The 142,690-nt window shown below is 44.6% G+C and overlaps 7 protein-coding genes and 1 long non-coding RNA gene across 14 annotated transcripts in view; 3 read left to right on the top strand and 5 right to left on the bottom strand.

Annotated features, from left to right (window-relative positions):
- Positions 1 to 6,614: 6,614 nt before the first annotated feature.
- On the bottom strand, positions 6,615 to 16,970 carry dusp10 (dual specificity phosphatase 10). Its single transcript, XM_056294655.1, has 4 exons — positions 16,841 to 16,970; positions 14,704 to 15,554; positions 7,992 to 8,360; positions 6,615 to 6,919 (listed from the first exon to the last, which is right to left on the bottom strand). Exons 2-4 carry the CDS (start codon positions 15,506 to 15,508, stop codon positions 6,654 to 6,656), a joined length of 1,440 nt encoding a protein of 479 aa, XP_056150630.1. The 5' UTR covers positions 15,509 to 15,554; positions 16,841 to 16,970; the 3' UTR covers positions 6,615 to 6,653.
- A 27,055-nt stretch (positions 16,971 to 44,025) lies between these two features.
- Positions 44,026 to 71,225, bottom strand: taf1a (TATA box binding protein (TBP)-associated factor, RNA polymerase I, A). Of its 4 annotated transcripts, none has more exons than XM_056294022.1 (11): positions 71,170 to 71,225; positions 61,904 to 62,082; positions 59,710 to 59,873; positions 59,488 to 59,601; positions 59,163 to 59,361; positions 58,234 to 58,355; positions 54,738 to 54,896; positions 54,322 to 54,388; positions 53,095 to 53,218; positions 48,799 to 48,956; positions 44,026 to 44,829 (listed from the first exon to the last, which is right to left on the bottom strand). In XM_056294022.1, exons 2-11 carry the CDS (start codon positions 62,019 to 62,021, stop codon positions 44,714 to 44,716), a joined length of 1,341 nt encoding a protein of 446 aa, XP_056149997.1. In that variant the 5' UTR covers positions 62,022 to 62,082; positions 71,170 to 71,225; the 3' UTR covers positions 44,026 to 44,713. The 4 variants fall into 4 exon arrangements, with proteins under 4 accessions (XP_056149997.1, XP_056149995.1, XP_056149996.1 ...); XM_056294020.1 differs by lacking the exon at positions 71,170 to 71,225 and adding an exon at positions 63,189 to 63,282; XM_056294021.1 differs by lacking the exon at positions 71,170 to 71,225 and adding an exon at positions 63,189 to 63,247 and having other exon boundaries at positions 61,904 to 62,130.
- mia3 (MIA SH3 domain ER export factor 3) lies at positions 69,944 to 98,843 on the top strand. Of its 3 annotated transcripts, XM_056294016.1 has the most exons (28): positions 69,944 to 70,111; positions 71,201 to 71,334; positions 71,433 to 71,519; positions 71,749 to 73,924; positions 74,688 to 75,017; positions 76,571 to 76,701; positions 82,444 to 82,575; positions 82,911 to 82,932; positions 83,038 to 83,126; positions 83,228 to 83,305; positions 83,895 to 84,005; positions 84,195 to 84,266; positions 84,387 to 84,491; positions 85,325 to 85,447; positions 85,637 to 85,724; positions 85,891 to 85,943; positions 86,076 to 86,166; positions 86,352 to 86,490; positions 87,615 to 87,777; positions 87,865 to 87,900; positions 88,473 to 88,540; positions 88,658 to 88,743; positions 90,367 to 90,480; positions 91,255 to 91,317; positions 92,934 to 92,980; positions 93,093 to 93,149; positions 93,729 to 94,197; positions 94,334 to 98,843. In XM_056294016.1, the coding sequence occupies exons 1-28, from the start codon at positions 69,991 to 69,993 to the stop codon at positions 94,600 to 94,602; spliced, it is 5,454 nt and encodes a 1,817-aa protein (XP_056149991.1). In that variant the 5' UTR covers positions 69,944 to 69,990; the 3' UTR covers positions 94,603 to 98,843. The 3 variants fall into 3 exon arrangements, with proteins under 3 accessions (XP_056149991.1, XP_056149993.1, XP_056149992.1); XM_056294018.1 differs by lacking the exon at positions 90,367 to 90,480; XM_056294017.1 differs by lacking the exon at positions 93,093 to 93,149.
- Positions 74,714 to 80,265, bottom strand: LOC130124698 (uncharacterized). The gene is made up of 3 exons (XR_008811391.1): positions 79,971 to 80,265; positions 75,175 to 75,569; positions 74,714 to 74,834 (listed from the first exon to the last, which is right to left on the bottom strand). It is a non-coding gene; the product is annotated as an uncharacterized LOC130124698 (long non-coding RNA).
- A 125-nt stretch (positions 98,844 to 98,968) lies between the features above and the next one.
- On the bottom strand, positions 98,969 to 104,411 carry aida (axin interactor, dorsalization associated). Its single transcript, XM_056294024.1, has 10 exons — positions 104,175 to 104,411; positions 102,895 to 102,961; positions 102,745 to 102,798; positions 102,414 to 102,468; positions 102,253 to 102,316; positions 102,035 to 102,138; positions 101,376 to 101,498; positions 99,732 to 99,854; positions 99,236 to 99,353; positions 98,969 to 99,157 (listed from the first exon to the last, which is right to left on the bottom strand). Exons 1-10 carry the CDS (start codon positions 104,279 to 104,281, stop codon positions 99,058 to 99,060), a joined length of 915 nt encoding a protein of 304 aa, XP_056149999.1. The 5' UTR covers positions 104,282 to 104,411; the 3' UTR covers positions 98,969 to 99,057.
- A 4,541-nt stretch (positions 104,412 to 108,952) lies between these two features.
- On the top strand, positions 108,953 to 120,326 carry rnf8 (ring finger protein 8, E3 ubiquitin protein ligase). Of its 2 annotated transcripts, none has more exons than XM_056294624.1 (9): positions 108,953 to 109,212; positions 109,443 to 109,571; positions 109,658 to 110,100; positions 111,804 to 112,011; positions 114,579 to 114,641; positions 116,844 to 116,933; positions 117,049 to 117,156; positions 119,065 to 119,269; positions 119,626 to 120,326. In XM_056294624.1, exons 1-9 carry the CDS (start codon positions 109,105 to 109,107, stop codon positions 119,691 to 119,693), a joined length of 1,422 nt encoding a protein of 473 aa, XP_056150599.1. In that variant the 5' UTR covers positions 108,953 to 109,104; the 3' UTR covers positions 119,694 to 120,326. The 2 variants fall into 2 exon arrangements, with proteins under 2 accessions (XP_056150599.1, XP_056150600.1); XM_056294625.1 differs by having other exon boundaries at positions 108,955 to 109,212; positions 119,618 to 120,326.
- A 9,841-nt stretch (positions 120,327 to 130,167) lies between these two features.
- tcte1 (t-complex-associated-testis-expressed 1) lies at positions 130,168 to 133,008 on the top strand. The gene is made up of 4 exons (XM_056294139.1): positions 130,168 to 130,324; positions 130,423 to 130,991; positions 131,552 to 132,001; positions 132,838 to 133,008. The coding sequence occupies exons 1-4, from the start codon at positions 130,168 to 130,170 to the stop codon at positions 133,006 to 133,008; spliced, it is 1,347 nt and encodes a 448-aa protein (XP_056150114.1).
- Positions 133,009 to 139,194: 6,186 nt separating this feature from the next.
- Positions 139,195 to 142,690, bottom strand: part of tmem151ba (transmembrane protein 151Ba) — a 5,767-nt gene continuing 2,271 nt past the window's right edge. Inside the window, exon 2 of the mRNA XM_056295053.1 lies at positions 139,195 to 140,637. Within this exon, the coding sequence (XP_056151028.1) occupies positions 139,195 to 140,637 (1,443 nt within the window). The remainder of the gene's footprint in view (positions 140,638 to 142,690) is intronic.

Raw genomic sequence — 142,690 nt, 5'->3', positions numbered from 1 at the left:
GACCTGAACCACTGTTTTATAAATAAAAATAAACAAGAGACCTTTTTGGATGTTTTAATGTAAAGGAGTTGCTGATGTTGATGTTGTGAAATGGATATGTCAGTGCAAAATAAAGAGTTGTTTGAAATTCAAAAAATCTCTCTCTCTCCCTCTCCCTCTCTCTCTCCCTCTCCCTCTGTCTCTCTCTCTCTCTCTCTCTCTCTCTCTCTCTCTCTCTCTCTCTCTCTCTCTCTCTCTCTCTCTCTCTCTCTCTCTCTCTCTCTCTACTAACACACACACACGGGCCAGAGAATAATTCATACTCACCAGCAGAAAGCTGACTGCAGAGGAACACAAGCCAAAGCTCATTTAGAAGTGGAATACATTAAGGGTAGTGGGACGGCACATAGTTGGCTCCCTCTGACCAAATCCGTGTCACGGAAGTTTACCTTCATTTGTGTTCCTCATTTCAACCCCTTTAACCCCAATTTGAATTGTCCTTAAAAACATGCCATACTCTATGGAGACGACATCATCCCAGCGTCATTAATCGGGGCTTCACCGTCTGGCGAGGCCGTGCGCCGGCGGCAGAGGTGCACGGTTTTATGAAGGCTTGATGGGATAAGATAAAAACCAGTTGACTCGAGCCTACTGTGTCAGAGGGAATTACTTTGACGGTAACCAGTACAGAGGTGCTTCGGTAGAGATCCACTCTGTTTTATTTCACTGGCCCCTGTTCCTGTCCCAGTGCAGCACGCTCACATTTGTGCCTGGTTGCGTGTGCGAGTTAGTGTGTGAACGTGTGTGAACGTGTGTGCCTGCGTGAGAGATAGGTCCTCCTCTCAGGCCAGGTTGTGAGAGCTTGCTTTGCCTAATACGTCCATGTAGCGTGGCTGGTGAGCGGCCCTGCAGCAGCACTAATATCAGGGCTATTCTGGTGCTGCCCGCCTGCCCAGTGCTGATAGGAAAGGATTAATGAGGCGGGGCGCTCATCGTTTGTAATTAGAAACAACGCTAAAAAACTATTTTTGTGCCTGTTCCTATGGAGAGAACTTGACCCCGGGGCCAAGCCATCCTCCGCCCCCCACCACACACACACACACACACACACACACACACACACACACACACACACACACACACACACACACACACACACACACACACACACACCCCACCCCGAGCCATGAGACAGTGGATGCCTGCAGAGTTGGGAGTAAATATAGGCCCCGAACTCCTGCAGCTATGTGACACATGGTTCAATGGAGAGGAGCGCAGATAATTCAGATCGCGGTCAGCCGACCCCAGCGATACGGCTGTTCGGCGTTTCAGAAGGCCGCGAATAACCGCGAGAACTGCCCCCTAGAACCTCGCGCCGTTGTTAAAGACCGCGGCGTTTCAGAACAGGGACCGCTGCGTATCGCAAACAATTATATTGTTTACGATCTCTGGTGACACGTTAATGAGAAATTACAACAAGGGTAACAGCATTTAACCAGAGCGCCTCCGAGCACGGCAAACAAGGCGCACAGAAAGCAAGGTCGTCTGTATCCCACTGATTTTATTTTTTATTTTTTTTGCATTGTGAGTCTGCAGCCACGGCCGCCTCTCCGGGCCGGGTGGAAAGAGGACGGCGTGGGGAAATAAAACGTAATGAAATAAAAGATACACGACTCCGTGCAAAACGTGAAGCCCTCCTGTTTATTTCAAACCTCACAAGTAGGGATTACAAAATTACACAAGTGCTTCAACCCCAACAGTTCAGGAGAGTAGTAGTAGGACAGGATGAGAGACCGGGCTGAGGGGCTTTGAGCAAGTCATGCAAAAAAGTGAGGGAGAAGGCCTCCGTCATAATAGCACCCTTTGTGGAAAAAAAAAATAAATCCAGCTGTCCATAGGTCAGTGCAAAAATAGTAATGTGTATATGCATACAAAGAATATATATATATATATGTATATGTATATATATATATATATAGGATATACTTGACTGCAGACTTGTGGATGTAGCCCATTCCCTCTGGAGACTCAGCGCCCAAAGACGCCAGCACAAGTCTATCCGTCAACAGCGCACATCAAATATGACAGCTGAGTATGGTTCGAGTACAGAGCCGTGGTTCCACATAAAAGGCAGAGACCCAGACGCCTCTTGCAGCAGGGGCGGTCGGGGCCGGCCGCGGCCACACGTCCCAGCAGTAAAACATGACCTGTGGAGGAGGAGGAGGAGGAGGAGGAGGAGGAGAGCGGTGTGGCAAGGACGGACAGCACCATGATGGCTGTGAGGGTGCATACCTCACAGAGCTCGGGGGGGGGGAGGGGGAGGGGGGGCACACGGCATGCTATTGTCTTTCCAACCAGAGATTAACGTACAGTGCGATGGTTACATTTGACCCAACAAATATATATATATATATATATATATCATTACAGACCATGTGCCGCTACGGATCTCAGAACCAGGGCAAAGGGGGGGGGGGTTAAAAAGGTTCCGCGTATCCGTATTTTAAATATCATTGGCTCAGATAAACAGCACTTTTTTTTTTCTTTCTTGCAAAGTGGTACTCACAGAATACAAATGCATAAAGATGGGGGGAGGGGGAGGGGGGTATATGGTTACACACTGTTGTCCGTATCTCTATAAATTGTGGAGCACCAGCAGACACTTATGCACATGACAGCAATCACCAATATACAAGAGTGCGGGCACATCTCGAGTCGCACACTTTGATAACACCCCTTTTGTCGATAATGACCGATGGGTCCGGACTGGAATTCACCCCGACCTCCGAGGTTGCAAACCCAGATAGCGAAATTGCTGTGGCCCGGACCCGTCCCACACTGACACTTTCACCCGGCCCACATACCGCGTGGAATGACGGCACTTGGGCGGTCCGCTCCTGTTTGCCAGATCTGGGCCAGAGCCAAGCCACAGCAATGCCGCATGTGCCACATATTTGCCAAAGGTGGCCCATATTTGTTTTGTGATATTTGGGCCATATTCGCCATTTACCACACGGGGCCACTTCAGGGGTCACATCCAGATTACATGTTGCCCAGAGCACCGCACCTTTACCAAAAAAAGGCCCACATGTGATTTGGCGTATTTTGGGCCCTATTTGCCATTATACATGTGGGCCACTTCAGGCTCACGTCCATTTTGTCAGGGCCAGAAGAAGGCCACCAGTGCCGCATCGTTGCCTGAAGCGGCCCGCATCCGGATGCTGTCTGGGAAGCGGCCTAAACAAACTAAACAAACCTAGGCGTGTAACCCTGCTCAAACGGCAGCTGGGGGAAGACTGTGCCACATCTGGGCAAAGTGTTGACAGGCGAGGCCCTGTTCCATTCAATTTGCATAGCATGAAATTTTCATAAATAGGTGTAAAAATCCAAGTGGCTGAATTCTAAACAGAAGTTGTCAGAAAACTCACTAAGTCCTCCGCAGCGGTGCGGTCGGTAGCATTGTGGTGTCGTAGCCCTGGGTAAAAACCCTGACAGCGCCGAGTCAAGAGCGCTGTCAAAAACAGATGTTACGACTGCGCGTGCAAAGTTAGCCCGGCGTTCATCGTTTTATCGACTATTACTTCCCTCTCCCCCCCCCCCCCCGAAAAGCTCTGCGCTTCCCTTCAGCTTCTCGGTTTGGTGTTATTTTCATGCAACTGCTGGGCCGGCGCTGAGCGTGAACAGGCGGGTCAGTTGGTGAGGGCGCTGTTTTGGGGGCAGCTACATTTGAAGCACATGCAGAATAAAAAAAAAAAAAAAAGTCACAATGATTCATCATTTGTTGATGCCCCCACCCCACCCCACCCCCCCTTTTTTTCTCTCCAATTGTACTTGGCCAATCACCCCGCTCTCTGAGCCGCCCCGGTCGTTGCTCCGCCCCCTCTGCTGATCCGGGGAGGGCTGCAGACTACCACACGCCTCCTCCCATACATATGGAGTCGCCAGCCGCTTCTTTTCACCCGACAGGGAGGAGTTTCACCAGGGGGGACGTAGCGCGTGGGAGGATCACGCTATTCCCCCCAGTTCCCCCTCCCCCCGAACAGGCACCCCGACCGACCAGAGGAGGCGCTAGTGCAGCGACCAGGACACATCCCCACCCACAGACACGGCCAATGGTGCCTGTAGGGACGCCCGACCAAGCCGAAGGTAACACGGGGATTCGAACCGGAGATCCCCGTGTTGGTGGGCAGCGGAACAGCCCGCTACGCCACCAGGACGCCCCTCCATTTCTTGACGTTTAAAGGCTCAGCTTGAGGTCGTACAAACAGTCATCACGACGGGGAATATTTTTTTCATATTATGAGCTCAACCTAGTGTGAGGGGTGGCCGAAATGGTGGCGTGGCCTACACGACTGTAGAGGGAAAGGGGCATATTGTCACTGCAGCATCGCGTACAGCACAGTCATCACTTCTGATGCGTTGATGCAAATGTAAATATTGATGAGGACAACATTACCAGAGGTTAGAATAACGACAGTACAGGGACAGTTATCATTTGGTTGACCAGCGAAACAAAGGGAGTGTGGAACAAGCATACATGTGCTGGCGGGCACGTTTGGATTTTTCCCCACTTCTTCGTGTTTCTGTTCAATGCCCGTTATCATCAGACAGGTGAGTGCATCCTACACGGCGGACGAAAAAAGGTTTGTGTACATGTATTCTGTGCAGCCCCATACTGTATAGCCTCTATTCAGTTACAAATCCGCTGCGGTGCCAAGCTTTTCCTTCACATTATGACCAGATGTACATCGTTTATTGTTTCTTAGTCAAGGCCTGGGCCTTGAGGTATCTCTGAACGTGACACTCGGAGATGCGCTACACTAATCTAGAATTCAGGAGCGGCTGTGTGGAGTCGAGACTGTGCAAAACAGCATTTTTTGGATTATTCGTGCGCTACACAGACCGAAGGGGGGCAATGCATTTCTGATTTCTTTTTCTGGGGGCGGGGGGGGGGGGGGGCTATTTAAGCTCCATGGTGTGTGCATTAGCGTGCACATGACAGTGCGCCATGCACAGGCCCGGCGATGACACATGAATTAAGGCATCGAGAGAGGCACTAGAACAGCACGTGACAGCAGCGCTTGCCTTACAACAAGGCGAGAGAGCCCACTTAACTGTAGCTTAGTGTCAGGGGCAGGAAGATCTACAGGACTAGAGAGGGTTACAGTACTCCACCGCCGCTGCTGCACCAGCTAACCGTGAGCCCAGAACGGGTGCATCGCTGGAAGCCACTGCCTTGACACAAGAAGCCCTCCGCTACCTTAATATGGAGCTAGTTGTAGAGCAACCACTCAGGACCATGGTAAATATAGTAAACCCACTACAGACAGAACTACACAGGGGCAGCTAGAGCCAAGCCGGTGCAATACATTACAAGCTGATTAAATTACCGTGGATGAATGGGGACAAACACAAGCGGGAACAGAAACGGGGGAAACAACAGAAGCAGGCAGTGAAAATTCTCTCTTTTTTTTTACTACACTATATAACACCAATAGCCCTGTATTAAACATGTTTAAAATGTCCACCGCCTTTCTTTTTCTCTGCCATACGGAGGCCGTATAAGGCTCCTACGGCTGTGCGGTAAAATGTATTGCTAAACTTGACGTTGACATGGAAAGGATGCGAGAAAAGGAAGAAAAGAAAAGCTTAAAAGAGAACGGAAATAATGGGATCTGGTGGCTCTGTGTATTATTTTTTTTTTTTTCAAAACAACATACAGATGATTGACATACACTCATTAGCAGTGCTCAAAAAAAAAACTTTTTTATACACTTCTGTGCCAGATATTACAGAATAATTGTCTTCACCATAGACATGAACTTATATAATCAATCAACAGTAATTACACCAAAATCAAACATCAAAATGATATCCCAGCAAAGAGCTGAAACTGTTTTTTTTTTTTTAATTATCTCCAATATATACAGATGAGATCAAGCTCTCAGTTGCATTCCACTCTGAAATTATTGCACAGTAAGCCACTCAGGGCATGTCATGGTCACCCCCATAAACCCCTGTATAAAAATAGAACAACAACATTAACACAACCAAACAAGTGTTTGTCTGTTTTTGTGACAGGCACTGCCGTGGCCAGCCCAGCCTGAGTCTTCAAACATAAACCGTGTGCCACAGTGTGAGCCTGAAGAGTTTGTCTTGCTGTCCTAAACTGTCCTAAAACCTGCCAAGTATATATCGTGATCTTCAAACACTTTATCTATCTCCTTTCCTCGTGTTCTGCTCCTCCCTGGTCACACATAGAAAGCTTCCCACTGACCCCTCTCTCTCTCTCTCTCTCTCTCTCTCTCTCTCTCTCTCTCTCTCTCTCTCTCTCTCTCTCTCTCTCTCTCTCTCTCTCTCTCTCTCTCTCTCTCTCTCTCTCTCTCTCTCTCTCTCACTCTCACTCACTCACTCTCGCTCTCTCACTCTCGCTCTCTCTCGTTCCTCCAGGACTTCAGCCAGGTCCAAACAACAGGGATTTTTGGCATATCTCATCACCGGCGACCCAGAGCTTTGGCACTCGAGAGAGAGTCTAAGATGACCATGATAAAATTCTCACACAAAGGCTCCTCCTCTCCCGTTCTCCAGATGAGCCCCCCCCCACCCCCATCCCACCCCACCCCCCCAAGAAGAAGAAAAAAAACAGTGTGAGTAAGTTTAAGAGGGGGTTTGGATCAGACAACGGTCTCCACACCGATGAGCTTTGGCGTGAGGATGCGCGGCGTGATGCCATTGTTGAGGTCCTCCTCAAACTCCAAAAGCTGACCCATGAAGTTGAGGTTCGGGGAGATGATGGGCCTTCTGGTTTTGACAAACTTGTAGGCATCCGTCATGGTCATCCAGGTGTGCTTCATCAGGTAGGCGATGACAATGGTGGCAGAGCGTGACACACCTGCCTGGCAGTGGATCAGAAGGCCCATACCTGCTTGGTGTGCTTCCTCTGTGTTAAAGGACAACAGTCACCGTGAGAAATCACCGAGAGTACGATGCAAAGAGATCAGAGGTTCTCAAACCGGTCCTCAAGAACCACCGGTACTACAAGTTTGTCCATTTCTATTTCTGTTTTCTCATTAACTACATTCACTTGTTGTGTCAGTTATTCCAGCCTCCAACCGGGGGGGGGGGGGGTTTGGCTTGGAACAACAAGTTAATATTGGGAGGATAGAAAACCAAGCAGTACTAGCAGTACTTGAAGACCTGATTGAGAACCGCTGCAAAAAAACTTCGTTTGTTTCCTGAGGGCAATATCTGTTATCATATCAATCACCCGGCCAACTACCCCACTCTTCCGAGCCGTCCCGGTCAGTGCTCCACCCCCCTCTGCCGATCCGGGGAGGGCTGCAGACTACCACATGCCTCCTTCTGATGCACGTGGAGTCGCCAGCCGCTTCTTTTCACCCGACAGCGAGGAGTTTCACCAGGGGGACGTAGCGCGTGGGAGGATCACGCTATTCCCCCCAATTCCCCCTCCCCCCTGAGCAGGCGCTCCAACCGACCACAGGAGGCGCTAGCACAGCGACCAGGACACATACCCACATCCGGATTCCCACCCACAGGCACGGCCAATTGTGTCTGTAGGGACGCCTGACCAAGCCAGAGGCAACATGGGGATTTGAACCAGCGATCTCCATGTTGGTAGGCAATGGAATAGACCACCACACTACCCAGACGCCCTAGATGACACGGTTTAACATGCTTTCTTATATCAAATGTAATACCTTAATCTGGGGCGAAATGATTTCTAGCGCTGGACTCCAAAGCAGTCCATAATTTTAGAATAACGTCAGTCTAACTCTAAAAATCTCGCAACTACACCAACATAACTAATCTGTGTTCACACTCCAGCTTGCTTAGCCGATGTGAAACATGACCGCTAAGTGAGAGGGGAAAAAAAAACAACAAAACAAAGCAATTTCACATATGGGGAAAAAAGGGGGGCCTTGCGTCACCCTCTCTCCCTGCCCCACGCCCCGCGCTGCCGAAATCGCAGCGTGAGGTGAAACTTTTCCTACCGATGAATTCAAACGCCTCTTCGAAGTACTGGCGCAGGTTCTGCTTGTTGCTGTCGGTGGCGGGCAGGCGCTTGTAGCTGAAGAGAGCCGTGTCGTAGTGGTAGAGCGGCAGGTGGGTGGTGACGTTGAGGATGTAGCCGATGTTCAGGCGCTGCAGCAGGCTGGCGTCCTGAGCGTCGCGCTCGTTCCCCAGGTAGAGGAAGGGCAAGATGGGCGTCAGCTCGGCGTTCTCTATGTCCGGTGTGGAGGGCAGGGAGTGAGGTAACGCCCCCGTCAGACCGGCGGCTCCGCCGGTGTCCAGGCCCTCGTGGAGGTGTAGGGAGTGCTCGCACAGGTTTTCGTGGCTCTGCCTGAAGCTACTAAGGCCTCCTGTGGAAAACACATTTTGACAAGACCGGGATGTTAGCTCAGAAACAAATGCCATGCCGTGTTCACAGTTTACTTAATGAGTAATTAAACCCTAGACCATTTTGATGAATTTGCTGACGTCTACAGGTTAAAAATCATGTAAAGGTTAAAAACATGGCAGGCTGGTCTTGGTACTCTGTGATGTTACCATAGCAGGATAAACACAGCTATAGATAATAACTTTAATAAAGGCTCTGTTGGCTGTAGGTATACCAGCACATCTATCAGCATTGACAGACAGACAGACAGACAGGCAGACAGACAGGCAGGCAGGCAGACAGACATGGAGACGGAGCCAGCACTAACAATTGTTAGTCAGTGCTGGTTCTTTGGCCCACCTACAACTAACAGAGCCATTATTAATGTTATCTACAGCTGTGTTTATCCTGCTATGCTTACATCACAGAATACCAGGGCCCGCCTGCCATATTTTTAACCTTTACATGGTTTTCAACCTGTAGATGCCAGCAAATTCACTAAAACAATCTAGGCTTTAGTTACTCTCTAAAAGGCTGAGCACGAAGCCATAAAGGACACTTGAAGTCGTACAATTACAGACAAAAACAGCAAAATACTATCTACCTTTTGTGTCTTATTCCCCCCCCCCCCACCCTCTATCCTGTAAATGAAAAGTGGTCCTGTGACGTCCCATCGGGATGAGCAAAGAACTAACAGTGCTAGAGTTAGTTGTTTAATACCCACTGGGACCATCCATGCTAAAAATATATGCACTCACGCTCCTGTAAACATCCACCAAATGGCATGTGTTATAATAGTGTAGGACAACTGGGTTTTACAAACCAGCCTGATGAATGCAGATACAAAAAAGCACTCGGAGAGAGCGGACCGTGGAGGCCGTGCAGTTCTCCCCAGTAACATCCCACACCCGGGGTTTCTTGATATTACATTTACTGGAGGAAATGTGTGGGCAATCTGATAGTGTTGGTATGGTGGTTACAGCGGTTTAAATCGGTCTCATGAAGTGAATGGTGATATCATCAGTATCCTCAACTAAGGGAGATTCCAAACCTACTGCCGTTCATTTCTATAGTGGGAACTTTTACAAAAAAAAAAAAAAAGGTCAAATGTCTCAAATACTACAACGAATGTCACTGATACAATCGAATCGTTGTTCCTCTGCTCAATAGATTTTGTGAGAATCCATCTATCCGTGTTAGAGATGTCTCTCTGAGAGACAGACAGACAATTTACAATTACAATTTAATTTAGCAGACGCTTTTATCCAAAGCGACATACATCTGAGAGTTGATACAACACACGCAAGGATCTAGTCAGGAGGCGACCATGCAAGTAAGTGTAAAAAAAAAACTAGGTTCGAGTCCAGTAAGACATGGGTGTCAACAGGCAGTGCACAAAGGCAATGCATAGGGTGCATAGAAGCGATTTTTTTTTAATACCATCAGGTGTGGAGGTGTTTGTGGAAGAGCTGGGTCTTTAGCTTCTCAGAGATGGAGAGGGACTCAGTGGATCGAATGGAGTTTGGTAACTCATTCCACCACCGGGGAACTACAGAAGAGAAAGAGTCTGGCTAGTGACCTAGGGCCCCATTGTGGCGGAAGTGCCAGGCGCCTTTCATTGGCAGAGCGTAGTGACAAACAGACAAACAAGGTCAAAAAACAAAACCTCGCTGACAGTAGTACCAACTGACCAATGTGCAACAGCTGTACAACAGCTGTACATCCATTGGCATAGATCCGGGCCAGCAGAAGCAGCGTTCATCGTGTTCATTGTTTTAATGGTGTGAATCTGCACTTCCCTTCCAATGTGAGTAATATCCTTCCCTCGCCATTCTCCTAAGAATTAAAGGCTTAGATAAGTTAGCCTGCTAAGAACCCAGACACTGAGGACACACAAGCCAGCGCATTCTTAGTTGTGGTAGTAGTACTAGTAGTAGTAGTAGTAGAAGATAAGTTAGCCTGCTAAGAACCCGGCCACTAAGGACGCACAAGCCAGTGCATTCTTAGTAGTAGTAGTAGTAGTACTAGTAGTAGTAGTAGTAGTAATAGTAGTAGAAGATAAGTTAGCCTGCTGAGAACCGAGCCACTGAGGACGCACAAGTCAATGCATTCTTAGTGGTGGTAGTAGTACTAGTAGTAGCAGAAGATAAGTTAGCCTGCTAAGAACCCGGCCACTAAGGACGCACAAGCCAGTGCATTCTTAGTAGTAGTAGTAGTGGTGGTAGTGGTAGTAGTAGTAGTAGATAAGTTAGCATCTGCACTTCTTCAGCTCTCTTTAAATGTTCACACAAACACACACATACTCACAAATCTATACTTGTGTGGACCCCTCATTGACTACATTCATTTCCTACCCCTTAACCCTAACCTTAACCACACAAACTACATGCCTAACCCTAACCCAACCCTTACCCTAACCTTAACCTAACCCTAAAACCAATTCCTAACCCTAAAATAGACCCTTTCCCTTGTGGGGCCCCATAAAATGGCCCCACAAGGTAGGTGGTTTCTGGTTTTTCTATCCTAATGGGGACATTTGGTCCCCATTAGGATAGAAAAACATGGTACACACACACACACATTGTGAAAGCTAGCTATTTTCAGTTACTTTCAGTTGTGGTGGTATATCTTGCACCTGCTGTCATAATGCCGTCAGCGCCCCCCCTCCCCCCCACCCCGTGCTTAACGCAGAGTATCACTTCATGTATTGTTCACATTACAAGGGCTGAAACGGTGCCAAGAGAAGTCACAGTGAGTCACAACTTCTCCTTTGCCGGCCAGGAAGGTGGGGATCTCCTGTTCACTTTTACTGCGTTGATCACGAGGGTCATTAAAACAGGCCAAAGAGTAAGACTGACAAGCCTGAACAGCCCCAGAAACCCGATGTCAACCTGATAAAGCCCCGCATCTTGGCGTCACGGGATTTCCTTTAAGTAACTGTCCTTTTGTAAATAACAAAACGGGAACTGTTCCCAGGCACCAAATGAAAAGAAAAACTTAAAACGGGGATTTCTGATTAAATAGAATTTAAGGCTGCAATTCTGCAAAAGTAGACGTTTTCTTAAAGTTATGAGCCCTCGGGACAGAGAGGTTCACAGATGGTTATGATCCTTTAATTTCTTAAAATTTGACTTTTTTCCCATCTAAATGACTACACAATCAAATCTCTCTCCACCCGGCTCAACGCCGTTCATCTCGGTGGTCCCTTCCTGTGTTGGCAACTCAGTCCAAAATCATATCAAACTCTAAGACTCGATAAATATGAAGAAAACCATGCCTTGGACTAAGTCCCTGGAGAAGTCCCCCGAGAGGTAAAACATTCAGTTTTGTTCTTAATCACCAGCTTCTTTTTTTTTGTTGCGGTTTTCCCCCCCTTTTCCCCCCAATTGTACTTGGCCAATTACCCCACTATTCCGAGCCATCCCGGTCACTGCTCCACCCCCTCTGCCGTTCCGGGGAGGGCTGCAGACTACCACATGCCTCCTCCGATACATGTGGTGTCGCCAGCCACTTCTTTTCACCTGACAGTGAGGAGCTTCACCAGGGGAAGGTAGCATGTGGAAAGATCATGCTATTCCCCCCCGGTTCCTGCCCAAACAGGCGCCTCGACCGACCAGAGGTGCTAGTGCAGCGACCAGGACACATACCCACATCCGGCTTCCCACCCGTAGACACAGCCAATTGTGTCTGTAGGGACGCCTGACCAAGCCGGAGGTAACACGGGGATTCGAACCGGCGATCCCCATGTTAGTAGGCAACGGAATAGACCACTACACTACCCGGACGCCCCTAATCACCAGCTTTTAATCGCATATCCACGGCCTTCATCTCATTAGATATTTTAATAACGGTGCACTAATTTCAATTAGTTAGTTAATTTTTGAAGAACAAGTCAACAAGACTGAATAACATCTCCACCCGCTGCCAAGACTACGGATGGGATGGACTGAGCTACGGAGACGCCGTTCCCCTGTGGAGAACAGCGGTTGGCCGGTGAACATCCATAGTGTTGGGGCTAAGCTAGCTACACACCGAACTGTGAAATACCCCCTATTCTGGTTCCCACCGAGCCAGCATCTTTCTATTTAGGATGCACTCAGTTGATAAATAGTCACTTTTCATAGAAGAGCAAGAATAACAGAATCTCCAGAGGCAGCGCGCTGTGTTGAGATGAGATCTGTTAAGTGTGACCGTCTGTCATTATCCCCGACTAATCCATAGCGGAAAAGACCATCAAGTGTCTCTCCCACTTTCACAACCCAGTGGCTCAGTTCATGCTTCGAAATGACTACTTCTCCATCTCAAGGCCTCTCGCACAACATACCTATCCACTGTTAACATAACCTATATTGCTTATGAGACACACACACACATTTTTTATTTTCGTTTTACTAAACTCAACCACTAATATTAATCTTAACCAGCAGTAGTGTGTGTGTGTGTGTGTGTGCTTCATCTCTTTGCACATCTGCAAAGGGATGATTTGTGCAAAATGCATCTCAGTACCAGCCTTTAGACGTGATGTCTATTTTGCCTGGCTTTCTATGATATATAATATAGCTGAAAACTATTTTCAGCACCATTCAAAACTATGAATTGCTACAGATGTATTTGGTTGAACAACGGAATCTCGGCCAAAGGCAGCAAACAGTTTGATAAATGAGGTCCCGCCGGAGACATCGACAGCCACTCATATTTGGAGGACATGTAGGGCTGATGAAAATACGGCTAAGCCATTGGATTCCTTCAGCGGCAGAGGCCTGCCAGCATTTTAGGGAGAATTAAATCAGGGTAGAAGACTAAAGCAGGTTGCGGTTGACTGCTCCCTGTTCTTTACTGTGCTGAGGCTTCGCCAGAAAAAAAACGCATGAAGAAGGACCCGAGAGGAAGCTCTTCCATCAAAGTACAGCAGAAGAGGAATGGATGAAGAAGACAAGTAGGCTAGAGTTGCTTTGATCTCACTGCTGGACGGTGTCTGGGACACATCTGACTGACACTCACGGACTTGTCCCTCATCCAACTGTGATTCCAGCTTCAAGCTCCCACGTGCACGTGCACACATACACTTCTTCTTCTATTCAATACTATGTACTTAGATTCTTTATCAGTGGTTTATTCTATTCTATACTACATACTTCGATTCTTCTTCTACTATTCAATACTATGTACTTAAGATTCTTTTTCAGTGGTTTATTCTATTCTATACTACGTACTTAGATTCTTCTCCTGTGGTTTATTCTGTTCTATACTGTGTACTTAGATTCTTCTTCTTTGGTTTATTCTGTTCTATACTGTGTACTTAGATTCTTCTCCTGTGGTTTACTCTATTCTATACTACGTACTTAGATTCTTCTTCTGTGGTTTAGTCTGTTCTATACTACGTAGATTCTTCTGTGCTTTATTCTATTCTATACTACAATGATTATTCTTCACTGGTTTATTCTATTCTATGCTACCTAGATTCTTCTTCAGTGGTTTATTCTGTTCTATACTATGTACTTAGAATCTTCTTCAGTGGTTTATTAAGAGGAACGGATAAAGAAGCGAAGTAAGCTAGAGTTACTTTGATCTCACTGCTGGATGGTGCCTAGGACGCATTTGACTGACACTCATGGACTTGTCCCTAATCCAACTTGTGATTCCAGCTTCAAGCACCCTCATGCACACGCACGCACGCACGCACGCACGCACGCACGCACGCACACACACACACACACACACACACGTGCATGCAAAAGAGAACATGGCACCTGCCCAAAGACTGCTATCTCAACTGGGCTCCCTATTTACTAACAGCTGCTTCTCCTTGCCTGCAAAATACTCAAAGCATGTTATATACAACGCTAGAACTGGTGCAAGCTGTGTGAGTGTGAGTGTGAGAAATTGACAGAGACAGAGGGAGAGCGAGAGCGAGAGAGAGAGAGAGAGAGAGAGAGAGAGAGAGAGAGAGAGAGAGAGAGAGAGAGAGAGAGAGAGAATGCACGTTGCTACTAGTGTAGGTATATTGGTCTGTGCGTAGGCTTGGTAATAATCATAATACATTGGTAATACAACCAACCTACTGTAATGCTGCCAATGGGTCTTCAGTGAAAACTCTATATGCAAACTCCTGTGAACTCCTGATAACACTACATCAGCGTCATATGATTATATTAAAGCCGAGCTTTAAACATGGAATTCCAATGCTTAAAACATTTTGAGTCAAACAAGAGGCCATAAAAAAAATGTGGTTTCAATCAGCTCTTACACAGAAAAGCAACCATCTAATCAAACACACCGCATGGCGTTTGCATCCTCAGGCCTTGGAAAACCTGCTTCAGTCCTACCTTTGAGGATGATGGGGTCCTTGCCCTCCCTCCTCAGTGACTCCAGGACCACATGCAGTGGCTGAGAGGGTGTCACCCTGGAGGGGTCCGCCGTGTTCTCATCATAAACCACAATCTCTTTGGAGAAGATGCCCTTAAAGGAGTCCTTGCCCTGGCGAGAGGAGATCAGGTCGAGCACGGTGATCTTGCCCTGCTGCAGCCGCCGCCGGCTGATCTTGTCTGAACAGTTGATGTGCACGGCACTCCGGATGTGGCTCTTGTTGTACTCCATGAAGGGCCGGCAGTCGATGATGACTGGCAGGGGCCCCATGGGGTGGCCCATGGGGCAGCAGGTCATCCGCTTGGCCAGCTCATTGGGGTGGATGACCCGCACGGTGGACAGGGCCCTGGGCAGGGTGGAGGTGAGAGCGGCGGCGTTTAACGCCTCGTGGTTGCTGACCATAGGAGTGGAGGGCCCGGCATAGCTGAGGTTGGGGCTGCTAGCGCTCACCTGGCTGTGGCTGCGGTTCTGGGCGTCTTTCTCATAGGTGCTCACAGAGCAGCAGCTAGCACTGCTGCATCCACACGACAACGAGCGCGTGGAGCCGTTGGATGAGGGCATATACGTCACGAGATTGGTCGTCGTCCGGATCTTCACCACGGTGGTGCTGATGACAGTCTTGCCGCTGCTGCCGCTGCTGCCGCTGCTGCCACTGCTGGTGATGGAGTCAAGGTAGCTGGTGTCCAGGCGCAGTCGGAGTTCCTGAGGTCGGATCGGCCTTGGCAGCGCCACCACAATTCTGTCGTCGAGAGGAGATGGAGGCATGGGGAGGCTGAGGGCTGGACGTTTACGGAGAACTCAACAAGCCGCTCTGCAAAAGAGAGAGAGAAAGACAAGCCAAAACACGAGATCAAGGCCTGGGAGGTCACAGCGGAAAAACGATCTAAAAATACTGAACGATAATTAATTTTGGGGTTCAAAACAAGTCAGATTCTACTGACTCAGTAAAAGGACAGGAACGCGTGACCAAAGAACACAGACACTCCTTTTGTCTGTTTGATCAACATGCAAACCAGAAAACGGTTGCTATAGCCAAATATTAGTAGTGTCAACACCTGCAGGGCAACACCCAAGTTGGTGGTGGTGGTGGTGGGGATGGGGGGGGGGCAAATTAGGTAACACAGACTGGCTAAACGCAATCAGCAGAGAGGCCCATGAAACGGTATCACTCTGAAGGCAAGTAAAACGGATCTTCCTCGGCACGCTTGTGTGTATGAGAGACCGAATCTTCCATCCCAGTAACGTGGCCGTGCATGCAGCAGCTCCCCGGTTGGCGCCGTGGCTCTGCACAGCCTTCCACACACACACACACACACACACACGAGGGTGACACAAAAAAAAAAAAGATAAAATACTGCATCAACGCTGTACGCCGCAGTTTTGGTCTCTCCCTTCACCGGGGTGCAAAGGGGTCCAATGTCCCTGTGATCAGTGTCCTATAAGCATTTTATAACCATGTCATCGTGGCGTATTATGTAAAGGCATCCGCCGACTGTCGCCCGTCCTGCCCGTCGGGCGTCTGTAGAAGGCACGGCGCAGGTTCAGTTGGGGGGGGGGGGGGTTTGGAAATCACTCATGGCAAATTCATTGAAGAAACCGGCAGGAGAACGTGCCGAGAATACGATATGGCTCTCGGACGAGACGAAACGGAGCCGATCCGCGTGCGCTGCGCGAGGGGCAGTTTAGAAGCTCGACCGCATTTTCAATAAATATATTTTAAAAATTTAAAAAAAAAAAAACAACAACAACAGCGACGCTCGAATTTCATTGGGGGGAATTATAGCGGTGGCACGATAACCGGTAACTTGTTTGCAGCGCTTCGGCGTGATAGAACACCCATGGCAATCACACTGGCTTATATAACGTCCAATCATTCAGCAGATCATATCAGCACATCGTCACATTTTAAGCGTTAATTTGTCCAACAGCCTGCCCCAAATAACGCAATCACGTGAAATCTCTGTGAATGGTCTTTTCTTTCCAGCGTAGCTCGAATAAGTCCTGATAACTACAACTTGCACGCTGGACGGTGGGATCGATTCGGCTGATTTTTTATTTTATTTTAAAAAAAAATTATTATTTTTTAAGTTTACTTACATTTCTCCTTTATCGGTGTATTGCTGTGCCTTCTCGGGTAAACGGATCTCATTTCCATTCGCTGACAACGCTGCCTCCATTCAGTCCGTCCCACTGTTGTGGATGGACAAACATTTTCACTTTTCCCCCCGCTCCCCAGAAATAATACTGAAGGAAGTCAGCCAACCTAGAGAAGTCGCGCGCCGGGACTGACGCGAACGGGAGCCAATAAACGACCTCATTAATATGTAATGAGTCCGGTTTTTTTTTTTTTTACAAGGGAGGGCCGGCCCCGTAAGTGGGAGGGACGTCGGCGTTGTCGTCACCGCCCGTGTGTCTGGCCGCCGACGGCGCTCGGAGTCGCGCGGACGAGCGGGGATGATGTCATTGGCGGCCAATCAAAAGTCTTCCCACGCCGACCGGGGAAGAAGAAGATGAAGAGGTGTGCGCCAAAATTTTGTATCCCCGAAAGAATAAGTCTCCGGCGTCGCGGGATCTTTTTTTTTTTGGTTTTTAAATCAAATTATACTATTCTGTCTTTTTTTTTATATTCACAGATTATCAGCGCGGTTTTATATTAAAAAAAAAAAGTTGCATAGCGAAAGCAGACTAAATGCGACGGGGGAAACGTTGGTGCTCTCTGTATGAAACGTCCGTTATAAAGGCATGTTGACCATGTGGAAATGGTTTTCCTTTTAAAACGAAGAAATCGACGTGTTGCCGTTTTTCATCTCCTCATCTCCTCCTCCTGAAGTGGAGACGTGATCATCAAAGCTTCGCCGTACGCGTGCGCGTTCCGGTGTCACAACAAAATCTGTGACCGGTCAGTTTATGTGATCCTGCCCTTAAAACGCTCTATTTCGGCCACCACCACGCCAAACCCACGTCTAATACCAGCTGTTACCAAGCCAATACCTAAAGTTAACCGTATTGAACTTTATGCCTAAATTTAACCTTATCTAAACTGCCGTTTCCATAGCTGAAAGAGGCTGTTTTAGGGTAAGGGTCACATAATCTGAAGGGTCACAGATTTTGGTGTAACACCGGTGACGCCTCGGAGAGATGGGACACATACTCTGCTGGGGATACAACATTTGTCACAACAGAAGCCACGTCCAAGTAGTTCATCTTCAAGCGCTTCTTGCCTGTAGATACCTACCTAGGAAGGGATGCGATACGCAAGGCATCTTTTTTTTGTAAATATGTCCACACAACACAGTCTGATAAAAACAGAAAAACAAACATGGAACCAAATGGTTGTCTTCCAAGAGCAGGACAGAGAGTCAGATCGTGTCCAGCAGCTCTGCAAATGCGACTGTGGGAATATCGCCATATGTTCTGCTGGTAATCCATTTCCTCCTACTATCAGGGATGGGCAACATGATCCGGAAAGGGTCGGTGTGGGTGCAGGGCAGGTGTCTGTTCCAAGGAAGCAGTTACACACCTGAGTCTATATTAGTCAGCCAATAGTCTTTTCTCCGTTTTGATTTGTAGACTCAGGTGTGTAACTGCTTGGTTGGAACAAAGACCTGCGCCCACACCGGCCCTTTCCGGATCATGTTGTCCATCCCTGTATAGTAGGAGGAAATGGATAGTAGATCTCTGATAGCTACTCTGTCTTGGCTCAACTATACATCTTATTTTCATTAGCTCACCCAAGGATAACATGTTGACTATGATCACAAAAAAAAAAAAGAGGAAAAAAATGAATCATCACTCGGCCTATTTTTGAGGAAGTGGTCGACATGTAGCCCTAAGTAGACTTCCGGATACGCTAAGTGTGACACATCAAATGTCAGGCAAAACTTGGGGGTAGAGTTATACACGGGACCGGAAAGTGCCCCGCAGTCAAGCGGTGTGTGGAAAATGTGGATTAACAATACTGGTGGTAGGAAATAGGTGTAAAAGGCACAGCCTCGAGTGCCAAGTTGGCTGACGTCCTTGCCTGGTATATGAGAGAAAGCATGTCATGGAGAAATGGCCTCACCGGCTTCAAACCCCAAACTTCATCTGAGCTCTCCTCCGTTTATCCTCATAAGCAATCTCCAACAATGCAGGCCGTGTATTATTGCTTCTATTCTTAGCACTTTGTACAGCGGGATATTTATAGATGGACACAGCTGATCAAAGCCCATCCAAATTGAATCCTCAGCTAGTACTCCTGTTTCGTTTGTGATAAAGGGTAAAGGAATAAGCGCCCCTGTCCAATAATGGGGAGACTGTTTAGGAGTTTACCGTTTTTTTTTCTTGCCGTGTGGATATTCTTTTGAACATGCTCAAATTTATGCAGCTGTTATCGAAGTTATGAGATTTAATCTACACAACCCGCGTTTGGTCTTGTGGGTTAAATTTGGAAAGTTGGCCCTTCGAAGAGGACAAAGGACACGTGACTTTGCAGACCAACATAACGTTATAAAGAACATTATTTTACATAGAGAGGGGCCCTATATCGGTAAATTGTCAAAGGCGGCACGGTTCAGGAGGTAGGGCGGGTCGTCTATCGGTAGGTCGCTGGTTCGATCCCCAGCTCTTCCAGAGAGTGCGTCGAAGTGTCCTTGAGCAAGACACTGAACCCCTAACCGCCCCTGATGAGCAGGTTGGTGCCTTGCATGGCAGCCTCCACCATCAGTGTGTGAATGTGTGTGTGAATGGGTGGCTTTGAGTGGTCGGTAGACTAGAAAAGCGCTTTAAAAATGCAGTCCAGTTACCATTTATATCAGTTGGACAATGTCTCTGCATCTTCTTGAGGGGGTGAAACAATGAGCTACACATAGTTTCTGTGTAATCGTTTTGGATAATGCCAAAGAAATATGAATGTAAGTCCTAAATATTCACAAAGCTCGGAATATCATCTGAAGGCACGAAACACATTGAAATAGGCGTCCATCCAGGGGGGATTTAAGCCATGAGGCATGTGTAGTTATGTGAACTAGACTGGTCTTGCCTGTGTAACTGGTTTCATTCAGGTACCCTGAGTGCATCAGTCAGAGTATTTCGGCTGCGAGGTTTGGGATTTGGGCTTGTTAGATAGGACTACCCTGTTAAGTAGTGTCATATGAAAGTTGACACAGGTGATGGATTAAACACGGTCATCCCAGAATGTGATATTCCTGGAAGCGGTGTTAAACATGGTAACTGATCACTGTCAGCGTGGCTTTGAATATGAGTCTATAATGCACACTATGGGGTGTCAGCCAATTGCACATAATGGTAATCATTCACTTTCAGGCGAAACTCAGATGTTCACTGTTCTGAATTTATATATTTATATATATGTGTGTATAACTGTGGTGGTGGAAATCCCACGTAATGCTAATGTGCAATGCTGCCTGCTGCCCTGAGTTGAGTAGTTATTCAAAATTGAACACAGAACGATGAAGAAAATAGCTTGTAATATTAAGTGTGGAAACTGTATTATTTCAGGCTCCTTACCAAAAACTAGTCTAATGGTGGCTGCTATTGATATACATTATCTTCATTTGTAGAGCTAGATATAAAGTACATGAGCTAAGCTACAATCCTGAACATTTATTCTCTTCTATACCACGTACTTAGATTCTTCTCCGGTGGTTTATTCTGTTCTATACTATGTACTGAGATTCTTCTTCTTCTTCTAGTCAATACTACATGATTACATTCTTCTTCAGTGGTTTATTCCATTCTATACTATGTACTTAGATTCTTCTTCAGTGGTTTATTCTATTCTATTTTATGTAGATTCTTCCTCACTGGTTTATTCCATTCTATACTACATACTTAGATTCTTCTTCACTGGTTTATTCTATTCTATACTATGTACTTAGTGTCTTCTTCAGTTGTTTATTCTATTCTATACTACGTACTTTGAGTCTTCTTTAGTGGTTTACTATTCTATACTATGTACTTAGATCTTCTTCAGTGGCTGCTTATAAACGTTACATAGGTTATTGTAAATTTTTAAAAAACTCAAATCACCTCATTTTTTTTGTAGCATTCTTTGCTATGGACATTATGATGTCAGTCTTTTGACTGTTTTTTTGTTGCTCATTTCACACACTTTTTTAACATTTACATTTGCCACAATTGCAGTAACAATGGCTCATGATCAATTATATCCTATATGTTTTACGGGGTGTTGTAAAAATTCTCCCACAGTTCTTCCCCAAATAACATCCAAGACTGAGCTGAATCTCCTTCAAGTAAATGTGAGTAACTTTTCTACCTGGCTTAATGTCAGGCGCTGGAAAGCCTGATAAGAGTTAGTACTTATGTATTCATATATGGATCTCCCACTCTGCTATATTATGACATAACACAGAGAGGCAAGCAGTTGGCATTTCTTGCCTCGCATGTGTATGGAAAATCTGACAATCCGCGGGTGTGGTATTTGCTGGGCCCAGATGCAAGAGCCAAACCACTTCCTGTCTTCAGCAAGATACAAACTCAGTGTGTTTGACAAGTGTCAATGGTGGAGGAGGGATTCAAGTAACCTTGTGTGACCTCGCCAACTGGTTGTCATACATACATTCATTTTTGCACAGACCCTGCAGACAACATCTGAATTACAAATAAGAGGCATGCTCAACTCCATCGTCTTGACCAAGTCTTGGTGTACAAATGCTACTTGCCCGCCAAGTCTTTTATATGCAAAAGTTAGGGCTGCCCCCCCCCTCAATATTTTATCCCATCAGGTCTATAAACACTAACTTACCACTTTTCCTTTGCTACAGTGAGGACTCGAGATACAGGAAGACTTCGGTCCATAGCAACTCCAGGGTTTCTTACAGCAAATGGCACAGATGGGAATACTGCAGACTCAACAGCTTGAAAAGCAACATGTCCAGTGATGGAACAGAGGGACTCTGCCAAATATTCAACAGTCTGTCGACCTATGCCCCTTTACTCACTGAATATTTATCAGCCTCCAATCAGTCAGCCTTGAGAACACAGCAGCATCTAGTGTAAACTGTAATATGCACTTAACCTGCCAGGGGTTGATGGGGCTGTTATCCCCATTTTATTGTCATTTTACATCTATTTCACAAGCTGCATGAGCATAATTCAATTAGCGCCTCTTTACCGAAGAGTGATGCAGCCCTCCAACACTAAATCCTACTTCTTCATCTGTGGCTGGATTATGCAACCATCATGGATTTGAACTGTGAGTGGAGTTAGCATCGTCTTCCTTCTCAAACAGTCACTCCATTACCACCTTTGTAGACACAGATATGCATCAAACACAGCACTTGTGTGTTTTCACAGTCTCTTGTTGCTGAGCTTTTGACACAAGGACTGACAGCTCACCATGAGTTTTGCATTAATGAAGGCAATGATGAAATAACTGATGTGGGAAGCTGACAAAAAAAAACTGATAATTTCTCAGAAGTGTTTATTCTTCCTAGTGCCCAAGTCAAACTAAGACTTGAGAGTAAAAAAAAAAAAAAAAGTCAACAAGCTCAAGTACCTAAGTAAACATGCCCAAAATGATGATGTTTGTGTTAATGTGACCTGGGGGGACAGTCACCACCAAACTGGCCCGCGTCACCAAATGAGACCGTGACTTTCAAACGCTTCATCTGGCGACCTATGACCCCTTATATGCAACATGATAAACAGTACCAAACCATGTTTGTTTGCTCTCCTTTCATAACTTGACTGGTTATTTCCAAATGACTCGGAAGGCTACAAAGGCATTCATCACAGAGAGATATGAAGATTAGAAATATAACAGTACATTCAGTCATCGCCCCGAAGCCCCACAGGGGTTTGCATTGCAGGGATGCAAAACCACTGAAAATGAAGCGAGGCCTGCATACACACAGCTCAAGTGACATCTGTCTCTAGCAAATTGGTTACACAGAATTATTTTTTTTCTTTTTTAATTTTGCTGAAAGGACAGAAGTCTCCTCGTGGTGTTGTTTGTGAGTCGAGGCCTGCGGCGATGAGCGATTCCCAGAAGAGGCATGTTTTACATCCAACCCTCGCAGCTCCCGTCACCTTATTCATAACAACTCTGTTTTCACTGAGTTGGGCCAGTCTGCTCGGTATTATTCATTCGAGTTGGCATGTCCTTTAGCCTGGAGGGGGGGGGGTGAATCATTCTCACAGTCACTTAGCAACTGCCAAACATTGTTTAGTTAACAAATAAAAAAAAGTCAAACATTTGTTTTGTTACTCTTACACATGCACTCTCGTGGGCATAAATGCATGGAGTCAATGATGCAATGTCACCAAATTGATGTAGTAGCTGATATGGACCACGGCGCAGACCGAGTGTGCTCGTAATCTGGTTTAACCCTGCGCCACAATGAAATGTGAGATAACAATCTCAAGAATAGCAAATATTGTCATTCCGCCTACATCTGGAATCTAATTTAATCCTGACCTTATCCCAGAGTGGGAACATATCTTATACATGGGTGGATTTACGCGACTGAGGGTACTATTATTTATACCGATTATCCACAGTTAGTCTGTGTTTATTAAATATTTGTATCTTCTCCGAGGTTATAACCCATAACAAAAGTGCGCAACGGTGACCCTTGAACGCAGCGACAGTGCTCCTGCACCTCTGTGGCGGAGGCTGGAACAAACACTGGGATATTGGCGCAGCGGTGTACACTGCGCAGTATAAATAACAATGACTCTCTCAGCGCCCTTCGCTAATCACATCCAAATAGCAACTGTTTCTAGGACAGGGGGTCACCTGCTGTATGACTGGGTGGAAGCCAGGGCCTTTTAGCACAGCATGGCCGTCCCAGAGGAGAACTGGGTTTAGCTGGTGTTAGCAGCTCTTATCTCCCCTGCGAGGGGAAGGGATCGCCGCGGCTTGTCAGTGTAACGCTAATATAGCATGTTCGTCAGGGACAACGTATAGCCCCAGATGATGCTGAGGTACAGGGCGGCGAATGGGGTATATTTGCCACGTTTAAAGGCACAGTCTGCGATTTCAACACGTGTCTCTGAAACGCTGCCTCCCCTCTTCTGGGGTGTTCGCACATCCATTGATTTTATAGAAAATTACATGCCTCAACGTGTACATTGACTTTAACAGTTTGCAAGGAATTTTAACTTTCGTATCTATAATATCGGGTTAAGGCTACGGTCACACGTGCGCGAAATTAACATTGGCGAATATTCGCCTCCCGTTCACTTTCATTCTGCGAAGGGGCGAACAAAACATTCACTTCCGGCATTGCCCGACCCGTACCGGAAACCCGATTTGTTCAACGCATGCGCGAAAATGCGTCTACTTCCTGTCACCGCTATCGTTTTACAACGTTGTTGAAAGGCGTTTTCTCCGCCTCGAAACCGTGGATTCTTTTTTTCCTTTTGCCGTCATTTGTATGAATATTAATTAAAAAGGTGAAACTGCCTCCAACGTTCATCGCGCAGATTGAGTAAAACTGAAACGGGCGTCTTCAACTTTTACCCTTACAGGTAAGGTAAGTACATTTTAAAAAGAATATTTCCGGAACGGAACTGGCGGCCCGACCAGGGTGTCTCCCCGCCTACGCCCCGCGCGAATTTTTTCGTACCCGTTTTCCGGGAACTCTGCCTCTGATTGGCTAGTACTCGTTGCCTCCGTGGGTTAAGGTTAGGGTTAGCCAATCAGAGATAGAGTAGGGGCGGGTCTTCCCGGAATCCAGGCGTGACGGAGGCGCGTTCTTGCGCGAAACGGGTACGAAAAAAAAATCACGCGCGACCCGCAGGATAAGCGGTTTGGCTAATGGAGGGGTATTTCCGGAACCAGCGCGTGGAGTTCAACTTTGGTGAACTTTGACCGGCGAATCCGCAGCCTCAACCATAGCAAAGAAGGGTGGGCGTGTGTGTTTGACCCCCACTTGGCTTTAGTTTTCTTAGCGAGCCGTGATAGAGGAGACTTTGATTGTTGCTGTGTCTGACCAGCCGGTATTGTACGACATTGCTCGTGAAAACTACAAACCGCCCCACAAGAGAGATGCCGCCTGAGTGAGTCGGAAGACAGGCACTGAACGCAAATAAATGGACAATTTGTTAATAGTGTAGACTACTAATAAGACACGTTAGCCCCTAGCTAACGGGTCTGACCCTTTAGCCGAGCGATTAGTGATGTCGCCTTGTGGTGCAGTAACCTCCGTATCGAATCCCGCACCGGGCAAGAAAATAACCGGTTACAATAGCATCAATTCATATTTCGCGGTATACAAATATAACTTGCACACCAAAGTTCTTCCGTATTTGTCTATGGGACTGCGATAACACGTACAAGTAAGACAAATAAGTGAAAACATTTATTTGTCTTTCTCTGGACTTCAGCGTACAATTTTCCCGCCGCAAAACCAACAACCCCTCTCAAACGGACCAGCAAGCTGGTTTCCGTGTGCGTCACATCCGGCATCGCCCACGTTCAGCATAAGATACGAATGTCGCTTAGGTATTCGCGCATGTGTGACCGTCACTGTAGCCTAAAACAGCAAGTGGTATGTCATGTGGCGATGGATAACGATAGGTTCTCTCCAATGACGCATACGTATACTCAAATAAATTGTACATTGAATCTGTAAATCCAGCCGGAGGGGGCGAGGAGGACCACTGAAGTCATGCGCTTCAGTAACACATTACTCGACTGCTATATTTGAGAGTTGGGTCATGAACAGGGGATTTTTATTTTCTTTCCTTATCAGCCCATTCATGTTTCTATCAGACTGAGAAAGCCCCACTTGCTTTCGTCTTCTTTGTATCTTTCTTCAGATTATCACCAGTTGTAGTATTAGTAGTTGTGTTTCTTCAAACCTCACACACAATACGTGTAACCAGTATACAGTCTAATGAACAGTAAGTATAAACAGCCAAGGCAGTATAAACAAAGTCAACAGTATGTATTGAGTAATGACTGAAATGCCCCGGCAGAAGCAGTATCGTCATCTTCTTAAAATAATGGCCTAAGTCATATTTTCAAATTTTTCCAAAAACAATAAACTGACCAATTTTGTTTCCAGTTTCAGTTTATTCTGTTTTTTGAAAAACTCGAAAATATGACTTGGGCCATTATTTTAAGAAGGTGACAATATGGCTATCCTACGGTCTTATCAATTCAAGCTACCCTCCAGAAATAAAAGAAGATAATAAAATAAATAAATCATCTTTTTTTTTTTACGGTAAACTTACAAACATCTCTCAAATCATATTTGCACTCCTTTATTAAAAAAAAAACCTTTATACACCGTCTAGGAGTGACTTTGTTTCAGCTCTCAACATTATTTGCATTATTTTATGATATACCAAATCATTACATTTCATAGCATAGGATTTTATAAACATTGGATTAGTGTACTCATAGTAACCAGCTTTGTTAATAATACATATGGCTTGTTTTTGTAGTAAGACTATTGAATTAATAGCCCTTTTAAAGGTCGACCCACACAATCCCACACAGTAACGCAAGTATGAAAGTATAAGTGAGTAATTATATACACTCACTTTTCCTATACAGTTATACCTGCTCTCTCCTGGCATGTGTGGGTTTAACACAGGATTTCTACCACAGTCCAAAGACGTGCATATCGGATGAATTGGAGACACTGACTTGGAAGTGTTACAGTCTGTCTGCGTTTTGGCTCTTCCATGAACTTACGACCTGTCCCGTGTTCTTCACGGCCCCTCACCCAAAGTATGTTGGGATAGGCTCCAGCCCGCCCCACCACAAGCCCAAAAATGGGTTTAATAGTCCATCCACGAAATGGGTGGACGGACTATTAGCTCCACATAAATTGAACACAAGAACAACTGAAAGGAATGAGACCTCATACAGAAAGAATCCTACATCTGCATGCTTGTGTTGCTGATAGCATCATGAACACCATATTTTCAAAACACACTGGCATATACCATTCACCTATATGAATACGATTCACTTCATCCCGTTGTTCTACTGGAAGCACTCAAAGTGCCATTTTCTCTGTGATTCCTCAATCTGCAGATGTAAACAGATGGCTGGAACTGATCAAACTTTCAGCACTCTAGGAGTGTCATTCACGGGGGTGTCCGGGTGGCATGGCGGTCTATTCCATTGCCTACCAACATGGGGATCATCGGTTCGAACCCCCTTGTTACCTCCGGCTTGGTCGGGCGTCCCAACAGACACAATTGGCCGTGTCTGCGAGTGGGAAGCCGGATGTGGTTGTGTCCTGGTTGCTGCACTAGTGCCTCCTCTGGTCGCTGCAGTTCCCCTCCTCCCCGAGGGGGTGAAGGGGAACTGGGGGGGGAATAGGGTGATGTGTATAGGGACGTGCTACGTCCCTCTGGCGAAACTCCTTACTGTCAGGTGAAAAGAAGCGGCTGTCGACTCCACATGTATCGGAGGAGGCATGTGGTAGTCTGCAGATCGGCAGAGGAGATGGAGCAGCGACCGGGACAAGTCGGAAGAGTGGGGTAATCGGCCGGATACAATTGGGGAGAAAAAGGAGGCAAAAAAGGAGTGTCATTCACTCTTGGTGCATTCGGGAAACACAAGCCAGGGGCAAATCACGCAACTCATCACCATTCTGGTGTTTTCCACTCCTTTCCAGTCAAGCATGGCCGTACTTCATCTCACTGGCTCCCCGAGTTCGGACCAAACTAGATAATGCGGGGTGGGGGGGTGGGGTGGGGTGGGGGGGTCACAAAGTCAAACTGAGTATGCAAATAAGACTGAGACACAGAGGAGGTGGAAACAAAGAGGGGAGGAACTGTAGTCTGACGGAAGGGGAGATAAACAAGAGAGAGAATGAGACGGTAGGGAGACTGATACGTGTCATTTGGTGATGTCATTTAGCTCGCTGTCCAGGGTGACAGTGGTGGTAACAGTCTGAGTCAGAGGATGACATCAACTTTACAGGCTGTTAGACAGGTTGTGAAAAGGCTTAGGCCCACGCTACCATTGTCCTCCGGTTAATGCTGTTATTCAGCCTGCCACCGGCCCTACCATATGTTAATCTGACCTGAATCTGAACACTCAGTTTAACACAGGACAGAGACACACAAACAGCATTTTTTAAGACCAGGAGCAAAAGCAAAAAAAAAAAAAAAAAAGGCCAGTAGCAAAATGTCAGCCAGTACTACCGTTGATGATCACATCTCTCAAGAGGACAAAAGAGGAAACCGTGAGGTCAGACAATAAAAACTCACACATGGACAGATTCAGCAGAGCTTCATGTAATCAACTCGTTGTTTGGTTCCGATGTGACTGAACCGTACCTTATGTTCAAAACACCGGGTGCAAATCTTATGAGTTTGTCTACCGTGGGTGTAAACAGAGAGATTCTTGAAGGTTAAAACCAACAGATATCTTATCTACCCCCCCCACCCCAACCCTCGCATCTTTCAGACCTCACAGTAATTGAATCACAAGCCTTTTTTTATTTTTTTTATTTCAGTGCTCAGCGTTCCCGCACTATCCGGGTCTGCATGAAGGATTAAGACAATTTGGGGGGAAAGGGAAGGATCTCGGGATGAATAATATCGATGCGGGCAGATTAAGCGGCGGGTCCATCCACCTATTTCTGATTCATTGGGGATACGTTCTGTTACAGAACGCCGGCAAAGAGGACGACGACGATAATAATCCTGTAATTATTTTCCATTTTCAGAATGTGTCAAAAACGGTGTCACGGATTGCTTTTAAAATACCCTGGAATAGATATCAGATGCACTGATATGCTAAACTATGCTGTAGTCCAACAATGCATAAATTAAAATGGGGGTTGGTGTGTGTGTGTGTGTGTGTGGGGGGGGCAGACATAGAAGTAGACGAAAGAAAAGGAAAAAACCCCCACAAAGTTCAAAGGGTTGAAGCGAGTGTAAAAGGTCATGGAGAAAAAAAAAACGACACCTGTTCCCTACAGGGAGCTCAAACGTCTTATGGTCTAAGCAGTAACAAGTACCGATGTGTGTAAAAACGATGTAATTCTGCAGCGCTACAGAATATATTATCCTTACTGGGAGTCTTGCAGATACATACAGGACATGCAGTCCTCCGGGGTGGAGGATGAGTAAATGCGGAAGTGATGTGGCAGTCAGCTCCCACACTGAAAACGCGCCGCACTCTTGTTGCATTTTCCAACCACACAACACCTAACTTTACAGACAAACAAGGCCTCTATGGGTCATTATGAACTGTTCGTTATCAGCACAAAGAGCCACAGTTAAGGCAGAAATGAGTCAGTGGGCCTACGTGAGTTTAAATGAGTCATCCGGTTGGTGGGTAGATATGTATAATGGACTGGTTTCTGCGTGTTTCAAAAAATTATTCAGTCTGCCCGGTATTCAACCTGAATCTATCTCAACAACAGCAGCATTTTGTCCATTTTGCAGACGGTCAGGTTGAATATGTAGGAGTGATCCTACAGGGGTGGATTCGAACCCTCTGAGCTCACAGATTGAATAATATTCATTTTTATCTCATCACAGTGGGGGGGGGGGGATGATTGGAAATGAAAAGTTGTGTTTGGTACTGTTTGCTAATTTTGCCCAACACTTTCAGACTGAGTCATTAGACCCAACTGGAAGGTCAACAACACCTCATAAAGTGAACAAGTTCCACGGCAAAGAAGTCACAGAAATTAAAGGACATCTTGCTAGTCTGTGCACCGAGGATGCCGATAGGCTCAATTAAAGCCTCTTGGATCGTGCACCAACTTGTATAGCAAGACACTTGTGTATATCACCTTTCCTACCATTTAAAACATAAACCTGTAAAATTTCGTTTAAGAACCAGTAACAGAGGTAATAACTGCTGCAGGTAACTGGAACGCCCCCTGCAGGAGAGGAGTATAAACAATGACGTAATGCTGTAGCGAATTCAGGGGGCAGTCGGGAACTGCCGCCGCAGCCAGGACGCAAACCCGGGTTTCCCGCGCCATGGGCGACTACGTTAACCAGTCAACTAAAGGGTCCGACCCGTTAGCCAACTGGCTAGCGAGTCTACTCATTCGTGGTCATTACACTACCCTCCTCCTCTAAGTGCACCCCCGTGCTTCAGCATATCAGCTCCCTCACGCTACCGGGCGCACGCACTTCCGATGGCCTCAAGGTCTCACCGTCCCCCTTCTGACACCAATGTAGCAAATTCAGGGGGTAGCCGGGAACCACCGCCGCAGCCGGGACACGAACCCAGGTCTCCCGCACCACGGGCGACTACGTTAACCAGTCGACTAAAGAGTCCGACCCATTAGCCAACCGGCTAGCAAGTCCAATCATCCATGCTCCTTACAATACTAACCTCATTCAGTGGTGGCACAGTTGACTTTGGCCAGATATTCTATACAAGTTCCATCCATCCCATCCGCTATCCAAACCGCTTATCCTGCTCTCAGGGTCGCGGGGATGCTGGAGCCTATCCCAGCAGTCATTGGGCGGCAGGCGAGGAGACACCCTGGACAGGCCGCCAGGCCATCACAGGGCTCACAAACACACACACACACACACCTAGACAATTTAGTATGGCCGATTCACCTGACCTGCATGTCTTTGGACTATACTAGTTGCAGTATTAAATTCAAATTCACAGCCATAACATTTCAAGTACGGTAAATTTAACAAAAATGTAACCTTAAAAATCCCAAGATCGTATGTGGATGGCATCGTTACTGTCTGGCTTGTTCTAGTAACTGATGTCTGACTGAAAATCAGTTTTGCTTCTTTTTTTAAGTGCTTTTCTCATTTTTCTTGACAGACCATTAAGTGACATTTGGATTTCCACTTATCACAGTCAGGCATGCAAGAAATTAAACTTCCACCCCTGAGGTGAACGCTCTGTTGGCTGCTGCACATACCACCTCAGACTTATCACACTGCTGTTCTGCACCAACTCTGTTCCACCTGTAGCGGCTACAGGGATCATTAGTCATCTTCCCTTTGACTGGCCAACAGCTCGAGAATTAGTCGGGCCTCACTGAGCTCGTTCATAATTGTCAGGAATTCCTTTTGCAGTGATAAATATCAGATAAGATTTAAATATCTATCTTTCAGATGTGGCTCATTCACATATACAGTGAACGGAGCAATCCTGGAAGTCAAGGAAAATGAGTTTGTGCTCACCGGCCTGATCTCCTCTCACAGTTGCATGGAAAGCGCTCCGTCTCGGCGCGTGGAGCTGAGCCCCGTCTCCCCTAGAAATCGGCTCGCGGTCTTTATTCTCCTAATACATTATTGAAAGCTATTTTTGCAGCGGCATACCGAGAACAAAGGTATTGCGGTTGTCACTTTCAACTTCGCAGGCAGAAAGGGAGGATATTTTTGGGATTCATTGTTGCCCCCCTCCCCTCCCCGCCCCCTGAAGTCGCACAAGACTCGACTCCCCTCAACACTTGATGCACTGGCATCTGTCAGTATCTCCAGTACATCATCAGCGGCGTTTTGTCCTCGTGTTGTTCAAAAGCCACGTCGTTGGTTTGGAATACACCTCATGTTACGTTGGCCCCACAACACGATTTCACTCGTGCTCAAAACGAGGAACCGACTACCATATAGATGCTTTAAATCATGACTTCGGTGTTGATTTCTCACTTTTTTATCTTCATTTGTACCAGCCGTAGATCATTCGGAGTGTGCTGCTCTGGCGAGAGAGAGGAACCACAAGTCTCCCGGTTTTATCTGCCTCCTGCTCGTAGCATGCGGCCCTGCTGAATACATCAATATGGTAAGTCCAAATTGCGTGGCGGAATTTTCACCTTCTCCCCCTCCCATCTCCCCCCTCAAGCATTCCAGAGCCGCCATGATGTTACACGTTACACTGTCATCCTGTAAGACTGGATTTTAGGTTACAAATCCTCAGAGTCCTGCAGACCAAGTCAAGCGAGACCCTGAGTCACTGAGTTTGTTTTGTGTGTGTGTGTGTGTGTGTGTGTGTGTGTGTGTGTGTGTGTGTGTGTGTGATGTGAAAGAGCAATGTGGAGGTTAGTAGACAAGGCAGAATCTTAGCATAAGCCAGACTGCACCCTAAACACAACAAAAACCGGCCAGGCCACGTCAGGCATACAATTAAAGCACCTTTCTTTACAATATTTTGTCCTCTGAAGCAAACAGATTCAGTCTTTCACCTATGCACCTATGATAAATTCAATTAAAATATTCTAAAAAAGGGCATCTGAGTAGCGTGGCGGTCTATTCTGTTGCCTGCTATCATGGGGATCTCGGTTCGAATCCCCGTGTTACCTCCGGCTTGGTCGGACGTCCCTACAGACACAATTGGCTGTGTCTGCGGGTGGGAAGCCGGATGTGGGTATGTGTTCTGGTCGCTGCACTAGCGCCTCCTCTGGTCAGTCGGGGCCCCTGTTCGTGGGGGGAAGGGGGAACTGGGAAGAATAGAGTGATCATCTCATACGCTATGTCCCCCTGGTGAAACTCCTCACTGTCGGCTGGCAACTCCACATGTATCGGAGGAGGCATGTAGTAGTCTGCACCCCTCCCCAGATCGGCAGAGGGGGTGGAGCAGCGACCGGGACGGAAGAGTGGGGTAATTGCCCAGATACAACTGGGAAGAAAAGGGGGGGGGGGTCAAAAAAAATGTTTAAAAATGATCCCCGTCAGTTCATAATGGGGTAAGGGTATGGACCACAATACACACCATGTGCTCCCTGAACTAAGATCAAGTGAATAGGGCTGTTCAAAATCGGATCCACCTGTTGGGACATCACAGCAGGCCGGATGTCCCTGCAGGCTTAGGGACGTTTTAACATTGACGTTAAAAAAAACAAAAAAACAAGACTAGTCTGAATTTTTTGAAGCGTATGCTCTTGATAACCAGTCCAGCCAGAGGAACCAGTGGAGCTGCCCAGTGTCCAGCAGTACAGCACTTCGGTTGTATTAAGCAGCTCACGGGTGTGAATGTCTGTATGTAAACCTCCACTCCCGGAAATAATTCTCCTAGGCGGCTGCTGTAAATACAAATGATCCCTGTCGGTTCATAATGGGGTAAGGGTGTGGACCACAATACACACCAGGTGCTCCCTGAACTAAGATCAAGTGAATAGGGCTGTTCAAAATCTTTACTTTCGCATGTAATTAGACGTTACCGCACCGACTTATCCAGACAGATTTACAGATCGTGAAGCAGGTTGGGATTTATATCTCGCTAAAGTGCACATGGCTGCACCAGGGACTGAACCTGTGACATCTTTGTTACGTAGCAGTCTTGGTAAGCACAGCATGTCAGCCAGCTGTTTCCTGAACAGAGAGTACAGGTCGGATGAGAGAGAGAGGGCAGTTCTTATGAGCGGCGGCTGCACATGACTTTCTGCAATCCGTCACAGGTGATTTTATCTCCATCCATGACTGGCCACGGGACAGTTCTTCAGAAGCAAGAAAGAAAAGCAACATATATATATATATACAGTTTAATTCCCTAACAACCACCAGGGGACAAAACAGAAACCAAACAAGTCAGGGCCCAGGGGTGAACGCAGGCTGTTTGAACGGCAGGGGCGGAAAAAAAATAAAAAAGGCCACCGGGGCAATGTATCACCTTTTATCCACTAGAAAGGCACCGTAGACAGCACTATATCACGTTGTCTTGCACATTGGGCCACCCTAGAGGGCACTTTATCATGTCTTATCTACCACAGGGGCATCCAAGAGGGCACTTTTTTTTTTTTAAAACATGGGGCACCCCACTCTTCCGAGCCGTCCCGGTCACTGCTCCACCCCCTCTGCCGATCCGGGGAGGGCTGCAGACTACCACATGCCTCCTCCGATACATGTGGAGTCGCCAGCCGCTTCTTTTCACCTGACAGTGAGGAGTTTCACCAGGGGGACGTACCTCGTGGGAGGATCACGCCAGTCCCCCCCCCCGGAACAGACGCCCCCGACTGACCAGAGGAGGCGCTAGTGCAGCGACTAGGACACATACCCACATCCGGCTTCCCACCCGCAGACACGGCCAATTGTGTCTGTAGGGACACCCAACCAAGCCGGGGGTAACACCGGGATTCGAACTGGCGATCCCCGTGTTGCTACGCAACGGAATAGACCGCTACGCTACCCGGACAACCACTTCAAGTGGTTTTTAATCACCCCCCGAGTGAGTCAGGTGCTTGTGTAGCAGCAGCTGTAAGATGGTTGCTCACAGACTGAAGAACACCAGTCACACCAGGAATCAGGATCTTTTCTTTTTTTTGAGAAAGATTTTCTTAACGTTTCAATTTGACAAAAAGTAAAACAGAAAGAGGACCGGGGTAGTTCCATGCCAGAAATGTACAAACAGAATAAAACAAGATCAAACAAACAGAAAACAACAAACAAAAACAACAACGTATGGACCCACACAAGAGTTTTACTTAATCGGGTATAATCCTGAGAGTTTGCATACATTGATAGTTTTGGTTAATTTCTTATTGCAGGTTTTTAAATGTAGTAGAGTTTGAAGATAAATGCTTAGATCTGTTTGATTAAATGTTATATAAGATGCTAACTTCTTCAAAATTTTCATTTTATAAATATAGAATTTGGCTAAAATAATGAGCAAGTTAATTACATATTGTTCGTTGCTGGAGAAATTAGGATTGTTGAATATCAATAACAAATCATGTTTTTTGAGTGAAATGTCCTTATCAAAATATGTTTTAAGATCCAACTGGAAATCAGCCCAGAAAAAAAAACTGCCACGTGTACACTTTGAATAAAAACATGTTTTAGAGTTTCCACCATATAATTACTAAAAGAGCATTTGTCTTCTATATTAGGAATAGATTTACAAATAATGGAATTGACAGGGTAATATCTATGTATGACTTTAAACAAAAATTATTTGATTTTTGTTAGGTAACACATATATTTGTAGGGGAGAGTAAATACGGTGTTCCATGTTCCACCATCAAATGCTTGGTCTGTCCATTTATATTTAACAGGTATTATTGTTCTTGGAGTAAATGAGACTGATGAAGCTGTTATTGAATTTTTTTTCAAAGACGGAAATTCCGTCAACAGTAATGTTATAACTGGTTAAAGTAACAGTGTCATGTATGTTAGAATTGAATCGTGATCCAGTTGACGGTGCATTAATAACAGTACTATTTTCCTTTTGGGAGACAGGAACACGATAAAATCCTCATATGAATACAGAAGCCCTTCACAGTTAAATAGCTGTTTTACGAGTAGAATGTTATTGTTAAACCAATTTAAAAAAAAATAATGATTTGTTTCTGTACGTGACACTGACATTGTTCCATAAAAAAACATTTACGAGGATAATAGTTGTGTTTATATCAAAGGGACCAACACAGAAGAGCTTGCTTGTGAAAGTTGGAGAGTTTGATAGGACGTTTACCAACAGCGTATGGGCACATTAATAAAAAATTAAGACCACCTGCTTTTTTTGAACAGAAAGTTTGGGATGATGTTCCACATGCCATCAGGGGCTTTTAGAAATCTCTTGATCCAGTTAATTTTGATAATATGGTTAAATGCTGGAAAGTCCAGCACGTTAAGACCACCCTCTGTTCGAGACATAAACATTACCTCCTTTTTCACCCTGTGTGGTTTATTTTTCCAAACACAGTTAAAAAGAATTCCTGTCTAAACAAGAGGTTTTATGTCCGGTGACCTCAAGGGAGGAAAAGACACGAGAGGCTCTTGAGAGGCCTTCTGCCTTGCTTAGTGGCACTCTTACCATAGAGAGAGAAATCTCTGGCTAACCAAGAACTGCATTTCACTTTAATATAATTAATTACTGAGTCCAAATTATTGTTCATCAAAATTGTATCATCCTTAGTGATTATAATTCCCAAATATTTTACTGTATCTTTCACTGGGATACTGCATATCTCTGTATCCGCAGTGTCTGGGAATCAGGCTCTGTCTCTCATTCGCCATTACACAAGAGCCGCTCAGCTTTTGCCGCAAATTCGCAGCTACGTCATTCCTGTGTGTCACCAATTGGAGTCCCCCTTGCTACAACAGGTCAACCGGAACTACATATCCATTCTAAACATAAGGTTGGCGATAACGGAAAATATGACACACGGGTGTTGAGAATGTTCACCAAGAGAAAAAAAACCCAAAATAAATAAAGATAACGTGAACGCCACATTGACTCAGCTACACTTGTGTCCTGCACTCGAATAACAATTCAAAGTCAAAAAACAAATTTTAAATTGTCCCCCGTCTTTAGCGCCAGCCCTACTCTAGCTATTTCTTGGGATAGCTCCTCGAGATTCGGTGCTGGGGAAATCTTGAATGTGTTCGACGCGTCACAGGTTGACATTTTCGTTTTCTCTTAACGTGACCCAGTGGCTTTGAAACAGAAGCAGGTGCACGGCCGTGGTGCGACTCGTGCGGCGTCTACAGGTGATCTGCTGTGCTGCGGAGCGGCGTCGCCTAATTCGGGGTGGATCGGTTAAGTTCAGGGACAGACGCGTTTGGTTTCTACTCAAACACAACGTGGTTCATTGGGTCCAGAAATGGTGTCCTCATGAAACAGAATACTTAAAGCGATATCTGCGTTCACTTATAGCTCTTCCTGTTTGTATTGTAGCGAATTCGGGGGGCAGTCCGAGATGCCGTCGCCACAGCCGGGACGCGAACCCGTATCTCCTGCACCGCAAGCGACAACGTTAACCAGTCGACTAAAGGGTCCGACCCGTTAGTCAAGGACCAACGTGTCTACTTATCCATGCACGTTACAGTATCACGAGTTACCAAAATAGCCACAAAACCTGACACAGTTGAAGCAAGGTCATAAAGGGCCAAATGTAAAGCTTTACTATTCGCAAATGACAAAAAAAAATTTTCTAGCTATATTTTGTCCACATAATGGGGAGAATGTAATTTAAACATTAACCCCACATGGATGTATGGATGACGCTTTTTAAAACATCTGTAATGGGCGTCCAGGTGGCGTAGCGGACTATTCCGTTGCCTACCAACACGGGGGATCGCCCGTTCGAATCCCCATGTTACCTCTGGCTTGTTTGGGCATCCCTAAAGACACAGTTGGTCGTGTCTGAGGGTGGGAAGCCGGATGTGACCTGCTCGCTGCACTAGCGCCTCCTCTGTTCAGTCGAGGCGCCTGTTCAGGAGGGAGGGGGAACAGCGTGATCCTCCCATGCGCTACGCCCCCCCTGGCGAAACTCCTCACTGTCAGGTGAAAAGAAGAAGCTGGCAACTCCACACGTACCGGAGGAGGCATGTGGTAGTCTGCAGCCCTCCCCGGACTGGGGGCAGTTGGAAGACTGGGGTAATTGGCCAGATACAATTGGGGAGAAAAAGGGAGGGGGGGAATCTATAAAATCTTTTTTCAATCGAGGGGGCAGTTTATGAATAACGAGGACATGTAGGATACTTGCCAGCAGCAACACGTCACATCAGATTTAACACATATCTATACGCCGATATATTTGCTTTCACCTAACCAAACAAGTTTCAAAACGAAACTTGAACCGTTCTCTTCCCTGTTAAAGGTTTTTTTTTTTCTGGAGTTGTTCCTTATCTGATGCGAGGGTCTAAGGACAGGATGTTGTGTTGCTGTAAAGCCCCTTGAGGCAAATTTGTAATATGTGATATTGGGCTACACAAATAAAATTGACTTGGCTCGGCTTGGTTCTGTTAAGACTGAAAACTGAATGTATTACTTGTACCTCTGCTTGGAAAATGGATTAGTACTGCTGATGCTGGAGCCGCACTGGTATTGCAGCCAAAGGGAGGATACTAGCTTGGCATCCAAGGCACTGGTAACGCGTAGCTGGTTTTCCAAAAAGGACAAAACCCTAGTACGGCCCCTGCGATATTCCTGAATGTGAAATCTGTAGAGTGCGGACACACGTCGGCAGCTCGTTTTTACCACCATGAACTCGTTATGCTACGTCTCATATTAAAAGACTTGAGTTACTACCGTCAGTTGTTCCCAAATTAACAATTTTTAGATGGCGTGCAGCGGCTCCCCGCCTCCCTTGTGCAGCTGCTCCTGTGGTCTGGGAAACGCTCTGGGCCTGGGTTTATGTAATGAGTGCAGAGCAACACGCGCATATGCCTGACTGAGTCCCTGCATGGCCAGGCCTATGGCAAACCGAAAACAGAATCATTACAAGCACTCTGACTTATGCCACTGCGTTCAAGTCCTTCTTCTGTGGTTCAGTGAAAAAGAAGGAAAACAGAATTCCCCGTGGAAAGCGAATGATTAAATGGAATCAGTAAGCATGAGCCCCTATCGTACCACACGCACCCAAATGTCAGGGAGCTTTATCAAATAAAGGCTGATGGTGGTATACACAGAATGAGAACGCTTTTAGGATTACCGATGACCAGGACTGACTATGTGAACCTGAGCCGAAGACATGACCCCTTACCGATGGCACCTGCTAAGTTCACTTCAGTCCGAATTTCTTGTATGGGATTACTTGTGTAAGTAAGTGTACTCCAAAGTCGACTGTTTGATCCAATTAAATACAAATTTGTTCCACACTGCTAAGAAAAAAAAAGCTGTTTCTTCTGTGGAGACCTGGATACAGTAAATTTGAAAATATCAGGAAAATATCTTGCAAATCAATTAACATGAAAAAGAAAAAATAATTATCCCTGGCATAAAGGACTCAGCTGGGAGAGTCCTCCGTTCTTCAGAAGACATTAATGACACATTCTGGGAATTTTACAGGGAACTATACACTCCAGGTTGAATAACATAGACCTTCTTAAACTGAACAAATGAATGATGCCAGACTCACCACTAATCCCATTAGGACTCCATAATACTTTAAAATGCCTAATAACAAGGCCCTGGATCAGATGGTTTCCCGAAATCTTAACCGCTGTGGCGCCATCTTACCATTTTTCAGTCCCACCATCAAATCTCACAACTGCCTTAAGAGTCCCACAATGGCAACCACACTGACAGCTCGGTGGAGTCCAAAAAAATACCAAGTCCACTCCATCACCTTGTAAATTCAACACAATCCGGTTCAACCTGGACTTTGCTGTCAGAAAGAATCCAGTACACTTCACTACATGGAGGAAAAAAAGGGCATGACACATCTTCACCACATTTCCAGGAATAATTCACTTATAATTTTCCCTGACCTGGACCAGAAGTTTGGCATTGGGAAGGAACAATGTCTTCAGTTCTCACAACTCAAATCAGTCATCAGATCCAAAATCAACATAAATAACCTGCGGCCACCCACGATTAATTCATGAAATAGTCCACATTACTTCAGCGAAACAGGTCCTCCCCAAGTTATATAACAATTTAAACCATGCAGACTCAAAGTACATCAGCTATAACAAGTCTACACAGCCCTGTTAAAATGGTAAGGTTTTTTGATGCGTCTGCGGTGGGTAATCCGGTTTCCTCCCACCTTCAAAAAGACATGCATGTTAGGGTTAATACTCCTTGTCTGTGCCCCTGAGCAAGGCAACGGAAAGAACTGGAGTTGGTCCCCAGGCGCTGCAGCTGCCCACTATTCCTAGCTACACAGCTAAGTGGGGTTAAATGCAGAGCATGAATTTCCCCACGGGATTAATAAAGTATATCAAAAGCAAAAAAATTAAGATTAAAATTTAACCAAGATAAATCAAGTCAGAACTTTCCCCACTTTTTTTTTTTAATTGTACCCTATAAAAATAAAGTGAAAAACAATCAGAAAACTGTTAGGGGAGAAAAAAATAAAGAATTCACAATAAGCTGGTTGCATAAGTTTGCACACCCCTATAATAATACTTTATTGAAGAATCTTTTGATTTTATTACAGCGCTCAGTCTTTTTGGGTGAGTATCAGCTTGGCAAATCTTGACTTGGCAAAATTTCCCCACTCTTCCTTACAAAAATGATGTAGCTCCGTCAAATTGTGAGGGCATCTGCTGTGCACATCCCTCTTCAGGTCACAACACAGATGTTCTATTGGATCCAGGTCTGGGCTCTGGCTGGGCCGTTCCAAAATGTTGATCTTCTTTTGGTGATGCCATTCCTTTGCTGATTTGGATGCATGCTTTTGTATGTATCCTCAGCTTTCTAGAAGTTGCCTGGCGGTTTTGCACCAGCATCCACTGGTATTCGGAGCTATGCATGATGCCCTCCACCTTGACTAAAGCCCCAGTTCCTGCTGAAGAAAAGCAGCCCCAAAGCCTGATGCTGCCACTACCATGCTTCACTATGGGTCTGGTGTTCTTCTGGTGATGTGCTGTGTTGGTTTTACACCAAACACATATTTTGGAATTACGGCCAAAAAGTTCAACCTTGGTCTCATCAGACCACAGCACATTTTTCCACATGGTTTCGGGAGACGGACTTGACTGTCTTTTTGCAAAACATAGCCGGGCTTGGATTCCCCCCCCCCCCCCTGTGAAAAGGCTTCCGTCTTGCCACCCTACCCCATAGTCCAGACATATGAAGAATACAGGAGATGGTTGTCACATATAAGGAGCAACCAGTACTTGGCCGAAATTTCTGCAGCTCTTTTAATGTTGCCGTAGGCCTCTTGGCAGCCTGCCTGACCAGCTTTCTCCTTGTCGTCTCATCCATTTAGGAGGCACGTCCTGTTCCTGGTAAAGTCACTGTTGTGCCATATTTTCTCCACTTGTTGATGTTGATGGTCACTGTCTTCCGTGGTATATCTCATGCCTTGGAAATTATTTCGTACACCTCTCCTGATTGATACCTTTAAACAATGAGATCCTGTTCATGTTTTAGAAGCTCTTTGTGGACTGTGGCTTTTGCATTTGGATGCAACCAGGAAGATGTCAGGAAAATCCTACAGCAACAGCTGAACTTTATTTGGGGTTCATCACGGTCACTTTAATTAATGGGGCAGGTGTATACTAACTACTATTTAACATGAGCTTGAATGTGATTGGTTTATTCTGAACACAGACACGCCCAGATTATTGTACATTTTGTAATTTTCTTTTTTCCCTAAAATGTTTGTTTTTCACTTTATTTGTATAGGTTGCAATTAAAAAAAAGTGGAAAAAGTTCTGACATGGTTTACCTTGGTTTCTTTTTTTTGCATCATGAAAACCTGCCATTTTAACAGGGGTGTGTAGACTTTTTATATCCACTGCACATCTACCACTTACAAAATGGGAGCAGGTTGTCATGACTTCTGGATCCAAATCTGCAATAATAGCTTCACTATGAGTGACATCACCAACATCCAACTCATCCAGCACAAGGATGAGTTGGATATAAAAGGGTGTGAATACGTATGCAACCAGGTTATTGTACCTTTAATTTTTTTTTTTCCCCTAAAAAAATTTTCAGTTTGTTTTTCACTTCAATTTTATAGGTTGAAACTTTTTCCACCATTAAAAGGTGGAAAAAGTTCTGACATGATTTATATTGGTTTCACTTTTTTACATCACAAAAACCTACCATTTTAACAGGGGTGTGAAGAATTTTAATATCCACTGTATGTTCACAATGTGCTCTTAATGCTGCGGACAACTACCTTCATGCCACTTGGTTGCACCCCTGCAGGACCTTTTGCCGAAAATCACCAATATGCTTTCTCTATTACTGAACTGCCCTTTTCAAGTGTCCCCAACCTTATGGCTACTGGGTGGCATTTCACAAGCCAATACCCCAAGCAAACTCATTAGAATTGCACTTATTGCTCTGACCATTGTAATTCACTTTTTACTTGCCTTTGCAAATCCTCTCTAGATCAGCTACACACGATGCAGAATGCTGCTGCAAGAGTTCCAACTAGGATGAGCAATGCTCTCACATTACCCCTGTTCTGGCATCCTTACACTGGCTTCCGGTTGAATATAGGGTTAAATTTAAGATTTAAGTGATTACCTATAGAGCCTTGCATGGTCAGGCACCTTCCTACATCGCCGATCTAATTTCTCCCTACACAACATCAAGATCACGGAGGTCCTCTGAAAAATGTGTATTGTCTGTACCTCGTACCCGGCTCCAAACCAAGAGTGATGGAGCTCTCACAGTAGTTGCCCCTAAACTTTCTTTTCTTTTATTGTGAAGCACTTTGTGACTCTGTTAAAGGTGCAATATAGATAAATTTTACTTACTTACTTACAATCGCCACGATAACTATCCTCATGCATTGGCTGTAAAAAATACAGTAACTATGGCAAAATGGGCAAACCTCATCATTGCTCACATATCAATGGACAAAAATATCTGCCTTCACCAAAAACCAGTTTGACCAAATTTGGACCTCGATCATAAACTCCCTAACTTCTTAATATTCTAAAGGGGCGGGTCTAGTGACAAGTCTTTTTTTCTGCAATTGTACTATGTAATGGCAACTCTGAGTAAGGATAATATACTGGGGTCATGGATATATGAGTCATGTACATCTTTCATTCTGGCCTCGTGGGCAAAATTATTGCTGAATTCCCGCCGCATCAAAAACTGAAGCTACAAGTACCTTGGGTATGTGAAAAAGGTCAATTGGATTTTAATTAGCTGAATTTTTGGATGTAGTTATACTATGAAGAGTGGTGGCATGGTGGCGCAGTGGTTAGCGCGGTCACCTCATAGCAAGAAGGTCCTGGGTTGGAACCCCAGGGCTGTCCAACCTTGGGGGTCGTCCCGGGGCGTCCTCTGTGTGGAGTTTACATATTCTCCCCGTGTCTGCAAGGGTTTCCTCCCACAGTCCAAAGACATGTATGTCAGGTGAATCAGCCATACTAAATTGTCCCTAGGTGTGAATGTGTGTGTATATGTGTGTGTGTGGGCCCTGTGATGGCCTGGTGGCCTGTCCAAGGTGTCTCCCCACCTGCTGCCCAATGACTGCTGGGATAGGCTCCAGCATCCCTGTGACCCCGATTGGGATAAAGGGCTTGGATAATGGCTGGATGGATATACTATGGAGATCAATGGTGATGCTGTAACATCGCTTGCTAGCTACTGCTAGACTCTCTTACGGCCCAACCTAACAAGCAAGTGAGTGTTTTTTGTTTTATTTTGCTTAATATTTAAGTAATTTCTCAACCAAACAAACAATGCTCCCCAGTTTGCTGTTGCATGGAGCTGGTTATGACAGATATATTAAAAGTACTGAAAGCAATGGAAAAATAAAAATCACTTGCATGCAGTCACATTGTGAGAGGTTGGGAGTGGGGGGCTTGTGGTTGTCCCTCCTGGCAGTCCCAGCCATTGGTTTCTGACGGTTATTTTCACTTTCTGCTCCCTGTGGTCTGGGGAATGGCTGCACCCAATGAAAGGGGGTGCAGTGCTGGCTGGTAGGGTCCAGACTCTGGGGTGGGATCTTTCACATATTGGATTGTTTTCTCCAGGACTAGCCAGTCCCACATTGCAAGCTGCAGGTGACTGGAGTGAGTAGCATACGAGTGCCCTCAAAATATAAAGTAATGTACTGCCTGGACATTGGGTACTTTATCACTGACAAGGCCTTCTCTAAGGCCCAAATGCTAGAGCTGGAACAAGTTGCTCTGTGGCCACTCAACTTCAGACTGGATGAACTCTGCCACTATCATGAAGCACACTTCCAAGAATGTTATGATTCTCGGGGCGTCCAGGTAGCGTAGCGGTCTATTCCGTTGCCTACCAACAAGGGGATCGCTGGTTCGAATCCCCGTGTTGCCTCCAGCTTGGTCGGACGTCCCTACAGACACAATTGGTGCGGGTGGGAAGCCGGATGTGGGTATGTGTCCTGGTCTCTGCACTAGTTCCTCCTCTGGTCGGTCGGGGCGCCTGTTCGGGGAGGAGGGGGAACTGGGAATAGCGTGATCCTCCCACACGCTACATCCCCCTGGCAAAACTCCTCACTGTCAGGTGAAAGGAAGCGGCTGGCGACTCCACATGTATCGGAGGAGGCATGTGGTAGTCTGCAGCCCTCCCCGGATCGGCAGAGGGGTTGGAGCAGCGACCAGGACGGCTCGGAAGAGTGGGGTAATTGGCCGAGTACAATTTGGGAGAACAATAAGAAAAGGATATTATTAAGTCATTAAAGAACTGATGTGGAAAACAATGTGCACGTTTGTATTTAAGGGGTATTTTGATAATATTTTGTACATTGTTTGTGCCCTGTGATGGCCTGGCGGCCTGTCCAGGGTGTCTCCCCGCCTGCCGCCCAATGACTGCTAGAATAGGCTCTAGCATCCCCGCGACCTTGAGAATGGGATAAACGGTTCAGCTAATGGATGGACATTCTGTTTGTTGACTCCAAACCTTGTTAACGCTTCCCACAGGAGTAAGCAATTTAAAAAAAAAAAAAACTATTAGCCACTTGAAATAAAGGCGACTCATTACCTCACTTAAAAAAATATTATTAATTAATATTTATTCGGATTCCATGTTTAGACAAACTTCTCCAGTACATCTTTAATCAGATTAGAGAACGTCCGGTTTTTGTTCCTTTTCACATTCCTGACGGTGCCTCTTTCTCAGTGGTCCATCTGACCAGCTTTCATTTATGCACAAGTCATCTCGCTGGCAGATGGAGGCCGAGTCCTGAATGAGCACTTTGACATGGTAAGAAAACTAAAAAAAAAAAAAGTCCAGACGGTAAGCTGCTTACAGTCCATGTTGTAAATTCATAAGTAGCCTTAAAGCTCATCCATAATGCAGTCCCAAGTTCAGCTGAGGGTACAATAAGACTTTGGGTTTCCATAAAACATTTAGTGAAACACAGCCATCGTTACTCTGACAGAGCTACGAAGTGTTTCTGTCAAAATGAGGTAGTTGCAAAAAAACTAAAAGAATAAACCTAACGCAACAGAAAGACAAAACATGAGCTTCACCTAGTGGGCGACTGGAGAACACCTGGGTGACGTTTCGTTTTTGCAGCCTTTCACCACACGAGAGAACGATCATTTAGTCGTTTCCATCATTTAGTCTTTTCATCCAGTACCTCATCAAATATTCTTGTGAAGCCTGTGGTTCCCGAGACTCCTTAAAGTTCATCTCTCCTGGTAGGACGGGTGTACTTCATCAAGAAGCCTTGACCATCCTCATTATTGCAAATTTTTTTCTATATTTCAAGAGTTTTTTTTTTTTATTTTCGTCGGGGGCAATGCTTTGATATTTTCTCCCTTCGTCTTGCAAGTGCTTGCTCCACTTGTTACCTCACCGGCAGTGTAATAACATGCATGATCTGTAGAAAAAAAGAAGGAGGATGATGAATCGGACTGCAAAACAGCACAATGACGAAGAAGAAAGCAAATCTGCAACCGATTTTATACTTTTTTCAGATTCTTTGTGCCACACATTCTTGAAGAAGCCAAGAGAACCTAATTTCAGTATTCTACTATGGGGGGTGGGGGTCCTGATCTCATTTTCTTCTTGTGTGACTAAACAATATTATCCTAAACCACTGCACTCTTGCCCTTATTTGACCCATTTATCCATAATTTGTTGAGAGGGGCCAACTTAATGTCTTATATAGATTTACGTTGGTAAGGCCAATAACATAAATGTAAAAGCCGACTACATAAATGTACAACCTAATTTTGACAGTCTGTACAGGGCACAAAAAGTAATGACCCAAACAGTGACAAGCTCAGAGTCTAGATATTGAAGTCATTTTCTAATGACAATTCAGAGGTAAAGTACAGAGTTGATTAGCAAAATAGATATTGATTACTGCAATGTACACGCAATTCATTCTGGATATTTGATAGGTTGATGCTACTAAGACACTGACAAGAGGAAAGTAATTTCCTTTCAATTTTTTCCAAAATATACACCGATCAGTCAAAACATTAAAACCAGTTGGCTTATATTGTGTAAGTCCCCCTCGTGCCACCAAACCAGCTCTGACTCGTCGAGGCATGGTCTCCACAAGACCTCTGAAGGCGTCCTCCAGTATCTGGCACCAAGACGTTACGTTTAAGTCCTGTAAGTTGCGAGGTGGAGCCTCCATGGATCAGACCTGTTTTTCCAGCACATCCCACAGATGTTCAATTGGATTGAGATCTTGGGAATTTGGAGCCCAAGGCAAAACCTTGAAGTCTTTATCATCAAACCTCAAACTATTCCTGAACAATTTGGCAGGGTGCATTATCCTGCTGAAAGAGGCCACAGCCATCAGGGAATAGTGTTGCCATGAAGGAGTGTGCCTGGTCTTCCCATTAATGCCAGAACCCAAGGTTTCCCAGCAGAACATTGCCCAAAGCATCACACTGCCTCCGCTGGCTTGCCTTCTTCTCATAGTGCATCCTGGTGCCATCTCTTTCCCAGCCAGGTAAATGACACACACACACCCAGCCGTCTACATGATGTACAAGATAATCCGATTCATCAGACCAGGCCACCTTCTTCCATTGCTCCATGGTCCAGTTTTGAAGCTCACATGCCCATTGTAGAGGCTTTTGGTGATGAACAGGGGTCATCATAGGTACTCTGACCGGTCTGCGGCTACACAGCAAGCTGTGATGCACTGTGTGTTGTGACACCTGTCTATCATAATCAACGTTAACTTTTTCAGGAATTTGAGCTACAGTAGCTCTTCTGTGGGATCAGACCAGATGGACTAGCCTTCTCTCCCCATGGGAATCAATGAGCCTTGGGCACCCATGACCCTGTTGCCCCTCCATGGACCATTTTTGGTAGGTACTACTGACCAGGCATACCAAGCATTGTGGGAACACCCAACAAAACCTGCCGTTTCGGAGATGCTCTAATCCAGTCATCTAGCCATCACAATTTGGCCCTTGTCAAAGTCGCTCAGCTCCTTACGCTTGCCCATTTTTCCTGCTTCCAACACATCAACTTCAAGAACTGACTGTTCACTTGCTGCCTAATATATCCCACCCCTTGACAGGTGGCACTGTAAAGATATAATCCATTTTATTCATTTCACCTGTCAGTGGTTTTAATGTTTTGGCTGATCTGTGTATTTCTCTCTTATTCGTCCATGTATTGAAAGTTAAGTGTAAAGTCAAGTACTGTATACTTGATTCAGCACAATGTAAGTATTTCATCAGAGTATTGCTAGATTTAATAAATGAAATTAGATCAAAACTAGAGGAGTGCACTCAGTAGGGTGCAGATCTCCGCCAGCGCCAGGTGTATCTCCTCTTCTCTGGTGCTCGGACTTAGACGAAAAAGCCAGTTAAGGAGTTAGCACTCAGTTGTGGTATAAAACAGGTTTTTCAAAGGTTTTGAATCACCGCAACCATGAGAGGTCCTTGATCATACAGTCATAACTGTGCACAAAAATGATAAGGCTGAAAGCCCCAGTAGTATGTGAGATTAGCAATGGACAGACACACACACACACATGGACAGAAAAAAACAGTTTTTTCCTGCCGTTACAAGACTTGCACAACGCTCAAGTTGATTGAATGGGAAATATGGGGAAAAAGTTGATAATATGCAGAGCTCAAGCTAAAAAAATCTATCTAATAAAACATTCTGCCTGTCAGTCTGTGGATGTGCAGCCTCCTAGGCAGACCCTCTTACAAATGCGACCAAGTCTGATATGAACTTTTAACTTTCGAAAAAGAAAAGGTTTGCTGGGCGACCATTTTGGTCTGACCCAAACCCTGTCTTTATTTTCATAATATAATAAAGCTGAGTTAACCGTTTACACTCACACATGCGCAACTCACAGCTACAGCCGACTTAGATCAGAGAGCAACAAAAATATGCAACACTTCCTGTTTTGACTGCAACCTAGAGGAAGTTGTTCCTTTGTAACTTTAGTTTTTTTTTTGATTATCCCAATTCTTAATCATTTTTGATCATGTCGCCTGATCTGATCCAAGTCAACTGTAGATGTGAGTCGCACATGCGCACGGTTGACTTCGATCGGGCAGCGACAGAGAGCAGGGGCTGCAGCATCGCAGTACAACAGAGCACACCCACTTTACTACGTGACACCCACTTCACTACACAATACCCCCCCTCCCCGATGTTGTTATCCTTACAGCATCTTACACAACACATTCCCCATGACCTCTAACCATCTCACTCTGCTTGACTAAACCTTACCAAGTGGGTGTGTCATGTAGTAAAGTGGGTGTGTCATGTACTTAAGTGGGTGTGTCATGTAGATCATGCTGTAGCTGGATATACTTGGACAGCAGCGTTGGTCGAGTCAGCTAGAGAGTGAATGAAGAGAGGGAGCGGCGGTAGCGAGAACAAACTTTTTGAACCACTACAACCACAAAAGGCTCTTGATCATATTGTCATAACTGTGCAAAAAAGATTTTAGGCTGATAAATTCAGTAGTATGTGAGATTAGCCGCGGACAGACACACAAACACACGTGTGCGCACCAAATGCATAATTCCCTCCAGGCTATCCGCCTGGCAGGGATAAAAATTTTCAAATTAAGAAGTCATAAATCAAAAAATATATGAGTTTAATAACTTTTACAGCCTGATATTTGTTAAATTGAATTTAAGACATTTTAAAACTTTTTAATGAGCCGCAGACACCCTGGGCTTACCAGCAACTTTGGCAGGCAAACAACCATCCTCGAGTAATCCCATTTAATACCTAACTAAATTCACAAGTTGAAGCTATGTTTTTTATAGACAAGCCTATGAACAAAATATACTCGTAAAATCTCAGAAGTGGGTGTTGAATTTTTTGGACTATTTTAAACTAATTTTAAGAGTACTTTTTAATAGCCACTGCAGCTGAGTGAAAGTTTGAAGTAATCCTGGTCAATATGACTAAACAAAAGATGCCTGTATTAACTGTATACATTCTATATCACCTTGCTCTATGAGTAATCTCTGGGGGTACATTATAGTTTGACACCTATTGCATGTCTATCTGTCCTGGAGGAGGGATCCCTCCTCTGTTGCTCATCCTTCGGGTTCTCCCATTTTTTTCCTGCTAAGGTTTTGCTGTGGAGTTTTTCCTCATTTGAGCCGAGAGTCTAAGGACAGGGGGTGTCATATATTCTACTGATTGTAAAGCCCTTCAGGACTACTTTGGGATTTTGGGCTATACAAATAAACCTGACCCGTAGGCTCTTTTTGTGCATTTTGAATATTTGCCAATTCACCAGATAGGATATTTCTTTCTGGAAACCTGGCTTAGTTGTGTCATTGAATTAAGACCACAGAGCATCCAGAAGACTGACAGGGTGCCATGTGCACTTACTAACCAGGATAGAGGATTCCTGCAAGTAACGTCTTCACTCTCATCAACTCTGGGTTCTCCGCAGCATCTTTTCTGGCATGGAAGCTTGTGAAGTGCAGGGCAGGCCACCAATCCTTTCTTGGCACCGTCTTTTGTAAAATAATGTCCTCCCAATCTTTATCCCTATATGGAAATATAATACAGAAGGATGGTCTTCAATGATGTTGGCAAAACAGAAACAGCAGTCCAGACATGAAGTTCAATCAAAGTAGATCATTCAACAGAATCCATTTGGCTTCTGTCTTATACATTTGTCTTACAAATTTCTCCTGAACAAATATAGACACCCCACAAGAGGTCAGAGCATTGGGTCACTTATAGTGCCATGTAATTTGTTCGGGGTTCTATGTGGTTTTGAGCAGTCCATCATCAGTGACAGTTAGCAACAATGATGAAGTATCAACCATCCAAAGGCGGACAGGTAGCAGCACTTAACTCGGTAAACACTAGAACGACCGGGGTATCACTCCTACCTAAAACAACAGTGGGTGGTCAACGGCGTCTGTATCCAGACATGTTGGCAATAATCAAAACTCAAGTTTAGACTATTTCTCTGCGCTGGAGCATGCTAGTGTGTTTCTAGTACAGAGCAATGAACTTCGCAAAGAAAATGACGCAACCAACACACGTCATAAATCATGACGTGGACAGCTCATGATCATTTTAGGGAGATGTTATCATAACTTTTTTTTGTATAATTGACCTAAAACTAATTTTAATGCATATACAGTGCACCCAGAAAGTATTCACACCCCTTCACTTTCCCCACATTTTGTTATGTTACAGCCTTATTCCAAAATGGATTAAATTCCTTTTTTTTTCTCATCGATCTACACACAATACCCCATAATGACAAAGTGAAAAAGGTTTTGTAGAAATTTTTGCAAATTTATTAAAAATAAAAAATTGAAATATTGCATGTACATAAGTATTCACAACCTTTGCTATGACACTCAAAATTGAGCTCAGGTTCATCCTGTTTCCACTGATCATCCTTGAGATGTTTCTACATCTTGATTGGAGTCCACCTCTAGTAAATTCAATTGACTGGACATGATTTGGAAAGGCACACACCTGTCTATATAAGGTCCCACTGTTGACAGTGCATGTCAGAGCAGAAACCAAGCCATGAAGTCAAAGGAATTGTCTGTGGACCTCCGAGACAGGATTGTATCGAGGCACAGATCTGGGGAAGGGTACAAAAAAATTTCTACAGCTTTGAAGGTCCCGAAGAGCAGAGTGGTCTCTATCATTCGTAAATGGAAGAAGTTTGGATCCACCAGAACTCTTCCTAGAGCTGGCCGCTCAGCCAAACTGAGCAATCGGGGGAGAAGGGCCTTGGTCAGGGAGGTGACCTAGAACCCGATGGTCACTGACAGAGCTCCAGCGTTCCTCTGTGGAGATGGGAGAACCTTCCAGAAGGACAACCATCTCTGCAGCACTCCACCAATCAGGCCTTTATGGTAGAGTGGCCAGACAGAAGCCTCTGCTCAGTAAAAGGCACATGACAGCCCGCTTGGAGTTTGCCAGAAAGCACCTAAAGGACTCAAAGACCATGAGAAACAAGATTCTCTGGTCTGATGAAACCAAGATTGAACTCTTTGGCCTGAATGCCAAACGTCACGTCTGGAGGAAACCAGGCACCTCTCATCACCTTGCTAATACCATCCCTACAGTGAAGCATGGTGGTGGCAGCATCATGCTGTGGGGATGTTTTTCAGCGGCAGGAACTGGGAGACTAGTCAGGATCGAGGGAAAGATGAATGGAGCAAAGTACAGAGAGATCCTTGATGAAAACCTGCTCCAGAGCGCTCAGGACCTCAGACTGGGGTGAAGGTTTACCTTTCAACACGACAACGACCCTAAGCACACAGCCAAGACAACAAAGGAGTGGCTTCGGGACAAGTCTGTGAATGTCTTTGAGTGGCCCAGCCAGAGCCCAGACTTGAACCCCATTGAACATCTCTGGAAAGACCTGAAAATAGCTGTGCAGCGACGCTCCCCATCTAACCTTAAAGAGCTCGAGAGGGTCTGCAGAGAAGAATGGGAGAAATACCCCAAATATAGGTGTGCCAAGCTTGTAGCTTCCTACCCAAGAAGACTTGAGGCTGTAATCGCTGTCAAGGGTGCCTCAACCAAGTACTGAGTAAAGGGTGTGAATACTTATGTACATGCAATATTTCAGTTTTTTATTTTTAATAAATTTGCAAAAATTTCTACAAAACCTTTTTTACTTTGTCATTATGGGGTATTGTGTGTAGATTGATGAGAAAAAAAAGGAATTTAATCCATTTGTGAATAAGACTGTAACATAACAAAATGTGGGGAAAGTGAAGGGGTGTAAATACTTTCCGGACGCACTGTATATGCAATTTTAGGAGCATTCGGGGAGTGGCGGGTCTGTATCTTTTTTTTCCCCACAAGGTTATTAAACTTTGAAAATCCAAATTGGTCCTAATGACAATCTTGGTCATTCAAGTGTTAACTTTTCATTTGAGTTTTATTACAGAGCTGTCATTCCAAATTAACTGCTACTAGCATTGTTGTCCCTTTTAAATAAAAGAATGAAATTTAATAAATCAAAAGCTCTTAAATTTCCCCAGCCACAAATTTGTTTTTAATCATATGAGACCACATCTTTCTTTCAGTGGACACACATACACCCTGTGCACAGTGTGCCTGCCACACCTTTAAGAGCCATCACAGATAAAATACTGGCAGTGAACTTTGTCTTTTCCAGCTGAAGGCATCTCAACTACTTTGATTTACAAAACGAAAAGTAAGTTAGACCTCCACTGTGTTTGATTATCTTGATCATTCAGACTAAAAGAAAAATGAGCCAACTGCATTATCCTGTTTATTTGACGTTGAGAGGATATATGGATATGACTTATTTTAGGGTTTTAACTGAAAGTTCATAACGCTTTATATTAAGGTCCTTGTAATAAGCATAAGTTAATAGGTAATAAGGCCTTTATAAGGCCTTAAAAATGATTATTAACACCACTATGTGTTAAGATTATATCGCATCATAAACACATTTTCGGCCACTAGGTGGTGCTTGTGAAATATGCAACACCCACTTTTTCAAACTCGTAGGTCCAGTCTATAAAACTTTGCACGCAGCATCTGAGGACCCTCATGATTAAGTTACTAAAAGAATTTGATAGTCCACAAAATGCAAAAGTTACGATTTATAAGGGTCTTATTATCTATTAACTGATGCTTATTATAGCCTTATTAACATAATGTTAAGCATTTTATAAGAACTTATGAAGGCCTTATTACCCATTAACTAACACTTATTACAAAGACCTTAATATAAAGTGTTACCATAAACCCTGGTACACACTACAGGATAATTGCCCCACATTTAGGCCCTATTTACCTCTCGAGGATCAGGGACGGTCTTGATTTGAGACTGCTCTGAACCCTTACCGTCCCAGATGATCCTGTAGTTTGTTGTATTTATTGTATCCCGATATACTCTGAAGCCAGTTGGGGCCCAGCCACCCTGATAATGTCATGATGGTTTTTTTAACAACTGGAAATCCTGTAGTGTGAGAGGGGAACAGAAACCCACAATGGCCGATGATAACTACGCTGGGCTGGGAAACTGAAATTTGGAGACTCAAAACAATAATATTGTTTTTTAAATGTTTTTTCACCAGACAATGCACACAAAAGGTTGTGTCTGTCAACCTCCATCTTTGTTTAGCTCCGAAGTCACATTAGCTCACAAGTTTCTACAAGCCTTTTCTTCTTTGATTTTTAATGGTGGTGGCTATCCATTACCACAAACAGCTGGTCCAAAATAAAATGGTTTTGAGAATCAGGACTAATTGATCTTCAGTAAAATAACATGGGAAGTTCATATATAATGTTCCATCTTGGCCTAAATTGTCTGGTGTGTGCATTCTGAGAAGCAACTGAGAGATAGAAAATCTAAGAAATCTGTCCTTGTGGTCTGCCCCGTTTTCAGTATCGGTTAGGGTTGAAAAGAGTGTGCACCAAGCTTAATGGATTCCCTGTCTTAGGTCATCTTGAATACATTACTTTTGAAGTGGAAAAAAAAGCATTGATAAGCAGTTTATAAATATTTTTGGAGAAGCTCCACACCACCCTTCAGTCAGGATCTAGGAACTGGTATGCATCCTCCTACTCTAGTAGGAGGATGCATACAGAATAGGCAGCCCTCTCGTTTATTACTTCCATGTCAACCTTTTTGAAAGCAAAAGTAATTAAAATGTGTCATACATACTGAAGCTTTAAATTGTCAATAACGGTCTTCAGACAGTTCCACACATCCAAGCTGCTGTTCCAGCAGGCGTAGTCCAGCATGTCTAGAATGACCCCTAAAGCCTCATGGACATTGTCTACCGTTTCTGCAGGGACATATGATTTATTATTTATTATGCAACAGAAAATTTATTTGATTGAGACAGATGTACATAGCAAAGAAGTACAAAAGACTGGCAAGGAGGTCCTTTCAAATATACGTACATTCCTTAAAAAAAAAATTTCAAAAAAGCTTTTTCTTTTTCTTTTTTTTTTGGGAAATACTTTATTGACGGTGGCACTGTAGTGCAGTGGTTAGCGCAGTCGCCTCACAGCAAGAAGGTCCTGGGTTTGAGCCCCGGGGTAGTCCAACCTGGGGGGTCATCCTCTGTGTGGAGTTTGCATGTTCTCCCCGTGTCTGCGTGGGTTTCCTCCGGGTGCTCCGGTTTCCTCCCACAGTCCAAAGACATGTAGGTCAGGTGAATCGGCCCTACTAAATTGTCCCTTGGTGTAAATGTGTGTGTGTGTGGGCCCTGTGATGGCCTGGCGACCTGTCCAGGGTGTCTCCCTGCCTGCTGCCCAGGCAGGGAGACACAGGCTCCAGCATCCCCGTGACCCTGAGAGCAGGATAAGCGGTTTGGATAATGGATGGATGGATACCTTATTGATCCCTGTAGGGAAATTACGCTCTGCATTTAACCCATCCTAGCTGTGTAGCTAGGAGCAGTGGGCAGCTGCCGTGCAGCACCCGCGGACCAACTACAGTTCGTCTTGTCATGCCTCAGTCAGGGGCACAGTCAACAGTATAAATCCTAACATGCATGTCTTTTTGATGGTGGGGGGAAACCGGAGCACCCGGAAGAAACCCACCGCAGACACGGGGAGAATATGCAAACTCCACACAGAGGACGACCTGGGATGACCCCCAAGGTTGGACCAACCCCACGGTTCGAACCCAGGACCTTCTTGCTGTGAGGCAACAGCGCCACCATGCCACCAAATATGCTCATAACGTCTACGGAGAAAGTGGTTTATAAAGTGATATTTTAACAACTTCTAACTACAATGATCAACTTTTATTCAAATATTAGAAAGTAATTTTATTCTCTTCGCTCGTAACCATTTTGTAAGTGTACACGTTACTCTGTTCCTATGGTGAAATGACTTCTTTTGATACAAAATTCTTCTTATGTACAATTGAAGACTTTACCTGATTTGAGAAGTAAAGAAAAGTACTCCAGCATCATCTCATGACTGGGAACCATTTTATGAAGGATCTGTTGAAAAGATAAGTAAAGATTTAACTGCACATTTATCCGTGTATAATTTCTGTGCTTAACCGTACAGCTACAAGCAAAAAGAAACAAAAACTAAAGCGAATGGGACTGAAACACACTCCCAACACAAAAAAAAAACATCCAACTTGACTGTTCTTCCATGACCGAACAGCAAACTGATCATTTAACATGCTGTTTTTTTTTGGGGGGGGGGTTTAATACACATTTGTCACATCTCTAAACTGAACCATACATAAAATGGGCAGTGATGTGATGGTTTGAATGAGCTAACCACGACAGACTCAGCCGAAAGCTTTTAGCTCCAGCGGACTTTCAAAGGCGGTTGTACCTTCAACACTTTCATCAGCTTCTTCCCTGGAGCGCCCTGCTTCTTCAAGAACCGGTACAGGTAGATATGCGCATTCGGATTTTGAGGAAAAGTGTCATCATATGCATAGTTATTCAAGACCTCCAAGGCTCCGTCATGATCATTGTGGAATTCCAGCATCTGTTAAAATTAAGAAAAAGAGGTCCATCAACTCCCATTAAACTTAAAACAATACTGATCGGACATTTTGAGATTGATGCCTTTCAGAAGCAAAACGAGTGAAAATATCTTTAAGCGAGGAGAAGTAGAAAAAAACTACCAAATTAATTCCTTCGCTTAGTGGTTTCAGGAGTTCACAGATAAAACTACAAACCCCAATTCCAATGAAGTTGGGACGTTGTGTAAAACGTGAATAAAAACAGAATACAATGACTTGCAAATCCTTTTCGACCTATATTCAATTGAATACACTACCAAGACAAGATATTTAATGTTCAAACCGATAAACTTTGTTTTTTGCAAATATTCACTCATTTTGAATTTGATGCCTGCAACACATTCCACAGAAGCTGGGACAGGGACAACAAAAGACTGGGAAAGTTGAGGAATGCTCAAAAAACACCTGTTTGGAACATTCCACAGGTGAACAGGTTAATTGGAAACAGGTGAGTGTCATGATTGGGTATAAAAGGAGCATCCCTGAAAGGCTCAGTCATTCACAAGCAAGGATGGGGCGAGGTTCACCACTTTGTGAACAACTGCGTGAGCAAATAGTCCCAACAGTTTAAGAACAACGTTTCTCAACGTACAATTGCAAGGAATTTAGGGATTTCATCATCTACAGTCCATAATATCATCACAACATGCAGAGAATCCGGAGGAATCTCTGCACGTAAGCGGCAAGGCCGAAAACCAACATTGAATGCCTGTGACCTTCGACCCCTCAGGCGGCACTGCATTAAAAACCGACATCATTCTGTAAAGGATATTACCACGTGGGCTCAGGAACACTTCAGAAAACCATCGTCCGTTAACACAGTTCGGCGCTACATCTACAAGTGCAAGTTAAAACTCTACCATGCAAAGTGAAAGCCATATATCAACAACACCCAGAAACGCCGCCCGCTTCTCTGGGCCCGAGCTCATCTGAGATGGACTGACGCAAAGTGGAAAAGTGTGCTGTGGTCTGACGAGTCCACATTTCAAATTGTTTTTGGAAATCATGGACGTCGTGTCCTCCGGGCTAAAGAGGAAAAGGACCATCCAGATTGTTATCAGCACAAAGTCCAAAAGCCAGCATCTGTGATGGTATGGGGGTGTGTTAGTGCCCATGGCATCATGGGTAACTTGCACATCTGTGAAGGCACCATTAATGCTGAAAGGTACATATAGGTTTTGGAGCAACATATGCTGCCATCCAAGCGACGTCTTTTTCAGGGACGTCCCTGCTTATTTCAGCAAGACAATGCCAAGCCACATTCTGCACGTGTTACAACAGCATGGCTTCGTAGTAAAAGAGTGTGGGTACTAGACTGGCCTGCCTGCAGTCCAGACCTGTCTCCCATTGAAAATGTGTGGGGCATTATGAAGCGCAAAATACGACAATGGAGACCCTGGACTGTTGAGCAACTGAAGTCGTACATCAAGCAAGAATGGGAAAGAATTCCACCTACAAAGCTTCAACAATTAGTGTCCTCAGTTCCCAAACGCTTATTGAGTGTTGTTAAAAGGAAAGGCGATGTAACACAGTGGTGAACATGCCCCTGTCCCAGTTTCTTTGGAATGTGTTGCAGGCATCCAATTCAAAATGAGTGAATATTTGCAAAAAAAAACCCAATAAAGTTTATCAGTTTGAACATTAAATAGCTTGTCTTTGTAGTGTATTCAACTGAATATAGGTCGAAAAGGATTTGCAAATCATTGTATTCTGTTATTATTTACGTATTACACAACATCCCAACTTCATTGGAATTGGGGTTTGTACATACACTGAAATGTTTTGGGAACAGAGAGCCTGTTGGATTTGAAGACTGAGCGAAAAGGTGCATAAAGAATTTACTGTCAAACACAAGTGTGCGGTTTAATAAACTGATTCAGGATGCCTTTTTTCTTCATCTCATCTCATCTCATTTCATCATCAGCCGCTTCTCCGGGGTCGGGTCGCAATGGTAAAAGCTAAGTAGGGCACTCCAGACGTCCCTGTCCCCAGCAACGCCTCCAACTCCTCCCAAGGGGTTCCCAGGCCAGATTGGACATGTAGTCCCTCCAGCGAGTTCTGGGTCTACCCCGAGGTCTCCCCCCAGTTGGACGTGCCCAGAAAACCTCCAAAGAAAGGCACCCAGGAGGCATCCTAATCAGATGCCCAAACCATCTCAACTGCCTCCTTTTGATGCGTAGGAGCAGCGGCTCTACTCCAAGCTCCCCACCCTATCTCTAAGGCTGAGCCCAGACACCCTACGGAGGACACTCATTTCAGCCGCTTGTACCTGCAATCTCACGATCCCCTCCGAGAATCGCCACCTTAACATGGTGGAGGGGGGGTTTGTGTGTCCCGGTGATCCTGGGAGCTGTGTTGTCGGGGGAAACAGCTCCTGGTAGGATCTCCCAAGGCAAATTGGTTCCAGGGGAGGGGCCAGACTAAGAGCGATTCCCAAGAAACCCAATGAAAGTACACCAGCAGAGCTACAGCACCTCGCCCGGAAAAGGGAAACCGGGGCCCCCTCCTGGAGCCAGACCTGGGAAGGGAGCTCGCCGGTGAGTGTCTGGTGGCCGGGCCTTTGCCCATGGGGCCAAGTCGGGCCCAGCCCGAAAAAAACAACATGGAGCCACCACCCCGTGGACCCACATGTGAGGATGAGCATTAGGGTAGGGTGCAATGCAGGCCGGGCTGCAGGCCAAGGCAGGGACCGGGGCGTGTCGACTTCTGGCATCGCAGATTGGTCCTCGGGACGTGGAATGTCACTTCTCTGGCAGGGAAGGAGACTGAGCTGGTGTGGGATTTACAGCAGTACCAACTAGATATAGCTGGGCTCACCTCCACACATAGCATGGGCTCTGGTACCAAATTCCTGGAGAGGGGCTGGACTCTTTACTTCTCCGGAGTTGGCCTTTTTTCCAACTTAAAAAAAAATGTAAGGACCACAGTGGGACTGTGTGTGTGTGTGTGGGGGGGGGGGGCTGTCAATAAATATTTGGCACCTCTGAGCCACGGCCAGAGCTTTTTGGCACAGAGACACAGACATAGACAGTAGGTTAGGGTGCAACAGCCTATTTAAAGACAATAAAAACACCAGAGATCAAAACTTTTAAAACACAGACTAAAACATAAAATTAAATGTCTAGTTTAAGAGAAAGCTATATGGATCCGTGTCTCTGCAGCGTAAGCTCTCTCTCAGTCTCTGGTGTGTCTTTGTTTGCAATTTACTGGTTCATTAGACTAACTCGGGACAGATGCTCCACATCCACCAAACTCCACAAAGTCAATTAACTGTTCCACAGACTTATAGTGAGTACCTACATTAACATAACTAAGTATGAAGGGATCCCATACGCCTGGATTTTTCAGGATTCCTTTCAGACCAATGGTGGATTTTCTGAAGTAAATATTCATCTCTTGGGTTTCACAAGCATCTGGATCATCTGGAATGACATGACAATCACACAAAAGTCAGCAATTTAGAATGACTAAAGACGCAACATACAGTACACATAAATTAAATACATGACTACATAATCAACAATCAAGGATAAGGTTTAGCTAGTTGTGCCTTTTTAACATGTTTCAGGCTTGCATTGTGACTGGAATTCTATAAAGTGAAGAAATAGTCCCTTTCACAAATGCTCATTAAAGAAAAGTAAATTCATCTCAATCTTTTGTCATTCAAGTTCAACAGGAACTTAACACTGTTACAGACCCTAGTAGAGGCTGATCCCCACCAACCACTCCCCATTCTTGTCTGTGCTGGCAGCAAAAACGTCCCATTTCTGAGCATTTGTCAAAGGTGAGAAATGGGCAGAGCACTGTTGATACTGGAGGTGATGTTTCACTTTCAAGAGACGGTAACTTAGGTAAGCACTCATTTTTAGCCTGTCTATGTGTACTCAATTTGAAAACTGGGGGGTGTAAATGAATATGCAGAATGGCATGAGCCAGACCTGGTTGCTGGTACCAGGAAGTTTATACAGGTGGACCCACATCTGCATCATTTAACGCAGCTGACAGGTCAGCTGCAGTCAAAGGTAATCTGTTTACAGTCGACTAATGAAATCATTAGTCCAGGTTAACCCTTGACAGTTTATGACAGCCTCTCTCTTCTATATGGCAGTAATAAGGTCTGGCCTGTAGGTGGCACTGCAATATAACTGAGCTGGCACTGCCCCAGTGTCACCGATACAAATAAATAATATACACCTTCAATGGTTTTACCTTGCTATGTATCTGCTTACCTGCGTTGTACTGTGTGGCTTTTTTGTCACACCACGTGATATAATCAAGCATACTCCTGTAGGCCTGCATCAGTTCAGTCCTCTGAGCTTGCTCTTCTGACGGGTTTCCATACCTCCAACTTTCTGCGATAGACAACTGAAGCTGCGCTTCATCAATCAGGCCATTCACCATGAGATGGAAAGAATGCTCCATACAGATCTAAAAAAGACACAATACTTGAAATGATAAAGTAGAAACAGAGTTTCTACTAAACAGAGTTTCAGACTTAACAGTAAAAGATATGAAAAGTGTGCACGGTGCAGTGAAGTCCATTTGGTTATTTACCATCAGGTAATGTTTAACCCCCGAGTGCTTCATCAGTTCATAGAGGCTGCTGTAGTCTTCCCTCCTTGTGTTTGGATGATAGTGTAGTATCTCAGTGCCAATTCTCCAAATAATCTGGGAACATTATTGGTAAGAGAGCGTCTCACAACAAGAACGTGGAAACCAAACCTGGACACGGTGCTTTCAAACGCTGCCCTTTGCATGATCTGTATAGAGATTTACCTCTGGAACATGCCTCATACTAGATCCACTTGTCTCTTCTAATGTCTGGGCAAAACTGGATAAATATTCTGCTGCCTCCACCCATCGATGATGCAACATAGCCTCTCTGATCTGCTGCAGACAGAGTCTTGTGGTCATGTGAAAGTCAGTCTCCCTAGGAGTCTCTAAGGATGCATAAAAGGACATAAATTAAACGAATGATTGGTCAATTAACAGAAGGATACATAGAATAACTGGGAGTTCTGTCACTTTTTCTTTTCATCATTTAGAAGACACTTTTGTCCAAAGTGACTTACTACAGAGTCAGCAATTAGCAGGTATGTTCATGGGTCAACCAACAGGCATCTTGGAGCACCAAATAGTAATAATTTCCTCATCAATAGTGCACAGCGACAGGAGATTTAAATAACACATTAGATAGACAATGCCACAAACAGGTGTCATTGACCTATCATAGTCAAGAGTGCTTGTCAAGTGCAAACAGTGAAAGGGCCCAATACCAGCAGTGAGTCAAGTAAGAATAGTAAAGGATTCAAATTACAATTCAGCAGGACAATGCCAAAAAACAGCTATAACAGTCATGACTAGAGGCCACGTGTGGATTAAAGTAGAAAGTAGCCTTTCAGAGGTCAAACAAAGTGGGCAAACAGGAGTATGTATACATATTAATATAAATTTGTAGGTATATTGGTCCAGTTCCTAGAAGTGCCCAGAAAGCCAACAGCGAGGTTTTCAACTTTACACAGGCGACCACCTGGACCAAGTGTCAAGGAAACAAAGACAGTCGAGATGTGTGTGCATCCTGGCAGCTTAAAAACCCAAGCATGCAGGATCATTTTCTATTCTTTGTCACAGATGTATTGCACGAGCTGAGAGACCACTTCATGGTCTGATTTTGACTCAGAAGACGACAATTATTAAAAGAAAAAAACGATGCAGCACAACATCTGATTTCAATACACCGATTTTTTTTTTTCAACCAGTTTACTGCTTATGAGTTTGAAGAACATAGGGCAACTAATGTCTTTATGCATGCTCAGTGATGCAATCACAGAAAGATGAATCAGTACATCTGGACACAACGTTTATTGAGAGAAACATTTCATCACTCATCTAAGTGACCTCTTCAGTCTAAACTGACTGCAGGTACCCCCCCCCCCCCTTATAAACAATATAGTTGCATAATGACCGAAACAACGATCGGTTTCATATGTACAATGGCCATGTGTACTATTCACAGAGGATTGGGGAATAGTTGCAATAGCTGCAAAGAGCACCCTCATCACACTTGTTTGACCTTCCGAGCACTCTGGACCTGATTATCCCAAAAGGCTTGGCAGTCATCGATGTGCTTTTTTGCAAATGTGAGACGAGTGCTAACATTTCTCTTAGTCAGAAGTGGTTTGCACCATGCAGCTCTCCCATGAATTCCTTTTTGCCTAGACTTTCTAGTTAATGGTCGCACCCATATTTGCATATGACACCAGTCGTTGGTTTCGGTCGTTATGCCACTGTATTGTACTGTAGTGTTTATAAGGGGTGGGGATACCTGCAGTCAGTTTGGACTGAGGATGTCACTTGGTTTGGTGGTGAAATGCATGTGTCAATAAACGTTGTACCCAGATGAACTGATTCAACCTTCTTTGATTTTCTTTACCTGGATTATCGAGCATGCATCAAAACAACAATCAGTTTCATACGCACATTGACGTGACTCTTAGGCCCCCACTAAGAGTACATCGATCACCATCTTACAATGCTGTGATTGCAAACAGTCCCCGATCCTCTGTGAATAGTACACATCGCCATTCTAACTCTAGTTAATGGACACGGCAATATGCAGTCACTTAGATGAGTAATGCAGTCACTTAGATGAGTAATGCAGTCTCTTAGATGAGTAATGAAACATTTCTTTCAATAAACGATGTGTCCAGATGAATTGATTAAATTTTCTATTGACAGGGCAACCTATTTTCTATATTAATATTGTCATACTCCATGGCAGAATTTTAAGGTCCAATTATTGAATTTTACACATCAGTACAGAATCTTAAAGATCTGTGATGTATCCACAATTCAACTATGTGCCCGAGCCCATCCCTATAGTGACAGCTCTCAATAGATAACTGGGCAGATGGGTGAATGTATGGCCGAAGAACTCAAGATGTAAGAAAAGGCAAAAGACATATCTCACCAACATATATTGGATTTGGCAGCTTCAGTTTTTCTTTTTGTAAGTTATCATCTGAGGAGTCCTCTTCATCCAACTCCCGATGGAGCCCGAGTTCTGTTGTTGGGTCACCATCATCCATGATCAGCTTCACACAAGTGGAACACTGTTTACCAACGGGCCAGATCAGGAGCCCCAGTGTTCTGTTGGAAGAAAATAAGCATGTCTTTCATCAGATCCAAGACTTCAGACTTGAACAGAGAGACAGACAGACAGACAGACAGACAGACACAGAGAGAGAGAGAGAGAGAGAGAGAGAGAGAGAGAGAGAGAGAGAGAGAGAGAGAGAGAGAGAGAGAGAGAGAGAGAGAGAGAGGGCAGATGAAAACATTTTTCAGGTGCTCGGGTTTCATAAAAACTAAATCTCTGAAGCAAAGAATACACTCATTACAAAAACAGAACACAAAACATGTTATAGAAAACAGGGCTATAGCCGCGCAAGAAGCAATAAACTCAACAACATGACATTAACTGTAATGCGACACAATTAATTAAAAGCTCATCAATGCTGTCATCCAGGGTAAGAGTTCTTACACCAAGTCAACCTCCCTGTGTTGTGGGACTACTTTATTGTTAACTTTAACAAAAGGTTTCCTTACAATATGTTCATATAGAAAGCACTGTCTCAAAGACTCAAAGGAAAGGAGATGTGTTGTGGGACTACTTTATTGTTCGCATTAATACAGTGGCCTATAAATGCCACGTTGCCGCTAGAGGGCATTCAGTGTAGTGACAGCGCATCTGATCGTAGTGTACCCATGTACCAGTCGTTCTCTATTAAACCAGTAAACTTATATCTTGCCTCCTCGTGATACTGCGACCTACTATACACTCCCCTCTCAGAATCTATGGTGAAAATCACCTACTGCTAAAAGTCTTAATGTAGCAACCGATCAAAGACATAGCCTACATGCCCCCCCCCCCTTCGGTGCACGCTTCAACTAAATCGTATGGCGTGCGTGACTTTTCGTTACCCCTGATAAAACCTCGCTGCAGTTCATGCACCGGAAATGACTACAACCAATCAAACGCTCCTCAGGAAATGCGAAACATGGCTTCGAACGTAACCTCTATGAAAACGCTCCATCGTCTGTGGCTACCGGTATCACACAGGGTTAGAGTTTAATACTAGACGATTCCTAGTCGTATTTTCCGTCGTTTCGTGGAATTGCAAATACGGCTTGATTGATATCGGGATTTATTTTCTAACTATGGGTCGATGTTTAATTTCTATTTTAAGTTACGTTACCGCAATGGTTCAGTCAAACGCAGAAGCTAGCTAGTCGGACGGTGATGAATTTAAACGTCGACGCCACGGCTCCAGCACATGTGATCAACTGGAATCCGTCTCCGCAGCGGGCGGAAGAGGCGGGACAAACTTACCGTTCTTCTTCGCTGCTTTCCGTTGTCGTTGCAAGGTTGAACAGGAAGCGTTACCGCCGGCTGATTTGCACAAAAATAAAAAGTAATCCAGATGACAAAACCTTGAATTTGACAACCGTAACGCCGTCAGAGTGAGTCACACAGGCCAAATTGGACCCGAAACAGTGGGAGATTTATCAGTTAGCATTATTCATCCATTTGAATCCATGATGTTGCCTCAATTACTATCTTTGTTTACTACAGTCTCACTTCTGTTTCCATTGAGCAGTCTATAGCTGTTCAATAAGACAGAGGGTATTTGCTTTGCAATAGTATCTGTAGGCCTACATTTAGAAGACTTTCAATCAGCCATCCAAGCCTACTTTAGTATAATACTGTGACTGCTTTACTAAAAGTAGATAATAATCAGATTTGCTGTTGGTGCAAATAACGCCACTTATCTCAACCTTTTAGATCTGAGTGCTGTATTCAATACAACTTGGTTTAAGTTCAACTTTATTATCATGTGTATTGGAATACAATGAAATTCTTATGCTCTGGCTCTCTGCCTTAACACACAGGACACAAGAACAAAGGGCACAAGGACACACCAGACTATGTACACAGAATTCATACATTATATACACAATATAGAAAAGTACACAATAACGCAACAGGTGGGTCAGCTGTTCAGCAACCTGACTGTGGAAGGAAACTATTACTGAGGCAGGTGGTGTATGAATTGATGCTCCATTAACATTCTTTAGACGGAAGGCGTGAGAACAACATGAGCTGGGTGGCTGGTGTCATTAATGATGTTTTGGGTTTTCCTTTTGTAGCTAGTGGTTTAAATATTATGAAGTTGTGGTAGTTCCATACCAATGACCTTTGCTGCTGTCTTTACAGTCCTTTGAAGCGGTCTGCAGTCCTGAGCAGTCAGGTTGCCAGGCCACACTGTCAAGATACTCTCCATGGTACTGCCATAAATGTCCATAAGAGTTTTGCCTTCTTGAGGATGCAGTTGGTGTTGAGAGACCATGTGAGGGTGTCTGTGATGTATAAACTGAGAAATCTAAAACTGTCCACAATTTCAACAGATGAAACATTGATGGAAATAGGAATGTGATTTTCTCTGATCTTTCTAAAGTCAACAATGATTTATTTTGTCTTGCTGACATTTAGATAGAGGGTGTTATCATAGCAGCGTATGGTTAAATCTTCTACTTCCCTCCCTCCTATAGGGCCTCTCGTCACAGCCGTTTATTAGTCCAATCACTGTGGTGTCATCTACAAATTTAATGATGCTGTTGTCATATTTGGCAACATGGTTATGTGTAAACAGACTGTACAATAGGGGACTGAGACAGCAGCCCTGAGGCACGCCTGTTCTAAGAACTAATGTGGATGTGGTGGCCAGTGATACAGAGAACTTGCAAAAAAACTCAATGAGACGAGGATCCTTCAAAATAAGACTTTTATTGACGAATAAACAAAGTCTGAGTCAGGTCTGCGGAGTGACTGAAAATCAGACAAAAGCCTCCCTGTCTTTATACCATTTACAAATCTAGTGAACAATCTACTTGCGTCAGTTAATGTCCTGCTGTTAATCAGGGACCTTGTTGATCAGGACGCGTTGGCCTCTCTATCGATGTAAGGATGATGTTAGGATGTCTTCAGTCCTCCCCCTTTGACAGTCTAATGGTTGTCTTGATATGCTACTACTACTGCAGCTACTGTTTTCTGCATAATAATGGTTACACTTACATGATGGAATGTCACTTATCATACTTTTGGGCATAAACAAGATTATCTTCTACTGATGTTATGTCCTGGTTATATGGCCTTGTGCTACTTGCCACACTTGTTTGTCACTCTAGTCACATGAAATAACGGATACCCGCATGTGCCCTTACATACTACCATATGGATGAGTATGTTTTACCTATTCTCACAGTCTGGGTCCTGCCTGTCGGGAAATCAAATAGCCAATACTAAAGCAATGGGTTGGTCTCTCTAACACTATCCCTAATTGGTTTCACGTCTATGTAACTGGGAGACAGTTTTTTTTTAAAGAACTTTGTCAGTTTTACACAAGGCCAGCTGAAAATTATCTTTTTGCATACCTATCTATACACACAATGTTCCCTACAAATAACAGGGAGGTACTTCTGGAGCACATTTTGGGGTCCAGTGGGCACTTTGGCCAATATGGTGGGCACCATAGATATAACACCTGGGAGACTAAGGATCGAACCAGCAATCTTTCAATTACTGGTCAGCTTCTTATCGTCTAACTCCTGCCACCAAGATTAATGTTTCCATACCAGGAGTAAAACCTGAGCCGCCTGGGTGAAAGCCGGGAATCCTAACCGCTTGGGCAACATGATCTAGAAAGGGGCGATGTGGGTGCAGGTCTTTGTTCCGAACAAGCACTTACACACCTGAGTCTACAAATTAAGGTCCTCAACAAAGGCTATTCGTTGACTAGGAGAATCAGGTGTGTAACTGCCCGGTTGGAACAAAGACCTGCACCCACACGGGCCCTCTCTGGATCATGTTGCCCATCCCAGCGCTAGGCCATATGGGAATTCTTCATCAGTTTGGGTGATCAAGCATTATGAACATTTGATATGAATTGGCATTGCCCAAGGAAGTTTTCTTGGCCCTATCCTCTCTAAATATGCTCCTCACATTTCATAGAACTTCACAGTACAGAGACCCCACCCCACCCCTTCTAAACACTAGATCATCTGAGTTTGCTGACATCTACAGGTTAAAAGCCATGTAAAGGTTAAAAACATGGCAGGCTGGTCTGGGTACTTTGTGATGTTGGCATAGCAGGAAAAAAAGTGCAGGTAATGACATTAATAAATGGACCTGTTTGATTTCGGTGTACCAGCACACCTATCAGCATTGACAGACAGACAGACAGAGTCAGCCCTCTCAATAGTGCTGCTGGTTCTCTGGCATGCCTACGTCCAACAGAGCCATTATCAATGTTATTAGCTGCAGCCGTGTGTCCCTGCCAACCCCAATCCAGATTAAAGACCAAGGGTGACTGCGCTTTCTCGGTCAGGGCCCCAGAGCTCTGGACCGATCTCCGAACGGAGATCAGATTAGTGAACTCAGGGGTGTCTTTTAAATCTCTTCTAAAACCCCACTTTCATAGAATTGCCTTTTCTCTTTGACCCTTGGTCTTCAGCTCTGTCACCCCCATGTTCCCAACTCTTTATTTGTCTATCGGTGTCATTTTCTCTTGTGTTTTTCTTTGTTCTAATGTTTTTTGCTTATTCTATTTTTTTCTTTTTTTGGGGGGGGTTGTTTATATTCTATTTTTATATATGTATATTGTCTTTTTTCTATCTACTGTTTTATATACTTCTATTGTGTTTTATTATTTTTATTATGTCTTTGACAAGTACACAAGCAACCGCCAAGCTAAATTCCTTTATGTGAAAATATACTTGGCCAATAAAGCCACTCAATAAAAGGATGATTCTGATAAATAAATGGCATTATTATTATCACTATTATTCTGTTTGGTAACATGATAAAGCATTACAATATCATCTTTCACTGCTATGCGGATGACACAAGGCTCAATACGTTATTCCTGTTTTACCAGACTAAACCACCCCGAGTGCTGTGTACCCTTAGCCTCCCATTCATCTGTCGCCATTTTACAATGCGATTGGGAATTCCCCCCCAAGTCCTCTGTGAATAGGACACATGGCCACTGAAACTCTAGTTAACGGTCACGCCCATATCTGCAGACGCAACTGGTCGTTGGTTTCGGTCGTTGTGCCGCTGTATTGTTTGTAAGGGTGGGGACGCCTGCGGTCAGTTTAGACTGAAGAGGTCAAGTAGGCGAGTGATGAAGCGTTTCTGTCAATAAACGTCGTGTCCAGGTGAACTGATTCAACCTTGTGTAACCGGTTATTTTCTTGCCCGGTGCGGGATTCGTACGAGGTGTACTGCACCACAAGGCGACATCACTAACCGCTCGGCTGAAGGGTCAGACCCGTTAACTAGGGGCTAACGTGTCTTATTAGTAGTTTACACTTCTTTGATTTTCTTACCTAGATTATTGAGCATGGCGGCACGGCCGCCTCACAGGTTAGCACGGCCGCCTCACAGCGAGAAGGTCCTGGGTTCGAGTCCCGGGGTGGTCAAACTCTTGGGGGTCGTCCCGGGTCGTCTTCCATGTGGAGTTTGCATGTTCTCCGTGGGTTTGCTCCGGTTTCCTCCCACAGCTCAAAGGTGAATCGGCCATACTAAAGTGTGTGTGTGTGTGTGTGTGTGTGTGTGTGTGTGTGTGTGTGTGTGTGTGTGTGTGTGTGTGTGTGTGTGTGTGTGTGTGTGTGTGTGTGTGTCTCTCTCTCGGCCCTATGATGGCCTGGCCAGGGTATCTCCCCGCCTGCCGGGATAGTATAGGCTCCAGCATCCTGAGAGCAGGATAAGCGGAATGGCATGGGTTATTATTGAGCCTGCATAAACACCGCCAAAATGTGTTTGTTCATCTCAAAGGAAATGCTTAAATGTCAAGCCAACTGCGTCACTGTAATTCTCTTTGTACCGGACAACCAAAGTAATCCATAGAAACATTCATTATTAGAAAAGGGGAGGCCGCTGCTTTAATACTGTAACGTGCATGGATAAGAAGACACGCTGGCCGCTGGCTTGCGGGTCTGAGCCTTTAGTCGAACGGTTAGCGATGTCTCCTGTGGTGCGAGCGACACGGGTTCGCTTCCCGGCCGCGGCAGTTCCCGTGGTTGCGTTGTCCCCCGAATTCGCCACAATACCTTAAAATGGTAGAACATCCCTTCCCACAAAATCTCCCAGTGGCCAGCTCCGGTGGGTGTTTTCAAGACAGGAATTTCAAGATCTACCTTAATAACTGGTATTTAATTAAGGTTAAGTCGTTTTGTTCATTTATTTTTTTGGCAAACTGCTATTTAATTTCTCCTCAACCCGTGTTTTATTTTTGAATAAATGGAAATTATCCCTATGGAAAGTCCTATCAAAATCGGGGATGAAAGCCAGGGCCAGAGAACTAACACTTACACTCCCCATGTCATCAGGTCCAGTATGGACCCGCTTCAGTTATTAGGCTGTTAGAATAATAAAATCTGCCTTTATTTTCCGCACAATCTTCCTGCTTGCTCTCCTTTCGTTGCCTTTTATTTTCCCCTCTGTTGAGACATACTGTATTAACACGATACAAAATTACATAATCAATTAGTTATGATGGGATGATAAATCATGTGTACATCTTATCCAGTTAACTGATGGGTTTTCATGGCCGGCATCAGATCAGTTTTCAGCGTGATATCAAAAACTATTGTGCATATGCATGTAAGATACCCAGGGGAGCATCAGTAGTTATGGAGAATATTGTGTGCATGCAAACTTGCAGTAGAACAGCTCCAAATGTTGGCTAATAGTCACACAAATGACAGTTTATCAGGTTCCTGGGGAGAGTTGTTTGTTTGTTTGTGTGTTTGTTTGTTTGTTTTGGTTTTTGCATCGAGAAAGTTGTGCATGTTCACAAATATCCATTGGACTGTGTAAGAACACAGGAAAAACATGTGTTTTATTATTTCAAGGGGGATTTTTTCTCTCTCTTCAAAGCCCAGTAACTCCAGTATGGTGCTTTGGAATAAAACAGTATGAATTTTATATAAACTTACATAAAATATACTGGCCAACTCGCAAACCTTTTTTTACACAGGCTGGCAGTGAAGGCCATTTTATCGTGGATTTTCAGTGGATTTTGTGGATTTAGATTAGAGTGTAGTCGACGAATTGCATTAGCGAACTTCGATATTCCCTGTGGAGAAATCTGATCTTTGGATGATTGGATACAGCAAAGAGAATATGGGCTATAAATAGAAAGAGATCACGGGGGGGGGGTCATAACGCATAATTCAGCTGTACACAGCAACATGAGATAAATGTCAAGCGAAAACACTAATGGACTGAACATGCAGTGTGGGAGAAAAGCTGCCATGAACCCACGTGACAACACATTGGCTGGTTTGTAAATTCTACCTACTGTGTTTACATGTAAACAACCTGCACGCACACTTGCACAAGGTTGGTTTACTTTCATGTGTATTACAAACACATTGATTGTTAATTTGGATTTGGGGGGGTGGCGTCTCGCAGCATCACCAATGAGCACTCATAACTGGTAATACGCTATTCATAACTTATCCATAACTTGTATTTTCAAGATATTGTAGCGAATTCCGAATTCGCTACAATATGTTTATCTGGCTGTGTAACTTTGTTGCCCAGTGTCTGCGGGAACGGTGTGTGGGGGGGGTGCGCTGCTGGAAGAAACAGCATTACGGGGTAGAAATCCAACACGTCAACGGGAATAAGACCAGGGAATCGAAAACGGAGCCATTTAATCTCTTTGTAGCAGAGCGGAATAAAAAAAAGGGGAATACTGGCGTCAAGACTCGCACGATAGGATTACAGGGCTTATTGATCCCTCGGTCCCGCTGCGGCCCCCCCCCCCCTCTCCGAGATGGTTTTCCTCACACCTCCGGACTGGGTCGGCGCCATATGATCGACGTAAAGGAACACCCCGCCGCTGGATGTGCTGACGTGTCCGCGCTTGCTCTTCTCCTCCCCAGCGCTCGTGCTCAAACCGCACCGACCCGGTCAACGCGACTGCCAGCATGGCAGCGAAGGCTTTTTACCGAAAGGGCTTTTTACTGCTTCTGTTCAATTTCATTTCAACCGCGGCGTTGGACAAGAGGTTCTCCGACCTGAAAAGATGCGCCGACGAGGAGTGCAGTAGTAAGTTGTTTTCTGATAACTGGCTTTGTGGCGACTTGAAGGATGCTCCCTCCCCCCCCACCCGCACCAACGGTCATTGGATTCTAGCTAGCCATAAAATGCGCCTTATCTTTGACCTGTTGCCAGTCGATCTAGGCGACAACTCACCCAGATAACTGCCTGCGGACGAGGGGGGAGGGAGCGGGGGAGTGCGGCTCCAAAACTACGGTCGTGTTTAGGTTTCAGTTGGATACGTTTTTTTCCCAGACGTAGCCTTGTGTTGGCGACCCCCCCCCCCTCCCCGGCCTTGCTAACGGATCGTTGCTAACGAGTCGCAGATAGCGTTAGCCGATGTTAGCCGCCAGTTAGCCGCCGGCCGGCGTCGTTACGCTTGTGAACGTTAACCTAGCTTAGCGTTAGCCATCGTGACCCTGTGTTTAGCTTTTCGGCTGTGGGCTATAAAAAACTCGACGGTGAGCAGATAGTTCAGGTTGCCCACAACCCTAATCCCGCTTAGACGTTATTGTCGAGCTGTTCTGACAAACTGTGCGTTTCTGCGCTCTTAACAATGACGACCACCAAAGCTTGAGAATGAACTGGTAACGTCTAAGTTCAGTTTAAGCCCGAGCGGAGAGCCAGGCTAGGACCGGACGTTTCCTCTTTCCCCAAAATCGAAAGTGGAGAATAACTCGCTCGCTGAATTAAAATACCGAAAGTGCATTTTCACTAAACTTGTTTCATTTTTTTTTTTGCGTTATTGAAGTATGTTGAGCATGCATTAACTTGTCCAATTATATGGCCAAGCAACAGACAAACAGGTGACACTGACCACAAGTGTTAAAACCAGTGTGTGGGAACCAGACATGAAGTTACCCACCAATCCGTTATTAAGGGCAGGGGTATTTTCCTTGAAAGAATAACAATTTACATTGCACAATAAAATGTATATATTCGTGTATACTTTCATATTTCGTGAATATCGACTTTGCCCACACACAAAAGAATTGGGGAAACTGCCCTGGCACTGCAGATCCTACATGTCTAAACTTGGTGGGGTGTAAAAGGTGAAAAAGGCTTACCTCTTCCTAACTCTGTGTTTTGTTTCCACAGTGCTCCTGGTTCGGGGGAAAGCGGTTAGCGAGTTCTCAGCACCAGATTGTCGTTTTTTATCGTTCAAGAAATCAGAAACTATCTATGTATACTACAAACTGTCAGGCAGAAGGGCAGATGTATGGGCGGGGAGTGTAAGTAAAGTGGTTAATGTTTAATTTCTAACGGATTACACCTTGTCAGACTGATGTTTTCTAAGTATTCTAAGTGATGTCTTTGTGTTTGCCAATAGGTTGGTAACCGTTTTGGTTATTTCCCCAAGGAGCTACTTGCAGTCAACCACATATACACTGAAAAAGAAGTGGAAGTTTCTGCAGAGGTACGAAGATAATTTGCCAGCTGTTTTTAAGTAAAATCTAAGATTAAAAACAACCATTGGTTTTAAAACTATCTATACTGTATTTTAACAAAACAATAGAATCACACGACTTATGCAATATGTCCTTAGAAGTCATGCAAAAAATGATATTTTAATTTTTTGTAAGAATTCAAATGACCTCATTTGACTTCGGTATGAATTTTAATTGACTGAATAATTTTTCTTTCAGGAAACCGATTTTGTCTGCTTTGATACAGGATATGATAAGTTTGACAGTTATGACATCGATGCGTTGCTAGCATCCACTATGGTAATGGAGGAAAATGAAGAGAAAAAGGTTGACACAACTGATCAAATTGAAGTAGTAGAGGATGCAGAAGAAGAAATTGAGCCATCAACAGATGAACTGATTGATGATGAGAATAAAAATGATGATCATGATAACTTCCAGGACCTTAATAGGGTCCCAGGTGACCAAAGTGCCTCGATGTCTCAGCACAAAAACACAAGTGAATTGCTCACCACAAAAGTGGCGCCTCACACAGAAGCTGCATCTGGAGCTGCTGAGAAGGGCAGAGAAGACACAGAACAAGTGCAACAAACTGCAATGGCTGCTGCTGCAGAACATGTTTCAGAGAACAGTGAAACCAGTAAGACACATAAAAGTCCTGAGGTTGAATCTCTTCCTAAAGAGGATCCAGACTTAGAAAATGAATCTGAGTCCTTTTCTAAAGGGAGAGAAATCCATGAGTTACATACTACTTTGGGTACAACTTTTGATGCCGTCACCACTGATGATGAAGATACTTGGAAAGTTACGTCATATAGAGAGGGAGTGGGAGAGAGTGAAGAATTGGAAGAGTATACTCATGATAACACTGATACAGATAATAACACCAAAAAGGGACCTCCTTTGCTGTCTTTTTCTACGGAAGAGGCAAACACTCTAGAATCAGATCCTTCTCTTAAGGAGGAAAGCCCTCCAACAGCACGTGTTGATGACCAACAAACCTCAGAAGATGAGAATGTGTGGACATCGATTGGGGATACAGTTTTTGCAATTGTTAGTGGTGGAGAAAAGACATCAGATGTTTATAGTTCTGAAGAGGATGAGGATGAGGAAGAAAATGATTCAGAACACTCACCCAGTACCGAGGAGGTAAAGGAAGAAGAAATTCAGCTGCTATCTGCAGAAGTACTGAAAGAGCCTGAAGACAAAGAGTTAGCTATTATGGATTCCCCTACATCTAGTTCTCAAGAGACTGGAGGTAAAGAACCCAATAAGGACCCAGAGTCATTATTGTTTGATAATGAGATTAATGGAGATGTGACTGGGTCTGAAGAATATCACGATGAAATGTCAACACTACCAGCTGCTGAACAGAGCTCCCATAGAAAAACAGAGGAGAGCACTACAGCAAGAAATGATGGTGCAGCAGATGCCCTGCCTCATGAAAAGGATGGTAAAACACTTGAACCCACAGAAGAGAACCTGTCAGAACATTCGGCTGGTCAAGATGATGGTTCACATATCCATGACAGTAGCACTACCAAGCATAGAGAGCATTTAGCGAATAATTTTGAACAAGACGAAAAGTTGATCAGGCATCATGAATTATCCAGTACAGAAACTGAAACCAACAAAGACCTGCCCTTTGAGAAAGAGACCTGGCAGATGTCAGATTTTAAAGATAGAGATTTCAATGAAGAAAAGAAAGATAGTGAAAATCTATTGGACAAGTATAGCGAACACTCAGTTACAGATGTAGAAAAGGATGAAAGTAAGCATACTAGTCACTTGGCTCTATCTTCTGATGAAACAGAGCTTAATAAGGTGTTACATAAAGGGGATGAGGAGGAGCCGCTGAATGAGCCAGAGGTAGAGGAGAAGGAGGGATTACTTGAAGATGAAAATGCTGTTTTATCCTCAAAGTCACAAACAAAAAGCAACATACTTTCATCAACTTCAGAGCCAGAATATAGTGACAGTGTCCTGAGACTAACTGTGTTGCGAGACCACTTCCAGGAGGAAGATATGGAGCGCTTCCAGAAGTTTTTGGGTCTCAAGAATCTTTTCAAGTTGGAGGCCATGTTCTCTGACCTAGACATGGAGTTACAAGCTGCCCTCCTTTCAAATAGAGGCACTATTGAGGATATTGAGAAATCACTTGAGGGCATCTTAGAAGTCTCAGAGAACTCCATCCTGGATGAGCTTGAGAAAATGCTTGATAGCAGGAACTCAAAGGATAGTGACATCCAAAAAATGGACACAAGTATGTTTGATGAGGAGGCCAAAATATTGGATGACTTCCAGGAGCTTGCATTCAGCCTTCGACAGAAGTATTCAGCACATAGTGACAGCACACCTTTGGCAACAGATGGTGTATCACCTGTTCACCAAGAAGGTAAATTTGTTTTTATTGTCTGTCATGCAGCTTATATGTTATGTTTGAATCCAAATTTGGACTGAGATCTACACTCTGGTTTGTGCCAAATAATGTGGCAAATATAATAGTGCTCAATTGTTATCCACAAGTATTGGCCTTATTGTCAATTGTACTGTCATATTTCACTGATTATATTGATCCAAAACTTGATATGATGGCACAATCGATTATACTTAATGGTTATCAAAGAGGACACCAGGGTATTCTGAATCTAGAGGCTCACGTCATAAGTAGCACCATTTATAAACCAGTCATAGAGGGTTTAACCTGTGTGTGTGTGCCTGTCATTGGGGTTATTCAGCTGGCACTTTCCCTCAGCCATGACACCTCATGAAGGATCAATAGTGTATTATGTCAGATTTCATTTAGCTTCTGGTCCAATTATCAATATCCGACTCATGAATCTTCACAAGATTTGGCCCCATTAGAAATTACTGGTATTGAATGCCTTTTCAATGTTACTAAAAACTCACAGCTGCATTGTTCAGTTTTAAAAAGTGTAATAGGAACTCCCGCTTAGCAAATATTAGCCTCTTTGTATCGGACAAAGTAATAGCCCACATCCTGGTGTTGGCCAATCGATTTTAGCATTTAGACATAAACCGGGGATATTAACAAATATTGAAACCTAGCTTGCGTAATTCTCCAGAAACATCATTCTATACAAAATTACTGCCGTAGTTAACACAGTTTGGCTCTTTATTTTGCAATGTTTCCACAGATGATGACACATTACATTTTAAAGAAGAAGTGGTGATCCCTCCCGCTGTTGAGGAAAAAAGCGACTTCACTGGGGCTGAGAAGGATGACAATCTCACAGTAACAGATACGGAGGAAAGTTCACCAGAGGAGGACAAGGAACATGCTCCTTTGGATAAAACACATGGGGGAGCAGATTTTAGTGTGGAAGAAGATGGAGGGCACTTTAATAAAAACAAAGACAATCAGCCAAGCTTCAGTACAACAGAGGATATGCAGAAGACCCCACAGCCTATTCTGGAAAATACCTTTGACATGGGTCTTGGTGTAGAGGTGGAACATTCATCCTCAGGTTGGCAGTTTTAATGCCTCAGAGAACTTTGTAAAATTTGTTTTTGATCTGACATATTAAGCTGCCACTCAAAGCTGAGTTTACTTTTGCCCGCCCTATGGTCTCATATTTGAGTGTACGTATATTGCTCGATCATACTCCATTATCAAGTTGTTACCTCCATCTTAACTTTCTGAGCTGGGGGCGTCCGGGTGGCATGGCGGTCTATTCCGTTGCCTACCAACACGGGGACTGCCGGTTCGAATCCCCATGTTACCTCCGGCTTGGTCAGGTGTCCCTACAGACACAATTGGTCGTGTCTGCGGGTGGGAAGCCGGATGTGGGTATGTGTCCTGGTTGCTGCACTAGTGCTCAGTCGGGGTGCCTGTTCAGGGCGGTGGGGGACCTGGGGGGAATAGCATGATCTTCCCACGCACTACGTCCCCCTGGTGAAACTCCTCACTGTCAGGTGAAAAGAAGCGGCTGGTGACTCCACATGTATTGGAGGAAGGCATGTGGTGGTCTGTAGCTCTCCCTGGATTGGCAGAGGGGGTGGAGCAGCGACCGGGACAGCTTGGAAGAGTAGGGTAATTGGCCGGATACAGTTGGGGAGAAAAAGGGGAAAAACAAAAAACTTTCTGAGCTGGAACTTGTCAAAAAAAAAGCATTATGAATCAATCTATCTGTACTAGAGTCATTATGTCAACCCCTCACTTCATAATAGACAGCATGAAATTCTTTCCTCACTCAATTTTCAAAGAGTAAGTAATCACTGGAAAGGGGTGTAGATGTAGAGGACAGTGATGGTGGTGCTAATTAGACTGAAGGAGGCAGTGTTGTAGTATAACACCTCACCCTAGCTTCTCACAAGTCTACTCATAGAGTTTAGTTGGCCAACACTGGCAGGTCATCTCTCTACTTGTCTTATATTTTTTCGTCTTACACATTGGACCCCAGGTGTGTCCCCTACGTCGCATGGTCCATGGAATCTTTGATACCCCCATAGTAAGTAGGTAATTCAGAGGGGGTTGATCGTAATGTGCCTTTTTCCCATGATGTATGAAAAATCATACTTTCTCCCTCAAAACATCCCGATGATACCTCTCATTGAAATCAGTTCCACCATCTTTGGTCCATGCCCACATGTTTTCAGCTCAGAAAATGTAAAAAAAAAAAAAAGGTTTACAACCCCTTTCAGTAAAAATAAATTGTCTTTTTATCTGTAGCTTGACAAGACAGTGTAGACCACAATATAGCATGGATACACATTTTGGATTATTGCGTTTTTTACCTACAATAATTTACATAGTTTATCAAGATTTAACAACAAAAAAAAAGAAAATGTCGTTTGATTTCACATAAACAGTTTCTAATTTATTGTAGTTTTTTTTATTTCATTCCATTTTATTTTATCACTAGCATTCTAGGTAAGGCCTGTGTTTTCTAGGTTTTGGCGAATATTGTGTTTATAAGTATCGGACTTTTTAAGATGAGTAGAATGACTTGAATTTTATAGGAGGATGGATTTATGCCCAAACAGTGAGGTATTCATTGTGCTCTTTTTGTACCCCCAGTATCTCTTGACTCAAAGGAACCAGTGTCTGATATTCTTGAAGAGGAATTGGGGATATTCTCAACTGGAATGCTATACACTGTGTGTCTGGTTGATATGGTCAAGAACAAAACTGAAGAGTGGACAAATGAGGTAAGTCTGACTTTATGCCATGAATAATTGTCATGTTATTGTAACCTACAAAAAGACTCACTGGCCGATCGCCAGGAGTCAGCAGCCCCCTTTAGTCGAGCGGTTAGCGATGCCGCCTTTTGGTGCAGTACACCCCGCATCAAATCCCGCACTGGGTGAGAAAATACCTCAGTTACATTGGTGGCAGCGGTGAGATCCGGAAGCGTGGAGATCCTCATAAGTATCTTCGGAGCGCGGGTTTAACAAAGCACGAGGGCGCACTTCCGGGAGAGGGTGACTACTGTAACCTACAAAAAGACTCACTGGCCAGTCGCCAGGGGGTCGGCCCCCTTTAGTCAAGTGGTTAGTGATGTCACTTGTGGTGCAGTAAACCTCGGATCGAATCCCGTCCCGGGCGAGAAAATAGCTCGGTTACATTATCATCTTTGCGAGTTTATAACATGCACAGATAAATAAAAGGAATAGTTTGGAATTTTTGGACTCTATCCCTGTTTTATACACACCACACATGTACTACATAGGTAGGTTTAATTTTTACAGCCCTCCATCCTTTTCCTCATACTGGACACACAGTTCCAGCTTACCATCTACAGTTAAATGCAGTTAGTCGGGGACAAATCAACAATCCTTCTTCAATGCAAAAAAGCACTTCATGGTTCAGCCGAAGCTAACGTGAGACTCTAGCAGTCTATCCTAGCAAATCTGAATGGTCGTTTCAAAAATGTTGAATTGCTTTTATTGTTAAATTCCCTCTTAGTGTTTGCTGTGCCATTGCAGATTGAATCTGCTGGTAATCGCTTGTAGGCTTTGTTTCAGGAAGTAACATGGTAAGAAACCACTATAACCAACTATTTATAAATTGAGTCTTTAAAATGACCACTGGAATTCGCTATGATTAGACTGCTGTAGCATTGTGTTAGCTTGAACTTTGGTTGAACTATAGTGTTTTTTTGCACTGAAAAAGGATTGTGAGTTAGTCCACGATTAATCCCTTTGATCTTTTTGATAATGTAAAATATAATAACAGGTCAAAAATAGTTTTCAATTATTACTCACTCAAATATTTCAGACCTTATTTTGTGAGAAACTTTAAGGAACATATTCTCATTAATTTAGACAACAAAATTGTGTAACGGGGCGTCCGGGTAGCGTAGCGGTCTATTCTGTTGCCTACCAACATGGGGATTGCCAGTTCGAATACCCGCGTTACCTCCGGCTTGGTCGGGCGTCCCTACAGACACAATTGGCCGTGTCTTTGGGTGGGAAGCCGGATGTGGGGATGTGTCCTGGTATCTATACTAGCTCCTCCTCCGGTCGGTCGGGGCTCCTGTTTGGGGGGCAGGGGGAATAGCGTGATCCTCCCACGCACTACGTCCCCCTAGTGAAACTCCTGTCAGGTGAAAAGAAGCAGCTGGTGACTCCACATGTAATGGAGGAGGCATGTGGTAGTCTGCAGCCCTCCCTGGATTGGGCAGAGGGGGTGGAACAGGGACTGGGACAGCTCGAAAGAGTGGGTTAATTGGCCAGGTACAATTGGGGAGAAAAACAAAAACATAATTTGTGTAGTGCTATATGACAGTATCCAAATTTCATTCCAATACATTACTATTGAAAGATGACAATATTGGAAGTATTGCCAAGCCCTAGTAGTGAGTATAAAATGGGGATGGACTTCAAACATTCCAAGCTGTTCTTTTAAGGCTTAATGACAAATTACCCTTAATTGTTAGAAATGCTAAATGAAATTGAATTTCCCACTCAATTATTCCTCTGCTAATTCAGATAACAACTGCAAATGTGAATCATTGCATGCAGCATGTTACATTAAGTGCTTGCTCTGCTTACTTACCACGGCTCTCCTTCCTAAATCGCAAAAAGTGTCAATCTGACACTGTGGTGTCTCACTCTGTATAAATGCCTACCAAAATCCTCAATTTTAAGAAAATTTACTGTATATTTTTTTTATTAGGACCCTCTTAAAATGGCATGTGTGTTTATACAGTCATAAGCAGTTTGATTGCGCTTTCAGATTGCACTTTCATAGTTACCACATGGCTCTCCCTCATCAATCACACTGCATTATGACTGTATGATCACACATGCCATGTTCAGAGGGTCATAATAAAAAACGCTACAGAAAAATGCCTTAAAATTTAGGATTTGGGTTGTCTGTTATACAGAGTGAGACACCACAGTGTGAGATTGTTGAGACTTGATATTTAGGAAGGAGAACCATAGTAAGTAAGCAGAATTTAATTATAGTCTAACATGCCATGTTTTGTTGTTTTGAATTTTTGATACAGATTTTCCACATTCTGAAATACATTCCATACAAAAATGCAAGCTGGACAGTCTGTTTATTTCATTTTAACCCCTTTTTATCGAGGACGTTTACTGTATTCTTTAAGAGTAGTCTTTTGAAAAATGACTAAACAGAGCCCCCTATAGGCGAAATAACGTCACTTTTGAGGTGGAACGGTAAATTCGAATAAGAAGCTGTTGAAGTTCAGCCTTGTCTTAAGTGCTATATTTATGCTTGTATTGTGTCGTATGCTCTTATAACTTCAAAGATATAGTAGCTGACCGAAAATAGGTAAAAAGTGACCTTTTGATTTAGTTTTCATGTCCGTGAACTAGGGATAGGCAACATGATCCAGAAAGGGCCGGTGTGGGTGCAGGTCTTTGCTCCAACCAAGCAGTTACACGCCTGATTCTACTAGTCAACCAATATGGTCTTTGCTGAGGACCTTGGTTTGTAGACTCGGGTACTGTAACTGCTTGGTTGGAACAAAGACCTGCACCCACACCGGCCCTTTCTGGATCATGTTGCTGACCCCAAGGATTACGAAGAGAATTTCCCAGTTTGCCAAATGACTGGGGGGGGGGGTAATTGGATTATTATTAGCTAGCTTGTAAACAAAACATCAAGGTTTCTTATTATGTCCACATTGTGGTTAAATGATGTAATCGATCACGTTGCCATTTGCTGGGTCGGAGGTCGTCAGCTTATGTTGTGAAGTTATCGTTAGTTGTCTTGAATGCACCCCGGCCCTCCCCTTATTTGTTGTTGACGTGTTCAACTCCTGTGGTTGAAGTTCAACACAGCCGGTTGGCAAGCTGGTTAGCACAGGCGTTTGGCTTAAACGTCTGAAAGAAAGACAACCATAATCAGGTTTATTGGACCGTCGTCAACGTACCGGACCGCGCTGTCAGATTCTCGGCCGTGTCCTTGTTGTAGGATCCGCTTTGTGCTAGCCTCAAAAGCTTACCTTTTAGCTTGACGATGGTCTGTGTTTTTGATCGACGATGAGGGACGTTCGATCGTTCAGTTTTAGCTGACAAATGTTGTTAACGGCACCAAGCTGCCAGCTCTCACGGGTGGCCATAGTTTACATGGTTTAAGGTAGCATATATACCTATATTTTAAAAAATTGTCGAGACGCTGGATACGGTTAAGCTAACGGTACAGTTTACTTATCGGCTAAGACGTTAGCTAGCTAACAGCTGCCAAAGTAGCATTAGCATACCTAGCATCCGTGGGTTCCGGTCCAGTGTTGTGTCCCGCGTTCCTCCGTTTAGCATGGACAGCGATACCGTCACTCGTCCTGTGACGGAATTGGGTCAGCTGTACATTATTTTTATAAAGGAGGTGCAATATGTAAGTAGCATGCCAACTAGTACATGCATTTTTTTACGTTACTTGTTCAGCAAGCAAGCTGCTTTGACCTGCTGATTAGAATTTATTTGCATAAAGAGGAAGCTTGATGGTAACTCCTTGATTCTGCTCACTGAACTAGTTCTTAAATTGGACTACTGCGCTGTCTTAGCTTCCTTAAGATCCCTTTGTAACATGTTTATGTTTTGTAGGATGAATTCGGGTATCAAGTGTATAATCCATCCCCTGTCTCGTGTTCATAGTTGCATAATATGTTGATTTGCGCTGGAGTGTATGGGATAAAGGGCACACGTTATAATATGAATCCAGAGCCCAGCTCGTAATGCAGTGTATCATCCAGATTGATGTTTTTCTTTGAAACAAGGGGTTATGCGTTTGTTCCTGTCTTAACTGCCACATGTTCAGTTCAAATGTTTTACAATTGTTGGAATGTTAAGCAGGGCTCTGCAGTACGATTGCATGCAAATTTCTAGTCCTGCCTCAGTAAATGTAACACTAGTCTGAACTCATCTGGTAAATATTTACAGTTGCTTTTAAGTTTGACTACCCTACAAGCCACTTTGTTGGTAACCAGCCACTGTTGACAGGTTCTTTTCTATACTAGTTTCTTGCTGTGCTGGCATAATCATTGAAGTGTCAGATAGTAAATGTATATAGTGGGGTCAGTTTTCCACCATGTACATATGTATCATGACACAAAGCCCATATGAATACAATACTTTTTAATACATCCCTCAAGAATTTTTGTTATTCCTAGTATCAATATTTTTGGCCCATTCAGGACAGAAACTTTATGGTGGTAGAATCAGTCTGGCAAAAAGTCCACCTATTAAACGCTTTTTTTAAATAAATGTATTTCTAATTTTTCCCTTTTTCTCTCAATTTAGTGGCTAATCGATCCCCATTTTAGATCAAACACCCACCCTCGTACTGCATGCGTTTGCCAACTACATCTCTCTGGCCAGCAGTCTCGAAGGAGACGCCTCGCCACTTCCGTGACAAGGCGAATCCAGGCCGAACTACTGCTTTTTCCGACACACCCAGAGACGCATTCATGTGACAAACACAAGCCAACTCCGCTCCCCTCCCGAAGACAGCGTTGCCAAATATTGCTGCTTCATCGAGTCCGGCCATAGTCGGATCTGACGAGACCGAGGCGCGAACCCCGGTCCCCAGTGGGCAACTGCATCAACGCAAAGCTGATGCTTAGACCGCTACACCACTGCGGACCCCAAATACATTTTAAAGATACAAATAACTGTATAAGTTTGTTAAAGAGGTTAAACTAGTTAGCAAGATAGATAGTTACCTGAAACTAGATGGAGCTAACTGCATTCCTCTGTAATAGAACTCAGTAGAGAATTTACACCATCCTCTGTTTTGTAGCATGATGATACCAGTTCCTTAACTCATACAAGCCCAGTGCGGGAATGTTGGACAAAATGTGGTTTCATGATAAATCTGCCTCTTGGTGGTGTGATGATGGTAGTCTGTCATTCACCACTGTTAAAAGGTTAGGTGTTAACCAGGGTTTGATTAATGAGAGGACATTTGCACTGTCTTGGGATAGATAACAACACTGTTTTTAAAACCAGTCCTTGGGGAACCACAGGATTGCTGTTTTTTCTGTTCTGACAGGTAGTGAATTACATTCCAATGTTGTGCCAGGTCTCAACGCTTATCAGGTATTCAGTCGTCCGAATACTTGACACAGCAGGTGACTGTAATGAACTACCTTGCAGAATAGAAAACCAGCAGTATTTTGGGTCTCCAAGAACTGGGTTGAAAACCACTGGTGTATTGGATAGGTGCAAAAACTACTTTAAGGTGCCTACTTACAGTGATTTGTCACTGTGAGATTTGACCTACTGAAGTGCCTAAGTGCATATTTGACCAATGCAAATATTTCGTTGCCCTCTACATGTTATCTTTTTTTTTTTCATAGCATTAATGCAATTTGATTTTTTTCACGTTTTATGAAGTAAGATGACTTTTTACCCACTTTCATCTTGTTTATGGGTTCCTGATCACAATTCTGAAAACTGTTTGTATTTGTATGTCCTCAGATGATTTCCCTTCTGCCAGAAGAATGGAAGCCAGGGGAAACCTTGTTTGGATGCCCTTGGCAAGCTGTTCTCATCACTGCGTTGGTTGGAGTAATCACCTTCACCTTCATTTTCTGGAGGACCATACTGGCCGTAAGCTTCATGATATTGCTGCTCTTATGCCCACTCAAATTCTCTCTTGTGATCTACTTGTTTTGCAGAAAATGCTGATTAAATTCATGTAATTAAAAGAAAACAGGGAGATGCAATGTACTAGTCTTCTCCGTATTGCACACAATATCCTTAAAAATGGTCAAAGATAACAGACTGAATTAGGAAAACCAGCTGCCTTATTTTACATTAACAGGAAGACTACAGTGAAATGTGGTCTTCCTGTGAGCCTTGTTTATACATTTGAGTAACATTGATAATGAAGTTGAAGTCAGACTTCTCGCCTGATTTATCTGCTCCAATCTGATTTTGCACAGGTAAAGAAAAGAGAGTACCTTGGTAAGCTTTTCATGCTTTACTTCTTCATATTACATGGATGAACATATTGTTATTTATTAGTAATTGTATGAATCATGATTGAGTGACTGCTGTGTCTTTCTTAAGTGGATGAAAAGGGGCTCAATAACAAGATGGTGGCACTCCAAAAAGAAAAGAATGAAGCTACCTTAAAGATTTCACAACTCCAGAAACAGGTGAATTGGTTAGTTAAATATACAGGCCAAGCAAGATTCAAGCAATAAATGTAGCTAACTGTCTTTTTGATTTTTTTTTTTCCCCCAATTGCTTTTTGTAGACTGAAGAACTAAAAGAAAAACGAAAACTCTCTGAGGAGACAGCTAGTTGTGCCCTGAAAAGAAACGAAGAACTTCAGGTAATCACTAACGCATTGAAAGTTATTTAGGAGTATTTACCTTTTGTTCACAGAAGTCTTATTTTTAGAGACCTAGGAAAGGAAATCATATTTTTTGTTTTTGTGTATGTAATATTTGCATTTTGCATAGTTCTGGAGAGCCTATATTGTTTTGCAACACTTACAAGTTGAATGACATTTTTGATTTTATAACAATAAATTGGTTGCGGGTGAGGGTCAAGAGGATATTTGGAATGATCTTAGGACCTTGCAGTTAGAGAAGTATTGGACAGAATTTTTACTCTAGTCAAATTTAAACTCGGGCGTTCAGGTGAACATATTTCAAGTCCTAAAATGTCAACATGCAGTTTCTGAGGAGTTTGAAGTGTGTCTAAAGCCTGCATTGAAAAGCGTATAGTAATTCCCTTAATAAGGAAAAATGATTGTAGTCACATTTTGGCAAAGGCATTTGGTTGTGGTACCCTTATTATTTCAGCATACAGATTTGATCTTTGATTCAGAGAGCAAAAGAGATGACCATGCATAGTTTCCATTTAGCAAGGGTTTTGAATAAATCATATCTCTTTTTTGCCTTTACTACTTTTTTTAGAATAAAGTTCTGGAGGCAGAGACACAAAATGAACAACTTTCTGAGGAAAAGAAAACATATGCAAAGCTCCTTGAGGAAGAGAGAGCAAATTCTCTTAAAAATGAGAGCCGGGTAAGTTATTTTAAACTTTTTTTTTCTTTATGCATGCTCAATAATCCAGGTAAGGAAATCACAGAAAGTTGAATCAGTTCATCTGGACATGACGTTTAATGAGAGAATTTATTTATTTATTTATTTTAGATGCGTCTTCACCCCATGCTCTTTAATCTTCTTTATGGTTCTTCTCAATTTCTTGAGCAGATTGAAAAATTGGAGAAGTCCAATGAAAAGCTACAGCTCAGTAGGAAAAAGACTCAAGAAGCGCTGGCTAAGGTAGACATCATGAAGCCCCCATGTCTTGACCTAATGTTTTCTTAATGGTTTGTTTCCATAGAGCTTTATGGTGCATTACTTGTCTCACCATCTCTTACTGAATAACTATTTATATCATAGACCACAATACTCCTGGATGAAGCTAAGATTCGTGAAGATGCCAGAAATGTTCAGCACAAATGCCTTGAGAGAGATTATGCAGCACTAAAAGAAGAAAGCAAAACGGTAAGTGACATTTTTTTTTTTTTTTTTTGGTGGTGACTGGGGTCAATGAACTAAGCTTGCTGCAATGGAACTTAAGTTGTCCTGTATCCTGACTTCTAAAACTTACGCTAACTAAAAGTACAGGCCAGACCTCAGCTTTTCACTCTCGTGTAATTTTCCCCTTGCAGGATAAATATGCATTGATATAAAATATAAATCGTATAAAAATCGCTAATATACCAAAAAAAGTTGTTCAACACTGGGCAAACTACCTGGGCTGGCCCAGAATATCTGAATGTTCAGATACTAGTTGGGCAGGTTGGTATTTGTACAGAATTTCAGTATTTGTATAGTATTTATTCATTTGTTTTTTATGGCTGCTGAAATTTAGGCTATACCCTCCCTCCCTTTGTTTTTTCAGTCAACACTGAAATATAAAATAACGGTTTTCACTGCATTCATAATCTGTCACCTGCCTTAAGCCCTGGTTTGATTTTATTTAAAATCTAATTTAGAACAAATATTTCGATATTTGTTTGGAAAATGGGCCAAATATCTGAAGCTTGAAAATTGATATTTGGGCCAGCTCTAGAACCCACATTTGGTCCATTCTTCGGAAATTTTCCGGTTAACATTGAAAAATTCAGTATGCATTTGACAAATGTGTTCAAGTAACAGTCGGTGCTGGGCTGGTCAGTCAAAATTGATATAGTTATACTGAATTAATACTGCATAATTCTATACAAATACCCTGACTCCAGCCTAAGTTATTCTAAGCATAAATCTCTAGTTGACTGAAGCCACGTCATTTTAGCAAACCTAATACACTTGACCAATCCTGTTTATTCTTGCAGCTCAAGTCAACTATCAAGGAATGGGAGGGCAAACATATGGAGCTGAGCGAGCAGATCAAAGTTTACCAGAAGTCCCAGAAAGAGCTTGAGGACTCGGTGGTCCTCAAAGACCACAATGTGGAGGTTAGTATATTATCCAGTAATGGCATTTTTTCATGTATGGTTTTCTCAGTCGTATCAAATCCTAAAGAGTTGATATTGATGCCAAGTAGACCTTATCTTGCAGAAACTGCATGCAGTGTTTTTGGTCAGACTTCTTTTTTTTATTATTATTATTATCATAACTTAGTCCACACAATTTCTTATTGTCAGGTGCTGTCTGACTTGCTGGCAGACCTAGACGCTTGTGATTTGCAAAAAAGTGACAGCAAAGCTTTAGCCAATGGTGAGGTGGCCATCGGTGAGTGAAAACTTCTGCACTTAAGTAAATGCCACAGGATGTAGAATACCAAAACACTGACCCCCCAATATTCCCAAATTTAAAATTTTTCTGTTGCCAAGTTGTTGTGTAAATTCCGTTTTTTAACATACAAACTATCTGTTGCGCTTTTAATGTTGTCTTACAGATAAAAAGACTGCCATAAAGGTCAGGATCAAACAGATGATGGATGTTTCTCGAGTAAGATGGCAGCCATAAATTTCATTATGCCTGTATCTGAAAGGCAAAATTTATCAAAATAAATACAAAGAAAAAGTTTTGCCTTCAGTAAAGCACCATTCCTCAACTGGTTGCCTACAAACCTCTCCCCAGGTCCAGACCACTCTTACCGTGGTAGAAGAGGAGCGGGATCGGTTCATGACCAAATTACTGAATGAGGAAAATGCTCGTAAAGCACTGGAGGGTATGTTGGTCACATAAATTTACTACTTTGCACAAAAATGGGGAGAGAATTTCACCAAATAGTTTGTCATAATCAATTTCATCCATACCAAAGAGCAACAAGAAAAGTATATGGTGTACAATGTACACTTAATTAGAATTCTATATGGGATTCCTCTCAAAACACGGAATTGTGATTTGCTTTAGAACAACACCGGGAGCTTGAGCACTCCATTGCAACTTTAAAAAGTGACAAGAGCCATGTGGAAAACCAGTTCAAGATTCTTCAGCAGAAAAATGAAATCATGTGTGAGATGTACCAGCAGAAGGAGAATGCTTTGCAGCAGTAAGTGTACACTGTAGTTGTCATTAAACACTATTGTGCTTATTCTTTTCTTGATTTCCACTTTAGGAAAGAGTTCAGGGTTATGAAGTAAGTTTGGAAATACATTATCAATGAATTTGATCGTTTTCAGGTCGTAGTTTTGAACAAGCCAAAACAAAGCAAGAGAGGCGAGATTGAGATGGCTTGGAGATGTGTGGAGGAGAGATACTGGGTATATTGGGAGAAGGTTGCCAAATATGGAGCTACCGGGGAAGAGGAAGACCAAAGAGGAGGTTTATGGATGTGTCAAGAGAGGACATGCAGATAGCTGGTTTGACAGGACAGGAAGAAATGGAAACGGATGATCGATGTGGCAACCCCTAACGGGAGCAATCAAAAGTAGTAGTTTTGAACAGGCCGAACGTCCAGAAAAGTATAGAAAAAGAGCCCATTGTCTGACACTGGTACACATGACACCAACACCTTATGTAGTGTCAGACTGACTTGTCATTTCAGCATGTGATGCTGGCAGTCAAATAACTTACGCGTTTGTGGCATACGGGTGGCATGGTGGTCTATTCCATTGCTTACCAACACGGGGATCACCGGTTTGAATCCCCCGTGTTACCTCCGGCTTGGTCGGGTGTCCCTACAGACACAATTGACTGTGTCTGCGGGTGGGAAGCTGGATGTGGGTATGTGTCCTGATCGCTGCACTAGCGCCTCCTCTGGTCGGTCGTGGTGTCTGCTTGGGGAGAATAGCGTGATCCTCCCACATGCTACGTCCCCGTAGTGAAACTCCTCACTGTCAGGTGAAAAGAAGCAGCTGGCGACGCCACGTGTATTGGAGGAGGCATGTGGTAGTCTGCAGCCCACCCCAGATCGGCAGAGGGGGTGGAGCAGCGACCGGGACAGTTCGGAAGAGTGGTATAATTGGCCAAGTGTAATTAGGGAGAAAAAGGTTTGTGCACTGGCCTACCTGACGGGTCTTGTTGTGCCGCCTCTTTCGGGAGACATCATGAACACCAGCCAAAATGTTGGAAGTCCAAAAATCCAATCAAAATGTTAACTATTGGATTCGATTTAAGTTGGAATGCAGTAAAATGTTTATGGGCTTACAGTTAGTGTTTCTGGTGGCTTCACAGGAGACTGACCAAGGAAGAGCTGGAGCGCCGCAGTAAGGAGAGTCTACTCTCTGAGGTGGGTGGCAAAGCTGTGGAGGCAGAGGAGCAGGTCAAAGTTTTAAGGCAACGCATCAATGAAATGGAGGAGCAGATGAAAAAGACTGAGGAGGTCTATAAGGAGCAAGTAAGTGCATAATTAGACAGGATGAAATAATGCTATGGTAATAGGGTCATTTCCTTGTATTCTTATGTCTTTGCACTTCTTTTTCAGATAAAAGAACAGGAGAATAAAACTCATCATAACTGGGTATGTTTCACAGAAAGGGCCTATAATTCTCCGGGGAAATTGAAATACCCAATTTCCCCTCTGGGATGAATGAAGTATTTCTGATTCTGATTCTTCATTCTTAGGGCTGTCACAATCAGGAAATTTTAGTTAATTATCATACAAATAATTGTGATTAACCATTGGAGCATATAAATGAAATATTTGATTTACCTTTTTGATGTTGGACACAAAGATCACATAAGGCAATATGATATATTTAACTGAAACATACAAAGATACTGAACCAGACAAAGAAATTCTAAATCACCTCCAAGTTTTTACTTTCCTTTTTATTTGACATGAAACCAACATGTGTCCACATTGGTGCTGTTGTGGCTTTTTAACTACAAATAGGCCTAAATTCGTGTTCATTTCAATGGCTGCTTGTCAGGCATTGGCAAAGGAGTGTACTGTCAACTCAAATAATTGCAAAAATGAAAATGTGTAGTAATTGTGACAAGCCTGTTTACTCTATATGATTGTATGCACCTAATTTTATGCAAGCTTCAGGATTTACATTTCAAATCATATTGGTGTTCTGGTGTGTCCAGGTGACCGCGCGAAACGCAGAGCGAACTCTGAATCAAGAGAAGGTCGAAACATCAAAGTTGCGTGAAAAGTGAGTACATTACAGAGCTAATAGAAGTACGTTCAGATATTTGGGTTACAACTGAAAGAGTTGGAGTTACAACTTTATAATGTGAGCAGACAATTGGTACCTTTTCTCCCCCTTCAGATTGGCTGTACTTACCTCCCAATTAAATGAGCGGCGTGCTCCACTCTTTAGGCCCAGCTCTGGACAACCTATAGGGCCCCGTCAAGGTAAAAAGCTCTTAACCCCCCCACCCACACACTTGCACACAAAAGATTTGCCTATTTGAACATTGTCTGAGTAGACACACCTTGGATCTACTTCGTTTAGCTAAAGCGACAATGGTTAGTTAATTTTGAATCAGGACAGTGCAGCCTTTGAGAAATTGGGGAATAAAAGGGAGAGAGGAGGCTCTGAGGCTCAGTCCCAGGGTAACAGTGGTAATTCTAGAAATTGAGGAATCAGTTGTTAATAATATTATTTTATTTATTATATGCAGGCATGCAAACTTGTCACCTTTTAGCGAAATTCGCTGTTGTGAGTCCAAAATAGGTCGCCTATGCGATTTGTGCAGATCCGCTGAGAAATAACTGGGGGGTGGGAGGGGGGGTCAAGAGCCTGCCTACTCAAAGTGACTTCCATAGAAAGACAATGGAGCATGAAGCCAGACTACGCAAGCGCAGACCATTGGTCTGTGACCTGCTTTGTGGAAAAAGTAAAAATGAAGCCACGAAACTACGGAGAAGGTGTCAGCTGAAAACTGAAAAATACCAGCCAGTGAGAAAGCCTGAGGTAAGAGATCAAACTGGAGGAAACAAGAATTGTTAGCAAGCTAGCTAACATTGTTAAGGGAGGATGTCAGGCACAGGGAGGTGGACCGCACACTCTAAGAACATCCAGTCAGCAGGAACCACTGACAAACGCCAACGGCAGCCGATTATGGCTCATGTGTAGAGTGTGCAAGTGTTAGTATAAGTTAAAAGTACTGCGAGAGTTTTGCAAATCCAGGGTTACCATCTAGACATGACCCAGAGTCTGCTAGAAAAGCAACGGCAGCAGAGCAAGTAATGGCTGCCAACCATCTGGCAGTGCTCAGGAGAGTACAAGGCAGACGGCTGAAGAGAAGGAGGCAAGGCTGAGGCATATGGCAAAACAGTGAAAGCGGGCCCTTGAGACACAGGTCCAGACCAAGCAGAAAAATAAGGACAACCCCTCAGCCCTGCCCCCCCACCACCACTAGTCCTAAAGCATTGGATTCTCTTTCATATTCACATTTGTAATTTTATTTTCATATTTTAACATGGTTTCTGACACAGAGCAACACGGAGAGTAATAATTTTGAAAATAATTATGATTAATTGTGTACCTGGTGGGGCTGCCCTTTGTTAATTTTCTTTATAAATGTGAGCATGTCATATGTAAAGGTATATTTGCACTTCATAAATTGTACTTTATTTTGCTCCATCTTGTAATTCTGTTAGCTTGTGACCAGCACCAGAGTAACCCCAAAAGACAAAGAAATGAGCATTTACCTTATTTTTCCAAAAAAAAAAAAAATCTTGGGGGGAGCATACCCCCGAACCACGGGTCTTTTTTTTCCCTCTGCTCACGCATCCTTCTCACCTTTTTCGCTCCTAACCAGTTTGCATGCCTGCATTTGGGTTATCCTGGTTATCTTTGTTCATGTTTTCATATTACTTAAAAAATCTGTGGGGAGACTGCAACATGTCCTCTAACTTGCGAAGTGTTTTGCTGTCAGGAGATTAACATTACACTGAGACTAACTGGACTGTAGAAGGCAATAATTGGCTATTTATTTGTCCTCATTTAAATGGATGGTTTAATCATAACAGGTGATTCATACGGGCCTTCTCCTGTAAGTGGGGGTGCGCCATCCCCCCCTCTAATGATAGAAGGTCCCAGGCGCCCACCTTCTGCCCCCGTGGGGCGAAGAATTGACCCGTATGGTGAGTCCCAGCGGATGACTTTCTCTTCACCCATCATTTGCATACCAGCGCCTCCCTTCAATCCTGCGTCCACAAATGCTGGCACTTTCCTGCTTATCTTCTTTCTCCTTTCCCCTCTTGAATTTCTTTACTTTTTTCCTTCCCATAGCTCGTCTCATCCTGCAACTCATTCTCCTTGGTCTATTTCTGTGGGTCTTGTCCAGTTCTTTATTTCTTCCTGCATTTTTCTTCTGTGGTTGCGTTTTACCAAATTTCTCTTTTTATGTTGGAATCCTCCTGTTCTTGTTCAAGCCTGCCTCGCCTGTTTTATTCCTTGTAGTAATAATCCAGAATGTTCCACTCCTCTGATTGTTGAGGCTTAATCAAGAAACTGATCCTATCTCTCCTTAGCTTTATATTTTTACATCTTTTTTAAGTCATTAGTATAAACATGCAGTGGGAAATGGTCTGTAGATGTACAGTAGTTTGAAGGAAATGAAAGCAAAAGACTTAAGAATTATTTAGTGTTTATCATGAGTTGTTTGTGAGCATTTTCCAAAATGTGTTGTGATGTTAATTTTATGGTATGTTTAGGCTGTTGCATTAATCACAGGAAAGGAATGAACAAACGAGAAGGAAGAAATTGAAACAAATATTATTGGCTCTTTGTGCTGCTGACAGTTGACCTGTTGTTCCTTCTACTAGAAATGAACATTTACACAAATATCTTAAGACAATTCTCAAGGTAACCTCTCAAAGAATTTAATTTGTTTGGTGTTCGTTTGTTTTTCTCAGGACCCCGGCCTCCATCAGACCCTCATAGTCGTTACCATGACAACAAACACGTGTCCGGAATCGGTACGTCCTCAATTTTTTTGAAGGGTTTGCCTTTCAATTCCTGAATTGCCAACCAACGCTATGCTTTATCAGTTCATCTGGACACAACGTCTAAACTGACTGCAGGTATCCTGCCAATTACCCCACTCTTCCGAGCCGTCCCGGTCGCTGCTCCACCTCCTCTGCCGATCCGGGTAGGGCTGCAGACTACCACATGCCTCCTCCGATACATGTGGAGTCACCAGCAGCTTCTTTTTACCTGACAGTGAACAGTTTCACCAGGGGGACGTAACGCGTGGGAGGATCACGCTTATTCCCCTCAGTCCCCCCCCCCCCGAACAGGCACCTCGACTGACCAGAGGAGGCGCTAGTGCCGCGACCAGGACACATACCCACATCCGGCTTCCCACCTGCAGACACAGCCAATTGTGTCTGTAGGGACGCCCGACCAAGCCAGAGGTAACACGGGGACCCGATCCTTGGGGTGGACCAATTTCTGGTGCAGTGTTTTGGGGTTCTAGAGCAACTGAGACGCGGTGTATGGAAAATACATGTCTCAAACTGTTCTGACACTCCCGCCACATATGGAATCAACACTGGTTTACGCTTAGGCAGATGTTGTCGTTCTCCTCTTTTCGATTGGCTGGTGCACTGTTTGGGCGTCTTCCTGGCTTTGACAAATGCCTAGTTAGGATAACCACACTTAACCAGGGCCTGTTTCATCTGGGATTTCTCCCCTTACATGGCCGCTTCATCTGTGGGGACATTGTCAGCTCAGCGGTACAGCATCCTGACTGCTAGTTTGTGCTCCAGTGGATGATGAGAGTCCAATCTTAATACTGATCAGTATGTGTTGGTTTACGGTAAACGTCAATAATCAAATGTCCCCATCACCATTGGAACCTCTAGTTAATGGTCATCTATATATATAAAGCAAGAGTGTATGTTTGTATGTTCACTTAAAACTCCAGAAATACTCATTGCAGAACAAAAAGAAAGGTATCTTTAGAATTAGCACTTTCCAAGGATTGCACAGTACGAAAAATATTTCAAAAACCAAGTAAACATTTTTATTTATTTGCGAAAAAGGCATTCCAACGATGCTTTGTGGAGACTTCCGGCAAATCCTTCCAGTGGTCAAGGGAGGCACTACACTTAACATTGTCAATGCTAGCCTGAAGGCACGCAACGTGGTTTACCCTGAGGCACTTTAACACTGAGCGATTAATACACAAATTGGCAAAGAAGCTTGATGAATGGTTGAAAATTATGACATTTGATCATTTTTGTTTATAAGATTTCGTTTATTCGACATTCATTTATTACATGTATCATATCATAAATTATCCTATATTTTATCATCGACTGTATCATAAAGATCAGATCGCGTTGGTTGCTTTGGTGAGAACATTTTCCCCGGGCAACACCAGGTGGTATATGGTATATGCCACTGTGCTGTTTATAAGGGTGGGGATACCTGCAGTCAGTTGAGACCGAAGAAGTCACTTAAAAGATTGATGAAATTTTTCTCCCAATAAACACTGTCCAGATGAACTGATTCAACTTCCTGTGATTTCCTTACCTGGCTTATTGAGCATGCATAAAGACAACGCTATGCTGTTTTTCTCCCTTTGCAGACATGATGGCCCCCCGTACCTCATCACCTGCCAACATTGATGGATCTGTAAGTCTGCCTCTAATGGTCAAAGCATCTTTTTACAGCCTTCCTCTATCTATTTGTAGGCCCACTGGTCCTACCTTTTATCATCCCTGTGTCTGTCCTTGCTCTGAAACAGACAGAACCAGTAGATTCAGAGACAAAGGCTGAGGCCTCCACTGAGAGTCCAGAGCCAGTGAGTATAGAGGCTGGGGTGTCCAGTCTAGGTTCTAGGCTTGGAGGTGTGCATCAGCAACCTACCCCCCCCCCTTTCCTGAAGCGGATATGGACTTTGGGAAGAATTAAAAGGCTTGTTTGCTTGACTAGGCTGTTAAGATTTCTGCCTGGATTTTTGTTTTTTAACCTGTTCTCAGCACTAAATATTCATCAAGCCTGAAATACAGCACAAGTGTGTGTGTGTGTGTGTGTGTGTGTTTTTATATATATATATGTATATATATATATATATTTGTATAAATTTACAGCAATGTGTGTTTTTGGATGTATTCGCAAAAGCAGCTTGAGTTTTGGTCCTGAGAATCATGGTGTGTGGCTATGGGCCGTTGATTGAGCCTCTGCTAGTTGTACTTTTTTGAAGGGGTATATTGCTTTTTTTTTTTTTTTGGTTTGGGGGTTTTTAATCACTGCATGAATAAAATATTAATAAATTCACAGTTTGGATTAAAGCTTTGCTTAAGCTGTAGAATAAGATTCATCTGCATTCTGGTGTGTGACTGCAGATTTATCACCGCCTCTCTCTTTCTGTTCTGCTCAGGGCCTGGGATCCTTCCAGGCCTCTCCAATAAGGGACCCCCCTGCTTCCATGGTCCAAGGGCCTCCACCTGCCCCTGGATCTCAGGGCCCCCCACCTGGTCCTGGACCTCATGATCCTTTTTCACCTCCTGGGCCGCACAATCGTCTGCCACCTCCTGGAACTTACAGACCTCCACGACCTGGCCCGGGCTCCCATGGCCCCCTCTACCATCCCCCAGCTGGGATGACTGGGCCACATGTCCCCTTGGCTCACGATGTACCACCTCATGGGCCTCCACGACCACCCAACGGACACCCAGGTCTGCCACCTCCTGGAGCCATGGGAGCAGACTTTGGACCTCGCCTATCTAATGGACATGCCATCCGCCCTAGACTAGGTCCTGGACATGCTCCTGACCCTCGTGGTCCGCCACCACCACATTTCCGTCCCCATCCACCTCCTCATTTTGGACCGATGCCTCCGCCCCATGGTACTACTACCTATTACAACCCAAATTTCATTTTCAGTATGTGAATTAGCTGTGTACTGTCATTAAGACTTTTTACAGAACAGCCTACACCACATTTTGTCCAATAATTTTGCTCTTCCCATTGGTTCTTTTGCAGGTATCCGGGGCCCCATGGGACCACGCCCACCCTTCCCCCCAGATATGCGCTTCCAGGGGCCACGTGACCATGCTTACCCGCCAGTGCACCTGCGTTCAGGAGGTGTTGCACCCCCCCCTCCTCATGGCGATGCTTTTGTTCAAGCTTCACCTGAGGGCCAACACATCTCTGTGGGGCCCCAGACTGGCCCTGGACAGGGGGAAAACTTTCCCATTAAGCATGAGGCAGACCAGCAAGACTCTGTAAGGTCAGCCATGGCCGAGCCTTAAAAAGAGTAAAAAGAAAAATGCCAACAATGACAGAAGACTTGAACAGACTCTGGCCCCTAACCCTACACATTTACCACCCACATTCAACTCGTCCATAATGCACAGGTTTATTTCATATATCAGTTAAAGTAATCGTGCAATGAAAATGTATCTGAAAAATCATGTTCTTATAATAGTGTCAGAAATCAATCTTGTCTGAAATTGATACGAGAAGAGTAGTGAGGATTGCCACTTTGCAAAATACTTGATTGTGCAATAACGTTTCAATGAATTGCCTATGGGTTTTCAGCTGTTTTTAGGTTTTGAAAAATAATAAAGATTCTTAAGGGTAAAGTTTTTTTTTAAATGTCATTTCCTGTGGAAATTATAAAACACGGAGGTTTGGGTTCTATCATGTCAGGAATACCCTATTTCCCATTCTCCCAAACTTGTTGCTTTAGAATGCTTAGAGGAAATATGTAATTTGCTGCCCAGATGTATAACTTATTTTACTATTTTTCTTAGAAATTTTAATAATAAAGAATGTAAAAGCCATTGCTGTTATCCCTTGCTTATGCCGCATCAACAAATCAAACATGGATACCTTGTTTACTTCCATGTCTGTTGTCAGTAATTCTGTCTTTGGTTACGTTTCCCAATGTCTTTGCTTTCTTTTGAACACTTGAAACATTCTGTACATTTGTGCTCTTATTGATGGAGAGACGTTTAATGACGTGACTCGAATTTACATTTCTTCATGAGGGTTGGCAGTAAACGTTCAGCTGACATTTTTAACAAAATGGTTAAAAGGTTCTGGGGACTAGCTCGGCTCGGTTGATGTACTGTTACGGAGGAGGCTGCCAGACCAGGACTCCTCACCGAGTCGCCCCTTCATGTTTTCACCACCTTAGATTCTGTCGATTTGAATGCTGCACCTTTATTTGAGGGGGAGGGGGGGGCACAACCTGACATGGTTTTGAAATGCATTCTTCTGATCTTTTTGTCCTGATATAAGCCAAGTTTTCAATCAGTATGGAATACAAATTAAAGAAATTCACTCTTGCAATTCATATATAAATTGAAATAATGCTTTCCCCCTCCCCTCCCCCCATTTCTGTGGGCCAGATGCATGCACCCAGTGCTCCAAACGGTTATGACGTGTAGAGGTTTTGCATCACACTTGGTCTGTTGAGGAAAACGATCCCTCAAATCAAGTGCTTTACGTCAAGACCCTTTAAACACATTAACTGCACCGCGTTTTGCCATTAAACGTCCTCATGCACAATGTTACCACACATGCTGAGATTTCATTTAAAGATGCACAAACCTACTTTTATAGCAAGATGCGTTTAATCAGAAACAAGACAACCCAGCTGAAGGACGAGTTTTGCAGACTATGAAATGCCTCGACAGTTGTAGTGTTGAAGCTGTAATAAATGAAGTGCTGTGTATGATGGCAGCAGTCTGTCTTGTGTGTTATGTAGACCCAGTGTTTCCGGTAAAGGGGGTGGCTGGCAGGTCACGTAGTCTCACATTGTGCAATAAAATGCTTACGTCCACCCGAACAAAAGCTCTGGTTAATCGTTTCTTCCCGGTTTTGCGACCCGATTCCCCCCGTGGGACTCCTTAAGAAACTTACGTTTAAAATAAACCACGTGATCACCCCGGGACCTGTCCTCGCGAGAAGTTACCGCTTCACCCGAGGTTTTGTCTGCGTTCGCGGTCCTCGTTTCTAAATGGGGGCTAATGAGGGTCGGTGGGTTCGAGTCTCACGGGGACCACCTGCATGCGAAGCAAAGCGCTACCGATAAAAAAAAAGGATCCGTCGGGGGCGTCCGGGTGGCGTGGCGGCCTATTCCGTTACCCACCAACACGGAGATCGTCGGTTCGAATCCCCGCGTTACCTCCGGCTTGGTCGGGCGCTGCGGGTGGGAAGCCGGATGTGGGTATGTGTCCTGGTCCGTGTCGCTGCACCAGCGCCAAGGTCGGTCGGGGGCGCCTGTTCGGGAGGGGGAACTTGGGGGGGGGTAGCCCACGCGCTACGTGCCCCTGGTGAAACTCCTCACTGTCAGGTGAAAAGAGGCGGCTGGCGACTCCACATGCATCGGGTCTGCGGCCCTCTCCGGATCGGCAGAGGGGGTGGAGCAGCGACCGGGACGGAGTGGGGTAATTGGCCCAATACAATTGGGGTGGGGGGGAAATAAAGCCTCCATCAAATGCCACGTTTTCATGTTACAAAGAGGGCTCGGCCAGCCTGGTTTCGTAGTTTATTAGAAATTGAAGCAGTGTAAATAGTGTAGAATCTTCTTCAAGTCTGCCAACAAAGCCAAAATACTGCTAACAACAATTCTCACCCCTACTGCCTCCTATCGCGCGCGCGCACGTGCATCTTCAAGCTTCATTTACGCTTCCTAACGTTACAAAAATAACACCTAAAACCAAATATCACAACGCAGAGACGGCTTGGTAGGTGGAGGACACATGTGGGGTTTTAGTGAGAACAAACAAAAACTTGTGTTTGGAGAGAGAGAGAGAGAGAGAGCCCTTTAGGGAGACGTCATGGCGGTTCAAAGGTCACCTCGCCAGCGACCCCGGGGCGAAGTCAGTCCTTCACAACACGAGTCCGTCCGCTAACGTGACGTCAGCACACGCAACCCCACCTCACAACCATCGCGATCACGTACGTGAAAAACGATGACACCGAGTAGTCCCTTTTTTTTAATCTGCACAGAAACCCCAAATCAATTTTAAAATCAATAGTTAGAAGATAAAACACCTCATTCGCAATCCCACGTGGCTGCTCAGAGGTGCCAAGTGTTTGAAATCTGATTTTTCAGTGCTAATAAAATACCATCAGGGGTTGCTTAGCGACTGAAAATAGTAAACGAGTAACCGGTAATGAACAATCCCTTCTTTCTGGGGGGGGGGGGGGGGGAGACGATGATGTCTGGGCCTCGACCCTGCATGTGTATTTCATGACGAGGGTCCTTACATGCAAACCGTCCGCACACAGCGGATTCACGACACCCGTCGCTGCAGCATGAGCACCGACACGGCTCCACCCTCGGGGCCCGCCAGCACAGTGAATGGATGGTGGTGACCTTCAGAGGCCCTCGCTCGTCCTCCATCTTAAACAGGTAGTACTGGAAGATGGGGTCGCAGTTTCTGTGTGTTTTCGGGGCAGTGGGTTGGTTTTTACAATACTCTAAAACAACATGGATGACTTCAATCCGGGTAGGTCAACACGTTGGCCCTCTCGGGCGACGGATAAGCTTAAAATGGGGGCGATTGGGCGCCCGGGTGGCGTGGCGGCCTATTCCGTTGCCTACCAACACGGGGATCGTCAGTTCGAATCCCCTGCAGACATGGTTGCCCGTGGTGGGAGGCCAGATCTGGGTGTGTGTCCTTGTCACTGCACTAGCGCCTCCTCTGGTTGGGTGGGGCGCCTGTTCAGGGGGGGGGGCGTGATCCTCCCACGCGCTACGTCCCCCTGGTGAAACTCCTCACTGTCAGGTGAAAAGAAGCGGCTGGTGACTCCACATGTATCAGAGGAGGCATGTGGTAGTCTGCAGCCCTCCCCGGATCGGCAGAGGGGGTGGAGCAGCGACCGGGACGGCTCGGAAGAGTGGGGTAATTGGCCGGATACAACTGGGGAGAAAACACACACACACACACGCACGCACACACACACACACACGAGCTGACTAAATATTTAAACCCGTCGTTCACTCGGGGAACAATCTTCAGCCATACTCTAAACCACCACACTTAGCTGAGGCGGAAACGGCTACCACAAACACATTTTGGTATCATTTCTATATACACGGGACTCATGTATAATCAAATTATCAGGGTTTACATTCGATTAAGACTCAAATTCCAATGAAACATCCACAGTGACTCCCAAACGCTCTCCAACTGGGAGAGCCGAGGAAGACCGGCGATGAAGAACTTTGCCGGTGTCTTAAGAGTACCGCTGCTCTCTGGATAAAACCGTGTCTCTTCACTCGGTCAAATGTGCATTTATTTCCAGGTAAACAATCACTATGTGGTTTTTTTTTGGGGGGGGCAGTTAATTAGCTCTGGCTTTGTGGGGCCCTACAACCAGGAAACCTGCTCCACCGATATATTAAAAAAAAAAAGACCGTGCACACATTCAGTTCAAGTAAACATGAGAAAATCGGCTGAACTGGAATGAAAATGTTGCTCTTAGAATCGCGTCAACATGCACATAAGCTAAAAAAAAATAATTAAAATAAAAAGCCTCCCACAAGGGTCTGATCTGACGAGACCCAGGTTTGGCTCAATTCTCCTCATCAAATAACTCCCAACATTGAAAAAACAAGGGACCGTGGCCATTGGGTTGTTAGTATTGCTGACTGTGCCGATGTTGAAATCCAACTTTGCTGCTGCTGCTGCTGCTGATGATGATGTGTAAGCATCTTAAAGACCGACGGCGTGCTCCGTCTCAGTAACTTAGCTGTCCTTGTGCAAAGTCTGATGAAGATGAAGATAAAGAGGTTTCTTAGTTAGGAGCTGCAGTTTCTTCCTCTTGAAGTCGGTGGGCTTCTTATACCTAAAGGTTGACAATATCGGTTTGTTTATCATTCCAGGGACACTGCATGAAATAAGATCCATAAAGTCAAACACTTACAGTTCAATTACAATGGGGCCGGGTTTGATCTCGTCCATTTCCATGAAGGCAAAACATTTTGTGCTGGTAAATCGTTTCTTGGGCTTGTAGTGCTTGAACTCGAAGAAGATAGCTGCCCCTGGAATCACAATCAGTCTGATAAATATCTTTTCCCACCCCACCTCTCTGTCTTAATCCTTTCTGTCAACATGTACTTATATTTCAGCACTAACAGTAAAATCTCTTTGGAGAATGATTTCTGTCCAAGTCATGGAAAGACCAACTGATGAAGGCTGTTAATAATTTTTTGTGGATGAAACGTCTTCATAAGTCAGGTATGACCTATTTGTGTAACATCAAACTTGTTGAACAACTCAATCAGTTTAGTTACGATGGCAGTATAGGACCTTGGGATTACAATGCTCCTGCACTTACAGTCAGTCACATAACAGCGTCAGCTAAATGCATTAAATGTTATTAGAGAGACACAATAGTACCATGTGATACGAGGCAGTACCTTTGGGAAGTCTCTCAACATGTCTCTGGATCTCTACGTCCACACTGAAGTGAATGTACGTGTCCTCCTTCTTGGTGGCCACAGGAGTGTCCTGCACCGGGTTCAAATCCACACCATTCAAATCTGTGGGGGGAATAAAAAATACAGTAAACTTGGGGCGTACAGGTGGCGTGGCGGTCTATTCTGTTGCCTACCAACACGGGGATCGCCGGTTCGAATCCCCATGTTGCCTCCGGCTTGGTCGGGCGTCCCTACAGACACAATTGGCCGTGTCTGCGGGAGGGAAGCCGGATGTGGGGACGTGTCCTGGTCGCTGCGCTAATGCCTCCTCCGGTCGGTTGGGGCATCTGTTTGGGTGGGTGGGTGGGACTGGGGGGGATAGCGTGATCCTCCCACATGCTATGTCCCCCTGGCGAAACGCCTCACTGTCAGGTGAAAAGTGGCTGGTGACTCCACATGTATCGGAGGAGGCATGTGGTAGTCCGCGGCCCTCCCTGGATCGGCAGAGGGGGTGGAGCAGCGATCGGGACGGCTCGGAAGAGTGGGATAATTGGACAGGTACAATCAGCTCTGGGCACAACTGTAGTCCACTGACTTCCGATTTCTACTGCAGATGTCATACCAGTTTCCTGTTTGTTGGGGCGTGCTGTTGACAGTGGCATATTTTTCGCGATGCCTGCAAGATTTACCATGGGTAAATGTCAAAGACATGCACAGAATTGTCGACAAACTTTCACCTGCACCTACCAGCATACGGGTGAACAGTTTCAAGTTGTACATATCAAGTTACGTCCACAATTATGAGGATGAGCAGACGGATGGATGCAGTAGAAACCGGAAGTCAGTGGACTACAGCTATGCAGTCAATTGACAATTGGAGAGAAAAAAGGGGGGGTGGGATACAGTAAACTAGGTTGTTGTTTTGGTAGAAAATACATTTGAGCCAAATGTGAAAAAAAAATTAAAAGTTAAATTTAAGGTCAATATTTTTCAGCGTGGGGTGCATGAGGTTCCCGTGGTAGGCGTCTTCACCTCTGCATGATTTCCAGTCATAGCGACATTACAGCCAAGCGTCACCTCATTGTATATTGAGATGTGCAGGATTTGAAATGGGGAGGGTGGAACTGGCGTATACGGAAAAATCAAGTCTTTCACACCGCTTGTTACGCTACAATAAATCTGTTTATACTGCATTCATTTTCAAGATTCAAAGGTTTATTTGTCACATACTTCAATGCACAAGTACAATGAGCAGGGAAATGCTTATTGGCAACTCTGAAACTGTGCAACAAAAAGAACACAAACAGAAATTGAATTAAAAAAATTAAAATCCTGGGAGTATACATAAGGTATACGCCAATAAATATGTATACACAAATGTGCAAATAATAAATAAATGTGCAAATGGTCTGTATGAAGGAATATTGTTTACATATGTATTTAAATTTATATATACGTACATGCATTGTGCAAAGAGGCAAAGTGTCAGTAGTGACAGTGCTTAGTAATGTGTACATAGTGTAAGTTATTAATGTTATTCTGTGTTGAGTGGCCTGCCGAAAGAAACACCATCTCATCTGTGCTGCACCCGTCTACATCGGTTGGATATGCATGCTTTATCGATCTCATGGATGGAAACTATACCTTTGACAGCAATGGTCATGTAGGGATCGATGCATTGCCCAGCATCTTTCAACCCAATTTTGTCAATCCTTATTGTAAGTAATGTCATCCCAGGCTCTGAAGGTAACCGCGGCAACAGCGTACCTGTTAAGGATAAAGGTCATACAAGTATATGAAATAGAGGATGTACAAAACAGAAAAGGACTGACAGTTTTCCCAATGTGGGGAACAACAACGAAATGCAGTTAAAGGCACTGTTGATGGAGCTGACAACAAATAATGCATCTTTTGTTCAGGTCTGCATCCCTGATGAAATCCAGCTCTTATTTCTGTCAGCCAGTTACGAAATTCACACATGGTAGCAGCACCTTTTCTCTCTTCTGCAACAAGAGGCGTGTACTATATTGGCATGAAAATGTTACCATAAAAACCAAAGCCTATGTAAAGTCCATGACCAAGCCGTACCTTGCAAAGCTGCGAATGAGGCAGGCAGCGAGGAAAGAGCGACGGGCCCATGCACAGAAGCAACAGAAACAACAGAGAAGACATACAAAGTCAACCAGCTCACACAAAAGGAAAAAAAACAACATACAAGGTCAACGAATAACACAACCAAATAACACACAGCAAAGTCATGTCTGAAAGAAACACTGAAAAGCTATGGAAGGCGACTACGCTACCTGGTACTCTGGAGGGAAAGGCCTCTGGAGACCCTGCTCCTGTGGCGGCATCCTCCTCCTCCTCAAATTCCAGGTTCTCCTCCTCACCAGGGGCAAGGATCTTCCTAACAGAGGGAGGCGAGTTTGATCGAGACATTCCTGCATGCGTCAAAGGTATCATCCCCACCCATCACAGTCAGATATTTAGGATTTATGACAGACAGCTTCCTGCCGTTTACCTCATGGGCACCGGCTGGACGTCAAAGGGAAATTCTTTGTTGTATGTGAGTATGTTTTTGATAACTGTCGACAAAAGGAGAGAACCAAAAGAAGTCAAAATGCCACATGAGGATGTTGGGATTAATAAAGTGACCTGTTCTTCTAAAATCGGTATACTTACTAGGTTCTAGTTTTTTTAGGTCTTCTAACTTGAACTCCTCTTTGGACTGTGTGCTCTAAGGAAGAGCACATAAAACAGAAACTAAATACCCAATGTCTTTGAATAAAGGAATCATTCTGTAAGTTTTGACACTGAGCAAAACAGAGAAAATAACCCCCCCCAAAAGGAATATATTTTCTTTCATTCAAAAGTTAATGTCTCCTGTATCTAACAATAATGAACCAAAAAAAAGCTATCTTGACAACATGTCATTCGAAGAATTAACAACGAGCCCCCTGGCTTGTCACATTTCTTGTAAACCCTGCTGTCATATTGATGAGTCAAAACAAACCTGCAAACTTGCACTCCTCATCTCCAAGCATGTTGCAAACTTCCCTAAAATTTTCTGGGAAAGAAGAAGTGAAGAGTGTGTGTGAAAAAACTCAGTTTCCAAGGCCGAGTCTCAATGCCAGGTGACACTGTGACAGACTGACACAAATACCTTCTGATCTTCCGTGAAGTCTGATGGATTCGCTGACTGAACCTCTTTTTGCAGTTGTCGTGCGAGTCTAGGTCAACCCATGAGAAGAGAAATTAGAATGAATTGACCTTTGGCAAAGTACCGCCCCAGAGCGGTGCTTGTCCAATCCTACCTTAGCAACGGTCCGTCAAGCTTTCAAACACACAACAAAATGCTGAAAAGGTGTGCCTATGGGATCTGCAAATCAGATACTAGATATGTGAAAAGTTTGGAGGGGGTGTCATTTTCTTTCCCTCCCCAAAACCCAGAACGCAAGAAGCGCCATGTCGCCGATAGATTTGGCAGTATAGCAGACCCCATGGCCAGCTTAATCCATCCAAAATCAACAAAAATACCTGTCTGCTCCAAGCTAAGCTTGCTACTAGCTATTATTGACAGCTAATACAGCTAACGTATTATTACTGTTACTTTTACCCACACAATGCGCTGATTTCTTCCTTCATGTTTTGGTGTTTTCCGGCTACTTCCTGGATAGTTCTGAAATGCTTGACGGGCATAGCAACAGTAACTAAGGGGGGGCGGGACTTTGCGAAAGGTCAATCGCAAAGCCTATTCACAAGCGTCAAGAGAGCTGTTTGGTGAAGCGGCTGAACCCTTATGGACGGCAAAGAGAAGGCGATGCATTGGCGCCCCCTGCTGGTCAGAGATAGGGGCTGCTGCGTTCTACGTTGGGATTACCGTTAACGGCCATCGACGCATATTAACCTGTTAGTCGATAAAGCGGAAGAATCTCCAGAATGCTTATGAACTGTCCTTACACCCCCCCCCCCACCGTTAGCGTGCGGCGTTGGTGATTTAAACCGAGGAAAACTCCACCCATGACAACGAGAGGGTGTGGCTGGTTATTTCTCAGTCTACTGAGAAAGGCTGGGTGCGTGGAGACACGCGATTTACATCACAGGCAGCTGCAGACACGGGCTTTTAAGGATCCCTTCAACACGCACGTCGCAACGCAGGAAGTTGGCGCGGACGCGACACGGCGAGTCTGATCCTCGACGCTGCCACGGTCACGTCATGGATGGGTAGGGCTTATTTTGGTGCTGTGCAAACTGACTGACAAGGATGGTGGCCAACTTTATGCAAACGTCAACATGCACCGAGCTGCAGCGTCCGCCTGGCCTGCCTGTTACGCGTAACAACGCACTCGTGGAGCCGAGAGAGAGAGAGAAAAGGGGAAGCACAGAAAAGAGACCACCGGTTGCAGGTGGCGTCAAGACACGCACATGTTGATGTTGACTTACATTTGGTACTCGTCTATAGCCTCCACTAACTGTCCCCACGAATCAAAGTCTGTGCCTTTTCTAAAGCTGCCGTGCCATTTCTGAATAGTCTTGCCGACATCGGACATTTTCAACGGGCGGGTTGTGCGAGGCGACCTCAGGTAAGCATCGTCGGGGGATATGTTCACTCCCGCAGCACCGTTTCCAGAGCCGCACGGACAGACCGGCGCTATACCGACCAAGCCCTTTCCCCCCTGCTTCCCCCTACCATCGCATCCGCCACAGACCGGAAGTCCCGCCCACTCAAAGGACGCGAACGTTTTGCGACACGGCGTCGCTTGAATGGACGGGGAGTAGCGCCGAGGAAAACGTTAACGTGGCTTGTTGTTTTTTTTTGTTTTGTTTATCTCTGACATCATGATCCGAGGTTGGAGAAGTCATAGAGCAGAAGTACAAGGCACACGCCATTTAAGTGATCACAGTTATGTCGTGATTGTATTCTATTTTGGACGTATTCAATAGACTGACGGATTTATCCCAATGACGTTGTGAATAATATTTCTCGTCTTCTTCTGCTTCTTCTTCTTCGTCTTCTTCTTCTTCTTGTTTTTTTTTATTGGCAGTTGGCATGCGACCTGTTGCATTACTGCCACCTACTGAAATGTAAGAACTTCACAACACTGATGACGCTACACCCAAAATGATCCCATTCGCGCCCAGACCCTGACAGAGTTGATGCAAATCCGTCCCGCAGTGTAACATCCAGATCTTCTCCAGATATGTCAAAAAACATTCAAATATCTCCTGGCAGCGTTCAACGCCATCTCGATTCTTTCTGAATTTCCTTTTTTTATTTCAGCTGCGCAATTTATGACCATGGTAATGAATGCCAAAAAATCTTTTCTTGTCCATGCAGATATTCTGGTCAGCTTTTTGCACTTGCACCATCTCGTTGTTTCTCTGCATTCTCTTCGCAGCCTCAGCAGACAACAATCCAGTTTCTGCTCTCCTCTTATTCACTTTCTCTTCCTTAATTCTTTTTGGACACTGCTGATCCCGTATTGTGATTTTCCTTGCAGTTCAGACACTGCGCTTGCACTTTTTCAACTTTATAATCTTCCATATCGCAAGTGTCCTGCCCACATCTCCTGACTCCCCTACATGCTGCAGCAACATGGCCATATTCTTGACAACAAAAACATCTGAGAGGAACGCTCTCATATGGCCTCACCCTGTAACTCACATAATCAAGGTGCACTCTTTCCGGCGTACGGTGGCACAGTGGTTAGCGCGGTCGCCTCACAACAAGAAGGTTCTTGGTTCGAGCCCCGGGGTGGTCCAACCTTGGGGGTCGTCCTCTGTGCGGAGTTTGCATGTTCTCCCCGTGTCTGCGTGGGTTTCCTCCGGGTGCTCCGGTTTCCCCCCAAAGACATGTAGGTCAGGTGAATCGGCCATACTAAATTGTCCCTTTGTGTGTGTGTGTGTGTGTGTGTGTGTGTGTGTGTGTGTGTGAGAGAGAGAGAGAGAGAGAGATGGCCTGGCGGCCTGTCCCGCCTGCTGCCCAATGACTGCTGGGATAGGCTCCAGCATCCCCGCGACCCTGAGAGAAGGATAAGTGGTTCGGATGATGGATGGATACATGGACTCTTCCCTGCAATCCTCCTTCAAAAGTCAAACACAGTTTAAATGTTCACCAGTTTAAAGCACAAACTTGCTCCCTTCTTTGCTATTAATCCAAGTGGGAAGCAAGTCACACCACAGAGATGCCTTCTAAATATCTCGATCTTAAGGGCTGTATCCCTCTGACACTTTGCGATACAATCAGTGATAACCATCCCACTTCTAGTTATCCTGACTGATCGTCCATCTCCAAGTTTTCTCCCTTTAAACTTTCTGACCTCATGTGGTTCCTTGAAAATCCCGTTTGCTCTTGTCACGGCTTTCATCCCAACGAGATACACCTCCTCTGTTCTCAATGGCTGACTAGAATCGCTTTCGCTGTATTTTCCTTACTTTCAAACCCTCTCGTGTCCTCATTTTCTTTTCCAGTTTCGCTCTCCAACTTGGACGCAGTTTCCGCCTCCACCCTTTTCCACCACATATTTCTCTGTTAGCCTAATCTTCTAAATCCTAATGTTTAAGTCACTTTTTAAGATTTCTCTTTTTTTAACAAAGGCCTTACTGTTGGGCCACATGGCACTTGATGTTGCACCATAAATAACTCTTGTGGTCAAGATCCACACGACCGATATAGGAATGCCGGGAGACATCAGCAGGACATAGAGGAGTAAAACCACATTTGCAAAATGTGGTAAATTCAAAATCAGTGGATGATATACTGTTGGGGCGGTTGGGCATGACTGCTCTGTAAATGGATGGGAGACCGTAGCGGTGCGTGGCAACATTTACTGTGGACGCCAGTAAGCTTTGTATGCAGACCATATCGCCATGATGGCGATCATATGGAGATCTCCATATAATCACATGGACATATAGTAGTTACCCTGGATGTAACTCCAGTTCTACGAGTACGTGCGTAGCCCTCTAACGGGTTTCCCTATTGGTTTACCCCTTCGATGCGCCACCTTGGCACCTGAGACAGAACTTCTCCCTAACCACTCAACCAGGTGGTAGGAGCCACACAGCACCCAGCCACCCAAAAAATCCTAGCGTCTTTGCAGATCGTCTCCCTTTAAACTCAGCAACAAAGACTGAAGCCAGCTGGGCTAGAGGTTAGACGGCTATGCATGTACTGGAGTTACATCAAGGGTAACTATACTATTTCTATTTCGTACGTGCTCCGCCCACTAACGGGCTTCGCTATTAGTTTACGCCTAAGGCGAAGGCCTACTACTACTACTTTTGGCTGCTCCCGTTAGGGGTCGCCACAGCGGATCATCCGTTTCCATTGCTTCCTGTCCTCTGCATCTTCCTCTGTCACACCAGCCACCTGCATGTCCTCCCTCACCACATCCAAAAACCTCCTCTTTGGCCTTCCTCTTCTCCTCTTCCCTGGCAGCTCCACATTCAGCATCCTTCTCCCAATATACCCAGCATCTCTCCTCCACACGTGTCCAAACCATCTCAATCTTGCTTCTCTTGCTTTGTCTCCAAGCCGTCCAACCTGAGCTGTCCCTCTAATATACTCGTTCCTAATCCTGTCCTTCTTCATCACTCCCAGTGAAAATCTTAGCATCTTCAACTCTGCCACCTCCAGCTCCACCTCCTGTCTTTTCATCAGTGCCACTGTCTCCAAACCATATAACATAGCTGGTCTCACAACCATCTTGTAAACCTTCCCTTTAACTCTTGCTGGTACCCTTCTGTCGCAAACCACTCCTGACACTCTTCTCCACCCACTCCACCCTGCCTGCACTCTCTTCTTCACCTCTCTCCTGCACTCCCAGTTAGTTTGGACAGTTGACCCCAAGTATTTAAACTCATATGTCTTCGTCACCTCTACTCCTTGCTTCCTCACCATTCCACTGTCCTCCCTCTCATTCACACATAGGTATTCCGTCTTGCTCCTACTGACTTTCATTCCTCTTCTCTCCAGGGCATACCTCCACCTCTCCAGGCTCTCCTCAACCTGCACCCTACTCTCGCTACAGATCACAATGTCATCCGTGAACATCATCGTCCATGGAGACTCCTGCCTGATCTTGTCCGTCAACCTGTCCATCACCATTGCAAACAAGAAAGGGCTCAGAGCTGATCATTGATGTAATCCCACCTCCACCTTGAACCCATCTGTCATTCCAACTGCACACCTCACCACTGTCACACTTCCCTCATACATATCCTGCACCACTCCTACATACGTCTCTGCAACTCCCGACTTCCTCATACAATACTACACCTCCTCTCTCGGCACCCTGTCGTATGCTTTCTCTAAATCTACAAAAACATAATGTAACTCCATCTGGCCTTCTCTATACTTCTCCATCAACATTCTCAAAGCAAACATCACATCTGTGGTGCTCTTTCCTGGCATGAAACCATACTGCTGCTCGCTGAGCGTCACCTCTCCTCTTTACCCAGCTTCTATTACTCTTTCCCAAATCTTCATGCTGTGGCTGATCAACTTTATACCTCTGTAGTTGCTACAGTTCTGCACATCGCCCTTGTTCTTGAAAATCGGTACCAGTATGCTTCTTCTCCACTCCTCAGGCATCCTCTCACTTTCCAGGATTGTGTTAAACAATCTAGTTAAAAAAACCCACTGCCATCTCTCCTAAACATCTCCATGCCTCCACAGGTATATGTGATCAGGACCAACTGCCTTTCCACTCTTCATCCTCTTCATAGCTGCCCTCACTTCCTCCTTGCTAATCCACTGCACTTCCTGGTTCACTATCCCTACATCATCCAACCTTCTCTCTCCCTTATTTTCTTCATTCATCAGCCCCTCAAAGTACTCCTTCCACTTTCTCAGCACACTCTCCTCCCTTGTTAGCACATCTCAATACAACGCACACGGGTCTGACCCTTTAGCCGAGCGGTTAGTGACGTCGCCTTGTGGTGTAGTACATTCGTATCGAATCCCGCACCGGGCAAGAAAATAACCGGTTACAATTGTTAAGAGAAACACACAATTTGTTGTTGGTTCAGAGTATTAAGCATAGATGATGTAGTACGTGCAGGGATGAAGAGCTTTTGTTTTGTTTTGTTTTTTTGGAGGAGGAGGGGGGGATTACAGCGTTAGCTACACTCCGGGCGGATGGTGGCGCTATTGCATTATAACGTTGGACGCCAACCAACCGTCTTGAAAGCAGACGAAGAAGAAACGAAAAAAAGGGCTACGCGCACGATCTGGCTTGCGAGGAAAACACGAGATTTCATTGGTTGCGAAGTCGGGCGCTGTGAAGAGCGAAACCATAATACAACGGCTCGGCAGGAAACCGTCGGTTTAAAGCGTTCGTCGAGCTAGCCAGTCATAATATTAAGCAGAATGGAAGTTGCGGCGGCCAACGAGGACGAATGCGAAGGGACAGACGCGTGGTGCTTGTCCCGAGTCGGCAGGGATTCAGAGTGGCTCCACTTGGACGCGAACACAGAGGTGCACTTTGCTAACCAGATTAGCTTGGACGTTTAGCATGTAACTCGGCTTCTTTAAACGTAAACGCTTTTTAAATTCCGCCCGGATGCACAATAGGGTCACTTTTGTCATGTTTGTTTCCGCTATCGTTTAAGGTAACGTTTTATTGGGGAGCATTAAACCAAGCTGATTGATCTGATGTGAATTTCACCTTCTTTTTTTCTGTTTAAATTTCACTTCGGACCGCCCAGGTCACCGTTGGACGCGGTAATGACGTCATTTACCAGCTCCTGTCTCCAAGCTGTCCCCTCATGATCTCAAGACTGCATTGTGTTTTCAAGCGAAGCGAAGGTGGCCAGTGGACGGTGACGGACAGACAGGTAGTAGTCAAGGTTCAAGTTGCTGCGGTTTTAATTTCTCAGTTGTCGCGTGAAACTGACAAAGGTGATGCTGCTTTCTTTCTCAGAGCCTCAATGGTGTGTGGGTGAACGAAAATCGCATACCTGTAGAGGAAGCTCATCCCATAAGACTTGGGGACTCTATAAAACTCGGGGTTCCTCCGACTGGGGACCAAGTTGAGTTTGAGTACATACTCATTCAACGGCCCCTAAAAGACATTAAACCCTACCTTGCAAAGAGACGTCGTGAGGATGCTCATGCAGTCTTGCTTTCTAAAAAACTGAAGAGGAAACCCAATACAGATGAAGTCGAGCCTTCCACCTCATCAAAGCCTAAACACTATTGTTGCTCTACTCCCAACCAATCAGCCTTCGAGCCTTGCCCTGGCGTGGAACATCAGGAGGAGCCCAGTCCTGTGCAGGCAGAGAACCCCGCTCCTAGTGTGCATGTTCAAGTAGACCTTTCTTTGGGTGGATCAAGTGTCTGTAATGACCTGGACAATTTACAAATGTATGTGAGAGTACTTAATTATGTAAAAGTAGTCTAATTATGCCCTTTTCCTTACCATATTGAGCTCTAAGGCCTTGTTCAGATGGCTAGCCCAACTCTATTTTTTGGCATATCCACATTGATTTGAGAAAATCTGGACAGAAAATAAACCACATGGAATGCGATTTTTGCAAATCGGATCTAAATCACATTCTGAGGTGGTTTGAAATGCGATCCCAATCGGCTTTCTACTGATGCATCTCAGTCTGGACACTCTGGCTGCCCAAATCAGATTTCAAATGGTCTTTTACGTCACTCACAATGCGACATACAATGACGACGTCAAATCCAGAGTGACCGGAGTGCATCAGAGCAGCTGAGTGGCATCCATGCTGCTACTAGCAGAGTGGTATGGAGGACAACAGCCTCCTCAGTTGCTGTGTTTATCTGGTGCAACGGAGGATTTCTGCACCACAAATTGACAGCGCGATTGTTTGAAGGATGAGATGATGGAGCTCAATTTTTTATGCATCTACATTGGTAAATCACGTCACCAGTGTACGTAGTTACTCATGCCTACGTTGTTGCCACAGCAACCATGCAGATAGGTCGGTGATGTTTGGACACACAAATCCGTTCTGATCACTTGCAAATAACAGTGCGGACAGTCTTAAAGATCTGATTTTAAACAAATCTGATTTGCCTGCAGTCAGAACAAGGCCTAATGGATCTTATAGTTTCCATTACTCTATACACCTCAACCCCATGTCAAAATGAGCTACAGTACTTCAAAGTTGAATCAGTTCATCTCAATACAACGTTTGACAGATATGTTTCATCACTCATCTAAGTGACCTCTTCAGTCTAAACTAACTGCAGGTGTCTCCACCCTTATAAACAATACTATGGCATAACAACCTAAACCAATGATGGTTTCATATGCAAATATGAGCATGACCATTAACGAGAATTACAGTGGCCATGTATACCATTCATAGAGGATTTGGGAATGTTTGCAATCACAGTATTGTAAGATGGCGAGCACATCCTCATCCGTGAAAGAGTGGCCACTGGTCTGTAAGATTGGGTCCCCTGGCACAAACAGCATAGAGTATACTCTGTGAAGTGCCAGGAGGATTGCCGTGACTTGTACATCGGGGAAACTAAACAGACGCTGGCCAAGAGGATGGCACAACACGGGAGAGCTAACGCGTCAGGCCAGGACTCTACAGTCTACACCCATCTACAGACCAGTGGTCACTCTTTCAAGGATGAGGATGTACACATCCTTCACAGGGAGAAACTCTGGTCATCTACATGAAGAGGGAACGACCATCCCTGAACTGGGGGGGGGGGCGGCTAAGAGTACATCTGTCACCATCTTCCAATGCTGTGATTGCAAATATTCCCAAATCCTCTGTGAATAGTACACATGGCCATTGTAACTATAGTTAATGGTCACTCCCATATTTGCATATGAAACTAATCGTTGGTTTTGGTCGTTATGCAACTGTATTGTTTATAAGGGTGTGGATACCTGCAGTCAGTTTAGACCGAAGAGGTCCCTTAGATGAGAGACTTAATGTATCTGTCAATAAATATTGTATACAGATGAACTGATTTATTTTCTTACCTGGATTATGGAGCATGCATAAAGACAGCTACAGTACTTGTTTTGCAGTCTGGGAATAGGACTTTTTTACCTTCCTAGTGTTTGATTGTAGGTACAGCCAAAACATCCTGATACTACAGGAGCAGTTTGACAATACTCAGAAGCAGGTGACGTTGCTGGAGGAAGAACAACAAGAGGGTGACCCACTCAGAAAGGAACAGGTCCTGAAGCTGCAGAGCCAGCTGGCAAATCTAAAGGCCAAGATGCAGAAGATGGAGTCTTTAAAGAGATCTTTCAGCAAGACAAAGAAACATCTGGAGGTGAGGATTTTCTTGAGAGCTCATTTTCCTGATAAAAGTAGTAGCTTTGGCTTTATTATGCATGATTAGCGGCTGCTCTACTATTAAAGATTGTAGTTGATATCAAGCATGTCGGAGTAAGAAATCCATCCTATCTGACTGAAAATTCTCAGTGATGCAGTTTTGGACCCACGTCCATCGGCATTTGAGAGAGTTTGAGAGGTGCCCTAATGCATTCGGGCAAATATGCATGTATGTTGCACACTGCAGAGAAAACTACAATATGTCATCATAAGTGCAGCTTAATGGGTTGTAAAATAATGCCATCACAGTGTCTTTAAGGAGTCCCGCTCCTAGCCGAGCGTGCATGTAGGAAGCTTGATTACCAGCTGTAGTCCTACTCTTAGGAGTTTTTCAATCCTAGTCATACTGTTAGCGCCGTTCTTAGGATTCTGAAATGCTTGGTAACCACTGGCCAGCTCTATTGTTTTGTCAGTTATTTATTTTTAGTTGGATCCAAAGTAAAGGATTTTCAGTTTTGGTGATTAGAAATTAACATTTTTTATTTTCAGTGTGCGGAGGAGGTTGAAATTTTATAGTCGTTCTGTCCTCAGCCATTTTTGACAGCTACTTATGGATTTATTTTTAATTCCTTGACGTTGAGCTTTTATTTTAAAGTTGTTCATATAGGCCAGATGTTTATGCGGTGCTTGATAAATGTGTGATTGCTTTACTCTTACGTCAGTTATGAAACATTATTTTTTACAGAAATGTCTCTAAAATTTGACAGCAAATTCTCAACCCAAGAATTTTGACTTTCTATGACATTTGCCAAAAGGTTTGCATAAATAACATTTTCATATTTGTCCCCCATACAAGAAGACTGGAGCCTTGTGGGCTTTGCTTATGATGGTTCTTTGTCAGACACAATATAACTCGGCTACTGTTGCGATCTGCAGCATGGTCATATAGATGAAAAGGGTTTACAAGGTGAAAAATAACCCGGTTTTACCAAGTGTATAAACCGATCCTTTGAAAAGTCGATACATGGCGTGGACAGTCCTGAAGCAAGTGGGTCTGATAATTTTCTCCGCTTGTTTTTTATTTTTTTCAACACATTATTGCAGAGCACCATAACATGAAACATGAACACTTCTCCTTGCCATCTTGTGTGACAGTTAACTGTCGACTAGCTAACCATGTCCATCTATGTAGTGATACACGGCAAATCTTGACAAACTTGGCATTGCTGTTGTAGTATTGCGTTCATCATATGTTATGGCAGTGTCAGCCATCCAAATGGTAAAAAAAGCAAACAGCCTCAACAACCTTTGTTACAAATAAAGAATAAAAAAGACGTCACTGAAGAGAGACAGGGTCTCCCCTTGATAGTTTTCATGATAAGGTCATAGGCTAAGCCAAAAGCTTGAAAAGATGTTTAAGTCGATTTGGTGTGACTCCCTACCAACCTCACCCAATTTTCAACAGAGATCTTTTTTTTTTCTTGTTTCTTTTTAAAACGTTGACATTTTTTCTAATGTGCCTCTCGCCATTTGTCTTTTTCACTCTTTATTTTTTGAAAATTTTACCCCTTTTTCTCCCCAATTGTATCTGGCCAATTACCCGGCTCTTCCAAGCCATCCTGATCTCTGCCGATCCGGGGAGGGCTGCAGACTACCACATGCCTCCTCCGATACATGTGGTGTCACCAGCCACTTTTTTTCACCTGACAGTGAGGTGTTTCACCAGGGAGACGTAATGTCAGTTCCCCTTCCCCCCTGAACAGGCGCCCTGACCGACCAGAGGAGGCGCTAGTGCAGTGACCAGGACACATACCCACATCTGGCTTCCCACCTGCAGACACGGCCAGTTGTGTCTGTAGGGATGCCTGACCAAGCCGGAGGTAACACAGGGATTCGAACCAGCGAACCCCGTGTTGGTAGGCAGCGTAATAGACCGCTACGCTACCTGGATACCCTTCACTCTATTTTTGATCAAATTTGAAGTTGTTGACTGTTCAAAATCACGGACACTGACATGACATATGGTGATCGTGATTGATTATAATGTAAGTGCTGCTGCAATAGTTGCTTGTCTACCAGTACATACCCCAGTTAGCTGACTAACAGTTAACTGTCAGACAGGCTTGATCATGTTGTGGCGCACTGCAATTGCACGTAAAAAAGATACAAAGATGGTTGGGGGAGCTAATTGGGGGTGCACGCTTAAAGAATCTCACTGCCATGACTGGACAGTGATGACAAGAAGTATTGGAAAAGCGGCCATACCATAGACCGAGTATTAACAGAACGAATATATACCTGAGTTTTGTAATAGACTAGTTATTTACAACCATGTAAACATCTCTATTTAAAATATTGTCTTTACCCAATTATTCATTCCTAGGAATTGGGTAAAACCTTTATCACTTGATGACGAGGTTATTTGTCTGCATGTTAATATGTTTAATGTGTTGTGATAACCAGGAAAGCACCTATGAACCGTATGACATCATTCTGACTGTGAACTGTGAACCTATTATATATGCAATGTTCTTTTTTTTTCTTCTTTTTTTTTTTGTCCCAAAGGCACAGACTCTTCAACAGCAAGAAGAGCTTTTGAAAAAACAGTTGGAAGATGCCTTTCAAGAGGTAATTGTATTTTGTGCTGCTTTGGTGTTCTTTATTGCGACAAAAGTGACATCAGATTAGATTACAGTTATGACGATGGGAAATCTTCACTTTTTCAGCAGTAGATAATAGGTAGCCAGGACAAAACGGGAGAAGAACAGATAGATCAATGGAAAGCAAAAATAAAAGCTTCAAACCAGCTAAAATTAACAAAACTTTAGAAAACGAGTAGGTGAAACAACAGCATACATGTGTTCTATGCAAACAGTCACTCTCAGCATTGCAGAAGATCATACATACAGTTTATTAGAATATAAGAAAGTTTTTAATATGATTGAGAGATCATGTTGTTGCCCCATGCTGTTTGCATTCAGAGCCAGCTGTCAGATTGAATTGGATGTTTTGCAGATTTCATTGTCAGGGACATACATTTACACTTATATTTGCTGTCAAAGTGGTCTTCATTTTAGCGTTTGAAATGATAAGGGACTATTACTTTTGCAACTGTTTAGTTTACGTTGAGAGTTTTCTGAAATGGGCAAGTCTGCCGTGTTGATGAAATCACCGCCAGGCTTCAGCAGTACATCAGCACACAGGGCTTTCAAGATAGTATTGGCGAAGTCGTGATGCCAGGCATATCCATTAGCTGGCCTGTGAAATACTTTGGATCTGATCAAAAGTGCATCCGGCAGGTTGAAAACCCATGTGAATCGTGGCTTGTGGAGGAATTCCCATACTTGCTGAGGCAGCTGCTGGTTTTTTCAGGCCAGACAAGAAAGACTTAGTTTATCATGTCTCAGCGAGTTGGAGCTAAGCTAGCAAGAGATTGAAATGCTACTGATGGTTATCTGAAAGTGTGAGGGCAAGTAGCCAGCTAGCAACCCTTAGTTTGCTCATGTGTTAAATGTCTTTGCAAAATGTGGTTATTTTAATGTCTTGCATAGCATGTGTTAAAGTGCTGAACCACGGACAATGCATGAACGCTTACGATATTAAGTTGTGAACAGTTTTTAAAATCTACCTATTGGAAATGAATGGAAACATTATTTTCTATTAATCCAACCAGCAGATGGTGTTGGTGGACACTTTCCCTCCCTATAGAGAATGTAGGAATGAATTACATGTAGGATGTTGTTCAATTTATTTGTACCAAATAATACTTGTAGCAAAATCTTAGTTTTCAGTAAGCTTTCTCTGTTAGCATTCGACTTCTGTTTAGCAATAGACAGCCTGAAAATTAGAAATGTAATACCAAAGTCGTATCAGAAATCAGAAACAAAACATAATTTCCCCCAGCCCACAGCAGTGCAACACAAAGACAAAAACACATATCCGAAAACTGCAAGAACACATATATCCAAACTAATGCATATATCTAAACTAGAAAAAAAAATCACTGTCCAGGAGAATGAACGCCAGCCAGGATGACTGTTGGAACTGCCGGTTTGCTTGGGCTAGCAGTTAGCTTAGTCTGCCCCGCTTCCGCGTCCTGTCAGACCGCCCTCAGTGTTTCCTCTTCAGGTGCAGCTTCAGTCAGGGCCGTGGTCCTTGGGCCTACAGGATGCGGCAGACCAGGCTCCCTCAGCCAATCCAATGCTAGCTCTTCCAGCCAGACACCTTCAACACACCGCTCTGCACACCATGTGACGACACTAAAAACACACTCAAGGCTAGGCAAGGCCGCCGCCCGACCACCCTCTGTGTTAGCGGAACTGCCGTCTGCATGGGCTAGCAGTTAGCTTAGCCTGCCCCGCCTCTGCGTTCTGTCAGACTACCCTTGGTGTTACCTCTTCGGGTGCAGCTCCGGGCAGGGCCGTGGTCCCTGGACCCACAGGACGCAGCAGACCAAGCTCTCCCAGCCAATCCAGTGCCAGCTCTCCCAGGCATCAAACGAAGACAAATTTAGACGCAAATGTGGACAAAGACACTGCATGGATGGTACTGGGTGAGGCCGCCACAAACGTGAATTCACGCCGCCATCCTCCCACGTCGGTACTGGGTGAGGCCGCTGCAAATGTGAATTTGCGCCGCCATCTTATGTATCACTTCAAATGCAATCTTAAACCAAATGGTCTTTGAGTGTCACATAAAATGCTACCTTACACAGGTTTTACAGCATAACCTTTTTACCCAAGACCAAGTATCACCAACTTTATGTATAAAAATATCCATATGTTAGTTGATTCTGTTAAAATGTTTTCAAATTGTTTCCAATGCCAACAGCAAAATAAAGTTATTGAAGAACTTGCCCTTTCTCAACAAGACTTTGAAAAGATATTGCTGGCCAAAAACAAAGAGTTGGAAGTGACTAAGGTATGTTGCTGTAATCAGCCATTTTACTTTTTTATCGTTTTCACATAACTTGTCATAGTTTAAGCAGAATACTGAGGCTGAGAACTTGACTGACATCTTGGGTTTGCTGTTGTAGGAGGAGAAAGAGAAGGAAAGAGCCCAAAAAGAGGAAGTGGTCACGCAGGTGACTGAGGTGTTGGAGAATGAACTTCAGTGCATCATTTGTTCTGAGCTCTTAATCAAGGTACACCTAAGAGTCATTTGACTTGAAAACTAAAATGAGCATCCCCTTGTTTTAAATCACTGGTTCTCATTTGGTTTCTCAGGTACCACTAGTGCTGCAGGTTTTATTTTACCAGGTAGTTCTGTCATTCCAGTTATTCCAGCCTCCAGTCAGTGAGGTCTTAGACCTGGAAGAACAGTGTGTTTATTTATTTAGACAGGTAATCATTCTCAAGAACGATCTGGTCGAGACAACGCAGTAGTACAACACAAAGTTACAGACAGTTGCAGGATATTTGTGCTGCTTACAAAACAGCAACTAAAACGGCTCCTGCCTACCTGAACTCCATCATTCAGGTCTACACTCAGTCCCGCTCACTATGCTCTGCCAATGAAAGGCGCCTGGCACTTCTGCCACAACGGGGCCCTAGGTCACTAGCCAGACTCTTCTCTTCTGTAGTTCCCTGGTGGTGGAACGAGTTACCAAACTCCATTCGATCTGCTGAGTCCCTCTCCATCTTTAAGAAGAAGCTAAAGACCCAGCTCTTTCTTGAACACCTCCACACCTGGTGGTATTAAAAAAAATTGCTTCTATGCACCCTATACATTGCCTTTGTGCACTGCCTGTTGACACCTAGTATATCCTATGGGACATACTAAGTTTTTTGGCACTTAATTGCATTGTCGCCTCCTGACTAGACCCTTGCTTGTGTTGTATCAACTCTTAGATGTACGTCGCTTTGGATAAAAGCGTCTGCTAAATGAAATTGTAATTGTAATGATCTGTCTAGGCATCCTGGGTTAAGACATGTGGGGCTTTCAATGACTTGAGTAAGATTAAAAGACGCATTGAGCGTCAGATACTGGTGAAAGCCAGTCCCAATTAAAATCCCCTACCGGGATGTCTTGATGCATACTCAATAGTCCAGGTGAGAAGATCAAAGAAGGTTGACTCAGTTCATCTGGATAAAATGTTTACTGACAGATACATTTCATCACTCAGGTGACATCTTAGTCACTTAGTGTCAGGTGAAAAGAAGCGGCTGGCGACTCCACATGTATTGGAGGAGGCATGTGGTAGTTTGCAGCCCTCCCCGGATCGGCAGAGGGGGTGGAGCAGCGACCGGGATGGCTCGGAAGAGTGGGGTAATTGGCCGGATACAATTTGGGGGGGGGTTAAAAAAATTGATTTGTCAAAGTCAGGCATGCAAACTGGTTAGGGGTGAGAAGGATGCACAGCAGGTCACAGGCTGATGGTCTGGGCTCACACTGAACTGTGACTAGCGAATTGATTGGCTGCTGCCTTTTGTTGAAAGTCGATACACGCGCATCCAAACGCACATCCACAGCATCAGATGTTTGTGCTCCATTGTCTTTCTATGGGAGTCGTTTTGGAGCAGGCAGGCTGTCGACCCCGCCCCCCCAATTATTTCTCAGCAGATCTGCACGAATCACATAGGTGACCTATTTTGGACTCAAAACGGCAAATTTCACAAAAAGGCGACAAGTGTGCATGCCTGCAAAATGGTTTTAAAAAGGGTACTCTCACACACACACACACACACACACACACACAGAGGAACAGGCAGAGGATTCAGCTCTAGTACGCTCTACTTTGCCCAAGTTTTAGCTATTTAATTTGGATCGAAATATTGTTTTGTTATATAGAAAAGAAATGGTTTTAGTCTAAAAACATGTTTATGTCAATAGAAATTCTTCACTAAATATTGTTTTTGAATTTTGTGGATCTTTTTTTGCCATGGCACAGAACATCAGTCTGTATAGACGTCTGGCATTTTATACTTCTACTTTGGATTTGATGGGGTGATTTGATTTCAGATAAAAACTCCCCAAATGTTGGCATCATATGTGGACTGTCCACTCCCTTATGAATGAAACGTTTGTGTCTTGGTGACCTTCCCCCCAACAGGCCGTCATCCTGAACTGTGCTCACAGCTTCTGCCAGTACTGCATCAGGGAGTGGTGTAAAAGGAAAGACGAGTGCCCCATCTGCAGACAGATCATCTGGTCACAGACCCGCTGCCTGGCGCTGGACAACTGCATCGACAGCATGGTGCAGAACCTGAGCCTCGACATGAAGGCCCAGCGTCAGGCCCTCATTGCTGAGAGGAAAGGTGAGAAGTGCATCAGATCGGCATCCTTCTGTCAACATAGTTAAGCAAAGCAGTGTTGTTCCCAAAAAGTCATCAGTTCAAATCTCAAGATGGTGTAAAAATAGGTTATTTGATGTAGTAGTCGAAAACATGCTTGAAAAATCTTTTTGGAGAAAGGTTTAAATTTGCACGAACTTTGAATAAAGTGCTGTCACCGGTGCTTGTTCTGAGTGACCCAGAAAAGCACAGATGGCGAAAGTGTTTGTCCATTTTTGCTTATCAATTCATGGAGTGAGACTTGGAAGAAAGGATGTTACAATTATTCTCTGTTATCTGAAAAACAGACTCTCATTATTTTTTTTCCCCAAGTCCACCAGGGACTAAACCAACGGAAGTGATATTGATCAGCAGCGACAGCGGCGACAGCAACATCGTGCTCGCTTGACAGTTGCTTCAGTTCTGTGGCCTCTTGAGACACAGACACCAGCACCGAGTTGGACTCCAGCTAATTTCACATCCCCTCTGATGAAGACATCAGCAGTGACGATTAATCATGTTCTCCCTTCCCGGAGGTTGCAAAAGGACTTTTTTTTGGGGGGGGGGGGGGGCGTTGTTTCTCTTAAATCCAGTGGTGTAGAGCAATTATGTGATTGGAGATAAAGCTCAGCATTATTTGGAACACTTGTTCAGATTTAAGTTAACGTTTTTTGTAACGAGGTCACTTGTCTTACTTTTTGTTTGGTTGCAGAAGAAGAAATCATATTTGTTTACATAGGTAGTGCTTTCACAAAGTCACTAGCTGTCAAAGCATCACAGCTGATGCTCTGATATAAATAGTTGTTTTTATGTATAAACACGTGGAAATTTTTAAATAAAACAATTATGCCCAGTACTTGAAGTGGAAAAAAACCCAGTGATATTAGACACTGGCAGTTGAAAGATAGACAGGAAATGAGGGGAGAGAGAGAGGTATGACGTGCAACAAGGGTCGCCGGCTGGAATCGAACTGGCGGCGTTGCAACCTTGTGGCATGTGCTGCAACCATTCGGCTACGGAGTCCTCATTCACATGTCGGTGTGTGTATCCACAGGTATCATCAGATCATTATTACATTCTGAAAAGATACTAGGAGATATTGCTGTTGTTCACAACATGAAGTTTGTTTAGTCGAGGGGACAACATTTCAATTATTAGAGTAAAAAATATTTGACTATGTACACTAGCTTTATTGTGTGGAGCAGTGAAGTCATCAAGCCCTTAGTTCCTTGTATTCCCCGTGAAATCTGATACTTTTTCTTATCTTTATTTTTTTATTTACCCCCCCCCCTTTTTCTCCCCAGTTGTATCCGGCTAGTTACCCCACTCTTCTAAGCCGTCCCGGTTGCTGCTTGACCCCTTCTGTCGATCCGGGAGGGCTGCAGACTACCACATGCCTCCTCCGATACATGTGGAGTCGCCAGCCGCTTCTTTTCACCCGACAGTGAGGCGTTTCGCCAGGGGGACGTAGAGCGTGGGAGGATCACGCTATTCCCCTCAGTCCCCCCCCACCCCAACAGGCGCCCCGACCAACCAGAGGAGGCGCCAGTGCAGAGACCAGGACACACACCCACATCCGGCCTCCCACCACGGGCAACCATGTCTGCAGGGATGCCCGACCAAGCCGGAGGTAACACAGGGATTTGAACTGCCGATCCCCGTGTTGGTAGGCAACGGAATAGGCCGCCACGCCTCCCGGACGCCCTTCTCTCTACTTTTAGTGTGCTGCAGAAACTAAGCACCTCTACATCATCATGCTCTTATGTCCAGTTGTCCTTCACATTGTTATTGAAAGGTTAATGTAATGCTACTTAGATTAGCCACCGACAAAGAAAAGCAGGCAGGCAGAAACGGGACCAGGTGAGCGTCACTAGTGCCCCTAGTGACCCCTGGGTAATGCAGTTTATTTAGGGCCAGAGAGGCTGATATGGAGAGGTCAGAAGAGTACCGGCAGCTTGTGAGAAGTAAGTGCCAGTACTGTGTACCGGTGAGTACGGGCCCACTTTGAGCTCTGTTAACAACTAGATGAGACGTGATGAAACGTCAGCGGTAACGTGACAGTGTGACTTCTGAATCAGGGTCATTCCCCCAAACAGCCAACCAAAATAGCTTTATGTGAATATGTACAGTCTTCTTTACTGACACTGCTTTTCATTCATCTGTCCCTGACAGTGGCCCACTGTTCTCACATCGTTGAATTGTTAGTGACAGATGCTCCACTGGAAAAATCACAAGTGTAAGGTGTTTTTTTTCAAGACCACTTAGCCTGGGGGAGGCTTTAAGGCTACTCGATGTCTTTTCCTGACTGCCATCTATCAACTAGATGAGGTCATTTGAACTAACTTTTCCAGGATTTACCTTAAATTTGATCGGTCCACCCCCGACTGACCCCCGGGTAAACCCAGTTTAACACTGGTGGTATACATTCAGACGCAAGATGGCGCCAGACATAAAAAAAAAATACTGAACACCAACCAAAACCCTTAAATCTAGTGAGGAGATTTGCAATCTGGGAGCGGTATTGAATTTTGAAATACGGAATCTACATGAGCTGCTGAAATAGGGCCCTGTGGTGGACTGGCAGCCTGTCCAGGGTGTCTCTCAGCCTGCTGCCCAATGACTGCTGGGATAGGCTCCAGCATCCCCGCCACCCCGGTTGGGATAAGCGGCTTGGATAATGGATGGATAGAAAAACCGAATAAAGAATAAATTGCAGCCACTCGGGGTTGATTACAATTTATTGTTAGTTTGCGAATTATCATACACTTATCAGTTTGCTAAATAAAAATAAAATCTGACCAGGGAAACGTCTAGAAAGGGCAATCAACCAGTTGCAAGACGGGTTGGTGAAACTCATACAGCAGCTTCGAAACTTGAAGTCTTGATTCTAATCCCAGGTACGCCGACGATGCAATGAAGGTTTTGCATAGCAGCCGATGACACATCCGGGAAGTGGGAATGCCAAGCATAATCACTGGGGGGGTGGGGGGTGTCACTATGGGGAATTTGATAGTTAACTGTAATGTCATAACCTACAAACCAGATTTACCATGAGCTACGCGATTGTGAAACCGGTGTGTGCTCGAATCTGTGATTTAAACTTCATATTTAAGACGTTTTGTTCCCAAATTCCTGGTGAAAGGGATGCCACAAGAGATAGAAAGCTAAAACGGTGGGCACTGCGCCGCCCGGGATCCTACCCAGCTCCGCCAATCCCGGAAGTCGTTGTTACCTTGGAGACGCAAACAACTCCGAGGCGCCTCAGTCGGAAGCTTGAAGCGAAGTATCATCATCTCCTCCGACGGCTAGAAACCGCATTCAACCCAGACAACACGTAGCAAAAAGTTTATTTAAACGGAGATGGGTGGTGCGTTGAAGACCCTTGTACAGTCGTGGGTGTGTGTGTGTATGTCGGCCCTGTGGTGGCCTGGCGGCCTGTCCAGGGTGTCTCCCCGCCTGCCGCGCAATGACTGCTGGGATAGGCTCCAGCATCCCCGCGACCCTGAGAGCAGGATAAGTGTTTCGGATAATGGATGGCTAAAAAAGTTAAAAGTAAAAAAAAAAGTAAAAATACAGGGGGGTGTGTGTGAGAGAGAGAGGGGGGGTGTGACGGTATAACAGTTATGAATCATGTTCATTATTTAGGCTATTTGTTCATTTATTTCGTTTAGTTTGTGGCGACCCCTAACGGGAGCAGCCGAAAGGAGTAGTACGCGCTTCAAAACAAGCAACTTTTACTTTGAAGGCGAGCTTCCTGCTCCCGACTTCCTTGTTCAAGTTTCATCACGCAAGCGCCGAATTGCGTCGCACGTCTCCGTCCAGCGCGGCGGCAGCGCGGGCAGAGCGTCGACAGCGTCCAGCCAGCGTGGGCTGTGGAAGAACGAGCTCGCACGCGTCCAAAATCTTTGTTTAGGTATCCGTGTTGATATTCCGCTCATTAGATTAGCGCTCACAACACCATTCCGAAACCGTATTAAAATATTAAAATCTTTTTTCCGGTATCCGTGTCGATATATATATATATGGAGAGGGAGAGAGAGAGAGAGCGAGCAGCGAACTCGGGGGGGGGGGGGGGCAGTCGGCATGTGTGCGTGCGCGCGCGCGCGCTACCAAAACCTATCCTTGGGTAATTCCACACGTGATGCGGCAATGTTGCCTAGCAACCAGTGCAACAGCCTCTTGCACTTAGCAGATCCCCACCGGTGATGCTGTGTGCCCTGTATTGGTGTTTTAAACCCTCAGTTACAGCGCTCGTGTTTTTTGTTTTTCTTGCCCTTCTCTATGTGTAGTTAAGTCGGAGATTACTGCTGGCGTCATGCGTGGCTGCCGCTTCTCCTTCTCGTAGCCCCCCCCCACCCCCACCCCGCCTCCAATCCACCCCTGTATGTCCGTGTCATGTTTATCTGTTGTCTTGGTTCACCGCCGTTTATTGGAAAGCGACTTTGAGTGTTAGAAAAGCGCTACGTAAGTTTGATTTATTATTATTAGTGACGCTATTCTGTAAGGGCTCTGCCAAGATTCCTGGCAATTTCATGTCATGTTAATTCTGTCACATAAGTTGATGGTCAGTATCCCAATACCGAATCTCTTTTCCATACGAGGCAGCCTTCACTCACTGAGATGTGTGGGTCCTCTATCCTGCTGTGCTTAGAATGAGATGGCATCAGCAGTTTCATTTGTTGACATCCCAATTATACAATATTAGGCCATCTTGGAGACACATCCCAGATAGCAAAGAATCTTTGGCCCAAATATGGCCCATATCTACAGTCTTACGGGCCACATTTGGCCTTGAATGATGGCGTTGACTCAGGGTGAGTGTGGCTGCCTCAACTCGGCCGCACTTGGGTCACATTTGGGCCACATCTGGCCCACATCGTGTGTGCTGTAACCCAAGTCAAGCCCGGTTCATTACATTTGGGCCATGTCTGGCCCTCACAACACTTGCCGTAACCCAAGTCAGGGCCGGCTTATGACATTTGGGCCACGTCTGGCCCACACAACAGTTTCCAGTGCTGTAACCGAGCCATAAGTACCAAAAGTGCCCCAGATTAGGCCCAAATGTGTCTGCTATCTGGGATTTGGTCATTTAAACCCCGTTTTCAGTCATCTGTAATGGCAGCATAGACGATGCCCTGTCAAGCAGAGTACCCTTATTTTACCAACATTTCGGTGGTGTTTAGAAACAATTACGCTGGTCAGATGAGCACAGCCAGTGTTCTCCACTGCTTGTTATAAATCATGTTTGACAACTAATGCTTGTTATTCACAAACTAAAGGAACATTTCCTCAGCCAAGACGGGTTGATATCACTGAATCGTGTTACATCGTGACAAGACAATCGATATTCAAGGTTATCGTAAAATTTCAGAAGTTCTTTCCCAGAGCAGATACAGGTTTACTTAACACCACGAGTCACCCCACTGGGTTTATTCCCAGTGGGGGCTTATTATTCCCAGTGGGGGCTTATTATTCTCAGTGGGGGGAATCACTTGAGTGCAGCTCAACAGCAGCTTCCAAAGTGCACGCTCCTCCTGTGCTGTGGATGGCTGATGTCACGCCAGTCCATTAAAGCCAGAGTGCGAGGGGAGCGTGTGTCTGTCGGACTGCATTACACGAGTATGACAGTGATGGACGGCCTTGGGCTACAGTCAGAGCCTCGTTCCTTCTCTAACTTTCCCGAATCTCCGAGCAACCTCCCTGATGCAGCTTGATGTTGGTAAACCTCTCTCTCTTGCTCTCTCTTTCTGTGTGTGTGTGTGTGCCTGTGTGTGTGTCTGTGTCTGTGTGTGTGTGCCTGTGTGTGTGCGTGCGTGTGTGAGTATGCGTCTGTCCCTTCCTAGCTGGCTCACTGTCCCACAAGAACCACACAAGCCTTTTTCCTTTATCCTATGAATACAAGAGCCCAATTAGGCATCACTTCCCCTAATTATCTTATTACGTCATTGGGGAAAGATTCCCAAGACAATACTGCATCATTATAGTCAAACATAATCATTTTTCATTAAGTATACATTGTTTTTTATACATGCATGCAGTATCTTGACAAATGTTGAATCAATCAATCAAGTTGCATATTTATAGCGCCTTTCTAGCTGCAACAGCCACTCAAAGCGCTTTACAATTAATTAATTCACACACACCATGCACCGATGGCATGGAAGTGGAATCCAGTTTCTAAAAAATAAAGTTTGCTGTAGTGTATTACAGTGTGTGGGATCCTCTACAGTAAACAGTTTCTTTTTTTTTCTTAATCTATTTGGAATCACAAATTAACAGCATTTTATATAATCATCTTTAGTTAGATACTTTTATAAAGGGATCCATCTTTTCTGCTTTTTACAGAGTAATGATACAACACGAAAGTAGAACATGGGGTGTTTTTCCATTTACGATAAAGGGGGAAAAAAAGTACAAAAACCATGCCCACATAAACACATTTAAACAAAAGAAGGACGTTTTGGGGAAATACACAATTTCCACTTCTCCCAAATTTCCTCAAATTTCATTTCCTCAAGCGTCATGGAGAAGGTGATTCTTTCCATCACAAAAAATGTCATAAATTATATCACACCAGGTCTCTATAGATGGGGCCTCTTAAGCCATTTCTTTTCTAGAAACTACGCTCAATGTTCCAAATAAGTAGCTTGTATTAATGTTTGTGGGTGTTGCGTGTAATAGACCAAAGAGGAGTTCATCCCAATTAAAAGTAATTGTTACTGTAGTAACTGAAGTAACTGTATTGGGACCCCTCCTACTTATTATTTACCTATTACCTCTTGGCCACATTTCGAGAAACTTGGCATTCAATTTCACTGCTATGCGGATGACACCCAGCTTTATCTATCCACCAAGCCTACCTCCACTCTTCCGCCCACTCCCCTTTCTGACTGCTTACTAGAAATTAAATCCTGGTTTTCATACCACGTCCTCAAACTTAATAGCGATAAAACCGATGTCCTCTTAGTAGGTACTAAATCTACTTTGGCTAAACCTGACAGTTTTTCCCGAACTGTTGACAATTCTATAGCTCCTCTATCGCCTCAGGTTGAGAGTCTGGGTGTCATCCGGGACAGCACATTATCTTTTGAAGCTCACATCAGCAATGTGACTCGGTCTGCATACTTCCACCTACGCAATATTAATTGTCTTCGCCCGTCACTTACACCTAACAGCACCGCCATACTCATTCACACCCTGGTTCCATCCCGTATTGACTACTGTAATTCTATCCTCTGGTCTTCCCCTCCAGTGTCTTCATAAACTTCAATTGGTCCAGAATTCAGCTGCCCGTATCATCACCAGAACTCCCTCCATAGATCATGTCACTCCTGTTCTTCAGCAACTCCAGTGGCTCCCTGTTAAATACCGCATTGACTTCAAGATCCTGCTCCTCACATTTAAGGCCCTTAATAACTTAGCTCCTTCGTATCTTTCTGAACTCCTTCAAATCCACACGCCCTCCCGCACCCCCCGATCCTCTTCTGCTCTCCAACTCACTACACCATTGGCCCGCTTGACTACCATGGGGTCTAGAGCCTTCAGTCGTTCTGCCCCCCGCCTATGGAACTCTCTCCCACAAGAAATTCACAACACTGACTCTCTTTCACCCTCCAAATCCCATCTCAAAACACACCTTTTCAAACTGGCATGTTCAGTCTGATCCACACTTGATTAAGTTTTGTGCAGATGATGATTTTATACTTACCTGTTGTGTTAACTTTTTATTGTCTACCCTGCTTTGTTTTGATTCTATGCTGTCTGATACAGTGCTGCTTTTTTTATTATGTTCTATAAAGTGTTCTTGAGTGCTCTGAAAGGCACCCACAAATAAAATGTATTATTATTATTGATTTTTGTCTTAAATATAGTCACTAATCTTATGAATACAATAGCCCAATTAGGCATCACTTTCCTTTAATTATCTTATTACATCATTGGGGAAAGATTCCCAAGACAATATTGCGTCATTATAGTCAAACATAATCATTTATCTGTAAGTGTTGTTTTTTTTATACATACATGTAATATCTTGACAAATGTTGTAGTGTATTACAGTGTGTGGGCTCCTCTACAGTAAAGCGTTTCATGAGTAATCTGACTTGTGAACTGGCTACAGGCTGCTCGGGGAATTGTGAGTATAATTTTTAGGCGTCAGATTCAGACATTAAATCCCTCAAGGGAGACCAACGCGTCTGCTCAACTGCGCTGAAGGGGTCAGTGTTGTGCAACTGTGCCTCAACTGGCCTATCTGTTATGTGCTGTTGTCACTGAGGAAACGAGCTCATCTGGTGACGTGTGGCAATGCAACTTGCAGCAAGTAAAAGACTGCAAAGGGGAGTCACACAAACTCAGTATGAGGGTTGCCTGTGAGGGAGCATATTTTACACCACAGGAGTTGCTGCATAACACACATTTGCTCTTGCTGTTTGCATTTTCTGCTTGTTGTCAAGAGTCTTATCAGTCTGTGTTTGCGTACGCTTCACGAAGACACAATATTTAAATTCATAGTGTAACGTGCATGGATAACTAGACAAGTTGGTCCCCTGATCAACGGGTCGGGCACCCTTTAGTCGACTGGTTAACGCTGTGGCGTGCGGAGTGGGAGACACGGGTTCGCGTCCCGGCTGTGGCGACGGTTCCCCGGCTGCCCCCCGATTTCGCTACAGTATCTTGTAGTATACTGATACTAAATGCAGAGAATATATTACATAGCTTGCTACCAAATATCTGATGTGGAAGTGAAAAATAAACACAGCTATTTGTAAGCTTGGTGTATGATAGTTTGAGGTACGGGTGAGGCGCAGGCCTTTTTATTTTTGATTTGCTTTCACTAAGTAATTCTCAATTAATGTTTTCTTATTTTCTGCCCATATTTCAATTATAGTTCTGCCCCAGCTATTTGCGTTTGCTTGTTAGATTGTTTTTTGATGGATCCTCTCCAAGTCCACTTTATCCTGAAGGCCGTGGCCCATCTGCCAGTTCTGTCGATTCCAAACGTTCGTCTCAGCATGGGCTACTCTAACACGGATGGCACGGTTGCCTAAAGCGCTCTTTCCAGTACACACTTAAAACCCCTCTCATTCTGGCTACAAATGCCGCAAAGTGGCTTGCCTTTAGCGCAACACTACCGTGTTGGGTGGAATGATTATTTTGAAGTCTAACCCTTCATTTCTGTAGCTTTACCAAGGCTGCCTTCTCTTTTTGCTGATGCAAACAATTCGGTGAGTACCTATGGGCCAGTCTCCTAATTTCTATTTCTAATGAAAATATAGGTCCGACTGTACATGTTAGCAGCTGATTGTACATGTTAGCTACATGTTAGCTGCTGACTGTACATGTTAGCTGCTGACCGTACATGTTAGCTACATGTTAGCAGCTGAATGTACATGTTAGCTACATGTTAGCTGCTGACCGTACATGTTAGCTACATGTTAGCAGCTGACTGTACATGTTAGCTACATGTTAGCAGCTGACTGTACATGTTAGCTACATGTTAGCTGCTGACTGTACATGTTAGCTGCTGACCGTACATGTTAGCTGCTGACTGTACATGTTAGCTACATGTTAGCTGCTGACTGTACATGTTAGCTGCTGACTGTACATGTTAGCTACTTGTTAGCAGCTGACTGTACATGTTAGCTACATGTTAGCAGCTGACTGTACATGTTAGCTACATGTTAGCAGCTGACCGTACATGTTAGCTGCTGACTGTACATGTTAGCTACATGTTAGCTGCTGACTGTACACGTTAGCTACATGTTAGCTGCTGACCGTACATGTTAGCTACATGTTAGCAGATGACCGTACATGTTAGCTACATGTTAGCAGATGACCGTACATGTTAGCTACATGTTAGCTGCTGACTGTACATGTGGTATTTTCTTGCCCGGTGCGGGATTCGATACAGGGTGTACTGCACCACAGGGCGACATCACTAACCGCTCGGCTAAAGTGTCAGACCCGTTAGCTAGGGACTAACGTGTCTTATTAGTAGTTTACACATGTTAGCTACATGTTAGCTGCTGACTGTACATGTTAGCTACATGTTAGCAGCTGACCGTACATGTTAGCTACATGTTAGCAGCTGGCCGTACATGTTAGCAGCTTTGAATGCAATTCGAGCGCACGTTTTAAAACCCCGTAAAAAGTCAACAATCATCAACGATCACCAAATTACAAGTTGTGTCACTGGCCGTATGTTCAGAGTACACGTCATAGAGTAGTGTTGTTTTACGCATTACATTTACTCCAACAGCAAAAAAAGACAAGAGTTTGTCAGGATCACGTGACTTCTAGCTGCAAGGAACTGCAAGGGTGAAGACGAGGAAGGCGGAAGTTACACTGAAAAGCTGACGGGGGCGTCCCGGTTACCATGGAGACAGACGGAGCCCAGACCAGAGGACAGAACCGTAAGTAGAGCAAGCGCCATGGCGCTACTCGTCGATTTCAGACAGATTAGGGAATTATTAAACGCAGTTCTTGTCTGGTTATCATTTGCATAAAACCCAATAAATCGATAATCGGTGAATTTTTTTTTTTTACTTTGAACATGTTTTGCAGCAATGTTAAGCTAGCGGGAGTTGTTAACTCAGCATTTTAAAGCTCATTTAAACGTAAAGGATTCCGTTTCGACCAGAGATATGCACAGATTCAACAGGGCGTTAATGGCTTTTTCTTTTCTTTTCTTTTTTTAAAAAAAATACTCCATATACAGTAATAGTGCAACTTTTCTCTCATGGATATGAATTAGGACTTGCTTGGTAACCACTGATGAAATAAGGCAATATCAATGTCAGGAAAGAAAAATCATGTCTCTCTTCTTTTGTGTTTCCTTTTCCCCCCTCAGGGAAACCTATACTGAAAATATTACCACTTGGAAAATGTCTAAATCCCTTTATTCGTCTGTGGCAAAGCTAAACTTGGCTGGGTCTAACAGGAAGGTGCGGAGGATCTTTGCTGAAGACCTAGAGTGGTCTCTTGCCACGGTGCCTCGTTTATCAAAACTCTGCCTGGAAACCATTGTGAGAAACTTCGAGGGTACGCTGTTGTTTACGGTGGCATCATTGTAACAATAACTTCATTTAGGGAGTTTGCCTGTCTACTTATAAACAAACCCACATGTGTACTTATTTCAGAACATCCTATAGTTGAGAAACTTCCACCTGGCCAGAGGGACTATGTGCTAGAAAGGCTGTCCCCTTTGCTGCCCCTGCATGTGACAGCCAGTTTAATAAGTGATGAAAGGTACTGGAAGCGGTGCTGCAAACAGCGGTGGGACCCTTGTGACACGTCTCAGTATGGCCACAGCTGGAAACGAATGTTCCTCGAGAGACATCTGGAGAACATTATTGAGCTTTTTGTCCCAGATGTGACGGACCCAAAGACCGTTCTAGACCTGGTCCCTCTGTGCAAGAACTATGTAAAGAGACTGAATATCTCCCAGTTGCTGCTGCCCATCAAGGAGCCCCAGCAGGCAGAAGAGGAGGAGTGCTTGGATTCAGCTAGTGACAGTGGCTCTGATCGACCATCTATGGACCACTTTGACTTCGGTATCCTGCTAGACAAGCTAACCAGCTTGGAAGAGCTGCATTTGATGTACAGGGTGAAGGACTGTGGCATGAACTTTGAGTGGAAAATGTTTGAGATCACCTTACGGGACTGCGAGTCCCTGGCTTGGGCCCTGATGTCATGCAAGACGTTGAAGGTGATCATTGATTCTTTCTAAAACGTTTGATGGCATCCCACCTTTTGTGTACTGCTTTGTGGCATAGGATGGAATTTGGTTGACTGGTCTTCTTTCTTTAATTTCGGCATCATCCACTTCCTTATCAGCCTTGGAGCATCCCTTGAAAAGATGTTTTAAATGCGGCGAAACAACATTTTTGTTGGCACAGCCCAAGTCAGCAACAACTGTGTGCTATGCTATGTCAAAGGAAAGACAACAGCACCCCAGGCTGCAACCTCAATAAGCCATTTTTTAATACAACAGTTATGTCACATGGTTTCATCACTGCAAAGGCATCACCAGTTGCTGTTTAAGAGATGGACCATATTAGGGCCCTGTATATAATCATAGTTATTTTGAACTGAAATTATCCCTCGGAACTGTTTACTCTGTTTTGTCTCATATACCTTGTAAATGTTCTGCAGTAGTGCCATTTTAAATGCTACCTAAAAAATGACAGAAAGAAAAAAAACGCTTGTCCCACAAAAAATAATCAGCATAGAAACTGCATTAATCAATATGCTGTCTGTTTTTCGTAGGTCCTGAGGCTCCAACAAAGTAAAGTGGAAGATGAAAAATGCCGGATGCTGGTGAGACACCTCTTGGACCACCCGTCCCTGAGGGAGCTCGACTTTTCTCACAACCTGATAGGAGACAGGGGAGCCAGAGCCGTTAGCAAGTTGCTCAACAGAAGCAAACTGGAAACCCTAAACATCTATGACAATGACATCAGAGGCCCGGGAGCCCAAGCTATAGCATCTGCCCTGTCCAAGAACTCCACCCTGCTTTCCCTCAACCTGCGACTCAACCGTTTGGGAGATGAGGGGGGTCAAGCAATAGGAAAAGCCTTGCGGTGGAACCACACTTTACTCCACCTGCATTTGGGGGCCAATGAGATGACCGAACCTACCGCCGCTGTCCTGGCTAAAGCACTTGCTCAGAACAACACCCTGAAGACCATCAACCTCTCATGCAACAGGCTGGGTGAGGTGAGGCGGGGCATAGGATCACAGTGAGAGAATCTGTAGACCTGTTTACCAAGTTGCTGTAATGTTGTAAATAGTAAGCTGCGCCAAATCCTTTTTAATACAGCCGTTACCTATACAGAAACTGGTTTTCTCTCTCTGTGGTTAGAGGAATAGAAAAAAAAAAGTAAAAATGTGGGGAAAACAACATCAACTTGATGAAAAATGTACTCAATATTTTCTGAAACCTAACACACTGGGTTCCCATCCCAACCAAAGCAAAGCCAGTGTAGCTCACTTGTCTCAATATAGAGGCACAGTGAGGTAAAGTACTCAGACAAAAAAGCTCAAAAGCACAAGGATTTTCAATTATTCATAGATATGTGTTGAAAACATGCAATAATGGAAAGCTGTGTAGGCGTTGTTTCCCCAAGAGGGGCAAATGTGGATTTGCCCTTCTCACGCTTCTCTTCCCTCCAAGATTTCCGTTGTCTGCCTGTGAGAAGAATTCATGGTGGGGTTAGAAAGTCCCTAAAATGGCAGGAAGGCCATCAGTATCTTTGACCTTGGACTGCTCTGATCCGAAAAAGAAATGCCTTTACCACACATACAGGAAGCAGTTTAGAGAGAGAGAGTTTGGGTCACAGTTCAGTGTCGAAAGGCAACAACATCCGGTAGAAACTTGTGTCTAAGGTCCTCAGGACCGCCTTTATCCCTTCTGGGAACAACTGCCCGCACCATGTCACATTCAAACACAAGTACAGTAAATGCCAAATATGATTTGCTGGCCCCTCTTTCTCTTGTCTCCCTCTTCATCACTCTTTGTCACTGTGTTTGTGTGTGTCTGTGCTTGTTTGTAGGATGGAGGTAAGCTGTTGGAGGACGGAATGTCTCACAACATCAGCATCACAGAATGTGACATTCGTCTGACGGAGGTGGGTCAGGAGGCCGACTGCTCCATCAGTCAGGTGGTTCAAAATAACAGAGACAGAGAACACGAGAGACGGGCACCAGAGAATGGCGCTGGGTAGACATGGGCTATCCCGTACAAATCCATTTATGTCATTATGAGAGCCCTCTCTCAGCTTGCTCCCTGCTTGTGTTCATTCTGTTCATTCATTGTGTTCAATTCTAGTTTTTATTAAAGTATATAGACGGGAAAAAACAGCAGCGGGGACTACTTGGAAGCTTTAAACCGGACTGGAAAAAGTGTGGACGTGTCACTAAAATGACTCTTCTTTACAAATGCTATGTAGAATTACAGGAGACACTGATCATCATTTTCTTTTAGCCATTTCTATCCCACATTTGGCATTGCACCGTCTGCCCAGATGACATCATGTACGGCATTTGGCAGCATGGTTAGATGGAGCGCAGTAGCAGCAGCAGCTCTGCACTGATTTACTGAGTTTAATGCCACACCGTTCAGTATGCAGGCCTTTCTTTTTCAAGAACCTATTTTGACCTTTGAAATCTGTCTACTTTTTCAAGGATCTATGCAACATCAAGGCAGTATGGTGGTAGTGTGGGGTACATACAGATCTGCAGTTTTGCCTACAGTTCATCTGTTGTTTAATTGTGTTTCACCAACACCAGGCAGTGACAGCAACAGTATTAAGTTTTTCAGTGTGTGTGTGAGTGTTACCCCTCACTCACAGTATTTTTTTTACCCCCCCCCTTTCTCCCCAATTGTATTCGGCCAACTACCCCACTATTCCGAGCCGTCCTGGTCTCTGCTCCACCCCCTCTGCCGATCCGGGGAGGGCTGCAGACTACCACATGCCTCCTCCTCCGATACATGTGGAGTCGCCAGCCGCTTCAAAGTTGTAGATTTTTTTCTTTTTTAAAAATCCCCCCCCCCTTTTTCTCCCCAATTGTACCCAGCCAATTACCCCACTCCAAGCCATCCCGGTCGCTGCTCCACCCCCTCTGCCGAGCTGGGGAGGAGGCACATGTCTCCTCCGATACATGCGGAGTCTTTTCACCTGACAGTGAGGAGTTTCACCAGGGGGACGTAGTGCGTGGGAGGATCACGCTATTTCCCCCTCACCCCGAACATTTGCCCCGACTGACCAGAGGAGGCGCTAGTGCAGCAACCAGGATATGTACCCACATCCGGCTTCCCACCCGCAGACACGGCCAACTGTGTCTGTAGGGACGCCTGACCAACCCAGAGGCAACACAGGGATTCAAACCAGCGATCCCCGTGTTGGTAGGCATCGGAATAGACCGCCACGCCACCCGGACGCCCCACTCACAGTATTTTTAGTTAAATGAAGATGTGTCCGATAAACCACACTTGGAAAAAAAGCCAAATGCAGGGAGGTGTAAGGGCAACAGAAACGGTTGACAGTAGTGGCTGTAAAGCAACACAAAGCGCATTTGCACGTGTTGCCCAGAACTGCTCTTCCAAGGTACTTCATTTCCCATTTCAAAATTCACCTTTTTAAACCCATAAGAAAAAAAATACAAAGGTATCCCTGCTCCAGGACACGTTTTGTTTTCAGTGGCGAGTCGGTTGAGAAGAAGATACACAGACAGCCATGCTAGCATCGCATCTCTGCTTTATTCACAATACAAAACCCTGCCCTCTAGTAGTCTACATCCACAATATTCCCTAGATGACATAATAAAAAAGATGAGTCTCAAAGCATTCTGTCGTGAAAGAGTGAGTACATATTATGACAACCTAGTCTACTTTGTACAGAGGATAAAGGGTTTGGCGTTTTGCGTGACACAGCCTGTATGCTAACAGTCGTCTGGTTGCGACTCTTCCAGTTATGTCCATGGATAGTTTGGATGAACCCCAGTTTGACTTAGCGTTGAGGTCGCAGTAGGTAAACATAGCACAGGTACACAGGTTTTCCTGGTCTTACACATAACCGCAGTTGGACTGAAATTCATGTTTTCATCAAAGTATTGATCTGTATTGATTATCACAGTGAAGCCTTCCAACAGTAGATGGTTGATCAGCTTAGGATGTGATCATTATAGTATGTAACAGTAGATTATCCAAATCCAGAATTCTTTTTTTGGGGGGGGGGGGGGGGGGATTTTTTCCCCTTTTTCTCCCCAGTTGTACTTGGCCAACTGCCCCGTTCTTCCGAGCCGTCCCGTCACTGCTCCACCCCCTCTCACCAGCCACTTCTTTTCACCAGACAGTGAGGAGTTTCACCAGGGGGACGTAGCGCGTGGGAGGATCACACTATTCCCCCCAGTTCCCCCCTCCCCCCTGAACAGGCGCCCCGACCAACCAAAGGAGGTGCTAGTGCGGTGACCAGGACACATACCCACACCTGGTTTCCCACCCGCAGACACGGCCAATTGTGTCTGTAGGGACACACGACCAAGCCGGAGGTAACACGGGGATTCGAACTGGCGATCCCCGTGTTGGTAGGCAACAGAATAGACCGCTACGCTACCCAGACGCCCCCAGATCCAGAATTCTTTTAATGCTTCCTCCCATTGTTACAGTAGAGAAACATGGGGCAGTTGTTGAACCACACTTCCCACAGAACACTTTCTGCATTACTGCACACATCTACACACAGTTCATGGGTCTCATTTGGCATCATGCTACACAGAAAGTCCCTCACCCACGATGCCCCACAGAGAACTGGTCAGGCCCGGTACACCCTTTAACTGCTGGAAAACATTCTGAAAGATCTCAACATTTAACTCTCATGAAACCCAAAGGACTGTAAGGACACAGTCCAGCACACACCACAACCATCTGTGACTTTAAGACACGTGTGCTCTGCAGCTGCATCCTACACTTCAAACTGAGAGGCTCCCAGTCCACTGAAGTCTGTTAAAGAAATGCAATAAATAAATAAATTATCTGCCTCCTGTATGGGAAAAAGTTTTCAATTATGTTCCGGCCCTGAGTGCTGATATCTGTTCGAAGAAAAGATTTCAATTTGTTAACCCTTTATTTTATTTTTTCTTCTCACAGACCATTTCCTGACCTCAGTGCAACACTGGCTGGCTGGATAACACTCACTTAACAATGTCTCGCGTTGAATTTTGATAATTTTTCAACACTTTTGAAGAGTTTGAATAGTTTAAACGTTTTTAATCAGTGCATGTGACATTTTTAGACCAAAAAAAAAATAATCCCAGAAACGAGCAGGACAACACTAATTACATTATTTATCTACATTTATCTACAAGTACATTTGTTTCATATATTGAATTATATGCAGCCTGATATGGTGGAATGCTGCTTCTAGTTCTCAGTTAAACTAGTAGTTGGACCATAGTTTAACCGTTTGTCTATCAGTAATAAGTGACATCTATCAAAACAAATGGCTGTAGAAAATAAGGTGTTGAATGTAATTGTTAAGAAAGAGATAGATTTTAGGCACTCCATCATAGACTTCAATAGAGAGGGATCCACAAACTGGGACCCAAACAGCACACCTTTAAATGCTCCGTTGTCATTCACTGGAATGGAAGTGTAAATGTGCTTGCGACAGTTAGGCTCAAAATGCCATGACTGCAAAGCCCCCTGTTTGAAAATGACCTGGTCAGTCAATAACGAACCCATGCTCTCCAGGGTCCTTAAAAAGTGTATCTGCACTTTGTGTTGTGAGACGACCTGATGTGATGGAGTGGTAACCAGGTTACAAGCATGATGTAGCCCACATGCGCTGCTATCCTGAGCTTGTTCGAGGGCCTTGCATAGATGGACTGTTAGCTGTGAAGCTTAATGACAGCAGACAACGTACCCAAGGTCTCGTAACCTTACCGTTCACTCATGAATGGTTGTTTGGATAATGAAATCTGAGACTTTGGTTATGAAATTTTGAAAATGTCTCTCGTGGGCTCTACGTCCGGTTTCCCCTGACTAAGCACGAGTGATCATGCATCGCACTCTCTGTTGCTGCTGTCGAGATAGTCACCATCTCCACCATGCACCACACCTGGAATGTGATGAGTAGGACTAATGTGGGCTCCGTTACAAGCCCATCACTGGGAAGACCACCTTTGAGAGCAAGTATCTCCTGTCCGAACAGAGGCAAAATATTGATATTTCTTCTGTGTCATGAAATGTAATGATTCTGAGGGTGTTCGGTGTCGGGCAGGCAGAGATAATGTGCCAAGGATCTGTGCTGGTCTAACGTTTTCCTGCAGACCTCGTGAGATGAGAGTGTGTACTGTTAAGTACGACACCGTGGCGAAGCCCTATTTTCACGTCTTTTGAACATCTGTCTTCTCTCAGTGTTGATCAGTCTTAAGACAGGTGCTAAAAGAATATTCAGAAAAATGGAGGAATGGAAGAAATCACAGACACCGTTCGGGCAATACCTGGTTCAAGCACCTCGTGGCGCTAGGAAGATGAACTGTTAAATTTTAGAGAGAATTTTAACTTTTGCAAGCTGTGTAACTTTTGAACTTTTGGTTTCCATTATTATTTGCCCTTATAATTTGCATTTGTTCGCGACTCTACGGGACAAAATTCATTTCTCCCTCCGTTTGCATGCCTATTGCCAGTGTATGCAATCAGTTGCAAGGAATGCTATTTTTAGTTCTATTTTTAAGTAATACTGGGTGGGGTATTATTAGATCTGACATGATCGGTGGTTGAATGCAGGCCTCTGCCTATTTCTGGGCTCTTTGATGGCTGGCTCTCTACTGTCTCTTTGATATGCATCAGCATCAGCGTCAGAACATGGCCAGATACCAGAGAGCTGCTTCATGTGATGAGGAAAACCTCTTTCATTTTTGTGGGGGTTTTTTGTGTGTGTCATAATCTGGTAATACCCCTTTTTTTTTTATCCTAAAATCATGAGTAACCTTTATCTGTGTCAATTAATACAACACACATTTGCTGCCAGACGGGGCTACGGGGTTTTGAGGTGGGGGTGGGGGGGGGGTGTTGAGATGAACTAACTAATTTATGTTTGGCTATGTTAAGCTAAGCTTGGTCATTAGGCACTTCAACAAAGAGGTAGACTGAAGAAAAATATTGCCAAAACCTTGACTTAATTGTACTTCGAGGTTTTAAATGGGTTGAGTTTCAGGGCTCTGACAACACGACTCGTCTGTTTTACAAAATGTAAAAGTCTCAGCAAGCGTCTTGTAGATTCGGTTTGAAGTTCCGGTGTCCTTCGGCACTCCTGTACTAAATTATTCATTGACTCCACTGCTATTTTTAGAAAGCCAGGAAGTATAATGTCATTGCAGTCAACCGCTTCCTTTTTCATTTGAAGCCAGCTGAACGTTAGGATCAATGCATTCGGCGTAATCTTTGTACTGTAAACATTTCTTTGATGGCATTCAGATTGTATAGAATTGAGATTTTTCATGTGCAAACTGTTTCGATTTCACAGTCAAACATCTCAAAGAGCCATTAAACCTTACTTTAATTTAAGTTTGATTGGTAAATTAATAGCACTAAGACTAACACCAATAAGTTAATATTAGCACTCAGTTAATAGATCTAAGCCTGATGAGCTAATAATTGTTTTATTTTTGCCCCATGACTCACATTTTGTGATGATCTTGTTATTTGTGAATCTGTCCTTCAGGCATCAGTTATCATAAACTACCAATTTCCTGCAATTTACTTGGGGCTACCAATGAGTTAAACCCCATTTTAGCCCACAGCCGTGTCGCTGTTTGTGCAGAATTGTAGTCATATACTTTCAGAGTTCACAAAATGTCCAGTTAAGATCAAAATGATACGCAAATGCAGCCCATTTTGGTCTATGACAGAGATCTGAGAAGTAAATTCAATTATTTCAGTTACATTTATAGTGCTGTGTTTCTCCCTTTTGTATTCCCGGCAGATTTCCCCCTTCTATTCACAGACACCACAGGACAGCAACGTGACCTTCTGATTGCTGAAAATCAATGACTGCACATTACTTTAATAAGGAATAGGGACTTTCAAAGCGGAAGCATATATTTCAACTGTCTCGTAGCATCAGGTCTAGTCTTCCCCCCAAGTGCATGTCCTACAATGATCTTGCCAGATATAATTTGATACCCTTGTGGACTCAACTGGATAACTTATCTTTTGCAAATCTCGAAGAAATCTTACAGTAATGGAGGGGGTAACTGAGTTACCTCCGGAGCAAAATGGTGGAAAATGATCCGGATTAGCCCAACCCTGGAATGAATGAGAGGGCTTATCAGATAAGTGAGCTTTTTGCCGAGATAAACAAGTACTGCGATAGTCCTTTGTCGGAGTCAGCTCTGGCAGCTGTGGGTCATAGCGAGGTCTCCACACAGGAGCCGTTTCTGTGGAGGGAGCGGTGATCGTGGTTTAGGCAACCTTCGTTGCGATGCACGATGAGCACCGGGAGGTAGAGAGCGTCCTGGTAGGCCGGCGGGCTCTCCTCGCTGGCCTGCTGGCCCGACAGACAGCGGGTGCTCTCAGTGGGGCAGGAGCGCTCATTCAGGCTCCCGCTGCTCCTCCACAGGCAGCTGCGCCGCGACCCATACAGGCGGCCCAGCGAGAAGCGGCTGGCGCTGAAGGGGATGCGTGGGCTGCCCGCGTTGCAGATGCTGAGGGCGCTGCGGGAGAATATGGAGGAGCTGCTGATGGCACGGTGGCACCGCTCACAGTTCTGCCGGTAGCTACCATAGCCCTCGCACACCGAGTAGCTGTTGCAGCTCCCCGAGAGCTGGGCCAGGTCCATCAGAACCGCCTCAGAATAGCTGGGCACCAGCTGCTGGTTGGAGCGAATGTGCCACTCCAGCTCGGTGCTGTCGATCGTGTTGACCCGCGGGATGCGGCGGCAGTATGGCCGCTCCTCAGACGGTGTCACAGGAACATAGTCAAAGCCGAACAGCTTCTCCACATGGTAGTGGACGCAGGCTGTGCGGTACTCTGTGAATACCCGCAGGGGCCAGGAGAGGGTGAAGGCAGCTGCCACCCAGAACACATAGTTGGTTGCATACCAGGGAAGGTGACTGGGGTCAGAAAAGGCAATTATGTGCTCCTTAAAGTCTACATTCTTCAGATGCATTCCCTCGCGGGCCTCCATGTAGTCGTCCAGGCCTTCATTCTCCGTGAAGAACCTTGCCCGTTGGGTCAGGTAGGAGTTCTCCGACTCCACGTTGGCAAAGCTGAAGCACTTCGTGAACCTCAGCCTGGTGATGGGGAAGCCCTCCAGGCCAAGCAGGTGCTTCGAGATGTCCTTAACCCCACAGTTCTCATAGTCGAACTCCACTTCAGCCACATGGGTGTTGACCCGCTCATGGTAGACCTGCGTGGTGGTGTAGGCATCACCGTTGCGGTAGCGTGTCACCTGCCGGGTCCTCCTGATGTAGTGGTAGCTGATGGCTTTCCACCAGATGCAGGGCGTGGCCTGCTGCATGCGCTGGATGCGTTCGGCCACGCTCTCCACGTCCACCTTGTACTGCAGCTGGTCCCTGGCATAGCAGTGCCAGCACTCCACCAGGTAGACCACGAAGAGCATGACCAGGAAGGCCAGGGGGATGTAGATGTAGCCGTTGGAGCAGGGACTGTCGTGGTACATCATGGACTTACCCTTGTAGGCACTGTCGAAGGAGAGGCGTGTGACCTTGGTCACCTGGCACCAGGCCACGGCCCCGACGCAGCCGTACATCAACAGGGAAAGGAGCAGGCATTTCCAGTGGTTGTCCCGGCACAGGGCCTTACGCAGGGACTGTTTCAGGGGTCGGTGCTAGACACAGAGGGGAGGAGACATTTATGAGTCTGTGGACACTGTTGGAAATTTGTCTATTCAGAAATGAAAGATGCAGTCAAACTGAAAGCTTTGGGGCTTTTTTAGCAGTTTCTTCTCAAATTTCAGCAACCAAAATGTGATCATCAAGAGCTTTAAGCTGTATAAGTGACCTTGTAGCAAATACAGCAAAATTATGACATGCATTCCCAACATTGTTGTTATAAAATGCTAATTTTATAAAATAAAATTATAAAAGCGGGGCGGGGGCAGTCACTTTTTGCAGCCTATGAAATATTCAGGTACAAACTGCAGCTTCCCTAGTGCTTTTACATAGTTTATGCATGAATGAACGGTAACCCAGTTCGTGTCTCGCTCTTAACTTGTTATAATCAAAAGACTCAGCCGCTTCCACCATCGACTACAAGAGCACCACCAGTTAAAGTTCAACGTAAATTTTGTCATTTGCAAACAGCAAAGAACACTTGATACAGGAAAGGTGGGTGTGGGTGAGGATCTGCCAATGGCCAGGCCTGTCCCTAGCTTTTTTAACGTTCAGCTACCCAGAGAACAAAGCGGACGTCTCACACCGAGCTGCAGACTGGCGCTGTCCTTTGCCACCTCAAGATCCAGCAAGAAACTGGTATGTGCATGGAGGTCGAGCCACGCCTTGTGGGAATACTGCCACCAACGCTTGGCAGGGATTCAAAACCCTCAGGAAAGATGGATTATACAAACACCGTTCAAATAATTTGCATATTGTGCATCACACAGAGCCAGGGAGTATCCTGAATAGCCCGAATAGAAGAGAAAAAATATGGGAAAAAAAATCAAATGGGAAAGCAAAGATTTTAACAGGTTCAAACCGGCAACAGGGATTGTGCTGGAGTAACAAAAGATACCACCCGAGGCAGTTCCACTAGGGTGCATAGGTTAACCCTTGCATTTGTCGTTTAATAATAACAGTGACCCGATAACAAAAAGCGAAGTCAGCGGGTGGTTTTTCCCCGCTGAATATTGCTGAGTATGTCTGTGGTGTGCTCTTCAAGTGACAGCAGAGAGTAAATAATGGATGATTTTTCTCCATAATCGTCCCCCCCCCCACCTCGGGTCGACAGTCCCCAAGTCCCTTACCAACCCAACCCAGGACTCACAGGGCAGAAGGGTTTAGCAGTGAATCCCCCGGTGGGCAGAGCTGGCTGCAGTAGGGGTGTTTATTTACTCTCTAAATGCTCTATAGCAGTATGCAGTAGATCATATTATGGTTCACAATTGCACACTGGGGCCACATGTTTAAGCAGTTTAAATTATAATGCGTACTTGCATATAATGCACTATACTGTGCTGAGTCCCATCGTGTCAGAAATGTATACGAAAGGTTAACGAGCATCTGATGCAAATTGTGCCTTGAACCATGTGTGCACATCAGGGTGTTTCAGGCAACTGTTTAATCGTGTGTATTTGAAGATATTTGCCTGAAATGTATCCGCCAATGGGGACAATTGTATCCGGCCAATTACCCCACTCTTCCGAGCCGTCCCGGTCGCTGCTCCGCCCCCTCTGCCGATCCGGGGAGGGCTGCAGACTACCACACGCCTTCTCCCATACATGTGGAGTCGCCAGCCGCTTCTTTTCACCTGACAGTGAGGAGTTTCGCCAGGGGGACGTAGCGCGTGGGAGGATCACGCTATACCTCCCAGCCCCCCCCCCCCGAACAGGCGCCCCGACCGACCAGAGGAGGCGCTAGTGCAGCGACCAGGACACATACCCACATCAGGCTTCCCACTCGCAGACACGGCCAATTGTGTCTGTAGGGACGTCCGATCAAGCCGGAGGTAACACCAGGATTCGAACCAGCGATCCCCAACGGAATAGACCGCCACGCCACCCGGACACCCTGGGGACAATTGTTTGCACGTTTCTCACGGTAGGGCACGTTGAAACCAGCTAATATAAAAGAATATGCAAGTGATGTTTGAGTACTTCTTGGAGCAGGAGAAACCAGTGAGGAGTATGCATTAACTTGCTATGACAGAAAAGGGTAGGACTTCAG

Source organism: Lampris incognitus, chromosome 15, assembly GCF_029633865.1.
Source record: "Lampris incognitus isolate fLamInc1 chromosome 15, fLamInc1.hap2, whole genome shotgun sequence".
NCBI classification, from domain to species: Eukaryota; Metazoa; Chordata; class Actinopteri; order Lampriformes; family Lampridae; genus Lampris; species Lampris incognitus.
Note: the sequence above shows the minus strand (reverse complement) of the source record. Positions and strands in the feature narration are given on the sequence as shown.

What these genes read in the sequence shown, in the direction of transcription:
- taf1a (XM_056294022.1), bottom strand. Translation starts at nt 62,021, where the DNA reads ATGGATGATGGTGACCCAACAACAGAACTCGGGCTCCATCGGGAGTTG. An exon ending in GTATGAGGCATGTTCCAGAG is followed by an intron (nt 59,602 to 59,709) that starts GTAAATCTCTAT and finishes TAATGTTCCCAG; the next exon opens with ATTATTTGGAGAATTGGCAC. An exon ending in AGCTGATGAAAGTGTTGAAG is followed by an intron (nt 54,389 to 54,737) that starts GTACAACCGCCT and finishes TCTTTTCAACAG; the next exon opens with ATCCTTCATAAAATGGTTCC.
- rnf8 (XM_056294624.1), top strand. Translation starts at nt 109,105, where the DNA reads ATGGAAGTTGCGGCGGCCAACGAGGACGAATGCGAAGGGACAGACGCG. An exon ending in GGACGGTGACGGACAGACAG is followed by an intron (nt 109,572 to 109,657) that starts GTAGTAGTCAAG and finishes TTTCTTTCTCAG; the next exon opens with AGCCTCAATGGTGTGTGGGT. An exon ending in TGGAAGATGCCTTTCAAGAG is followed by an intron (nt 114,642 to 116,843) that starts GTAATTGTATTT and finishes CAATGCCAACAG; the next exon opens with CAAAATAAAGTTATTGAAGA.
- aida (XM_056294024.1), bottom strand. Translation starts at nt 104,281, where the DNA reads ATGTCCGATGTCGGCAAGACTATTCAGAAATGGCACGGCAGCTTTAGA. An exon ending in GCTATAGACGAGTACCAAAT is followed by an intron (nt 102,962 to 104,174) that starts GTAAGTCAACAT and finishes GGGTTGACCTAG; the next exon opens with ACTCGCACGACAACTGCAAA. An exon ending in CATGACCATTGCTGTCAAAG is followed by an intron (nt 99,855 to 101,375) that starts GTATAGTTTCCA and finishes TTCCCCCCACAG; the next exon opens with ATTTGAATGGTGTGGATTTG.
- dusp10 (XM_056294655.1), bottom strand. Translation starts at nt 15,508, where the DNA reads ATGCCTCCATCTCCTCTCGACGACAGAATTGTGGTGGCGCTGCCAAGG. An exon ending in GGACCCCATCATCCTCAAAG is followed by an intron (nt 8,361 to 14,703) that starts GTAGGACTGAAG and finishes TGTTTTCCACAG; the next exon opens with GAGGCCTTAGTAGCTTCAGG. An exon ending in AGAGGCGTTTGAATTCATCG is followed by an intron (nt 6,920 to 7,991) that starts GTAGGAAAAGTT and finishes CCTTTAACACAG; the next exon opens with AGGAAGCACACCAAGCAGGT.
- mia3 (XM_056294016.1), top strand. Translation starts at nt 69,991, where the DNA reads ATGGCAGCGAAGGCTTTTTACCGAAAGGGCTTTTTACTGCTTCTGTTC. An exon ending in CTGAAGAGTGGACAAATGAG is followed by an intron (nt 76,702 to 82,443) that starts GTAAGTCTGACT and finishes GTATGTCCTCAG; the next exon opens with ATGATTTCCCTTCTGCCAGA. An exon ending in TCTGGAGGACCATACTGGCC is followed by an intron (nt 82,576 to 82,910) that starts GTAAGCTTCATG and finishes GATTTTGCACAG; the next exon opens with GTAAAGAAAAGAGAGTACCT.
- tcte1 (XM_056294139.1), top strand. Translation starts at nt 130,168, where the DNA reads ATGTCTAAATCCCTTTATTCGTCTGTGGCAAAGCTAAACTTGGCTGGG. An exon ending in TGTCATGCAAGACGTTGAAG is followed by an intron (nt 130,992 to 131,551) that starts GTGATCATTGAT and finishes TGTTTTTCGTAG; the next exon opens with GTCCTGAGGCTCCAACAAAG. An exon ending in CATGCAACAGGCTGGGTGAG is followed by an intron (nt 132,002 to 132,837) that starts GTGAGGCGGGGC and finishes GCTTGTTTGTAG; the next exon opens with GATGGAGGTAAGCTGTTGGA.